General features: G+C 39.8%; 19 protein-coding genes and 3 non-coding genes across 25 annotated transcripts; 10 read left to right on the forward strand and 12 right to left on the reverse strand.

The window, feature by feature from the left end:
- Positions 1-18,850: 18,850 nt before the first annotated feature.
- On the reverse strand, positions 18,851-23,583 carry LOC111599757 (guanine nucleotide exchange factor subunit Rich). Its single transcript, XM_023315511.2, has 2 exons — positions 23,434-23,583; positions 18,851-23,376 (listed from the first exon to the last, which is right to left on the reverse strand). The coding sequence occupies exon 2, from the start codon at positions 23,354-23,356 to the stop codon at positions 19,100-19,102; it is 4,257 nt and encodes a 1,418-aa protein (XP_023171279.2). The 5' UTR covers positions 23,357-23,376; positions 23,434-23,583; the 3' UTR covers positions 18,851-19,099.
- A 297-nt stretch (positions 23,584-23,880) lies between these two features.
- On the forward strand, positions 23,881-26,384 carry LOC111599758 (ATP-dependent RNA helicase Ddx1). Its single transcript, XM_030224789.1, has 4 exons — positions 23,881-24,003; positions 24,068-24,119; positions 24,185-25,857; positions 25,923-26,384. The coding sequence occupies exons 1-4, from the start codon at positions 23,988-23,990 to the stop codon at positions 26,366-26,368; spliced, it is 2,187 nt and encodes a 728-aa protein (XP_030080649.1). The 5' UTR covers positions 23,881-23,987; the 3' UTR covers positions 26,369-26,384.
- Positions 26,385-26,498: 114 nt separating this feature from the next.
- LOC111599860 (GSK3-beta interaction protein) lies at positions 26,499-27,035 on the reverse strand. The gene has a single exon (XM_023315680.2). The coding sequence runs from the start codon at positions 26,929-26,931 to the stop codon at positions 26,515-26,517; it is 417 nt and encodes a 138-aa protein (XP_023171448.1). The 5' UTR covers positions 26,932-27,035; the 3' UTR covers positions 26,499-26,514.
- A 218-nt stretch (positions 27,036-27,253) lies between these two features.
- On the forward strand, positions 27,254-28,406 carry LOC111599858 (bifunctional peptidase and (3S)-lysyl hydroxylase Jmjd7). The gene has a single exon (XM_023315678.2). The coding sequence runs from the start codon at positions 27,298-27,300 to the stop codon at positions 28,258-28,260; it is 963 nt and encodes a 320-aa protein (XP_023171446.2). The 5' UTR covers positions 27,254-27,297; the 3' UTR covers positions 28,261-28,406.
- A 45-nt stretch (positions 28,407-28,451) lies between these two features.
- LOC111599861 (putative uncharacterized protein DDB_G0271606) lies at positions 28,452-35,516 on the reverse strand. The gene is made up of 10 exons (XM_023315681.2): positions 35,001-35,516; positions 34,480-34,588; positions 33,842-34,242; positions 33,688-33,786; positions 32,215-33,625; positions 31,996-32,127; positions 31,680-31,930; positions 31,045-31,565; positions 29,326-30,514; positions 28,452-29,264 (listed from the first exon to the last, which is right to left on the reverse strand). The coding sequence occupies exons 1-10, from the start codon at positions 35,262-35,264 to the stop codon at positions 28,680-28,682; spliced, it is 4,962 nt and encodes a 1,653-aa protein (XP_023171449.2). The 5' UTR covers positions 35,265-35,516; the 3' UTR covers positions 28,452-28,679.
- A 290-nt stretch (positions 35,517-35,806) lies between these two features.
- LOC111599821 (osteocalcin 2) lies at positions 35,807-36,916 on the reverse strand. Its single transcript, XM_023315609.2, has 3 exons — positions 36,803-36,916; positions 36,536-36,597; positions 35,807-36,463 (listed from the first exon to the last, which is right to left on the reverse strand). The coding sequence occupies exons 2-3, from the start codon at positions 36,581-36,583 to the stop codon at positions 35,828-35,830; spliced, it is 684 nt and encodes a 227-aa protein (XP_023171377.2). The 5' UTR covers positions 36,584-36,597; positions 36,803-36,916; the 3' UTR covers positions 35,807-35,827.
- Positions 36,917-37,241: 325 nt separating this feature from the next.
- Positions 37,242-42,834, forward strand: LOC111599791. The gene is made up of 8 exons (XM_030225935.1): positions 37,242-37,359; positions 37,415-37,630; positions 37,688-38,124; positions 38,182-38,416; positions 39,491-39,721; positions 41,750-41,989; positions 42,049-42,539; positions 42,610-42,834. The coding sequence occupies exons 1-8, from the start codon at positions 37,344-37,346 to the stop codon at positions 42,832-42,834; spliced, it is 2,091 nt and encodes a 696-aa protein (XP_030081795.1). The 5' UTR covers positions 37,242-37,343.
- A 596-nt stretch (positions 42,835-43,430) lies between these two features.
- LOC111599819 (alpha-protein kinase 1) lies at positions 43,431-49,764 on the forward strand. The gene is made up of 3 exons (XM_023315607.2): positions 43,431-43,775; positions 48,054-48,799; positions 48,866-49,764. The coding sequence occupies exons 2-3, from the start codon at positions 48,078-48,080 to the stop codon at positions 49,611-49,613; spliced, it is 1,470 nt and encodes a 489-aa protein (XP_023171375.2). The 5' UTR covers positions 43,431-43,775; positions 48,054-48,077; the 3' UTR covers positions 49,614-49,764.
- Trnav-aac lies at positions 44,644-44,716 on the reverse strand. The gene has a single exon. It is a non-coding gene; the product is annotated as a tRNA-Val (tRNA).
- Trnav-aac lies at positions 45,144-45,216 on the reverse strand. Its single transcript has one exon. It is a non-coding gene; the product is annotated as a tRNA-Val (tRNA).
- On the reverse strand, positions 47,179-47,251 carry Trnav-aac. The gene has a single exon. It is a non-coding gene; the product is annotated as a tRNA-Val (tRNA).
- A 641-nt stretch (positions 49,765-50,405) lies between the features above and the next one.
- LOC111599797 (nitric oxide synthase-interacting protein homolog) lies at positions 50,406-51,893 on the forward strand. The gene is made up of 3 exons (XM_023315575.2): positions 50,406-51,213; positions 51,274-51,382; positions 51,796-51,893. Exons 1-3 carry the CDS (start codon positions 50,465-50,467, stop codon positions 51,865-51,867), a joined length of 930 nt encoding a protein of 309 aa, XP_023171343.1. The 5' UTR covers positions 50,406-50,464; the 3' UTR covers positions 51,868-51,893.
- Positions 51,893-52,905, forward strand: LOC111599798. Its single transcript, XM_023315576.2, has one exon. The coding sequence runs from the start codon at positions 52,267-52,269 to the stop codon at positions 52,816-52,818; it is 552 nt and encodes a 183-aa protein (XP_023171344.2). The 5' UTR covers positions 51,893-52,266; the 3' UTR covers positions 52,819-52,905.
- Positions 52,906-53,647: 742 nt separating this feature from the next.
- Positions 53,648-61,991, forward strand: LOC111599836 (B-cell CLL/lymphoma 6 member B protein). The gene is made up of 5 exons (XM_023315629.2): positions 53,648-53,719; positions 57,435-57,636; positions 59,578-59,901; positions 59,962-60,956; positions 61,021-61,991. Exons 2-5 carry the CDS (start codon positions 57,478-57,480, stop codon positions 61,460-61,462), a joined length of 1,920 nt encoding a protein of 639 aa, XP_023171397.2. The 5' UTR covers positions 53,648-53,719; positions 57,435-57,477; the 3' UTR covers positions 61,463-61,991.
- A 174-nt stretch (positions 61,992-62,165) lies between these two features.
- LOC111599779 (actin-interacting protein 1) lies at positions 62,166-65,978 on the reverse strand. Its single transcript, XM_023315549.2, has 7 exons — positions 65,765-65,978; positions 65,315-65,436; positions 64,671-64,761; positions 63,994-64,257; positions 62,888-63,942; positions 62,676-62,826; positions 62,166-62,616 (listed from the first exon to the last, which is right to left on the reverse strand). Exons 1-7 carry the CDS (start codon positions 65,796-65,798, stop codon positions 62,507-62,509), a joined length of 1,827 nt encoding a protein of 608 aa, XP_023171317.1. The 5' UTR covers positions 65,799-65,978; the 3' UTR covers positions 62,166-62,506.
- Positions 65,979-67,232: 1,254 nt separating this feature from the next.
- LOC111599790 (zinc finger protein 684) lies at positions 67,233-67,938 on the reverse strand. The gene is made up of 2 exons (XM_023315565.2): positions 67,464-67,938; positions 67,233-67,396 (listed from the first exon to the last, which is right to left on the reverse strand). Exons 1-2 carry the CDS (start codon positions 67,936-67,938, stop codon positions 67,233-67,235), a joined length of 639 nt encoding a protein of 212 aa, XP_023171333.2.
- A 1,078-nt stretch (positions 67,939-69,016) lies between these two features.
- On the reverse strand, positions 69,017-71,053 carry LOC111599796 (protein maelstrom). Of its 2 annotated transcripts, XM_023315572.2 has the most exons (6): positions 70,925-71,053; positions 70,540-70,670; positions 70,275-70,476; positions 70,066-70,215; positions 69,588-69,997; positions 69,017-69,526 (listed from the first exon to the last, which is right to left on the reverse strand). In XM_023315572.2, exons 2-6 carry the CDS (start codon positions 70,657-70,659, stop codon positions 69,071-69,073), a joined length of 1,338 nt encoding a protein of 445 aa, XP_023171340.2. In that variant the 5' UTR covers positions 70,660-70,670; positions 70,925-71,053; the 3' UTR covers positions 69,017-69,070. The 2 variants fall into 2 exon arrangements, with proteins under 2 accessions (XP_023171340.2, XP_023171341.2); XM_023315573.2 differs by lacking the exon at positions 70,925-71,053 and having other exon boundaries at positions 70,540-70,759.
- A 716-nt stretch (positions 71,054-71,769) lies between these two features.
- Positions 71,770-90,923, forward strand: LOC111599785. Its single transcript, XM_023315559.2, has 6 exons — positions 71,770-72,548; positions 88,159-88,380; positions 88,445-88,552; positions 89,807-89,971; positions 90,031-90,131; positions 90,194-90,923. Exons 2-6 carry the CDS (start codon positions 88,266-88,268, stop codon positions 90,653-90,655), a joined length of 951 nt encoding a protein of 316 aa, XP_023171327.2. The 5' UTR covers positions 71,770-72,548; positions 88,159-88,265; the 3' UTR covers positions 90,656-90,923.
- A 1,588-nt stretch (positions 90,924-92,511) lies between these two features.
- LOC111599838 lies at positions 92,512-93,235 on the forward strand. Its single transcript, XM_023315633.2, has 2 exons — positions 92,512-92,774; positions 92,845-93,235. Exons 1-2 carry the CDS (start codon positions 92,687-92,689, stop codon positions 93,081-93,083), a joined length of 327 nt encoding a protein of 108 aa, XP_023171401.1. The 5' UTR covers positions 92,512-92,686; the 3' UTR covers positions 93,084-93,235.
- Positions 93,236-96,586: 3,351 nt separating this feature from the next.
- Positions 96,587-98,457, reverse strand: LOC111599799. Its single transcript, XM_023315577.2, has 3 exons — positions 97,621-98,457; positions 97,364-97,559; positions 96,587-97,306 (listed from the first exon to the last, which is right to left on the reverse strand). Exons 1-3 carry the CDS (start codon positions 98,402-98,404, stop codon positions 96,814-96,816), a joined length of 1,473 nt encoding a protein of 490 aa, XP_023171345.2. The 5' UTR covers positions 98,405-98,457; the 3' UTR covers positions 96,587-96,813.
- A 5,372-nt stretch (positions 98,458-103,829) lies between these two features.
- LOC115483738 lies at positions 103,830-105,344 on the forward strand. Its single transcript, XM_030225936.1, has one exon. The coding sequence runs from the start codon at positions 103,830-103,832 to the stop codon at positions 105,342-105,344; it is 1,515 nt and encodes a 504-aa protein (XP_030081796.1).
- An 807-nt stretch (positions 105,345-106,151) lies between these two features.
- LOC111599807 (T-related protein) lies at positions 106,152-117,773 on the reverse strand. 3 transcript variants are annotated; one of them, XM_023315591.2, is made up of 8 exons: positions 117,386-117,766; positions 116,383-117,302; positions 110,655-111,027; positions 109,530-109,650; positions 108,080-108,223; positions 107,232-108,015; positions 106,813-107,173; positions 106,152-106,714 (listed from the first exon to the last, which is right to left on the reverse strand). In XM_023315591.2, the coding sequence occupies exons 3-8, from the start codon at positions 111,020-111,022 to the stop codon at positions 106,384-106,386; spliced, it is 2,109 nt and encodes a 702-aa protein (XP_023171359.2). In that variant the 5' UTR covers positions 111,023-111,027; positions 116,383-117,302; positions 117,386-117,766; the 3' UTR covers positions 106,152-106,383. The 3 variants fall into 3 exon arrangements, with proteins under 3 accessions (XP_023171359.2, XP_023171358.2, XP_023171360.2); XM_023315590.2 differs by having other exon boundaries at positions 116,383-117,766; XM_023315592.2 differs by having other exon boundaries at positions 106,677-106,755; positions 116,383-117,773.
- Between the last annotated feature and the right edge of the window lie 17,854 nt (positions 117,774-135,627).

Genomic DNA, 135,627 nt, shown 5'->3' on the forward strand with positions numbered 1-135,627 from the left:
GTATATATATATACACATACTAACACACACACCTGGATACAGAAAAAACCTACAAAATAATTTTGAGCTCTGTTAGAATTTGAAAAAAAAAATGCAAAGTTTGTTGTGCACAACGCTCGAGTACTGCGCCCGTGGGCGCGGCCGCTAAATATGGGCCAAAATGTTTGAGGATTTTTTTGTGTTTTATGCCTTACTGTTTCTTTTTTATTCTGTTTTCCTGCATTCAGGCCACTTGACGTGCAACTCTTTGCTGGCTGTCGAGTAAGACTCCGCGTGCTCGCTCCAAGTCCTGCTCGCAGCGCACAAAGCTTTGACCCAGTAAAAAAAAACAACAACAATGAGTGTGTCTAATTAGGAAAAGGCAGTAACTCCACCTACCAACCCCCACCCCTCCCTATAGAATGGAAGGCGAAGGAAAGCCGGCAAGTGTGCAACAAGCAAAAGGTATTCAATTCGCTTTTTTGGCTCGGGCTCTGTGCCATTTCGAAGTCTCGCTTTGGCAAGTTTTTGTGCAACATTTTAATTAAGAGTTACAGATTCACAAAATGCACAGAGAGCCAAAAGCTTTGACGATTGAATATTTGTTACGGCCTTTGGCAAGAGCAGCAACCACAACACCCACAACACCCACCACACCCACAACAACAACAACACAGACAACATCTACACTGAAAAAAGAAAACAAAATAACGAATGTAATAATAAAAAGTATTCATATAATTTAGTTAAATGCTAACAAAAACGGTTTTGGAAAATGTACTTGCGATAGCTACGACAACAAAAGTCAGAAAATAGTTTAAAAAACTACAACAAAAAACACAAAAAAAAACAAATGAAATGAAACTAAAGTAACAAAAAGTAAAGTATGTAACTCTGAAGCTAAAAAAGTAAGCGAAACTACATATACAATTCAAAGGCAACAAATACACATACACACACAAACATACAACTACAAAAAAAAAATATAGCGTGCTTTTTGGCGTTTGGCCTTTGGCTTTTGGCTTTTGGCCTTCCAAAACAGATTTGCAGGCGACATTTGTGCAAAGTTTCTTTCTTGTTAATGAAGTTATGTGCAGCTGAGCTTGGCAGAAACTGAAACCAATATGAAATAGATAGATCTGTATACAAGTATACATGTATATATAAATATATATAAATATATATATAAACATGCATATGGCAGAAACACACAAAAACTGAGCAAGTTGTCTGTATAACTTCTCTTATTCACAGAGTTCGCTACTTTAGTTGAGTTAGAACTAGTTGAGAATTCTATGTTTATCTAGGACGTGTAACTGATTAGCGAGCAGTCGCAGCTCTGCCATAACTAAACTAAGCTAAGTTGAACAGAAGTGCTGCAATTTATTGAGAGTGCAATCTTAAATAAATATTTTTAATTCATTAGGTGCTCGTCTCTCTTGACCTGCCCCTACTTTGGCCCACCTCCACGTAGACACATTGCATTAGGTTGCTTTTTAAGTCCGAGCTCTACTTTCTATCTGTTCCTAACTCTATTCAAGCCAGCTAATATGTTTATTTAGCTTTTTTACAAGCTCTTCCAATTAGCTGCTCGTTTGTAGCAATTTCAGCTTCTTAATTTCCTTGCCTCGCCGCTGCAGCTGCCGCTGCCAAAGCCAAAGCTAACAAATCCTTTGTCTGTGGCTGGAAGGCTGCTCGTAAAGCAGCTACCTGTACAATTACCTGGGCACAGTCAAAGTAGCACAAAGCCAAACAACACACAACACACAACAGCACAGAGAACACAATCATCGTTGCATGTTAGTAGAGTACTATGCCATTAAGGCCCCTTTATTGAAAGTTTTCCATTTTTTTTCCTTTTTTTAATTTTTTAAAAGGCATAGAAAGAACGGAAAAACAAAACAAAAAACAAAACCTACCTAAAGCGAAAAAGTAAAAACCTAACTATTTTTAATGTGTACCTTAATTTTGAAAAAAAAAATTTGAAAAAAAAAAATAAAAACAAAAAAAAAGAATGAAACGTAACAAAACCCTGAGAAAAGCGCAAAAATCTCCCTATACAAATAAAAACAAAAAAGAAAAGCCTAATAGAGAACTAAAATTAAATATACATACATACATACATACATACATTCATATATATAACATATATATATATGTATATATATATATATAAAAAGAAAGAAGAAATATAAATCTAAAAGTTAAAGTAAAAGCAATAAAAGGCAAACGCATAGCTATCAATATTGAACAAAAAACAAATAAAGAAAATAGGTTAATAACAAAATGAAATATGACAAAAAAGAAAAAAAAGTAAATAGAACGATAGCAAATAGTCTTGAGAATTGAGTGGAAGAGTGAAGAGTGTAGCATACTTTGTGGGGTTACGGGGGACAGCCTATTGGCTGGAGAGTGTGCGAATGCGTAAGATAATGTGAGGGTAAGTGAGAAACTGGCATATGATATGATGATATAAAATTAAAAAACTATTTTAAAGTAGAGCAGTTGCAAATATTTAAATGTGTCGTTAGTAGCTGAAAATAAAAATGAATAAAGAAATATGAAAAATGAATGGGGGGAGTCCCAAAAATAGTAGTAGCAGTGTCTTTAGCCATAGTAGAGGACGACAAAGTAGACAAAGACGAAACTGGAGAAGAACATACATACCATTACCATACATCAATCAATCAATCAAACAAATAAGCAAAAGCAAACGGCATAGTAACATACATCATAGCATTAAACTAAGCATCAGTGTTTGTGTATAGCTCCTGCATGAAATGTAATACAAATACATATTCAACATATGCATTATATATATACATATATATGATCCCCACAATTAGACTACTCAACAGCCCGAATCAATGCAGACCGTAAAAAATAAATACTATTTATAGCGCCACAACCAACAAATGACAAAATCCGTTAAGAAACCAAACTAAAACTAAAACTAAAACTTAAAGTAAAGCGTAAACTAAAGTAAATCGTAATACCGTATAAGAGATTCGAACGTAAGATAGACACAGCAATGGTATCGAATGCGAACTGACTGTGGAAGCCGTGCGACTTAAACTCTGTTCCATTATGCTCATTCTGCTCGTAACCTATTTGGTTAATTCACCTAACCTCTGTTTAAAACTTACATAGCCTCTCTTTTAAAATTAATAATTAATTATATTTTGCAAACCTCAAAGGAAACCCTCAATCAAAACCCCAACACGAACCCCACATTAACCACAACTTCAACAGACCGCTCCTCCTGCTCCTCTTGCTCCTCCTCCTCTGTTACCTAGTTCCAACGTTCTATTTCAACCTAAAATTAAAGTTCGCTCACAGCCAGTTCATGCGTTCGGCCATTTAGACATAAACCAAACAAGCGACCGGCTCATTATTTTGATACCGCTTACCAATTGTGAACTACTGCATTGTTTGATTGTGAACTAAGTTCCGGAACTAAGAACATGTTAAGTTACAACTGACTCATTTTGTAATATACTAAGCTCTATTTACAACAACAACCACAACAAAAAGAACAACACGTAAGCAATATGAAAATCGTGACATACACTCTTATACACTTAACATAACTGTAAACCTTGTTTACTCATTATGCTGTACAAAACTATGTACTTAAGTTCAACTGTGAATGGTGTGTAATTGACGCCCATCACTGGGAAATGGTTATTGTCTTTCAACTTGCCACTTGCAACTTGCAACATTCAACGAGTGAACGAAATGTATTGCGTACTTATTTATTTATGCAAATTTAGTTAAATGCAAATTAATTATATATGACTGCTAACTGCTAAATGAAACTGAAATCGCTGAAAACACACGCAACTACAGAAAATGTTTACAAACAACAACAAACACAACAACAACAGCAAACACCAACAACAACTGCAGTCATTTTCCCAGGCACAAAACGGCAAAGCCTCGAAGCAAAAATTATTTTTGCATCATTAATTTACATTTATATTCAATTAAAGCGCAAACACATGCCGCATTTAAGCAACAAAAAAACGGGGCGAAATTATAGGCGCGTGCCAAGTGGGCGGCATCGGCCGTGGTTGGCAAACAATGCCAAAAGTTTAAAGCAAACAATATGAGAAAAAGTTCAGTGCCAACTAAGAGCACCAAATGGGGTGTGCCGGAAGTGAACGAGAGAGAGTGAGATAGAGGGCAGTGCTGCTGTATAAGTCCCACGCACAACTCAAATGACCCAGTTCTTATACTCTGGCAGAGACTAACATAATTTCGAAGAGCATATAACTCGATTAAGTCATTTAAGCATTTTTGCATTTGACAGATAAAAAAACAAAAGTGCGAACAAAATTGAGCAGCTGCTTAACGATTATAAGAGTGCTTACGTTAAAGCTAACAGTGCTTAAAACTCTATTGATAACATAAAATATAATGTTGCAAGTCATTTAATCTTCTTAGTTTTCGATCATTTTGGGCAAGTGCATGACTCGCAGAAGTCGTTTCAATGTTTCCGCGCAGCTGCTGTTAATAGTTAGGAACTGATTAACTAGCGTGCGAGCGCTTGTGATAAAGCTTAACACACTTTTAAGTAACATAATGTATTATGTTACAGAACTTTTGGAAGCTCAACTTTTTGATTTGGATTTAGGAAATATGCACTTTCGCTGCATAGCCGAGTGCGGACCGCAAAATGCTTTGGCAAACGCAACCAAAATGCACCACGTGCCATTTGGCTAGCGACAAAGTTTTCATATAATTTATATAAATTAACCACTTTTAAATGCGTTTTCACATTTGGTCTCATGGCCACTTAAACAAAGTCAACACGTTTAAACAAAATGCATAACTATCGCACGAACGAAAGAGTTTGTCAACTTTTCGGCCAGGCTGTTTAAACTATTCGCAGGCAGACATAGAGAATGGGAGAGAAAGAGAGAGAGAGAGGGAGAGAGACTGCGAAATTATTTGTTTGTTTGTTTGTTTGACTGTTTGTCCATTTAAATGTTGCGCTTGTTGCGGTTGTATTGCACTGTTTAAAATCAGTTTAAGTTTTGTGCAGTTGTCAGTTATGGGAAAATTACTTTACAAGTGATGCATTTATAATAATTTGCATAATAAATTATTTTCAATGAATTTTACGTTACAACAACAACAACTACACGCACACGACAACAACTATATATATATATATATATATATATATATATATATATATAGTATATATATATTTAAAATTACAAATGCAAAAAATCCCTCAAACAAAATGTGAAAAATATGAAACCCAGCAAAATGAAAACACAACAACAACAACAAAACAACAAAAATTTGCAAAATAAAAAGCATGAGTAAAAAATTATAAAAAAAAATACATTAATATTAAAAAGCGTTTAATTTGCCAACATTTTAAGTCGCGGAGGGCGGGTCGACGGCGGGACAGGCATGATGTGATAAATGTGCCCAGAGCTTTGCATGCGTAGCAAAATTTCGCTTGTGTGATCATTAAGAATTATTTTAAATGGCATTCAATTGCAAGTTTTTTAAATTAAATTATATGAACGGAGCGACAAATGCGCGAGATAGCACTGCAGCAGCAGGAATTCCATGGCAATTTGCCAGCGTTGCGTATGCTTAATGAGCTGAGCGCACAAAATGGCCACAAAGAATGACAATTACTCGCCCAACCAGAATCCATCCGATTTGAATAGACGCCAAGCGCTGGCAATTCACATGCAATTCACCAGTGAAACAAATATGAAAATATGCCAATCAGCCAGTTATAAAAGGAATGTAAGGCGAAACTGGAGAGGGCAGGGGAAATGGAGAAGGAAAACAACCAGAATTAACAACTGCCAATGCATATGCCAGGCTAGGTAAGAGGCTTTGGAAAGAGAATGAGTAAGCCGTTTACTTACGCTTCAACAAATAAGCAGAGTCAGTAAGCATTACTTGTAGTCTTGAGAATCGCATAGAACAGCTCGCCAGTTGCGAAAGGCAAAAATCAAAAAATTTAATGTAAACGAAGGCGAGAGATACAGAGAGAGAAAAGTAAAGAAGTTAGGTAAATGCGAAATGAAATTATGAGCGAAGTGCCGGGAGTGCCCGACTAACAGGCACCCTGATCATATGCGCACACATATACATACGCAAATACACGCTCCGCTTACTGCGCATTTTATACAGTGGCTTAGGCTGTATTATGAGCTGTACGATGGGAAGTTAGTTCTTGAGTAACTTTTGTTTTGTACTTTCTTAATTACATTTTCAGAGCATAGTAATGTAAATTAAATAAGTGTGCTTGCCACAGCACTTGTCTCTGCTCTGTTATCTTTATATAAAAGGGGGAGATGTCTAAAATTTAATTAGTGATAATATCGATTAAAGAAATGAAATTCAAAATTCTGTACTCGGACTGCGTATGGTACACAAATTCATACATTTAATATCTCAAGCATTGAGCTGCTGATAGACAGACACTCTAGGCCAAGTCATCTCATCTCATTTCATTCAGCCGGTTACACACACTTGCACGAAAACATTATACCCTGCATTTCCATTCTAAATGCTCGAAATCAACGAGCCAAGCATGGTGTATACATTGGCTATTAAAGGCATAGTCAATAGCATTTCAAGAGGGTTAATTTCGGAAACAAGTTGATTTTTTCAAGAGTAGGAATATCATTGAAAACTTTAGAATGCAAATCAATTCTACAGATGTATACCCCGTTTGGTTGTTGGTGTTGTCTCAGTATCAATGCTGTTCAGTATGATTGCTCTACCTGCGTTCCACTTGAGCGTATTCAAATTTCATCATGAGAATCTCAAAGTTGTCAAACAGAAAATGAATGCTTTTGACACTGGACTCTTTGACCCAAGCCAAAGAGTTTGTTTTTAGCACATTTTGAAGTCCAAGTGAAATGACGAACAATAAAGCTGCCCTGGAAATTGATATGCGAATATAATATCCAATTCGGCTCCAGCAATCGAAACTTACTCAGCCACTTGGCATAATTTGAGCCAAAGAGCGTGATACGAATTTTTCGTAAACTACTAACCATAAAAGGGGAAAAGGACAATGCTATAAAAGAGAAAGAAAAATAAATAAAATGCTGTCACATCAAATTCGAGTGGCAATTCCATCAGCCAACGCAAGGCCTATTAATTTTCAAAACACACCCACAGAAAAACTGAAAAGAAGGTAAAAAATACAAGAGAGAGAGAGAGGGTGAAACTGAGAGAGAGAGAGGGAGAGAGACTCCCCGAAGGCAAACAACGCCTAAAAGTATTTCAATAATTTGGCCCCAAGCCGAAAAGTGAATGCGTGGGAGGGCAGCAAAAATGTAATACCTGCTGACAAGTTTCGCATTTCTATGGCCATTAAACCCTTTTACGACCGATACCTGGAGAACAAAATTTTAGCATATTTCAACAGTTTATAACGAAAATAATGCTGAATTGTGCATTTCTAATAGGCAACGAGCAACGAGCAACTGGAAACTGGCAACTGTCGAGCTGCAAAGCCAATTTCAGCACTGGCTGCCATTGCCAACAGCCTCGACTCGAGCCATAAAAATCTAAATTTCAAAGCGACAGCAAACATCAGACCATGTGGGAGATGCTGGCAAAACGGTTTGAATGACAGAAATTTTCGACACAAGACATGTGCGGCATTTAAGTGCAGCAGCAGCAGCCGAGCCACACGAAGCAGCCGCAGCAGGCATAACACCAAAGATGGCCAACAGGACGACATGCCTCATGAGTGTGTGTCTGTGTGAAAGTCAAGGTATGCAAAAATCTAAGTCATCTTCTGATGAGCCACATATGTATGCATGTGCATGCACTTCTCTGTGTGTGTGTGTGTGTTTATTGGTGTGTGGTTAGCAGCAATCACCTGAAACTTGCAACGACTCCTGCCCGTGGGGGCCAGGAGAGCTGAGGACGCAGCTGCTCGTCGTAAAGTGCAATAATGCCTGAATTTATGCAACTCGAGTGTAATAAAAATATGCATAATTCTGCAATAAATGATTTTAAGTAACACACACACACACACACACAGAGATACACACACAGAGATACACACAGTTGATTTACCCAAAGCTGTTTGCTATAAGTGACAGGCGACAAGAATTTCAATTTCAGAACTAAATGTTATATCAGCGTATGTCTGCTATGTTGCTTAGCTGCTGAACAAAATGAGATTAAACAACATTAAAAGAGTCATTTACGATTGCAGTCAAGATTCAAATTTAGGCTGCTATTTGTTCTCTAAATCTGCTTGTTCACCATATTGTGAACAGATCTTTCTCATGTAGTTCATAATTTTAATTAAATATGCATTACAAACATTGATTCTTTAAAATATTTCACAAGCAAAACTTGTGCAGAACTACTTTAAGTTGAAGAAAACATAGCTTATTTTGACTCAGTTTATCTTAATATTGTGATTCACGATGAAAAGTTGAAAATTAACAAAATCGTTAAATCATTAAATATCACATGAATAGTAAATTATCAAACAAAGAGACAAGCATTATATATATATATATACTCATCAGAATCTAACTGTCTCTTTAAAAATCAGCAACAAATTTTTTTATGAGCTGAATCAGAATGAAAATAAGATTATTGTGAGCACAACAGATCAGATTAAGACGTTCAAACTGAAGGTTAATTTTTGATTAATAAAAGTCATCAAATTTTGTAGACCAGCGAGCACAACAGATCAGATTAAGATATTCAAACTGTAACTCAATTTTTTTCAATAAAACTCATCAAATTTTGTAGACATGTGTAATTTGCGCTTTATTATATTATTATATTATATTTAGCATATTTAGTGATCTTCAATACCTCCGTACACCAGTCTATTAAGCACTTAAGATTTAGAGACCCCCTTTCGTAGTTAATTTGTCGGCTGTGCCCATCTGGCGCTTATTCAATGTTGCTTAAGTGTTATTGCACTTACTGCATGCACTGGCATAAAGGCGAAATCTTTTGGATTACAACATCAGGGCAAATATGCTACCTGTGCTAAGTGAGTGGGCGGGAGTTGGGGGTCGAGAGCGACACTGTTATAGCCGCCATGGCCATAACTGTTGTAGCTTGGCAAAACTTAAGCCGTTTGCAGGTGTTGCAGCCCAATTGCAGTTTATCTGGCCGAGCTGGCTGCTTTGGCTGGCTATTCTTTTCTGTTTAGCTGGGGAAACTTAATGATCTGTGCTATATGTTGCGGGTCATCAGCTTGGCAGTGGCTTTGCGCGAGGCAGCAGGAAGAGGGGCCAGCAGGAAATTAAGTTTTGGCTTGTTGTATTGCGTAAATGGCTTTTTAGTTCTTTTTGGCTTGCGCGGAAGTGAATTGCATAAATTGCAAAGCGCGTGTAAAAGCCATGAAATCGAATTCGAAACTAGCTACACACGCACACACACAAAGAGAGTGATTGACGAAAAACCCAAGCGGAAGCAACTGGCCCAAAAAGCAAGAAACCTCACTGTAGCCGACACATAAATCTTCATTGAATTTCTGGTGGCCAGAAAGCCGTCGAGTCATGCCTCGGACCGGGTCCACATTGAAAATGGGCACTCAGCACAGCTCTCTCTCTCGCACTCGCTTTGTTTCTGGTGTGCATCGGAACGTAAGCGGCAAACGGGAAGCTCAGCAGGAGAAGTAGCAGCAGCAGCAGCAGCAGCAGCGGCAGCGTTGCCCGCCTCCGTTGAGGCGTAGAACAAAGGGCCATTATTTACAGGTGCTGCGCGCCAAAAGTGCCAAAACAAAACAGACGCCCCTGCTTATAGCCCAACACCCGCACACCCCCAACACGCACACAGCTACACACGTATACCTCCTGCACGCATCTGACACACGCAGACAAACGCACAGGCGCAGACACATTGATTAATGAATTAATGAGGTAAACTTTGCACCTCAATGACAGAAAAGGTATCACAGGTGGAGCTGCTGCTGCTTCCCTTCTAATACGTTCCCTTTTACGTTGCGTTACGTTAGTTGGGTCCCATCCACTACCAACCCCTGCACACTTGCTGTCTCTGATTTTGGTTTGCTAATGTATCGGTTCAAGAGGTCAGTCAGCAGCTGACAGCCAAAGAAAACTTCCAGCGCACAAAAGTAGGCAATGAAAAGCGTCGTCAAGCAGTGCAGCCATCACTGGCCCATAAATGTCAGTTGACATGAGCTCGTGAGCGTTGAGGTCGTGCGTGAGTGCCTGAACTTAAGCGATTTTAATAGACAAAGAACATTAACTAAACTTAATTTCTTAAAATATTTATGAGAAATAATCATAAACTATATATATTTCTGTTTGAATACAATCGAACACTGTAAAAAGGAATATTTCGCTTTCAATTTGGCAAACTATTAGATATTTAAGTGCTATTTATTGGCGATCAAGATTAAACAATTATATAAGAATCTTCTTCTCTTTACAACATACAAATAATTTGTCGCTGATTAAAAAATGATAGTTAAAACACTGTTTGGCTGTCCTCTGAATTCATTTTTCAAGCAACAATTGTTAAAACTCATCATTAAAGGTGCTTCAATCACGCGCCCATCTCTAACAAGCACTGCAACGGGGGCGTGTCACACAAGCTCAAAGCCCGATGCTGTTGCTGACACGTGATAAAACGCTACCAACGAGGCCGCATGCTGTAGCTGTTGCTGTTGGCAGTTGGAGCCGGCTGCAGATGAACGTGAGGTACGGCGTATGGGGCGTATGGAGTACGCCAAAGGTGCATAGGGCACAGGCATTAACATTTACATGACACTCAGCCCACAAGTGGAGCGTACGAAGAAAGAACAACAACTTTGAACGCCAGCACCCACACACACTTCACATATGCTACGAAAAACTTGGACGATTCTTTTGTGATTGGCGCCCAGGTGGTCGGTGGGTTAGTTGTTCGGTCTGTCGGACGAGGCATGTTAGACAGTTGCCCAACGCCTCAAGGCAAACGGAAGCTGTGTAACTGACGCTGGGATCCACACTCACGCACACACGTGCTCGGGCCCGGCATTGCCATTAACGTTTCTATTGTGAGCTCTTGGCCTTAGCGAAATAAATAAAATTCGACAGCTGGGACTGACCCAGCCAAGCTGCGAGCAGTGAGCAGTGAACAGCGAGCTGCGAGCTACAAGCTAGACGGCCCACCCACATGGCAGACAGTTTGTGGTTTTCAAATTTCGCACAGACAAGCTGGCTGGCTGGCTGGCTGTCTGGCTGTTTGGCTGGCTGACTGGTAGCCTGGCGGGCAGCAGCACCACCAACACCTTGCATAGCCTGCAGAGTCGAGCGTATTTATCTATTCATGCTCACAAAAAGCAATTCGTGACCAAGGGGCACCAGCAAAGGGGCCAGCACGAGGGTAAACTTCAATGCAACTAACGATGTAGCAGCAGCAGCAGCAGCAGCAGCTGAAGCAGCAGGCGCTGCAGCTGCACCCAACGGTTGCCAATGGACTCTCGTGTCAGCCGCTCACCGCGCAGTTGATTCCGTGATTTTTCGGCAAAGTTTTCTGGCGCTGCTTTTTCGGGAGGGTCGTGCCGGGATTGTTACGGCTGCGTTTTGAGCTTTTATTATGTTCAATTCCTTCCACTTCTTCTTTTTTTTTGGATTGCCCCCGCTGCGTGTTGGTTCAAAATTGAAGTTGCACCAAAGTTGCAAAATAAAAGAGAAAAAACAGCCGAGTTTTCAATGTTTTACACAAAAGAGGACTTCGGACACGGGACACGGGAGTCGGGACGCGGGACTCCGGACTCTGGAGCTGCTGGCAACTGGACGAATGGTTAGACGCTTCGCTGGCTACAAACAAATAGACATACAGACAGACAGACGGAGAGTGGAGCGAGTGCAAAGTTCGGTGCTGCAACATACATTAGATTGGCAGTTGGGGATTTACTTGTAAAATGCAAATGCAATGAATGTACAATTTAGAAATTTTTACACCAAAAATGCTACGAGCCAGGACCCCACTCAGAGGGGCGAGCGAACAAGGACTTGCAGTCGGCAGCATTCGCATTGGGTTCATTTGACATGCAAGTCTGTTGCTTTTGTCTGAACGACTCGTAATCTATGCTAATGAAATTGTTGCTTTCAAAATCAAATTCTAACAAACAGCAGCAGCAGGAGTGACCTCCGGAACTTTTGCCAAAAATAAACAAGGCGAACGGCGAACCCTTTGCAGATGCAATCTATTTGGGACTTCTGCAAATCAACACAATTATAAGCATTGTAATCTTGAATTGAAATTTGTAAAGATTAAAACATCAGCTGAAATTAAAGAACTTCAGTAAATAAAATAAACACAGCCCTACTATGCGATTCTCATAAATGAATTATTTGCCTTAGAGTAGGGAAGAGGAGGAAGAGCTAAGTGTGTCTGGGTATATACATGTGAGTGTGTGTGTGGGTTTGCAGTTATGTATACAAATATATATAAATATATATATACAATTCTACAATTCTAAAGATGCCCTTCTAGTAGATTCTCATCAATTCTAGTGGACATTAGAGGCATCAAAGCTTAATTTGTTTGAAATGTTGCGCCAACGTATCTACGTTTTGTTTTAGAGCAGAATAATGTAGATGGCTGTGCCCAGAGGCTGTCTGTTCCGTTTAAGAGTCTCATAAAAAGAGTTTTGCCCTCTACAATTTAATGTCAAGTTTCTCGCTAATTACCTCCACTTCACCTATGCAGCAGGTTGTTGTATTGCCGAGTAATAAACACTCACATTTACCGCTAAATGTTGCAACTTGATCCACCCCAACACCAAGTAGTATTCAGATTCCTATACTTAGGCCAATGGAGGGCCATCCCAGTTCCATTGCCTCCATAACATTGTTGTCAGGGAAGATGCAACATTCTCTGAGGTCTGCTTTATATTGTTTGTGGGTTGCCGAAATTATTTAAGACTTGGCCAATTGACCAGCTCGGACAACTTCGTTTGTTTGTCAAGCAATAAGAATAACCTTTTAACGTGTTGGCCAATGATGGAGTTGAATTTGTCGATTAAATTATTCAACTAATTTTCTATTGGACGACGAGTCCGAGGAATTCATGATTTTATCCTATTCGACAGTGTACGAATAGCCAGCGAACCATTTCCAAGCGATTCTCTTGCTCTTCACTCTTGAAGTACACTAACCGGTTGCTTTATTTACAATTGGGCCTGCTTTAGGCTATGGACCCAATATTCTTACTTTAGCTTCTGGCAGATCGTTGTTGGAGTGCCGTAAGTGCGTTTACCGTAAGCTGCCAGCCATATCCTTGCTAGAGTTGCTAATGGACCGTCATATTGAAATACAATAGCCCAGAACATGATGTTAACCCGAGTGGGAGAAGTTATTCAATATTTGCGCATTAAATATATATAAATATGAAATATTTCATATAGTAAATTATTTGTATTAGTCTAAATGGTAAAGGATGTCGTGCAGTATTAAGCAGCTCCATTATTTGATTTTATGCGTATCGTTTTTATACCCTGATCCCATTAAAAATGGGAAATCAGGGTATAATGGTTTTGTGCAAATGTATGTAACAGGCAGAAGGAGGCGTGGCAGACCCCATAAAGTATATATATTCTTGATCAGGACGACAAGCCGAGTCGATTGAGCCCTGTCCGTCTGTCTGTCTGTCCGTCTGTCCGTCTGTCCGTCTGTCCGTCTGTCCGTCTGTCCGTCTGTCCGTATGTGTGAACGCGTGGATCTCAGCATCTATAAGAGCTAGAGACTTGAAATTTTTTTTGTAGGTCCGTGTATAGCACGCGCAGGTCAAGTTTGTTTCAAATATTCGATAACTATTCGCATTTAATTGTTATCGAATAAAAACATTATTGAAATGCAGTAAATAAATTATATCTCGAACGTCTTAAGAGCTAGAGCCTCCAAATTTTGTATTTAGTGTTATGTATATTTTATGCAATTTTGATTTTTGTTGGATTTTGGATACCGGCTCCAAATTCCCCCAAATTCTTAGAATTTAAGTTTAGTTGGAACTAGGGCCATTATGTGAAGGCGTTTGCATCTCAACCAAGCCAATAGGATATGTAGATCATATGCTGAAAATTTCATTAAAATCCATTAAGTAAAACAGAAGTTATTAAACAAAACGTTTGGCCAATTTGCAAAAGCACATGTCAGCAGCGCCACGCGCACGCATTTTTCCTATGCGTGTGCACACATACATTCAAATGCGTGTATACTTTTCTATTCCAAGAATTGAAATTGCGATTGAATTGTGCTGAATTATTAGCTGCTACTTATGTTCAAATTTGCAACAGCTCGCGTAAGAAGGGCAGTGGCTGCGTTGGTAGAGGCACCTCTCGGATGCAGCTTGGTCCGGGTTCGAGACCAGAGGAGATGAAATGTTTTTTATTGTTTTATATTATTTATTTATTTTTTTTTTTTAGTTATGAAGTGGCGGTGTTGGTAGAGTTTGTGCACGTTGCGCAAATAATCCGGGTTCGAATCCTGGTCTCGCAATGTCGATTTTTATTTGTTTTCTTTTTTTTTTAATACTCGATACAAACTACGGAAAATATTACAAAACTCAAAGGACTGGGATCAGGGTATCTCCTAGTCGGGCACCCCGACTAGAGCTTTCTTACTTGTTCATTATCTTCTCAATTGCCTAAGTCTAGCTAGGGAAAGCCTTTGTCTGATTTGGCTCTGGCAGTCACATTTCGTTTTTCTTGCTGCTCATCTTTATGAAGTCTGCTTATAATGGTCCAATGGCTTAGTGAAAATGTTTGTAACATTCAGAAGGAGGCATGCCAGACCCCATAGAGCGTATCTATTTCCCGTCTGTCTGTTTGTCTGTGCGCTCGTCCATCCGTTCGTGTGCCCGCAGGGAACTTGTGAGCCACGAAAGGTATAAGAAAGGTTAAGAAATTTGTAAGATGCATTTGGAGCTTGTAATATTTTTTCTATTACTCATACCATTTATCTTTTATCGATAAAAATCGATCATTGAACTTCGTTCTTATGCGTATCTTGAATACCATAAAAGATGGAAACATTCAGTTCACTGTGGGGGTTCCTGTAATGAAGACTCAATAAATTTTCTCTATATATTTTCTCTATGTATTTTCTCTATATATTTTTTATACCCTGATCCCATTAAAAATGGGAAATCAGGGTATAATGGTTTTGTGCAAATGTATGTAACAGGCAGAAGGAGGCGTGGCAGACCCCATAAAGTATATATATTCTTGATCAGGATGACAAGCCGAGTCGATTGAGCCCTGTCCGTCTGTCTGTCCGTCCGTCTGTCCGTCTGTCCGTCTGTCCGTCCGTCCGTCTGTCCGGTTGTCCGTATGTGTGAACGCGTGGATCTCAGCATCTATAAGAGCTAGAGACTTGAAATTTTTTTTGTAGGTCCGTGTATAGCACGCGCAGGTCAAGTTTGTTTCAAATATTCGATAACTATTCGCATTTAATTGTTATCGAATAAAAACATTATTGAAATGTAGTAAATAATAATAATAATCCAAATTTTGTATTTAGTCTTATGTATATTTTATGCAATTTTGATTTTTGTTGGATTTTGGATACCGGCTCCAAATTCCCCCAAATTCTTAGAATTCAAGTTTAGTTGGAACTAGGGCCATTATGTGAAGACGTTTGCATCTCAACCAAGCCAATAGGATATGTAGATCATATGCTGAAAATTTCATTAAAATCCATTAAGTAAAACAGAAGTTATTAAACAAAACGTTTGGCTAATTTGCAAAAGCACATGTCAGCAGCGCCACGCGCACGCATTTTTCCTATGCGTGTGCACACATACATTCAAATGCGTGTATTCTTTTCTATTCCAAGAATTGAAATTGCGATTGAATTGTGCTGAATTATTAGCTGCTACTTATGTTCAAATTTGCAACGTGTAACGTAAGAAGGGCAGTGGCTGCGTTAGTAGAGGCGCGGCTCGTATGCAGATTGGTCCCGGTTCGAGACCAGTGGGGACGAACAATTTTTTATTGTTTTATTTTTTTTTTAATTATGAAGTGGCGGTGTTGGTAGAGTTTGTGCACGTTGCGCAAATAATCCGGGTTCGAAACCTGGTCTCACAATGTCGATTTTTATTTGTTTTCTTTTCTTTTAATACTCGATAAGGAAAATATTAAAAAACTCAAAGGACTGGGATCAGGGTATCTCCTAGTCAGGCACCCCGACTAGAGCTTTCTTACTTGTTTCTCTATATATTTTCTCTATATAATTTTCTCTATATATTTTCTCAATAAATTTTCTCTATATATTTTCTCTATATATTTTCTCTATACAATTTTCTTTCTCTATATATTTTCTCTACATATTTTCTCTATATATTTTCTCTATATATTTTCTCTATATAATTTTCTCTATATATTTTCTCAATAAATTTTCTCTATATATTTTCTCAATAAATTTTCTCTATATATTTTCTCTATAAATTTTCTCTATATATTTTTTCTATATAATTTTCTCTATATATTTTCTCTATACAATTTTCTCAATAAATTTTCTCTATATATTTTCTCAATAAATTTTCTCTATATATTTTCTCTATAAATTTTCTCTATATATTTTTTCTATATAATTTTCTCTATATATTTTCTCTATACAATTTTCTCTATATATTTTCTCTATATATTTTCTCTATATAATTTTCTCTATATATTTTCTCAATAAATTTTTTCTGTATATTTTCTCTATATATTTTCTCTATACATTTTCTATATATTTCAATATTTTCATTCGTCAGCCTCCGGTCGAAGTTGCTAACTGCTGCTCGCTGCACTGCCAGCACACGAAAGACGCCTGCTGTAAATTTGAGTAACTGCGTCGATCGTGTGGGGTACAGAGTGCAGTGTCAGCAGTTTGCAATTTTGATCTAGTAAATTCTTGACTCGATATAGGCGCAGTCACGATGTTGGTCCTATTTGTCATATACATATGTAGATCGATATTAAATCCTTCAAATGTGTTCAGCTATCATACAGTTACCGCAACTCCATTGTGTGCACAAAACTCAGGAATTTTATTACAGCCGCAAGTTTACATGCCATTCATATGCGGCACATACAAAACCCCAATATAGCTCAGCTACCAGCTGCAATATTACTCAGGATCAGCTTTGTGTAAGATACTCATACGAGTGCATGCCTGCATACATGTCATACATGCGTGAATATATGCGCGTGCACATATTGAAGGCATTCATCAAAATCACCAAGGCAACTCGAAATTCATCAGGCACCGCAGCGCTCAAATATTTTGGGAAACTCGTTACAGCTACACCTACAACTATACACACTGCAATAGCCACCAGCAACAACAACAATGGAGAAAAGTCTGAGGATGCGGCATGCTGCTTAACCCTTGAGTGGTTTGCCAGGAACTTAGCTGCAGCCTTTCTGGGCGCCGGCTGCCAACGGCCGTCGCATGTGGTGTTGTTGATTACACTGTAAGGTTGTTGTTGTTGTTGTCGTGGATGATGTTGTTGCTGCTGTCGGTCGGCGGTTTTGTTGTCTGTGGCATCCACCCACAGCTTCCTGTTGTAGTTCCTATTATTGCAGTTGTTATTGTTGTATTGCTCCTGTTGCCCGCAGTATAAAGAATTTGTAAAAGTTTTTAACAATTTCTGCAGACCGCGCACTTGACGGCGACGACTTCCTGCTGCAATGTGCCTGGTGTTGATGCTTTATTTGTACACACACACACACACACACGCACACTCACAAAGGGAGACATACTTCTATAACTTTTGGCTGCCTCTTCACTGAAGCGTCAATAGTTATTTTTACAACTACAACAAAATGAAAGTCGGCTCTGTTGTTGTCGGCGACAACGGATGCGAAATACACGAATTTCGGCGTTGTTGCTTTACAACTAACACAAATTGATACACACACACACACACAGACTCTCTTGCACTGCTTGCATAGTTGTGCGCGTGTATAGCGCCCCAGGGGCTTTGACGTTTGAGAGCAGCTGAAAAGTTCCATGACGTTAGCTGCCGACTGCTCGTTACCGTTGCTGTCGCGTCGTAACATTACAGTGATTACGTTTTGTAAGCACTTACGTTTACGATTTTATTGTGAGCAGACGACGGTTTCTCTCTTTCTCACTATCACTCGCTCCCTCTGCCGTTGTTGATGTCAGCGAAACCGGCAAACAGCGTCGCAGCGTCGAAGTTTGCAATTGTGCGAATTACGTTGCACAAACTTGACGAGTGAAAATGCACAACGGGGACGTCAAGGGACACGGGTGACATTGCCAGCTAAAGCTATCTACCTGCGCAAAGTCTCCTTCTTCACCACCAAATCAAGCGGCCCACGTAATGAATCAGTCACAGTGATTAACTTTTACAGCAGCCACGAGTTACGGCTCAAAAGAGTGCCGAAAAGTCACATGTGCTCGATTGGCTGCTGTATGTGTGTGTGTGTGTGTGTGTGGCTGAGTGTGTGCAATAGTTATTGCAGGGTGGCCATTCACTGTTAAGCTTGATATACGCTGAGCAGCCAGCTTGCGCAAACCATTCCGCTGTCTTTTTGTTTGCGCAGACGGTGTAAAATATAAGGGCATCGAACATCGAGCATGGAGCATCGAGCATCTATAAGTGAACATAGTTTAACCCTTTATAGCAAATAGACAAATTAGTTTAATCCCAGAAACAAAGAGGGAATCAAGAGCAGATCACGTACTACGTACCTTATTACGACACTCATATACGAGCGGTAAGCAGTTCATTTTGAGCCTGTTCCTTAGCAAGCAGTGCAACGCCCAAAGCAATTTCTCTTATAAAAAATGCATTTGTTCGACTTAGTAAAAATATATTTATCCTGTATATTTATGTATAGAATCTTGTAAATTTTTAATTAACAAATATTGCAGCAAATTTCATCTAATAATTTATGAATAATTACATTTACGTATCTCTTAATACAAGTTTTAATTTGCTTTCAACGATGTTCGCTTCGTTGTATGTTCCATTGAGTTGGGTTAACAGTTAACAAATCTTTCAACAATTACCATATATATGCAATATACAGCAAACGAAAAATAAACATAATGAATAAACGTGTATATTACGTACATGCACTGAGTATGCTATAACCAATTTCGTTATGTACGTAGCTTTACATGATCCCACAGCCATCCCGCGGCGCTTCTCGACTGCCACGACGCTGCAGCTGCTGTGTGGGTGTGGATTGCGTGGAGGAAGGATTTGTCTGATTGCCATTGGATTTTGATTTGGATTCGATACTGGCATGACGTGTCAGACGCTGCTCCGACGATCGCTGAATGCCATTTGGCAATTGCTGACATTTTGGCACAAAATTATTGTTGCTTCCATCCAAAGCATCGTTATCTAATCCGGACGCTCCATCGACGCTCAATTCGTTGTTATCGTCTATTCCATCGTGCATCGTGGGCGCCTCGCCCAGCGATTGTATGTACTGCTCCAGCAGATAAATATGTGGCTGCAGGGTCATTACAAAGCCGCGATACATCGAGCCTCCATTGTCGAATATGCACTGGCTAAGCTGCTTGAGAGCCGCTTCAATGCGTCTGCAGGCGCCCACCGACTCGCTGCGTATGACGACATTGACAATGCGTGAAATGGAGGCCGCATCCTGCAGCAGTATGGAGAGCATCAGGGCATAGTCCGTGCAATTGGCCTCGATGAAGAGCTGCAGCAGGTAGCGCAGCTTAATCGCTAACTTGTCGTTCAGATAGCTGGACACAATATCGCTGTTATCATCCTCCGAGGTGGGCAACGAGTAGAGACGTCGATATCGAAAGTTGTCAAAGGATAACTGCGAATTGGACCGGTTTTTTATGATTGGCAGCGAGCTGGGCTGCAGTTCCTCCTCTTCCTTAATGCAAGGCTGCAGTTGCGGCGATTCCAGCTGCGCAGCAAGACTAAAGTAACCCGACTCGGACGTTTGCGATGACGATCCACCTGCTGCTCCCACCTGGCGCAACGTGCCACGTAACTGAGCAAAATCATCGCGCGCGGCTGCTGGAAACGGACTGGGCAGCTGCAGCTCTGCATGCAAAGCTTGCAAGGCTGCTGCAATATTATCCAGCCGAGCCGCTCCAGCCGACTCCTGCGATAGCCAACTGACCACATGGAAGTCCAGATAGGCGCACATGTAGCCCAGGTCCAGCAGCTTATGATGTTGCAACAGCTGTCGCGCATGCCGTTGCAGTATCAAATCAATGCAAAAGATTTCACGTTGCTGCCGCTCCTTGGTGGATCGACGACGCACGACAGTCGCTGCGCCAGCATTGCTGCCAGCGCTGGGCGCCTCACTGCGTTCCACAGATGCTGCTACGCTATGCTGCTTGTTGTCCTTGGGCAGGTTGCTGGTGACAGTGGTCGAGTAGCTGCGTTCCCTCGTCGCTATGGGCCCTAGCACTAAGTTGAAAGCATCCGCATTTGGATTCACCTGCGCTTGCGTCTGTGGCTGAGGTGGTGCAATTTTCACATTCAACACCATGGAGCAGCGCGGCGAATCAATCTCGTTGGGATCAATGGCTTTGAGGAAGCGTATTAGATCCTTGGCCAACTCCCATTTGCGTTGATTTAAGGCGATATCAAGCAACATATTCGCATGCTGTTTGCTCACAGAGGAGGGCTCCAGATTCTGTATGATGATTAAGTAGCTGGCCGCCGTTTCCAGCTGTTCCGCCTGTAGGCAGAGATGGAACAGCTCCTTCGGCTTGCCCGCCATGCTGAACAAATAGGGCCAAAGCGCAATTTCAGTCTTGCGCGCACACTGCACAATCGTCTGCAGATACACAGGAAACTCACGTATGAAGTCTAAAATGCTGGGCAACTGGGCGTCGGGTATGGGCTGCTTGCTGCTAGCCTCCTCCTCCAGCACCTCATGCAACAGCAGTTCCAAGGCATGCGGGAAGTAAGGCAGGCTACGACAGGATTGCGCAATCTCCCAGGCCGAGTAGCCCAAGTTGCGCTTGATTAACTGCCTGAGGACCTTATGCAGATACACCTGCGACTTGCGCTCCATCAGAGAAAAAGGCAGAGCAAAGTGTGAATTTGGCTCATTCGTGTACAACGTGCTCTCATTCTCCACGCCCAACACTATGACATTGTCGAAGAGTATGACGAGCGGATAGAGCTTCAGAGGAAAGCTGAGCATAATGCGCTTGGACATGAAGCTATGCAATCGCTGTGCACCGTTCTGCTCCGATCGTTGCTGTAATATGGGCAGCCAGACACGCATGCCATGGGCTCCGGAATAGAGCCAAAGACAATCCCGCATAGCGCAGTGCTCCAAATTGTGGGAGAGCCAGAAGCATTCCACACAGCTGGCCAAGCAGGTGGCTAGCAACGTATTGGGCACCTGCTGTGTGGCTTCGTCCCTCTGAATCATCAACACTCGTCCACAGACATTGACCACAATAGTCTCCGACTCCGCCTGCTGCTGCTGTGGCTTTAGCTCGTTCCGTAGATTGGTAACTGTGAGACTCACAATGCAGGCGGGATGTATGCAAATGCTCTTCACATCCAGCTCATAGGCGCAATCGATGTTGATATTGTAGGCCGACTGCCTGTGCATATGAAACAGACTGACAATGCCATCAGCTGTGAGGACAATCAACTGATCTCTGAATACATTCAAACTGATAACAGGGGCGCGCACCTGTAGCTTATGCCCAAATTGATTATCCAGCTTACATTCGGCTGGATAGCAACGCAACTCATCCGTGCGATCTAACAGAGAATAGCAGCCCATGACAATGAAGCCTTGCCACCAGAGCAAACCACCAGAGACTACGAAATCCTTCTCCTGTGACTCATTGCCAAACAGCTTCCACTTCTTGCTCAGCATCGCATAGTGTGCCAGACCAGTGCGTCCTGCTACGGCCAGATGTAAGCCGGCTGCGTCGATGGCTGCATATCGTATGGGCCAATTAGTGGCTGCGTAATTGAGCGGCAGCTGCAGCAGGGTCCAGTATTTGCTTTCTGTCAAAATGCTGCCCATGTTGGGGCTTTGCTTCAGCTCCACGCAATCATCGTTTTGTCCAGCTGTGGTACTGCTGGGGAATGTGCATTTGGCATTGCCGTAAGTCTGCTCCAGATTATCGCCCTGATTGATGTACAAGCAATCGTCGCCTTGCAGCAGGATATGCGAATGTGCGGTCATACAGGGATTCATGCTCAAAGCGCTCTTCACAAACTGCAGCTGCAGCACATTGTTCTTGCCTTCACGAGTGGTCATAAACAGCTGATAGCCTTCGGTGGACCATTCGAGACGACGCAGCTGCAAGGGATTGTGCTTAACCAAATCCACATGCAGTCCAAAATCCCAGCTTAATGTGGACATCAGCAGTGCTCCAAAAGTGCTCCACAGCGACAACCCACCATTCACCCAGCTCACGGCGAGCACACAACCATCGGGACTCCATTTCAGCTCGTTGACAGCGCCCAAACTGCCTGGAGGCACATTCTCCGTCAAAATGAGCCTGTGCGAATACTCAAGGCCAGCTGTGGCATCGTCTATGGCATACACAGCCACCGCCGAACTCTGTTGGCCGTAGGCGAGCAATCGGAACTTGTGATTGACGCTGCAAACGCTCGCATCCAAGACATCTGGTACCCAACAGCCGTGCATATGCGCAGTTTCGAATCGCAGATGATCGGCTATAAGGAATGCCGCACGTTGATCGCTGAACACAGCAGCACAGCCGCCAATGAAGGGTGAATACTCCAGACTGGCCACAAACGCTGAGTTGCCCATGGCGGGCAAATATTTAGCGGGTTGCTGCTGCTGTTGCTGCACATAGAACGGAATGTCACGTAGCTTGATCACAGCTAACGGCTTTAGATCCTCGGAAACAGTTTCGAGCTGAGACCACTGCATTCGCAGCAACTCACATGTTTCAGTAGCCAGGAGCAGCTCACTTAGGCTTATGCAGCAGACAGTGGAGATGACAACGTCCAATTTTAGGCAACGTACTTCACGTAGACTCAAGCGGGGAATGTTCTCCTTGATGAACAGTTCGGCTGAATCTCTTTTCAGACTCAATGCAGGTGGATCCACCTGCATCAATATTCCACTGCCATTGGCATCGAAGTCCAGTTGATACAACAACAAAGCGCCGGCGTCCGTTAACACGGCCAACTGTCTGGAGTCGGGCTTCCATATAATCAGTTGGTTATTGCCAAACTCCTGCAGAGATTCGACGTTGCGGCGATAGTAGGCAATGGGCAACAGAGGGTTCGCATACCAAATGCCCAAAAAATCCGAGCCAACGCCCGCGACGAGTATTTTAACAGCATCACAACTAATGTGATTTATGTGAGTCGTTTCGCCAGGGAGCGCCAGGCAGACGCGCTTTGGCCAGCCCAATGGAAAGTACATTCTCTCCAGCGAGCAAATTGCTGAAAAAGTCTTTACTACTATAATTATCAATCAATTTGAAGTTGTTAAACACTTACACTTTAGTTAATAATAAGTTACACGCCAAAATTTACATGTCTAATGACTAATTAGCACTTTAACAAAACACTTGCCATAATTTAATAAAAAAAATCACTACAATTTACGCGTATACAAATATAAGTGATGCAAAACGATAGCAGCTCAACAGCTGTGATTTAACTCGTTTTGCAACACTCCAACTGTTTCTTTGTGAACATCTATAAGGCAGCAACTTTTTAAGGCTAGTATGCTTGTGCAAATGTCATCATACTAGGTGTTGTTCGAAATTCTGCAAGCAAATACATTTAATATAAATGAAATAAAAAAAACAATTGCATACGAACATTATATTTCCAATTGCAGTTCTTAACAAAATATACATCATTATTAGCCCGTTTTGCTTGAGCATAAAACACACTTGATACTAGCTTTGCTCTTACTGTCAACCGTCAGCGTATCCTGCTAAAATGAGTACATGGTGAACATCAAATGAGTACTTGAGTGAAAATATTGTAACCGGTCAAGGCAGTGCAGAATTAAATAAAAATAGCTTTTTTATTGAATTAAAGCAATGACTGCATTTGAAGGTAAATCCGCGAAGGAGTTAACTATTTTAATATTATTTAAATATCAAAAATTATGTTATTGCAGAGTTTGGTGTGCTCCCAGAGCTGGGTAAAGCGACCGATGAATTGGACTGGACGTAAGTTTTTTGTAAATAAAACAAATTGCATTTAATTGATCTACAAATTTACTGTTCTTCATAAGCTTGCCAACTGATGTGCAGGCAGAGGCGATTCCACTTATACTCGGCGGAGGCGATGTTCTAATGGCAGCCGAAACAGGCTCCGGCAAAACCGGCGCATTTTGTTTGCCCATTCTTCAAATTGTGTGGGAAACGATTCGCGACTTGCAGTCGGGAAAGTCGAGTAAAGGGAAAAGTTCAACATCTGGAGCGGTCGCACCTTGGACAATGTCGTTTTTCGATCGTAATAATGCATTAGCTGTGACTCCGGACGGCTTGCGTTGCCAGTCGCGTGAGTTCAAGGAATGGCACGGATGTCGAGCCACCACCGGGGTCTATGGCAAAGCCAAATTCTATTACGAAGCTATAGTCACCGATGAGGGCTTGTGCCGTGTGGGATGGTCCACTCAAATGGCAAACTTAGATCTGGGTACATGTCGCTACGGGTTCGGCTTTGGCGGCACCGGCAAAAAGTCCAACAATCGTCAGTTTGATGATTATGGAGAGGCTTTCGGTAAAGCAGATGTAGTAGGTTGTTTGCTGGACCTGCAACGCCTTGAAGTAAGCTTCACCAAAAATGGCACGTCTTGTGGGGTAGCTTTCAAGATACCTGAAAATCTACGCAATGACACATTTTATCCAGCAGTTGTGCTGAAGAATGCTGAGATGCTATTTAATTTTGGCAAAACAGACTTTAAGTATCCGCCAGGCAATGGCTACGTTGCTGTATGTCAAGCAGGTTCTGACCATAGCACAGCCAATCCTCTGGCCAGCCCTGCAGCAAACTCAGCAGCTAGCAAACCGGCGCCCAACGCACCTCAAGCTATAATCATAGAGCCGAGTCGCGAGCTGGCGGAACAAACCTACAACCAGATTGAGAAATTGAAGCTTTATGTGACCAATCCCGATGTGCGTCCCCTGCTGCTTATTGGAGGCGTGCGTCTGGAGGAGCAGAAAGCGGAACTGCAAAAGGGAATACACATTGTGGTGGGAACTCCCGGTCGTCTGGAGGAGCTCATCAACAGTGGTTTCGTACAGCTCACACATTGTCGTTTCTTCGTCTTAGACGAGGCGGATGCCCTACTTAAGCAAGGTTATACAGATCTAATTGAACGTCTGCACAAACAGATACCAAAAATAACTAGCGATGGCTGTCGACTGCAGATGATCGTCTGCTCTGCCACTTTGCACGCTTTTGAGGTAAAAAAGATGGCCGAACGCTTAATGCACTTTCCCACTTGGGTAGATCTGAAGGGCGAAGATGCAGTGCCGGAGACTGTGCATCATGTGGTGTGCATGGTCGACCCGCACGTAGACAACAGTTGGCAGCAACTCCGGCAGTCTGTGCGTACTGATGGCGTACACGATCACGACAATGTCCATCCCTCTAATCCATCCCCAGAGACCATGTCACAGGCTGTGAAACTGCTCAAGGGTGAATACTGCATTCGGGCCATTGATCAACATAAAATGGACCGAGCCATAATTTTTTGCCGCACCAAACAGGACTGCGATAACTTGGAGCATTATCTCCGTCAGCGTGGTGGACAGCGCTACTCTTGTGTCTGTTTGCATGGCGATCGCAAGCCACAGGAACGCAAACAGAATCTGGAATTTTTTAAGCGCCAGCAGGTCAAGTTTCTCATATGCACGGATGTGGCTGCACGTGGACTGGACATCACGGGATTGCCATTCAGTAAGGATTCCAAAATATATATTTTCATTTGAAAGTATCTCAAGTTCCATTTCTTATCCATGCAGTGATCAATATAACGCTACCAGATGATAAATCTAACTATGTGCATCGCATCGGACGCGTGGGTCGTGCAGAGCGTATGGGCCTTGCCATCAGTCTGGTATCTACAGTGCCGGAGAAGGTTTGGTATCATGGCGAATGGTGCAAGAGTCGTGGACGCAACTGTCACAATACCAATTTAACTGATGTGCGCGGTTGTTGCATCTGGTACAATGAACCCAACCTTCTGGGCGAGGTGGAGGAGCATCTTAACATAACCATACAGCAGGTGGACAAGTCTTTGGAGGTGCCCGTTAATGATTTTGATGGCAAGGTGGTCTACGGTCAGAAGAATCTCAATAAGGGCACTGGATATGTAGATCATGTTGAGCAACTGGTACCAACGGTTCGCAAATTGACTGATTTGGAATTGCAATCACAATCTTTATTCTTGAAACGCTTAAAGGTCTAAAGTGGTTCGATTTTGGGTTGTCACACGATCCGAAATACTTTCACGGTTACGAGTACATAAAATACATAAATAAACTAACATTAAAATCTTGTGTTTAATGAGTACAGCCTCAGTATGAAGTTGTTTTATCGAAGAGTTCAAATTGGTTACTCATCATCCTCCTCCTCCTCGTCCTCTTCGTGGAATTCAGTACGCATTTGCTGGAGTTGTCGCAGCTGCTGGCAGAGCTTGTTACCAAAGGATTCCACATAGCGTGGACTAATCTTGTCAAGCAGTGCGTAGGGTGTTTCGAATATCTCTTCCTCCTCTGGCTCCGCATCAGAACCTAGTGAATTGTCCTCATCGATTGTGTCATACTGCGAGGAGACTATTTTAAATCCCCGACCAGTCACTTGAACGCAGCAGGTGGCGCTCTCTATGGTGCGAATGTTAAGATAAATCTTCGTAGCACTGCTGACCAATTTGGAAGATATTGCAATTTCGGCTACGTGCGCCTTGACATCGTTTATGATAGCATTAGCCTCGTCAATGCAATTAAACACTTCATCCCCAACCTCCTGCATATTGGCAACGTTTTTAATTGAATTCTTTACTTTTTCCCAATTTTACAAAAGCAACATGTTTTTTTCGGCTGTGTGTCTTAAAACAGCTGTATACAGAACAAAAAGTATCGACTACCAGAGAACAAATATATATCGATACGTTTTGTGTAACAAGTACTGACCGTCATTCGTTTACTTATTCTTTTAATAAGCAATATTCACTTCTCTCAATTCACTTTTATTGCTCTTATTGTCTGTTCAGAATTCTCCGCATCAGATATAAAACCTAACCATATTTGATTTTTAAGATTACGATATAATTTGCTAAATTAGTTTTTCATCGATAATTTTAAACACTTAATCGATCTGTACCTGCATGCCATCGGCATGGCTCAAACTCAAATTGAGAGAGCAATAAAGTTGCTGCTTCAGGAATCCGAAGAGCTATGCATTGGTGGACAAATAACGGAACTGCAGCAGATGCCTACTGCCTTGGAGTTTGCTCGTGACTACTATGCAAAGAACTCGCCTGTTGTCATACGTCAGGCAATATCCCATTGGCCTGCAGTGCAGAAGTGGACGCCGGATTATTTGCAGACAGCACTAAATGACAAAGTTGTAGATGTAGCTGTCACTCCCAATGGCTATGCTGACGGTTTGGCCACACAAGAGGGCACAGAGTATTTCGTGCTACCGCTAGAAACGAAAATGCCATTATCGGAGCTATTGCAGCGTCTCGATGACCCAATGGGCGCCGTGCATTACATTCAGAAGCAAAATTCCAATTTTAGTCTTGACTTTCCGGAGCTTGCTGATGATATTGTACCCAGCGATTTGGATTTTGCCCAACAGTGCTTCAATAAGCAACCAGATGCAGTCAACTTTTGGTTGGGCGACGAGCGGGCAATTACCTCCATGCACAAGGATCCTTACGAGAATCTTTACTGTGTCATTTCTGGATACAAGGATTTCATATTGTTGCCGCCGCATCAGCTATGCTGCGTACCTCGTGGTAATTACCCCACTGGCGTGTACAAGCGAAAACCCTGCGGTCAGTTTTATGTAGAACCTTTGATTGAGAACGATGCAATTCAGCATACGGAATGGATTAGTATTGATCCATTAGCTCCAGATTTGGCCAGATATCCGCAGTACGGCAAGGCGCGTCCTTTACGCGTACGTGTTCATGCGGGAGATGTGCTCTATTTGCCCAACTATTGGTTCCATCACGTGCGTCAGAGTCACAAATGCATTGCCATCAACTTCTGGTACGATATGGACTACGACAGTCGCTACTGCTACTATCGCATGATGGAACAGCTCACCACCCAAACATATGTAACTAAATAGCTAAGAATCAGTGTTCGTTCACAATCTGTAAATCCAATTTTTTGCTACTTTTGTAAGCCAATAAAATACAAAAGAAACCCTGGAGGTCTAGCGGAGTTACACTATTTGAATTTGGTCCCAAATTTCGATGGAATTCAGTTCTTTCTAGCAGCCTCAGCTAATGCGTTGCGTTACCTAACAAAATCTTTGAGTTTTAGGTGTACATATATAATTTAATACAAAATAAAATCATAGTCGAAATTTGACCGCTTTTTGCGGCTAGTAACTAATTTTGTTTGTGTATATAGGTGATGTCATATGGTATATGTACGTATGTATATATGAGTATATAATTGCATATATGCGTGTATATGGATAGGTTGGGAATGTTGTGTGGGTGGGTCCCCTAGTGATCTAATTGCTAACTAATTTAATTGATTTTAATCTAAGCTGATATTCTTAATTTCTTGAGCTGCCGCTGCACTGGCTTCCTCCTCCGGATTTTCGTTATTCTCACACTCTGTATCTCCTCCATTTAGCGTCACCTTTTTCTGATCTGCCTCGGCTAGATCGGCATCATTGTTGGAGTCCTGCGAATTCGACTGGGCACGGACGCGTTTATTGACCTGCTTTTTGGAAGCTTTCTGCTCCTTACTTTTCGTATTGGGCATGCAGCCCGTACCGGGCTGTTCTACGACAAAAAGCTGCTCTAGATATGTACGATACCAAAGCAAAAACTCATCGCGTTGCCTTGGCATTTCCATCTTCTTAATCTTTGCATAAAAGCGTTTGGGCGAAATGAGCGGCGAGACGGCATTTGGAGTCCAGCTGGCGGCAGAGTTTTGTGCCGCGTTTGCCGTCAGCTTGGAGACTTCAGCAAGCAGCGAATCATTAATAATGGTGTTGTTGTGCGTTTGGTTGCGTATGCGTTTGATTATGTACTCAATAAGCTCGTGATCAGGCGACAATTCAAGGCTGGCCGATGGAGGTGTAGTGGCCCGTTCAATGACTACCTCAATGATTTGCTTAAAAAAAAAGGCATGTACTATGAGCGGCTGGAGCAATGCATTAGCTATGGCTACTTACATCATCGTTATCCAAAGGTGCAGGACCAACGCCAGCTGCCTCTGAGTAATCCACCACTGCTGCTGCTTCTGCTGCTGCGGTTGCCACTGGCATTACCTGCACTGGCAGACTATTGTCATCTTCCTCTGGCCGATCGTTGGCGGTTTGAGCCTGCGGCGATTCAGTGCCACTCTCCGTGGCCTCTGTAGGCTCTTTTACAGCAGAATTCTCCGCTGGCTGGACACTGGGCACCTGTCCTTGGTTAAGCGTCTTGCGCAAACTATGCACTTCGTTATAAAGTTGTTGTTCGCCTAGCTGCTGTTGCAACTGTTGCTGCTGTTGTTGCTGCTGCTCAAAGAGAGTTTCTAGTCGTCTATACACATCCTCCTTGATCGACTCGTAGAACTTTGTGGTAAATTTATCATTTTTCAATGCATTTACTAACAAATTACGATTCAATTCCTCTGAAGCAGTCTCATCCGTTTGCTCTAGCATCGCATTCGATTCATCTGGCGCAACAGATTCCTGTGCTGTAACATTGTAAACAGGAGCAGCTGGCGGAGCTTGCATTGCTGGTGGCTCTGGTAGCTCATAATCCATATATTGAGCAGGCAGCTCGAAATCGAAGCGCAAATGACGCTGCTGCAGAGGTGTGAGAGACACTGCGGACGTAGTCGGCTTGGCTGGCACCTTGTTGCGCTGATACAGAGGACTATTCACATTCATGTTGAAGAAATTTGATGAGCCAGCAGCTAGCTCCTGCAGCGAAGTCTCTTCGTTACGCAGCGTAGGCATTTGACGCCGACGATTGCGACGTCTGCCACCACTGCCGCCAAACATCGAGGAATCATTATTTTCATCATCCTCCACATCCTCCTCCTCTCCATGAGCATTATTGCGCCAATCGCGATTGCTGCTGCTGCTGTTGTTCAAATTGTTGCTATTGCTGCCGTTGTGCAAATGTTGCTGTTGCTGCTGCTGCTGTTGGGGTGTTGCTTCATAAAAGTGACGATGCGTCTGAGCCTGCTGCTGTTGTTGCTGCTGCTGCTGTTGCTGAAGTAATATGCTGCTTGTAGAGCTGCGCGCAGTGTGTGGCAAATGCGTCTGAAAATAGCTTGGGCGTTGGCGCTGACGCTGTATTTGTCGATATTGATGCTCCACATTGAGTTCCTCGTTGCTTTTGTTAGATAGCAGATTCTGACGTGTATAGCTGAAAGCGCACAAATATTAATGGGTTAATAAAAGCGAGCAACAAAATCAAATGTTTTTAATGGGCAAGCCAGAATAATAACCCAATTGATTTTAGTATTGTCAACAAGTCTATTCAAATTAGCGATACTCTAAAACAATTCTAAAAACATTTTTGGTTATAGAACTTATAGAAAATAATTTTTAAGTTAGCAGTAAAGAAAATTGAATTATTTAAAAATAAGAATAGAACTTTAGTTAATAGTTAGTTTAACTCAACGTAATGATCATAAATGTTTTCTTCTTTCTACTTACTTATAGCACATATTTTTGGAAAGTTTTATTAAAAATAATAAATCAAAATTATTCGTATCTTTTTTGTCGTGGCACTTCGTTCTATATATTTGTTTTTATTACTTTGGCAAAGATTTTAAATTAACAGCTCTTTGGTTCCTAGTTCTCAGAAATCAATAGAAAATAAATAAATAACTGCCTAATCCATACGAAAGAACCCGACACCATATAAAATATATGCTTTGTACGGCGCTTTACCTTCGGAAGTTATCCCAATAGTTGTTTGCGCGATTGCCCGGTGGCACCTGATTGTTCAAAGTGGGCGGTGGAACCGCATCCTCTGGCAACGAATGCAAATTGTTCGCGTGCTGATTCTGTGTGCGCAAATTCGCATTATTTTGGTGTATGGTATTGTTATGATGATTCATGAATATGGGTCCCGGACTGGCACGATACGAGGGGGGCGAGAGTGGCGTCTCGTTGTTGTAGTGTGTTGGTGGTGGCGGCGGTGGTGGTGGTGGCGCGGCATTGTTCAAATACGTCTGCGACTGGTGCGGATCGTTGCTACTGTAGATATTGTTGCGATGAATGCTGCGCTGATAGTTACTAAAGGCGCTCTGATGCGAGGAGCCGAAATTGTAAAGTTGTTCCGACTGGGCGCGGGCGCTGGCGCCCAGGCACAGATTGTTGGGTGCCAAACCCCCAGCGATTGGCGGTACCGACTCCGAGCGCAAGCTATAGGCTTGCTCTTGGCACGATGCGTTCAAACGTTCCTGTAACTGTTTAAGTGAAAAGTAAAAGTAAGCTTTAAATATAATCAAAATAAATCGCATGCGATACACAAAGGATGATTAAAACTTTTCTCGCTTGATTTACTAAAGCTATATTCTCACCGAATGTATCTGATTGTTGAGATTATCAATTTCGCGCTGTTGATGCCACAATGTCTGGTTGCACTGACAAACCGAATTTATTAGCATCTGCTGAGTTTGCATAAACTGCTGCAACAGCACAGCGTCTGGTGTTTGATTGACACTCGAAGCCTGCGAAGAGGCAGCGACCCCCGGAGCAGCTGGACCTCCTGTTGGAGTTGCTGGCAGGTAGCCAGGCTGCGAATGCCATGTGCTGCTCGTATTATGCGTATCTATTAATAAAAGAAGAACTGTTTAATAAAAGTGAATAGTGACTAGTTGCTGGTCGATCGCTTACTCCACATGCCCTGAACAGGTGCCATAGGCGGTGGCATATACTGGGATCTAGTGCTGCTTGACGGTATACTATCATTGCCCAGCGAAAGGCTATCAATCGTCAAATTCAGATCGTCTTCATTGTTTGACATGGAGTGACCATTGGCTTGTTGCTGTTGCGATTGTTGCTTGTGATGTGATCGTCGCTGCTGCTGCTGTTGTTGTTCTTGTTGCTGCCGCTGCTGCTGTTGCTGTTGCTGTTGTTGCTGCTGCTGTTGCTGTTGCTGCTGCTGTTGCTGTTGATGCTTCTCCACAACGGTAGCAGTCGAGGGAGTTCGTTTCAATGTGGCCGAGGATGAAGTACGCATATGTCCAAAATATCTATCGCTGTCGGTGTCATCATTTCCTTCGTCATCAGCCTCAGATGTGGTATTGGTGTTGTTATTGTTGTTGCAATTGTTGTTGCTGCTGCCATTGTTGTTTATATAATGGGCTTCATACTCGCGCTGTTTTTGCTCGTATTCCTGTCGCAATTTCTCGCACTCTGCTCGCAACTCATTGCGCGCTTGCAATTGAATTTGTCGGTTGGTTTCTTCCTCCTGCTCATCGTCCAGTGGACGCTGTCTACCGGGCGTTGGAGTTAGACTGTTACGCTGCAGTGCATCATCACCCATCTGAACCGCTGCTGCAGCCTGCCTCTGGCGGCGTTCAATCTCAGCCTTCAATGCAGAAATTCGATCACGTTCCTGCTGTAAAGTGGCTGCTTCAGCGCGTAACTCAGAGCTGACGCCGTCTAATGCATGCACACGCTGTGAAATGTCCCGTGGCCGTTCCTCGTGTCGCTCAACGCTGCGTCGGTCTAATGTTTCACCAATGTCGGATGTGCCAGCCTCTATCTGGTTAACTGTATTCAACATGCTCTTTAACCTGTTCATTTGAGCTTTCAGTGCATCAATGTCCGCTGTCTTCTGCTCAATCATATTCTGAGCGTGTTGAGCACGCTGTGCGGCATTGACTGCTTCCTGTCGCAAAATAGGAACATTGCGTTGATATTCGACTGGTACAATGCGCTCATTGGTGGGTTTGGCCTGCTGTTTTGGTGGTGTTTGCTCCCTTGGGGTGTTTGCGTCATGGCTGGCAGCACGAACGGATTGCACCTGCTCTTTGGCCTTCCGATTAATGCTGGTTAGCTCGTTTACCAATTCGCGCATATCCTCTCGCTGCGTACGTAATGATTCAAGTTTCTCCTGCAGCGCCTGCTGCTCGGCCAAAATCTCTGGACCATCATCTCCCAACACGCTGCTTAGTTCGTTTTGATTATGTATAAAAGCCGTAAGATTCTTCATACGTCCTACAAGCGAGGCCATATCATCCTGAACTTGTTGTACAGATTCATAGTTTGGGGCATCACCGTTTCCGTTATGTGCCAGATGCCCTGTGTGTTGACGCAGCTGTTCCATTTCGTTTAGATGTGTTTTGGCCATGTTTTGTATTTGCAGCAACTTTTGTTGTTCATCCTGCAAGTGTTGCATATTCCGATTGGATGCATCTAGTCGCTGTTGGAGTTCATCAAAACTGGGCGTTGTATCCGGCGTTGGTGTCTCCATGGCGCTGTGCAGCGATTGAATGGACTGGGCGCGATTGTCGCTCATCTATGAAAGGATAATTATGTAGTTTGAATTCCTGTAAACAAATTGATAACTACATTACAAACCTCACTTAATGCAACATCCTCCAGGCTAGTCGAATTGACTATGCCCTCATCTTTTTCACTGCCGCTGGGATTGATTTCATGTACCATATTGCTTAAATGCTGCAATAAAGATGTTAGTTAGACTTGATAATAAATGATCATCTGCCTTGCTCACCTCAATAACAGTGCCTGCTGTCTGTTGTTGTCCGTTGCTGCTATTCCAATTCTCATCCAAGCCAAGCAATGTGCGCAATACTTCAATTTGCGAGCGAGTTGAACTCTGCGCTGATACCCCAAAAAGTCGATGAACTACAGCATGCAGAGCTGTTGGCGCCTGACAATTGATATTTGTGGTACCTGTGCTGCTGGTTATGGACTGTTGTTCCTCGTTGCCGTTGGTCGTGTTGGGTGTGACAACACCTACTGTGGCATTGGGTGTCGTGGGCTGACGTAAACGCAACGCAGCTGCCGCTACGGGTTGTGGCTGGGACTGTGGTTGTGGCTGCTGCTGATGCTGCACTCGTTGCACTGGGCGCACAGGAAAGCAATAGCGCTGATGCTGTTCCTGTAGCTGATCTGCGAAGCACACAAAATTGAATATAATTTAAAATCGTGCAATGACGCAGTCAAAACCAGCTGCCCACGGTGCGATCGATGCGAAAGGCCCTCTCCGTGGGCGTTTATTTTCGTGCGCTATGTTATATTTAGAATATGAACTAGAGCAGATTTTATGTGATCAGTAAAACTTCCACCCAGGTGCGAACAGAGATATAGATAGATAAAGATATATTTTGTCTAAGACTTGGATCTTACCTGTTGGATCGTAACTATGTTCCGCGGCCAATTGACGCAGCGCCTCGCGTTGCTCTTGCTGCTGGCTGCTGTATTGCGTTTTCGCAGTTGTTGCACGCTCCAGCAGATCCTTGAAGCAACAACAAATGAATATTAGCAACAGACTTATTATCAGAAAGACAGCAATTTTGTAGCTTTCTATAAATTTTTGTGTGCGCCGCAGGGAAGGTCGTCAGTATTACTAAAACAGCGCCGAGACTATTCGAGCATTTTGGTCGAAAGAATGAGTGTGAAAAGTATTTTTAAATGTAAGAGCACAGCCGAATTGCTGAAGACGAGAGAGCACTTCAACAAATGGACCAGCTAGCAAAATGGGCGTCATGGCAACGTAAATGAAAAAGTGTAGTCAATCAATATAAACAAGCCGGCTGCGAAATTTTCCGGTTGCTGTCCATGATAAAATATCAGACTACACGATGTGATTTTTACAGTAATACATATGTGAGACTTAGTTTCTTTTGTTTTTGTGAATGGAAACTTACGCATAGAGTTTTGCATGTACCGCGCTGCAGTCGCGCCGCAATCTCCTCTTCCTGCTCCCTCTGCTGTTGTTCCTGCTGTTGTTTAATTAGGGAAGAATTGCGAGCACGACTGCTGCTCGCTCTAGTTGTTGAGGGCGTTCTGTTTGGATTAGCCGGCAATGTTGGTCCAGCTGGGGTTGTTACTTGTTTGGGTACTGCTCCGGTGCTGCGATTTGTATCACATTCGTTTTTCATTATTACCTTTACGGGCGGTGTCGGCGCCATCAGAAAATATATACATATACAACTTGCACAGTTATAAATTACAATCTATCACTGACTGGATACGCGGCAGCTGCTATATCAGTTAGTTTTCATTAACTGTTAGCTAAATGAGACGAACACTATTCGTGTATATATATAGCCGAAACAATCACTTAAAGAATGTCAATCGCTTCTTACTATTACAATTTATACAAGCTCAAGGCGAATCAGAACATTTTTAATAAGCAAACAGCTGCGTCCTGACACCTAGTGATGTGCTATTTGCTATCGATAATTGAGAATAATAACGATTACTTTGGCGTACATTGTGAACTGAAGAAATCGATAATTGAATACAGCAAAGTATACAAGGCGCACTTAATAATAGTTTAAATAATTTAAATCTAATAAAAAATCATTTCCAATTTATAAGACAATCATGAAATATGAATAAGCGAGTAAATCGAGTCAATGTAATTATATATTAACAACCAAATTGATCTAAGTTGAATACTTTTTATTTCATATATGTATATATAAGTTATTCAGCAAATGAGTAGTTTTTATATTAAATAAGTATTGTGCTATTTGCCTTGTTTGCGCTGTATAATTTCCTCCTTCAAAGTTTTTATACGCAAACGCTCCGCACGCAAACTTTCCTCTTGACCACGCAAATCACTTGTGAAATCCGTAACCATATTTATCATGGCATTTAGGAGTTCCGCATTGTCCGGAGCAGCTCGAGAAGTGGATGATTCAGCCTCAGATGATAAGGCGCTTCTGCTAGTACTGCTAGAACTGCTGCTGGACTGCACGGACTCTGCAGTCATCGTTTGTCTGCTCTGTTGCACAGTTGATGATGACGAAGATTTGGACTCCGTGCTGGATATATGCTCCTCAATACGCTTTGTCGAGTCGGTCATATGCTGCACACGCTTGAATTGAGCTTTTAAATTGGCAATTTCCGCCAGCTTTTCCTGCAGATAATTGGCTGTTTCCTCTTTGTCCTCATTAGTTGCGTTGTCTTTTTCTTCGGTTGCTGCACTTTCTGCTGTAGCGAGTGAAGACTGTGATTCCGTGGTTACAACGCTCACCGATTCCTGCTCCCTGGTGGCCATCCTCAATTGCTGGCGCTGGGCGCTTAAGCGTGTTAGTTCTGCCTGCAGCTGACGATGCTCCTCTTGCATCTCCTCTAACTGACGATTGGAAGCAGCCAAGAGCTATGACGGAATATATAATATATTTGTACCTATTCCGGCCAATGATCATATTTCATTTGACTCAATTTTTACCTCGCTCAATGCGGCATTGTCTTGGGGCTTATTCAGTTCGTTGACCATTATGTGGATCGTTCCTTGAAAGAAAAGTCTTTGTTTTTAGCTACACATAAAAATTGTGTTTTCTTAAATATATACTGACAAACACACACACGCGCGTAACTAGAGCTCCCATTGCTATAAATAACATTTTTTCGACTTTGTGGTAATATTTGTGTCAATCATTTTGACGGTCCTCGGTTGGCCCTCACTTGGAAAACAAAAGCAATTATATAAACTTACAGAACGGAATGTGGACAGGCGCTGCACTAGAAATTCAAAATTATGTTCAAATAGATATATCTATCTTTTATTTTTTCGAACAATCCGCACGTTCAGATGCCAATTTTCCTACTAAATGACTGAGCCGAAAATGAAAATATTTTATACGATAATTTATATACATACACCCATGTACGCACATACGTACATACATATCTATAATGTGTAGGAAGACCAAATATATTTATATATATAGTAAAGTTCATAGCGTGTGTCAGGCGACAAAAGTTTCAAAAGCGAAATCATTATAAAGAATTTTTACTATATCTCACAAATAGGTATCTAGTATGCACTATATTTTTGAAAAATGCCTTTAGCTTAGTCATCACTGCATGGCGAACTGCTATCTTTCAAATTAAAATGTTCTTTTCAGTATAAGTGTGAGGTCGCTCAATATTGATAAGCGTGAGGTATCTGTTATGGAAATAGATCGACAAAACTCAAAGATATCTAGCATATAAGGTGGATTGGTGTCGAATAACGGCAACAGTTGGCTCAGTAAATGCTACGAAATAGAAGTAAGTCCTGTGGCCTTACGTGCTCTACTAAATTTAATATTTTCTTTTTGTCAAGTGAAAGTCGTGATATCTCTTGGATTTTTATTGTTTTGTCAATATGCATTGATCGAGGCTCAGCAATTCGTGGCGCCCGACCCTGAAGACGATGACACTGAAACAATATTGGATGGAAGTAGTCTATATACGGGCAACATCAGTCTTTGCAAAAATGTTGCCAATAGAATTTTTCTGCCGCATGTAGGAGACTGTAAAAAGTATTATCTCTGCTGGGGTAAGTGGAGCTCTTAACAAACTTATTCATTTTTTTAAAATTATACGTTCCTGCCAGATGGCGAGGCTATAGAGAAGCAGTGCAATAACAACTACGAGTTCAATGCTCGCAATCAAAGTTGCGGCTATCCGAATAAAGCAAACTGTATGCCCAAATGTGAATCCTTTAATCTAACGAGCTTTGGCTATGATCGCACCTGCACCAAATACGTGCTCTGCTATTACGGCATTCCAGTTCTGAGGGAATGCCAGGACGGATTGCAGTACAATGCCGATACGGATCGCTGCGATTTCCCTCAATATGTGGACTGTGTGGACAACGAGTGCATGCGATTGAGTGAGTCTACGGAACTCCTGTTCTTGCCCAGCAAGGCTTCGTGCTCCAAATATTTCCTATGTGCAAAAGGTGTTGCCATGAATTACACCTGTGCAGAAGGATTGTATTTCAGTACCGATTGCAATTGCTGTGATTATCCCAATAAGTCGCAGTGTCAAGTGAGTTCCAAGAGTCAAAACATTCTCTAAAGTTCCTTATGCCATTAATGTATTTAGGTTACATCGTTGAAACGCAACATTGAACCCTTTGCCCGGATGCCACTGCGAAGCGCTGATATCGTCTGTCCACGCCATGGAGCTCACTTCTACGCCCATAAGTCGAGGCGTGATGCCTACTATTATTGCATTGAGGGCCATGGCGTTACCTTGGATTGTACGCCCGGCTTGTGGTATGATGCAGATGTTCAAGAATGTCGCGAACCCGAAAATATCCTGAATATCTCTAAACCAAAAGCTCATTAAAACCGAAAAGATTTGTTTTGAATAAAATAAATAAATCCTTATCGATAAAACACTTGTAGGAATACCGTACAGTTCCAAAAATTTACTGATTCCCCACAGATCTAGATCTCCTCTGACAATGATCCAACATTGGATCAGCAACACTGTGGAAGATGTATGTAATTATTTTCTCATGTCCCTCTATTGGATATGTAGCTGAGGAAATGATTTTCCCGACTAGTGATGGCTCCCAAACTACAAGCTTCCAGCTTCAGATAATGCTGTGCGAACCAGCAATAAAATGAGAGAATTCCTAACATCATATATCATATATGAAAGTTTGCCTTTACTAAAGAAATCCACTCGAGAGATTGCCCTCATTTGAGTGTCTAGCCTATTCGTTGTTTGGTTTCTTCGTCGCCTGCTTTGCAGAAGAGATCAGTGTTTTCCGAGTAGCTATAATTAGCTGATGAGAGTCGCGTCTAGGCACTTGCAATGAGCGTCTATAAACAAAATGCAAACAAATTGGTTGAACTTTAAAATTTATTTTGCTGACATCCTCTAGGCCTTCACGAATTGTGGCTCGCGACATTCCTGTAGCTTGGCATCAAAGACCAGGCCCGGTGTGCAGTCCAGAGTGACGGAATTACCATGGTTACAGTAGTAGTAGGCATCCTTGCGGGTTTTGTGGGCAATGAAGTGAATACCCTGGTCGGGGCATAAGATACCCCCGGAACGAGGTGGGACCCTAGAGAATGGCTGAATGTCGCGCTGTAGAGACTCCACCTAAAGGAAATTGAAATCTGTTGAGCGATAAAAATGCATATTTGATGAGTAGAGGACCTACAGTACAATTGGCACGAGAGGGAAAGTCACAGCAGTTGCATGCGGGATTGAATTGGAGACCATTGGCGCAGGTCTGATTGACTGGCAGACCATCCACGCAAACATAGTATTTGTCACACCGAGATTTGCTAGCAATGTAAACAATGTCGTCCACATTGTTCTGACGCACGCACAGATTATCCGCACAGTCCACATACTGAGGGAAATCGCAACGATCGGTTTCCGCATTGTATTGCAGGCCATCGGCGCATTCACGCAACACTGGCTCTCCGGCAAAGCAGAGAACGTACTTGGTGCAGGTGCGATCGTAGCAGAAGGAGCTCAGTCCCTGGGCTGGGCATGTGGGCAGGCAGCGCACCTCAGAGACGTCCACACATTGCTGATCGCGTGCATCGAAGAAATAGCCACTGCTGCATGTCCGAGGCACAGCTTTGCCGGCTATCGAAGGTGTTAAATACGTTTTTATGTAGTAAGTACAATTAACTAAGCTGTTCTGGCATAAATTTTAGGCGTTTGAAGGCAATGCTTGATGTATATAAATTTGCATATGTATGACTGGATGTGCGTAAGTAACGAATTTCACCATTTTTATTGCAGTTCACGATTTATGTGAGTTAGAGCGAGATGACCCTATGAATGTGCAGTGGAAGTGGAGATTGAAATCCACCAAAGTGTATTTTTGCTAATGTACAAATGCAGACCATGGTGTGTTGGAATATCCACCTCACAGCACAGTTGTCAGTTGACAACTTATAATAATAATATTAGATAAATTACATTGCTTTGCAATATATGTATGCACATTAAATTAACAAAACATACCAACACACAGATAGTAGGAGCTGCAGTCATTGAGAGCTGGCAGAAACAGATTGTCGACCACATTGGAGCAAATGTTCACATCAGCCAGTCCATTGCCAAGCAGCGCGGCCAATGAGATCAACGTCAGGAATTTGGTAGATCTGTTCACTGTATATTGAAAATGTATTAAAAATTGTATCACTAAGTTCAGAACTTAGTTGTAGCCGACTGTACTCACTGTTGTCAGATTGTTTCTTTCCGTTTCCAATCGCAACTGTGGCCCCAAGCTCGAGGGAAGCTTCATTTTATAGGCAACCATTTTAGTTGGGTTTCTGGTTTTAATTGTTTTCTTCTTTTGCCAATCAGCTCGAGATACATACGATTATTTTGTTGCTCTTCGGCGAAAGCAAAACTTATTAGAGGCGAAACATGTTTTGAATTGGTAATTTTTGGCAACAGACTCGGAGCAAGCATTCAAATTGGATAGATAAAGACCCCATATCGGAACGACACGCAATAAAAAATTAAAAGGAAACTCTTAAATTATCAGTCTCATATCCGCAGTTAAAATGTTGGTAACAGAAGTGCCTTATCAACAGCGCTTGTGAAGAGCATATGTAAAATAAATTTACACCGTGTAATCTCATGTAGTGCCGAAAATGTAGTGCTGGATTATATAAATTATAATAATTTATGGCTTAAAATATGGGATTAAAGAGCTTTTTCTTGATCACTATCAAAATTGGTCGATCGAGCACAAGGACTGTATAAGTACTTATATATATTTCTAGGCAATCTAGTCCCTGGCTTGACAATGATTACATGATTTACATGCATAGATCGAAATCGAATCGAAAAAAGGAAAAAACTATTGTTTTTCAAGACAATTTAATTTGATCTGGCGACTTTGTACAGCAGAACTGCATCTCATAAATATTCAGCTATTTCAGCATTACTAATGAGGAGGAATAAGGTTTTATGCTGAATATCCTTTCAATTTTTCATATGCCTATCTTGAGCTGTCTTGAATGGCAAATACCATCGTAAATGTTGATTTCAAATATTTATTGTATACCTTTGGTATTATATCATTAGTCACTTTATCTACTTTTATCTTTATTTTTATCGACTTTCTGAATTAATTTCTTCAGATTAACTTCTTAAAATATATATATTTATTCCTTATTTTTCCTTCTTTAACCAAGTTTCCAATGAAAAAAAAAAAACAAATATTGAGTTGAATTACTTCTTGCACCTTTTAAATTAGATCCTTGCATTATCTTTGTAGAATCTATACCATATAATATATAATATATAATGACAAAGTTTGCCAACCCAAATTAGAAAAGTTGTTTGCCTAAGAGATAATCAAGCGTTTTCGAAAGCAGTATATTAGGCAAAAGTCGACAAATGAAATTTCTGTATCAATTGGCAAATTAAAAATGTAGTTTTCCTTTGGGAGCTAGACGCGCGTGCCTAAATGTGATAACGTCGATTTCTAAGAACTCATTAAATCGACACCTAAATAGAAAGAGTAAACGATATCAAAAAAAGTTTGCTCCCCACCTATAAATGGAAAGCTAGGTAGGAACTTATTACAGTTGTATTTTGCAGCTCTTCCTAAGAGTCTAAGAGTGCGTCGATATCCTCTTCCTTAAAAACTTTTTCTTTATCGTTTTCTTTTGCTTATTAACAGTGAAATTTATTTTTGGATTGGCGATTTTTGGCTTGCTGCAATGCGCGCGGGCAAGATTCTACCTGAAGCCTATGCAGCAGTCGGAAGAAATCGTAGCACCCGATCCTGAAGACAATGACATCGATCCTAATGGACCCCTCCACTCATTAGTTATGAACGACATAAATCTGTGCGCCAATATGGCAGACAATTCCTTGCTGCCCTACATAGGCAACTGCTCCCACTATATCTCCTGCAAGGGTGAGTAGGAGCTTAACGCGCAGTGAAGAGGATTCTAACTTGTTGCGGACTTCTTTCAGGTGGCAAAATCGCCAGTTACAGCAGCTGCTATGAAGGCGATGCCTTTAAAGAGCTTTGCGGTGAGAATGACCCAAACTGTAAACTCGCTTTTGATTACAAATACCAGGCCTGCACCTATGCCGACGATGAGGATCTCAAGTGCCTGCCCGAATGTGAAGACTACAAGCTGACCAGCTTTTGCTACGATCGCACTTGCAGCAAATACGTGCTCTGCTATTACGGAATTCCGGTCTTAAGGGAATGCTATGATGGATTGCAATACAATGCGCAGACGGATCGCTGCGATTTCCCTGAATATGTGGACTGTGTGGAAAACGATTGTCCTCAAGAAAAGTCGCTCTCAAACATCCTCTATCTGCCCAGCAAGGCACAATGTAGCAAATATTTTATCTGCTCTAATGGCATGCCCTGGCCTCAAGAGTGTGCCAATGGACTAGTGTTTAATCCCAAGTGCAATTGCTGTGATTATGCGAGCAAAGTCGAATGCACAGTGAGTATAACTCTAGTTACTAAACTCAAATATAATCAAGTCAACTTCAATTCTGTTTATGACTTGACAGGAAACGGTGCAGCAGCGCAACATTCAGCCCTATTCCCGCTCACCTCCTCGACGAGCTGATATCATCTGCCCAGACACTGGCGTTCACTTCTATCCTCACAATTCGAGACAAGACTCATACTACTATTGCGTGGAGGGGCAGGGCATCACCTTGGATTGCACGCCCGGTTTGTTGTACGACTCCAAGATACACGAATGTCGTGATCCCAAATATATTCAGATCTAAATAGAATGACAATTAGATCAAATATACGTTTCACATATGCCTATGATGCAATACATGTTATATCTCTAAAGATCTATTATTCAAACTATTTTCTATTAGGCATACCTCTATTTTTTTCATATTCCCTTAAAAGCTTTTCTATCCTAGACTCAAACCATTTTAAAGCTTTTCTATGCCAGATTCAAACCATTTTCAGTGGAAGCTCGCTCATTGCGCATGTCTCGTGCAGCTACCGCGTCTTTTGAGAGCAGATTGAGACCCCATTTATGCAGTCGCCACCCACTCGCACGCATACATGCACACACATATATACATACACGCATCGTAACCAATACCGAAAGCAAAAACCAAATGTTGGCAGTCTCTGAATTTGCTTTGCAAAGCAACCAATACACACACACACACACACACTCACACATACACACACGAACACGCTCTATGAAGAAATAATCTTGAATCTGAACTCATGAAAAGTGAAAATATTTCGCTAGCTGCATTCAGAAATTCAGTTGGCGTTGTCAGTTGGCTGCGGGTCCTTGCGCAGGAGGCAGCAAATTGGCAAAATGCGAATTTAGAGAAGCGCGCAGTGATTTTTATTAGTATAAACATAGTAAGAATAATAATTTAACGAACTTTGCATTCGATATGTGAAATTTCAATCAATGTTTCGCTGCATTTGACTATTTGAGAATTGGCGTCTGAACACGTTCGCGTGTTTCATTCAAGGCTGGCAGAAGGATACGTTTTTTGTCAGTTATTTTGTTGTGTGTATCGCTGTGCCAGGTCAGTTGAGCGTTCAAGGACTTTTTTGTGCAACAACAACAACAACATCAACAATAACAATAATAACAATCAATGTGCTTCAAGTGTGCAAATATAGCAAGAAATGCAAAAGAAAACTCATAGTTGTTAAAACATAATAGAAAGATAAATAAATACAGGTAAAAGAGTGTTAACAAAAGCCAGCCAAATTGGCATGCACTTGAAAATCAAATGCACACCCACACATACGCACACACACACACCCACACACACATACACGAACACACACCAACGCATTCGCAATGCATTGAAACTGTTCATATTGCTCATACGCAGCGTGTGCCATCAGTGGACAGCAGCATAGACAAGCGCCTCTCGTTTTCACAGACAGACAGACAGTCGAGGGAATTATCCAGATAGCTTTAACTCAAACTGATTTAATGTCTTTTCATTTTCATTTTCAGTTTCAGTTTCATTTTACGTATTTAGTCTTTACACATTCACTTCCCGCCAAGCAGAAAACAAAAATGATACAAAAAAGACGCTCGTAAAGGTTAACTGCAAAAACAAACCATCAAATAAACAAGGTTAAAAAACGTCCAGTTTACAAAGAGTGAGAGTGAATGGTTGGGCCTGGCTGCAGGGACTCGTTATCCTTATGTGCGGGTCGCGTAGTTTCCTGTTTTCAATCCCTCCCTTTTGTTTGCCATATTTCGCATAGCTTCTCACATCTGTTAAAGCGTCAGTGACACGGAACACTGTTTTCCTTTATAGAAAGCACACAGGATCCACTATTGTCTAGACAAAGACTTGCTTGTCGAGTTTTTAAGAATTTGCTTACCAGCGTAAAATTGCAATTTTGTTCTTTACAAAGAACGAATTTCTATAGAAATGGAAATGTTTTTGTAAGATATTTTTATTTTTCACAAATAAATAGGAAATAGATAAAATAATTAGATCCAAAGTAATATATATTATTATACTCTTGTATTTATTTTTAATATAAAATATTTTAAAATGTGAAATTTGTGGAAAAAAGTTATTACCTGTTTCCGCCCGGGATCGAACCGGGGGCCTTCTGCGTGTTAGGCAGATGTGATAACCGCTACACCACGGAAACAGCTGGAAGCGTCTGAGCCAAAAATAGCTTTTATGGTTGGCAACATGTGCGTGCATTTAGGCACAGCAAACAAGTTCAAACTAAACCAGAAAGGGAAAGGAAAGCAACAAAAATAAAAATAAAGCAAACACATTTAACAAAAGTAAAAGATAACGTTGTATATGCATATGAATGTGTGTTAATATGCCTACCTGCAAAAGTAGCTCAATTAAAGCTGAAACACTGGAAGTTGAATAAATAATTTGGACAAAAAGCAGATTTGTATGTATGCATATGTACATGTAGTTCAAAGCTTGTTTTCGAACTAGTTTTTTGGAATTTAATGGGTGTAAATCAGATAAGCTATTAAAAAAAAACACATTTGAAATAATTTAGTCTTATATTATTTTTAAAGATTAAAACTTAAATTTTGTAAAAAGTTTCAATCTGTTTCCGCCCGGGATCGAACCGGGGGCCTTCTGCGTGTTAGGCAGATGTGATAACCGCTACACCACGGAAACAGTTGAAAACTTGGCTGCATAATAGTTTATTTAAGGCAAACACATTTCCAAAAACTATTTTAATTAACCAAATCACATTTTATTTGTGGCTATTTTAAAGGCATTTTGGAATGCGACCAAATGATTTGCCAATTTTTTTATTGTTTTTTATTGCGTTTAAACACAGCGAGGAGCTGCCAAAAAGCTGATAATAGACTTATGGGCACGTTGAATGAACACTTTATATATATATTTATAAATATATATAGATATCTGCCCGCACGTAAATTCTTATACATATGCACGCATACGTGCTGCCCATTCATAGAGAATAATTGTGTATAATTGTGTTGAAAAATGTATTAGTTTAAACAAAAGACGTCAGTATTTGTGATCATGAGCTGATTGAATTTCCCCCTTGAAGGTCACAATATTGTGTGTTAGATACAATCTAAAAGTTTGCTTTGTTGAGCGCTAATCATGGCAAAAAGACAAAGAGTCAAAGGAAGTGTGAACTGCAATTTGAACCCTTTTTGCGGGGGTCAATTCTTAATAGTTCGTCTAAACAAAAGAAGCTTTCAGCGGGAATGCCAATAGTTAGTTGTCTTTAAAGTAGTTGAAATATAATGAATATGACTCCATTCACATTGAAATTGTATCTGTTCAGCTATTGTTTCAATAATTTCGAAATCACTTAAGGTGAACGCAGCAGCGAAATGAAATTCTAGAAACTGGAAAATTAAACAAAAAACTATGGAAGGAGCTGAGGTCAGGGAATCACAAATCAAGTGTACACAATACGTTGAACCTTGGATCAGAAAGGTGAAGTGCGAGGGAGAGGCAGTGAGAGAGAGACAGCTCAAAGACAGACCATCTCTATTCGGATAACAAGGGGTATGGGCCGTGGGAGGGCCAAAGTGAGCAATTGGCTGAAATGAACCTATCAAACGGTTGTCCAAAATGTCTCTTTTAAATACGAGTATGTTTATTTTATTACTTTTGAGCATTGCTCGAGTATTTATTTATTCGCCAGTGCATTCAGCTCTGAGTGCGTTGTGTAACTTTTCTCGCCCAAGAAGTCGTTGACAAAGCAAAGCATTGAACTTTGAACTTTGACAGCAAACCGCTTGGACGCGATTCGGTGTCGGAGTCGGAGTAGGAGTCGGACTCCGAATTGGATTACCACAGCAGACAAAAAATTAAATACGAATAATTTTTAATGCCAAGCTTTAAATGACATTCATTTTATCATTCGTCATATATAACTGCATGTGAATATATATTTATATATATATAAATATATAGATGTTTGGAATTTGTCATTTTATATGTTTTTTTGTTGTCATTGTTGATTGGCCAAGACCTCAACAACCACAAACCAGACCAATACCATGGCCAATGGGACCTGTGGGAACAGTTCAATGAACAGCTAAGCAAGTTAAGCGGCAAAGCGAATGTAAACATTGTCTATACACAAAGCGTACGGTGGGACAATTTTCGCGTGTTCTCTCTCTTATCATTTTAAAATATAAATTGCAATTGATTAACTCAACTGCAAAACTAAAAGAAGTTATTGCCTATGTCTGCCTTGAGGCATGGTTGGACAAGCTTCAATATAAATAAAATGTCAAATTCACCAATTAATATATCCTTTATATAGTAAGATAACATTATTATTTTAGCTTATTTATTATAAGCTCATAAAGAGCAATATAAAACACGTGGGCCCTTATCTTATTTGTGCCCATTCCTAATTTATACAATTTGATTAACTTGACTTTAATACCAATAATCTATATATTCATACAGTAGTATATTGATTTGGACTTGTTTTTAATTATATAAATATATTTAGTAATGAGAAAAAGTTATTTTTCAATATTAAAGCTATAACGGCAATAATATAATCGACGCTTTTTTAACAATTTTGTATAGTTAAACATTTTAAAAGTAAAATAAATTTAGTAAAAAGATATTTTAATCTGTTTCCGCCCGGGATCGAACCGGGGGCCTTCTGCGTGTTAGGCAGATGTGATAACCGCTACACCACGGAAACAGTTGAAGCTATACCAGAAAGATAGCCAATTTGAGAAACTATTCAAATATTTATAATCTTGTGATATAAATATTCAATTAACTTATTTATAACTTGTCATTTTTGATTGCGCATAAAATTATCTTACACTTGAGCCACGTCCACTGTGCTGCTCCCTGCGTCTTCTCTATCTATGCCTCTGTCTGTGTCTCTCTAACACCTTGTGTGGCTGCCCTCTGTAGCCCCTGTCCCATTCTTAGCTCACTTTTGGCGCGCTAAGCTTTTGTGTTAAGTTTTTTGAGTTTGCCAGCTCTGCTGCTGTCAATAACACGGGAAGTGAAAGGACTCCCAAAAGTCGCTGTATTCTTGTTGTTATTGTTGCTATTACCATTTGGGGGTTATTTGATCAGGCAGCAACCTTTGTTTAGCGCTTACCTATGCAGTTCTTGTGATGGGGAAGCCGTTTGGGGCTGCTGCTGCCTTTTTTGTGGGGTAGTTGAACTTGAAATCTCGCACAAAGAGGAAACAGCAGACAGACTTGGAGTGCAGCATAATAAAAAGCAATGGGCACGTTTCCTGTTTAGCTACATATATATATATATATTTATGTGTGTATGAGGATGTGTGTGTGTGTGTGCGCGTGTCTGTGTGTAAGAGAAATTCCTTCTTCCGTCTAGGCGAGCTCAGTTGGCGCTTGTGTCTCGACACAAAGCCAAATGAGTCATGCGCTTTGTCTGGGCTTAAGAGGCGAGCGTCCCAAACTCTCAGCATTAACTTCAAATAAGTTTCGCGTCTATCTGTTAACATAAGTTTCTACTTACAGTAGTCGTCAAGTGCTCGTAGGGAGATGCATTTCTGGATTGATAAACGTTCGCAGCAATGCGGCTTTGGGCGCTCACGTGTTGCGGCTTCATTGTCGCATGCGGGCGGCGGCCTCAGTTACGGCCATCCGCCAAGGCGCAACAAATCCAGTAGCAACAGTGCCAACAATATGGCTGGTAGCAGCGGCAGTAGTGGCAGCCATAATCAAACGCTGGCCTCGGTGCATCGCGGGCCAGCGCCTTATGGGGGCGACTGCCAGTCAGGCGCTGGCACCAGTCGTCAGTCGTCGCATTGTGCGAGCAGCAATAATAATGCACATGCGAGCAGTCAGCAGCAACATCAACCATTGCTGCATCACAGCAGCAACAATAACAACAGCAATGTTGCCATGCCAACAACTACCGCCAGCAACAACAACAATCCGAATGGCACCGCCACATCGGCAGCGGTGCTAACAGGCAGCGGGACGATTGTTCCGTTGGTGGCGCATGGCTCACATTACCATCAGCACAGCACGCGCTATCAGCCAAGACCGCAGCATCATCAGCAACAGTTGCAGCAGCAGCATCTGCAGCTGCAACAGCAACATCACCAGCAGCATCAGCAGCATCACTATAGCTACAGTTATCATCATCCTCAATTTGGCAACATGGCTGTGCCAGTGAGACAATACGAGCAACAACAACAACAACAACAGCAGCTGCAGCAACACCAGCAACAGCATCAGCAACATGCAGGCGTCTACGCGTAAGTAATTTTCGTTGATGCAAAAGTTGTAATTTATTTACTTAATTATTAAATATTTTATTTCAGTGACGATGCCTATAGCGCCTACCATCATCACCACAGTAGCAGCAACAGCAACAGCAACAGCTGCAACAACACCAACAGTCGATATGCAACACCTCGACGTCACAACTCCAGCAGCAATATGCGCCATGCAACGGTCACCGCAGCAGCAACAGCAACTACAACAGCCTCGGTGTCTGCCACAGCCACGCCCATACCGCCCACACAAACACAGGCCGGGACACAAAGCAACCAACTGCAGCAACAGCATCACGCACTGTTGCAACATGCCGATTCGCAGCTGTTGCCCAGTCATCTGAAGTGCGGCATGTGCGCCTCGCTGGTGCTGGCCTCAGTTTTTGTGGCTGGGGCAAAGTTCTACTTTGATCACCAGGGCACTGGCCTGGAGGTGCTCATATTTTGCGCATTCTCGGCTACTTTCTTTTTGGCCGCCTGCATGGTGTCGCTGTGCCGCATACCCAAGGGCTTGTTACCCAGCACCAGCAGCGGCGGCAGCAGCCGCAGCGATGCACGCGCCGTATGTCACAGCCGTGGCGGCAATGCCACTAGCTGTATGCTGGAGCTGAATGATGTCAGGTATTTGGATGAGCGACAGGTGGAGGTGAGTGCGGAAACGGCGGCAGCAGCAGCCGCTGGGCCACCGCCATATCATATAGCAATATTGTTGCCGGAACAGACGCCGACGGCACTGGGTAAACAGGTGCCACTGGATGAGTCACCGCCGCCGTCCTATGATAAGATACTCGTTTAGTTTGGGCTTGTTGGGATAGCGCTTTGGTTTTCATTTAGGAATTGAGCGTCAATTTCAGTTAAAAGCCAACTATAAACCCAATCCAACATACCAAATACTTTTGCTCAATATTTTTCTAATGATATCAACAAGAAATTTATATATACATATACACGGCAAAAATGACATTTGCAAATAGATATACATATATATATATATAACACATATATACACAAACATATATATATACATATATAAATACAAAGTAAAGTATATTTTTAAGCTCCAATTAATATTTTTACACTTTGAACTTTCTAATCCAAAACACACTCACACACGAACCCCAAAAATCTCCAGTCTCTCTACTAACTATGTATCATTTGTGTTCTGTGATATGCTCAAAAGAAAATCATACGAGATAATCCATTAGAGACAAAGCAAAGCGAAATAGATAAACCAGAATATATAGAAAATAGTTGCCATATAATATAGTAATATGTGAAAATGTGAAATATTCAACTAAATACACATCAAACAGCTACAACAGTATTATTAGTCAGTAGTCATTTAAGTAACAACTACTCATATGCAACGTAAATAAATAATGTCAAAGTGCAATATAATACAAGTAAATAAATAACGAATTAATTACAAAAAAATCAATTTGAACTGCTGATTTATATTTAACTGATGCCACTATTTATCGATATATCGATATTAATGCGCTGAGCATTTCTACCTTTCGCGTGTGGGTACATTGTGCAGGTATCGATAGTTCAATGTTACCACATTTTTCGATCGAATTTGTAAATAACATTTGTAGTAGTTTTTCATTTGTTAATTTACTTAGAAGTTCGTAATTATTGTGGAATATGACTCGTCACGCACGTAATTGCACTGCCGGTGCCGTTTACACTTACAACGAGAAGAAACGCGATGCTGCCGAATCTGGATATGGAACAAATGCCAAGCGTCTTGGCAAAGATTCAATCAAATCCTTCGATTGTTGCTCGCTGACTCTGCAGCCTTGCAGGAATCCTGTGGTAACCAAAGATGGTTACCTCTTCGACAAGGAGGCCATTCTGCAGTACATTCTTACCAAGAAGAACGAATACAGTCGCAAGTTAAAAGAATACGAGCGCCTGCGTCGCATCGAAGAAAATGAATTGACACAGGAAGCAAATCAAAAACAACTGGCTCGCATGGAGAAATTCGTTAATGCCGGGAAACCAACCACAACTCCTGCACACAAGCCAAGCGCAACACTGTCCAAACCCACAAAGCTGGATGATGCGCCCAGCACATCGTCATCAGCCATTGCTGGCTCAAGCAGCTCCATTTCCAACATGGCCAATGGACATGAAACGAAGCTGCCAAGCTTTTGGCTACCCTCCGAGTGCCCCAATGCTGGTGTAGCCAAAGCTAAGGCGCCAGATTCCACGATTTACTGTCCCGTCTCACAGCAGCCGCTTAGAGTCAAGGATCTTATCGATGTAAAGTTTACGTTACTCAAGGATGGGGACAACAAACGATCGCTTATCGCCAAGGAGGCACGCTACATGTGCCCCATTACACACGATGTCCTCAGCAATGCAGTTCCCTGTGCCGTGCTACGACCTACGTAAGTTAAAAAAAAGGTAAAATTGTCGTGTTAAAATAAGCTGTTTATGTATGTTTGCAGAGGCGATGTGGTTACCATGGAATGCGTTGAAAAGCTTATACGCAAGGACATGATACATCCACTTACCGATCGCAAGCTCAAGGACAAAGACATCATTCCACTGCAACGTGTAAGTAAAGGAATTGGGACTTTAATAGAGCTTGTTTCTTTAAATGTGCTCTACACTGATATATTGTCTTAAGCCAAAGCATCGAAAGCCGTAAAGAGTAGCGGACCTATAATTTGGTTATTTTTATTATTATTGCACCTGACAATGGTATATACCGATGTACTCTATCTATGTATGCTGGGAACATCAAATGTTACATGCATTCTCTAACTTTAGTTTTTTGAGTCTTGCTCATTTGAAGAGCTAAGTTAACTTCCCTGCGGTTGTGAAAGTTACAAAGCTTACATGGATGACGAATACTTCGGTTTCATTTAAATTATATAAAATATAGTTTTAAATATATATATGTACATTTATATATAATTGCAACAAAGAAAAATTTTTCTATAATTTATGTCTTTTGGTTATTGCAGGGCGGAACTGGTTATTCGTTTACCAATGACAATCTGCAAGGCAAGGAGAAGCGGCCGATGCTACAGGTTTAAAATGCAAACAACTTTGTTTTCATTTAATTAGTTTATTAATAAAGCTCTTAAAGCTAATTTCAATGTACAATGTATTCAATGTTCTATTGTTCAAAATTTACAAAATATCATATGTAAAAAACAAATAATTTAAAGATCTTCTGAATTATTATATAATTTATTTAGAGTTATATCTAAGTATTGTGTTATTAGGCATTTTTGCTGCAACCTTGACACACTCTTCCCCTACAAGAAACTCATGTTAAATAGATAAGTTTTGGCACAACAACTGCACACGTTTTCTTGATAACAATATTGATATGTGATTCATGACCTTGAGAATAGATATAAAAAGGCAAAAGAACTCTCAACTTTATAGCAAACCAAAATCAGCAACAAGCAGCTCAAGCTAACATCAAGATGTGCCAACTGCAAAAGATCTGTGAGGTGCTCTGCCTGTTCTTGCTGAGTGGAGGACTACGTCTTTGCACTGCGGAAGTGTTTCAACAATGCGCCAGTGTGGAGGTGGATACTTTTATTATGGCCATCGACGATTGCACAAGCTACATTTACTGCAATGGCGAAAACTCCTTCAGGGACAGCTGCCCAGATCAAACATACTTCGATGCCAATGCGCAGGAGTGCGCCTTTGACGATACCGGCATTTGCTTGGATGCAATGAAGACAACAACTGTAGCAGCTTTAGAGGAGATGATGAATAGCAATACTGATGCACCAACGGCTGTGCCTACAGAAACAGATACAGATACAGAGCAGACGAAGCCAGGAGACAGCAGACCGCATTGTGACACCAGTGGAGATGGCTACCATCCGCATCCAGAGCGCTGCGAATACTATTATAGCTGCATCGCTGGCTACTTGACCATAGTGCGTTGTCCCTACAATTACGGCTGGGATTATGCGCATCAGCAGTGCAAGCCCCTGTCCGAGGCGCAATGCTACAGCTTATAGAATATAGATCCGTAGACTTAAGAATAGTATTGAGCTAACCCAGATTTACAAGGCAACTGTACGAGATGACAATAATAAATAAGTATTTCTGGCATTCTAATGAATTGAATAAGTGCAGCCAGCGTCTGTGAAGGGGATTTGGCCCAGCAGCGTCTCCAATGCGCTTCCATTTGTATTTGTCAGCCGTTGTCAACATAATTCAAATCTCAACAGCAGGTACCAAAATTTATTTTTGTAACAGTTTTTTTTTTCTAATTTTTGTTTTTTTTTTTCTTGGCGGCTGCTTCCACATTTTTATTGCAAATTAATAATGCACACGAATTGCGAGAATTTCGCATTTGTAGTTGTATGTGTGAGTGTATGTGTGTGTGTGTGTGTGTGTTTTGGTGGGCATGTCAATTGTGTCTCGGGTAGCAGATGGACTACAACTTGATGCTCATTAATGTGTATTATGAATTAACAAATGTTTTGATTAACTAAATTTTGTTGCAGCCAATTAATTAAACAACAAATTTGTGAGTACAAAACTGCAACAATTTCTCTTTGCTGGCTTCTAGCTGCTGCCTGCTGCCTGCTAGCTGCTAGCTGCGTGCTCATTAATTAGAACATGGAACCGACAACGATGCTGTTGATGAGATTGAGATCGTTAGAGGAGCAAACGCAAAGACAGCCACAAGCACTGCGAAAACGACGGCGAGCGAGAAATCAAATCAACAAAACAAATGGCAACGGCGACAACAACAACAGCAGCAGCAACAGCAACAACAACATCGAATGGCACACAGCAAAAATTGTCAAGAGATGGACATTCGAAAAATAGAAAATCTCCAACTAAACCGAAAGAATTGAAACATTTTCGGATATTTTCATTTCAGATGCGAGCAGCAAACGGTTAACAAAGGTGCGCGCTTTAGCCAAAAGCTAAAAGCTAAAAAAAATAAAATTAGAAAATATACGCGACGAAAAGTGAATCGAAAACTGCGAAAACAAAGAGCATTCAGAAATATGCAAGGATATGAAATAAAAATAAAAATTAATTAACGTACATTAAATTATTTAATAATATAAAATTTAGTGAACAAACAAATTTAAAAAAAAATATTTGAATATAAAATAATTCTAGTGAAATATCAACAAAAATATTAAAATAAGAAATAAATATAAATAATAAAATCATATATATAAAAAGTAAAAATAAAAAAGTTTATCAAGCGCGTGGCACGCAAATCAAAATATACGTAAATAACAAGAATGAATAGTTAACTGCGAAGGGCCGAATGCTGAATACACTTTCAGAAATGCGTATAGAAATGACAGAGAAATTATAAAATAAAATAATTAAATATTTTAATTAAGAAGAGCTAACTTTATCCAATTTAATTGCGAGAAATATTTAAAGCTAAAAAATAAAATGCATAAGACGAAGTAAGAGTGTAGAGACACATAGACAGTCGACATATTTTTATAATATTGAATGTTTTTTAAAGTATTTAATATATAAAATATAAAAGCAAATTTAATAAAACTTATACAAAATTGTATAAATCTTACTCAGTTGTTTATTAAATCAAATCCAATGAGAGATGCCGTTTAGTCGCTACAACTGTCTTGGAAAATTAATAATACTTTCATTTGTGACAGAGGAAACGCATAAATTAGAAACACTTTGACATATATGAGCGAAATAGTAAACTAATAAATTATACAAATAATAATAAAATAAATAATAAATAGAAGAAAAAATTTAAAAATACGGGCCTTAGTCGAAAATGTTTAATTTATATATTCATAGGCAAAATATAAATTATTATCTAATAAAAGAAAGAGTATATGAAAAGTGTCGCAAGAACATGTGCGAAAATAAAAAAATATATATATTTGCAATAAAAAATATACAAATTTAGTTAAACAAAAAGTTATCTCAGCACTCTGTATATACTAGAAGAAAGGAAAATCAAACTACAAAATCTGCTTTGAAAACATAAAAACTTGCCGAAAGCATTAAACACAATATAAAAATCGGTTTTATCGCTAATATCCCAACACGAGTGTTCTATTAAATGGAGAAACACAAGCGAACATGCCGACAAGTGAAAAAATTCAAAGGAAAAATTTATGTTTAATAAACTAAGTTGACAACAGGAAAACATAAAATTAAAAGTTCGCGTTTGAGTTGTTGACATTTTGAATTCCAGTCGAAAAACCTCTTAAGTTCAATTAGACCTAGGCCTATAAATAATTTAGCCGGGGCAGTCGCGAAAAAAAAACGAAAGTCGAAAAACTGGACTGACTCGACCACAAAAAGAAAATCCAATAAAAAAATAACATAAAAATCTTAGAAAATATTCAAAAACAAAAATTCGTAGACAGAAATTTATGCGCGTCGCTTTTGTCATGGAACAAATGAAAGTTAAAACCATGCAGTAAATTAAAAATAAATAATAAAATTTAAAAAAATCCTTTTGGTGTTTTTATGGAATGGCAACTCGGCGTATGAGCGATTATGTGTAAAATATTACGCATCAACGCGTAGCCCAGCGGAATGGAAGGGAGGGCAGGGCGAAGGGTGATGATGAAATCACGAAATCACTTGACAAAGACAGCACTTGGACAACAAATCAAAATAGACAGGCTGGCGAGAGCGTTTAGCACAGTTCTTGTGGCGGCTATTTAAAAATACATACATAAGGCAACTGAAACTAATTTCGGAATATATCAAGTAAAAACTGAGCAAAATAAAAAAAATGCCAAAGAGTTACGGAAAAGACACTTTCTGTGTGAACGAGCGCCAAAAAGGCCATACCCCAGGCCAGGGCGTCCTTCTGCCCCTCCCCGCCCCAAGCCCCTTGTCCGCTTTTCCCCTTGTTTTACGGTTACCCTGGCTCTGGTATTCTTCTGCCTTCGTCGCTCAATAGAAAAATGCTTAGATGCGATTTTCACTCGCTGTGCACATAATGGAATGAAGAAAATTCCGTCTGTCGACAACAACAGCAGCAGCAACAACAACAACAACAACAACAACAAATAGCATGCTGGGCACCAAGCAGCTAGCAAAGATGTCGTAGTTGTCACTTTCGGGGCCTCCAATGAGTTGCAGTTTGCGATTCTCACACAGTTTGTATGCTATGCATGTGCGATGCACACACAAAAATAGCCCTCGGACAAAAGTAGTGGGTTACCCATCCAACACCCACTTACCAACACCACCAACACCACCACCATCACCAACAATCAACACAAGCAGCCAGCGCTAAGTAGACTTTCATGGCATCTAGTATAATCGCAATGGCTAAACAATGGAAATTGGCAGATTTATAGCACAGCCCAGAAACCCACAGATCTAGACAGAGATAGATATATAGCCAGGCCAGAACGAATCACATAAGAGATCAGAGACCAGCCAAAAACAAGTCAGACTGCCAAACGAGCGGATACCCTGTAGACAGTAATTGCGAGAGATAACGCACTTGCTGAGTATATCGATATTTATCGATTTGTGCAGAATGTACTTACAATATTAAGAATACCCCTGAGTCAGTGCAATGACTGAATTAATAGAAAATAAGATGTTACTATGAAAAAGTTAAGCCATAATGTCAGAATTTTATTTTAAAGATATGAAAAGAGTCTGCTGGTAAAACCGATATATATCGATTGCTATACAGAAAGTGCTGGCTGATGCTATTATATATTTATAATAGTTTCTCCTTGTGTGTGTTACACTCTTTAGTTACTCAATCTAAATAGGAACAGGGTATTAAAATCAGAACAACAACAACAACAAGTTAGGCAAATTAATTTTATTTAAATAAATTTCATTTAATTGCCAGCCAAAGCACACGCTAAGCCCCTGCACACTGAAACATCATCTGTGTATGTGTGTATGTGATGCTATTGTTGTTGTTGTTAGCTCTTCTTCTTGACATCTTTTATTGTAATTTAGCTTTGTCAACTGGCTCTCTGGCTAAATTCACAAAATAACCTAGGCATATAGAAAAGAAAACGAGATCCTACCTTGGAATGCATTCTATTGGCATATCTACAACGTAGCAGGCAGTTAGATTTTTAAGTGAAAATTCGGAGAAATACTATCTCATTATGACAAATCTATACCAAATACACTTTAAATGCCCTTTAAAGAACTCAAGCGAATCCGATTTCCATGAATCGATTCAATATTTATATCACCTTAAACTTGCTGTCTTTAGTTGTCTGCGCGCATAAACGCCATTCTCTTAGCCACAGCCATGTCACATTTGAAACGCACACAGGCTCAACTACATCACAGCTATTCATATCATGAAACGGCTAAGCATACCGTGGCGTATGAGTAATATGCCAAATGCTACGACACAATACGTATACGCCGCGTGTGCGTCGCGAGCAGCGGCAATCGGCATAAAGATCAACGCTCTATAAAGAGCGCTTCGTGGATCTCAACGAAAAAGTGTGCGACAAAATGTTCGACAAATATAAACAAATAAAACGACAGCAAACAGAAACGCAAGACAAACAAACAAATTATGAAAAGAAAATCGAAAAAATTGAAAAACGCGCGCGTTTCTACGGCGGCAAAAATGCAGTAATACTTAAAGGACTCTTAACCTATCTTGCAGAGCCATTTATGTGAGGAACACAGAGGCACAATCTTCATGAATTATGGAACATGTAAACACAACAAATACAAGGCAACAGCAACAGCAGCAACAACAGCAGCGCCAACAGCAGCAACAACAGCTGCAGCAGCATCAACTGGAACAGCAGCAACAACATAGCGACAATCAACAGCAATTCTGCCTACGATGGCATAATCACCAGGTAACTCAATCGAAGTCTATTTATTTGTCTAAAATCATTTGATATTAGCATGCTTTCCTTGGAACTTCAATTATTAGTTTTTCTTATTGAGTCTTAGCAGTTCTTAAAAATTACAGTATAAGCATAATAATTGTAGTAAATTGAATATAAAAGACTGGACTTTTGTTGGCACAAGAGTAAAGTGATGTGATTCAAATTGATGGCGGCTGGAATTCCGATTCGAAAAAGATAAGAATGAGATAGATAACACAACAAAGTGTTTATAAAACATATAGTGTTTTTATATATAGTATTTTCATAGTGTTATACACACACTATTTCCATAGTGTTATACACAAAGTGTTTATATAACACAATGAATATATAGTGTGTATAACATTATAGTATTAATGGGTGTGTGGAAATAGTGTGTGTATAACACTATGATTAGACTCTTTATATGTGTTATATGTTATGTGTATAACACTATGTGTTATGTGTTTGTATAACACTGTGAATATATTGGGTGTATAACATTATAGAATTAATGTGTGTAAATATAGAGTATAATCATAGTGTTATACACACACTATTTCCACACACACATTAATACTATAATGTTATGAACACAATATATTCATAGTGTTATGCAAACTCTGTTTCAATAGTGTTATACACACTATTTCCATAGTGTTATACACATATTTATACTATAATGTTATACACATTATATACTCATAGTGTTAAATCTATTTCCATAGTGTTATACACGCACTATTTCTATATAACAACAAAGCATGTTTAATGCTTTAACAATATAGAACGAGTTGTTACACTATAAAGCACACTGTTAAATTGTTATATTTTGTTATCCTATTTGTAGAGTGTGCTATATACACGTTATTGTTGTTATACTTAGAATACTGTACTATATTATATATATTACCGAAACACTTTGTTGGTCTATATAGCGATAGAAAGTTATACTCAAATGTAAATAACAAAAAATTATAATGTTGCACCCACTATTTTCATATAACACTTTGTTATCATTGAAAGAGAGCCTTTTAGAATAATGTTCCTTTTTTTATATGATATATCTATATATATTATTAATTATGAAATCCAAAAAGTGATTTTCACTTTGAATTTCCAATCAGAAATCAGCTTGCTGCATACATAAAGCAAGCGTTGGATTCAGGTGCCATTAATTCCGAACTACTTATCTCATGCTATGATTTATTGGCTCCAATGTGCTTGGCGCAGATTTTAAATGAATATAAATGAATGTTTTTAATAGACATGGTCAGCATTAGACTAGTTTATACGGCGTATTAGCCAAAGGCTTGGCCTCGCTCATAAAATTGACTGGACACCGTTCAGTAGAGGCGACCAGAGAAATGTCACCCATCTATATATAGGGTATATAGATAGATATATGGTGTATATCTGTATGTTTATATGTATTTAGATGTATTCTTATTCACACATAGTTTTCCGCATTTCATATACTGACAATTCCGCTGCTCACAGTTCGCTATTGGAGGGAGCACAGGCAGCCGACCAGCCGACCACAAAGCTGTCCAAAATAGCCAAAAGCCAAAAGAAGAAAAACAAAAAAAATTGTCAAATAAATGAAATGCTCATTGCAATTGCCAAAATCCAAAGAATTTTTACTAGCAACTAAATCTAATTTCGAACGCGGCGCAGTTGCAATTAATGCTCAGCTGCCATTAAGTGTCGCCTGGTGCATCTGCTCCAAATGTTTTCCGGGCCCCTAGCCTAGGGCATCGAATCACAATTTTAGCCAGCCAGCCAGCCAGCCAGCCAGCCAGGCAGCTGGCCAAATCTACTCTACTCTATACTATTTATAAGATTAGCTGACCCAATTGCCCTCAACTACAACGGCAGCTACAATTTACATTTACAACATATCTCGATTCCACTGCATCTCCATTCCAGACCAGTTTGCTAAGCACTCTGCCGGTGCTGCTGGACCAATCCCAATTGACGGATGTTACCATTTCGGCAGAGGGTCGTCTGCTGCGTGCACATCGCGTGGTACTCAGCGCCTGCAGCAGCTTCTTTATGGAAATCTTTCGGGCTCTGGAGGCCAACAATCATCCGGTCATCATAATACCAGGCGCCAGCTTTGGTGCCATCGTCGCGCTGCTTACATTCATGTACTCGGGCGAGGTCAATGTATACGAGGAGCAGATACCCATGCTGCTCAATCTGGCTGAAACGTTGGGCATTAAGGGACTGGCCGATGTACACAATAATAATGTAAGCTTATATATATATATAAGGATTGTTGATCTAAGCTTATTTTTCATTTCTTTAAAGCTACCTAAGACAGCAAAAAGTACGCCGACTGCCTGTATGGAGTCGACCGGCGTAGATAAGCTACCGGCATTCGATACCACTCGAACACCATCGCCCACGCCCACGCCCACAGCCACACCCACGCCTACGCCCACAAGTACGCCCAACCTGGCCATGTCCAATCCCAGTCTGCAAGCACCGTTGCTCGCCAATAAGCTGGGATCGCCATTGGAGAATTTCTTCTTGAAGTCGTTGCAATTCTATCCGAATCTCTTGCCGCAACCTTTGAACTTCTCCCAAACGGCGTTGAACAAAACCACAGAGTTGCTGGCCAAATATCAGCAGCAGTGTCAGCTCTATCAAAGCAACCTGGAGGAGGAGGAATGTTACGGAGCCAAGCGTATGAAGACGGGCAGCGGCACAGCGGGCAGCATAAGCCACTCACAAAAAGACATCAAGCGCATAGACAAAATCGTGGAAAATTTAAGAACTAGCTCCAGCAGTAAATCGCCCATGGAATGCGGTGCTCCGAACTCGATCGTGGCCACTTCACCTGTAACACTTGCTCCTCAGACCATGTCGCACTTCTCGCCGCAGCTGCCTGTGGTCAAGACATCGCCCAGCTACAACAATCCCTTGAATCCCGCCAGCCATCTGTACAGCGGCGCCAAGCTGCCCGGCTATAGTGCCGCTGCCACGCCCACAACGGCACAGCAAGCAGCACAGTCGCATCTGGCAAGTCCGCCCTACATAACGCCCGAGGATCATGTCAAACTACAGCAACACATCGAGCAATACGCAGCTTGTCAACGAGAAGCGGCGGCCGCTGCGGCAGCTGGTCAACTGATCAGCGCCAAGTCGGAGCCGAATTTGTTGTCCCTGAGCGCTGAGAAAATGGTGACGCCTAACAAGCCGCCATCCAACTCTAAGCTCTATGCCACGTGCTTCATCTGCCACAAGCAGCTGAGCAATCAATACAATCTGCGTGTGCATCTCGAGACCCATCAGAACGTGCGGTGAGCAGGCCACAAGGCAACTGTGATTCCAAATATCTGAAGACTTACTCTAAATCTCTTTCAGCTATGCGTGCAATGTCTGCTCACACGTGTCGCGTAGCAAGGATGCATTGCGCAAGCATGTCAGCTATCGTCATCCGGGCGCGCCGTCACCCTGCGAAAACGAAGCCCGACGCAAACGCGTCACCAAGCTGGCAGCTCAATCAATCTCCGCCAACGCACCGACGGCTACAGCAACCAGCAGCGATATGACTGCAGGCGAGGTATCAGGCGCCAGCTCCGGCTCAGGCTCTGGCTCTGGCTCTGGCCCAGCCTCGCTTTCCGCCAATCCGTATCTATTTCTACCCAATCAGTTTCAACTGGCTGCGGCTGCTGCTGTGGCCGAGGCGAATACAACAGCGTCAAGCTTAGATGTGGCGCACGAAGTGCCCACGTCCATGAAAAGTGTAACTCCCGTCGCCCGCAATGGTGATGCAGGCAGCGAGACGGATACAACAATCATTTAGAGCACCTGAGATTCACATATGTATATATATATATATATATATGCTTCCTCACACACACACACACAAAAACACGCACACAAACACGCTCTCACTTTAAATTAACCCCACCGTGCACCGAAACCAAACGTCTTAGACCCGGCTGTGATACTTAGCACAATTCGTCGATTTAATTTGAATTTATTCTCTTATTAATTTTAGCGCCATTTGTTAGAGTTTCGCTTGCACTTATCGACAAAACGCTTCGATAAGTCTGCAAGTGGTGGCATCACTGTCACAGTTTGAGGGTGACATGTCCTAACAGTTTGGGTAGCACTGACTGCATTCACCCAAGCTGTTTCTATGATCAGAAACTGTAATATTGCGAGGCTTTTAATTTACCTTCTACAAAGACCAACACACACACTCTCACACACTCTTACGCACACACGCCTACACATTCTAATAAATTAAGAGCAATTTTTATAAATATTATAATTATACACCAAAAACACGTACACACACATGCACACAAAAAGACAAGGTGAAGACCTACAAAAAACCAGCAACAAAATAAATTTTAAGCCACAAAAAATACATGGTTCAGATGTATTGTTATTTTCATGCAAAAACTAGTTTATTTCATTTCATAATACAATAATTTACGTACGCAGGCGCACTTTATACATATGTTTCAACTGTATTTCAGCTGTATAAGTATCAAAAATTGGTTTAAAACACATACAAGCATAATGAAGTGGGGTTGGTTTAAATATTCAAGTGTTTCAAACAGAAAGGCTTCATCAATGATATGATTAGCAAAAAAACTTTTGACCTTAAACTTAGAGGACTAAATGAGTGCATTTTATAAATATCTAAATGTAAAAAATACATGCACTTAAATGAAATGAAGCTGATATCAAAGATGATGCCTAAATAGGAACTCGGCGGCAATTAAATGGGATTTTAAATGGATCCGTTTCTCTTCTTCGTTCCTACTTCCTGATTAAGTATAAAAATATGCGCTGGCTGCGCCTTTTTCGTTGCTCTGTTTTCTATTGGCATAGTTTAAATAGTTTCAACATGCCAGACTTTGGTGTTACAATCCTGACCAGTGGAGATCACAGTGTTGTTGTCCAGCCACACAAGGCGCGTAATTTGCGATTGAGGATGCGCATCTAAGCGAGAAAAAAAAGGTGTTACTTAACTTATAGCAAAACAGTTAACTCTGGCTTACTCTTGATAATGGTGTGCTTGGCTGGATTGGTCACAGACCAAATAATAATGGTAGTATCAAGTGAACCACTGGCTACCAGAAGCGAATTAGGTGACCAGGCCACAGTGTTGACACGCGCATTATGGAAGCCCCATTCCTTGTTGTGAGCCGGCTACAAAATCAAAAGTAAATGGATTACATTAAAATCGTATATTAAAGGTACCTTCTCTCACCTTATATTCCTCCACTGAGTACAGCACAACCTTACGATGAGCATCACAAGCAACCAAATACTTTTGATCTGGAGAATATGCTACATCGGTGACAGCGCCTAGATGGTCTATTTCAGTCTTCAGCTCCAATGTACCGTCTTTAAGTGAATAGATATGCAGCTTTTGATCATCTCCGCCGACAGCCACTTCCAAAGTGTCCGCATTTGTAGCGATGGAACTGGCTTCGTATTTGATGGGCAGCGAGAATATCTTCTTCTGACCTTGCACCAAGGTAATATCCTTAATGCACGCCACAGCAATAATGTTTTCACTACGCAAGATGGCCAAGCCGCGAGGCTGGCAATTGAGCTTGACTACGTAGTCGGTGTAGTTGTTACCTTCGACACTGAACTGGCGTAGGCTATCGTCAATTCCACAGGTATAGACAAACTCATCCCAAGCGGCAATGCCGTTTATCTGATTGCCATGACCAGTACCGGTGATGCGATCGTTAGTACCGTTACCGGAATTCCAGTTGGTCACAATGCCATCATGGCTGCCCGTATAAATAGTGCTGCGATCATCACTTAAGGCCAACACTGTAATTGGCTTATTGTGGCCCTTGACCACTCGCAATGGTTTGCTTGGATCCTCCACATTCAAATAAGTAATAATTCCCGAAAGAGAAACGGTTATCAAATGCTCTCCTTGCCACAGGCACGACACCTGCTGATCGTCCACGGTATTGCCCATGACAAACTCGCTGATCAGTTCACGTGACTCAACCTGCCAGAGACGACAAGTCTTATCACCCGAGCATGTAAGAAGCTGAGTGCTATCCGGTTTCCATGCGACCGCATAAACGCCACCCTTGTGCGCTGGCGAGCCGAATTCGCCAACGAGATCCGAACTGGTTGCATCGTACAAAAATACTTTGCCGTCAAAGCCTGCCGACGCAAAGAATTTACCATCCGGAGAGTAGCGTACGGCTTGCACAAAGCGCGAATGGTCCTGCTTAGTCATCTTAAACTTGAAAGGTGGGCCTTCGAAAATGCCAATTGTGTTATCCTCGCTGCCTGCAATTTCATGGATTAGACAAGAAATATATTGTACATTACATTACATACCAGTCACAATACGGAAAGGTCTGGTTGGTTTGAAGTCCGCTGAATTAATGGGTTTGGACTGCCCACTAATTTCACCCACAGACGTGCCTGTCTCGGACATAAAGACATGGCCAAAACGCTCGCGTCCCTCACCAACGGCAACCATGCGCTGATTGTCGGCTGACCAGCTAATGTCCTTGATAGGTCCTGCAATCGGTTGGTATTCATTCTTCAGCAAATGTTCCTTATTAACTGTATCCCAAATGCGAATCTTGCCCGAAGCATCTGAGAAACGAGAAGAGAATATTTTAAGTTAACTCATATTATTCATTTATATATTATATAAAAAGCACATTTCTAATCAGTTTTCCAGTTATTACAGATAATACCATATGTACAGATAGACAAATGTATGGGTGTATTCAAAACAAGATAACATCAAAGGAAAAGCTAGATAACAGTTACTTTAATGTTTGGCTTTAGCGCTTATGATCGAAAAAAGCTGTTGGGGTATGGCTTCTAAATAACTTTGTTTCTTTTTTCTCTTAAGTTTCAATTTCTTTTGCAGGCGATAAGATAGTCGGCCATTCCATATTGACTGGTAATGTTGGATTGACAGCTGACGTGAGTCAGGGCAATAGTTGTTGATGGTTTTTTTTTAAGGTTTCTTTACAGCTGGTTGCATTGTTGAAACTTACCGCCGGATGCAATGTAGAAGCCACTGGGCGAATACTTAGCCACATTCACTGCACACGAGTGTTCCGTGTAGACATCGGCAATCGCTGGATTCTGGACAGGCGATGATGGTAATCGGAGCGTGACGAGGCAAATCAAGAAAAGCGCAAAAATAAGAAAATTCAACAAAATTAATAAATTAATATTTACAAACAAATTTGTTTGGGAGGAGAAGCAGTAGCAACAGCACCCATACCAACAGCACCAGCCGCAGCAGCAACAGAACGACATCATAATTATGTTGCGTGGGCAGTGGAACAAGAGACAGATAAAGAGAGAGTAAGAAAGAGGCAGAGTGAGAGAAATTTCTGTGTGTTTGTTTTTGTGAATATAAGCCGCGCCGGCTAGAGCAATATGTACAATATATATGCATGCATATATGACATACATACAAGTACAGATATATATGTGGCAAATAAATATAGAACAGCCGACACACACACATCCATGCAAATAGAATGATCGCTGTCAAGTGGAAAATAACGCTTGAAAATTGCAGCTGCCGCGCGCTGTCCAAAAATAAAACAATATTTGCTTTTTGGAGCAGGCGTCTCATATTTTGTGCTGTTATTCTTGCCCAATTCTTGAAGATATTAAATGTTCTTACCTCAATATTTCTAATTATCACCGAATTGCCATTGGTATACAAAAAGTTCTTGCCCTTGGGATCAGCACCCAAAACAATGGGTTGGCCACGTTGAGTGCGCGGCAGCGTTGCATAGATATTTTCTGCAAAAATTGTAAAAATTCAAAATAAATTTGAAAATCAACGTACAATGGCAACTGTCGTAAGGTAGAAAGAGAACAGGGTGCGGCCGCCGGTTGGTTAGCCGGTTTAGTATGCTTTCACCGGGTCAAGGGTTTCCCCCTGCTTCCCGCACTTAGTTTATCTAAACAACTCAGCGGCTACGCTGCGCCGATGAATATGTGAATTCCATTTATGGTCATATCAAAGTGCTTCCGCTGTTTTTACCGTTGCCGGCTGACTCATTTTCGGCGTCATTGCTGTCACCTTTTCAATACTTTTATGGACATTTTAGAAACGAATAAAACTCACTGTTTTCGTAGTCTGGTTTTTGTGGTTGCGCCATTTCTCTTGCTTTAGTGGCTTACTATTTCTTATTGGCTCTGTATATATAGCAAATTGAGTTATTTGCACAAAAACACCCGCACTAGCACTGTATGCGACCAGGGATGCCGAAAAATGTTGATGGCTTTCGTTGTCATTTAGTTTAACAGCGACAGTTTATTTAACATTTGACTGTAATGTTATTAATCGAATAAAAGTGTTGCTAATCGTATTTTAGCCTCTTGCAAATTCATGCAGTTCTTTCAATAAATTATTTCTGTTGTGAAGTGGTGAAAATAATCAGTTAACTTGCTTTTTAAAAAAAAAAACATATATATCACTTAACTTTGAATTGAGCAACCGTTGACTGTCTCTTGACAGTCTGACAGCCAGTTAAATACGTTAACATATCTGTATCAGTTCGCTAACTTAACAGTGTGACATCACAAATAAAATAAACTAAATGTTTTGTTGATTAAAGTCATTTTTAGATTCTTAAGACGAATAAACGAATCGATTTACTACGTATTATTTTTTAAAAGTATTTTCCAGCTATTTAACGATATATCTTCAAATGGTATTATTTTCAAGTATTTAGACATATACAGTTGAATATGTATTAATCGTGTAACGGCATTAAACTTTTGAGCGAAATTTCACTTTGGTTTTAGTAAACATTTTTAACGTATATTTTAGATATTTGGCGCTCGTTACTCATTTGGCACTGTTACCTAGCATTTATTTCAACAATATTCAAATGGTGTCTGCCAGTGGAATGTGCAAGGACATTTTAGTTGAGAAAATAAGACCTATAACGGCGGAAAACAAAACTAAACTATGTATGTACGAAGTACTCGATAAATATCTTAAAGTAAGAGCTGTCCTGTGAAAGTTCTCGATAAATTAACTTTGCTTACAGATGTTGAACTAAATTTAGCTGTGCATGTAAATCTTAAATCGGTTATGTTATTTGGTTATTATTATGGTTCTTTGGAAGAAGAATGATCATATTTTATTTGAATTCCAAATAAAAGGCGTTGCTCTTTAGATCTTTATCATGCAATACACAGATTGAACATCAGGAACAAACATTTTCAACACATTCAAACCAAAAATATGGGGACCAACCAAAAAGATTGATTGCGTATAGGAAGTACCAATATGCACAATTATTTTTGCTGCGTTTCATGATTAGTGGCAATCCTCCAATGAATCTACTGAATAAAAATCACGATTTACTAAATATTACATAATTTTCTTAGATAATATTTCAACAATTCAATACTTTATTAAATTGATATTAAATTAATTTTTTTAAAATTTACTTAGGATATTTATTGAAATAACAGAACGATCCGGAACTAAATTTTCAGTTTTACTTGGTTTAATGTATAAAAACGATGCTAAAAGTAAAACTTATGCTTAATCCATAGCAATTATGTAGGTTAAAGCTAAGTTAAGACTGCAAGCTCTGCAGCAGCGGGGTTAAAGCTGCCAATTCCTCGATCAATGCGGGATCCTTAACAACTTTATTTTCAATATTTTGTAGCAGTTGTTCGAATTCATCGATAGTTAATTCGTCGTCTGTTTGGGAGCCCACACAATGAACACTCTCGCCAACTAGTGTTAGAAAACATGCATATGGATATAGTATGGGTTTCTTAAATTAATGAGTTACTTCTTATACCTTTCTCTAAGCTTTCTGCCTTGCTGATAGGGTGGGATGGGATGGGAGTAAAAGATCTCTTAACACAACGCTTGACATGTCTATTTCGCATGCTCAATAAGTGGAAGAACTTCAGGCAATTGTGGCAGTTGTAGATTTGCTCTTCGCATCTGTGTTTCAGGAATCGCGACTCCAAGAGAAATTTACGATTACAGGCACTGCACTCGTATTTCTTCTCCATATGATGGCTCTGATAGTGCCGACGTAGCAGACCAAGACGTGCCCCGACGTAATCGCAGTCGCCTACAGGACATCGAAAGGACTGGCTTACATTTTCCTGGATATCAACACCATGTTTCTTCTGCAGATGCAACTCGTAGGGACTACGGTTCTTAAACACCTTGCCGCAATCAAATTCGCAACGGTATTCGCGAATTGGCAACAGCTCAAAAATATCTGGTATACAATCAGTTTGATTTCTACCGATCTTCGACATTGAGGACGATTTCCAATTACAAATGCAAAATGACTATATTGCATACATTTACATATACGTACATACATACATATGCAAACATATCTATATACTTGTCTATGCGTACGAACCGATGTACACATGATTTTTAAAAGTGTTGCCACAACAAATTTGAACGTGCTCCATTTATGAATACAATAGAGAAATTATTAATGAATTATGTAACAATATTCTACAAATACAGTTAACATTTCAACTTGGCTTTAACTCTTGGGGCAAATTTACTCAGCAAGGTCCGAAAATAAGCACTTGCCTATATTTGGTAAAATATCCCATTCAAATTGATCCTATTACTAAAATAGTGTTGTACAACTACAGAAAGTAAACAGCTACCAATGGAAGCGCTGGAAGCAATGGAAGTATATATATAAACACGCACACACATATATATATATATATTTATAGATATATATATATATATATATTTATATTACTATTGGCCATCGTGTTTCATATATATATTTGTTTAATTTGAAATGAGTTTGCTTAAATACACACATATATAATGTAATGTATATATATATATATATATATATATATATATATATATATATATATGTATATTCATATAAATATATACATATATAGGTTAACGAGTGCCTCTCGCCACGGTTTGACACTGTTCGTGGCCATCGCTTTGCTTGCACTGTCGCTCATGCACGATCGGCTTGCCGATTGTTGTTGCAAAACTCTATACAATGTAATTTAAGCACCAGCCCAGTGCGTCTTCTAGATTTTAAGCTCAGTCCAGGGAGCGCCCAACCGGTGGGTGCCCAGCTTAATTTGTTGAATTCATCTTTATACAAAAATGTGCATTATGCATCCATGTAAGATACACGGATTGAACGTGTCTGCCTTCTCGCTCTCTCTCAGCGAGGGGCAATTAACCTGTTCGAGCAGGTAAATTGTTGCCATTTTGGATTTGTATTGTTCACGTTAACCACGCCTTCCACTTCCATTTCCACTTCATAAGCTTCAATTGATGAAATAAAAAAATAAATACCTTATTAAGGGCTGATACAAGAGGACAACGAATGGTTAACTTCAACGAGATTAATGGCTGTATTTGAGTATGCTTAGAGCTAATATCTGCTTAGCGACGCGGCATATCAAATGCGTCTTCTAAATCGTTAACACTACAATTGGACGAAGGAACATTCCAAACGCTTCTTGCATCACGTGAAGCAAGACCCTTGGCTAAGGGACCACGATTCGACCTGGGTTTGCGACCACCAAGGCTGGGAAAATCTTGAGTTCCATTCAAATTGGCAGAGAAGGCCGAGTGATCAAATATCTCGTGCTTCACAGCGGAATGAAGCGAGTTAAATGAGTCGTAGGTGGTGTTTCCGCTTGACCCCGCCTTGTTAGTTATAATGGAGGTGTTTTCTGGATTAGCTACCCGGAACTTCGCCTCCTGCTTGGGGGGCATGTGCTTGCCTGGCAGAGGTTTGATAGCCAGGTCGCCGCACATATAGTCGCTAAAGAGATAACACCAACGACTAACTTTTGACTGCGCGCAGTATTTGCCCCGATCGTTATCCTCATGAAACTGAAAATATATACAAAGCTATAATTAAGGCAAAGGCGCAATATTCATCTTCTTATTCCACCTGACACGAGATTCCAGCGTGGTACTCAAAGAAATCGTTGATAAATAGGTTATCTGTGATGCTCTTGTTGATCTTTTCGCTGGGAAGATCTGCAACGTCCATAACTTCCTTCTTGAGCACATACAGCAGATATTGTATATCGTAAATGTGAACTGTAGCCAACGGTTCTTCGCTGTCGCTCTCCAGATATCGAAAACAGCCCTTGACTATGTCCATCAGCTCGGTACTCGTGAATACAACGAACGAGTTGTTGGGATTGGCATCCGAGTTACAGCTACGCAAATACTCCACAATGTTCGCATAGAGTCTGCCTATGTCCGACTCACCTAAAGCATTCGGCGGCAGCGGCAATTGATGCGTATTCATCGTGTGGTGCTTCGTCTCGCTGCCCTGTCCGAAAATAAGCTGACCTAAGAGTTCGAAACCCAGATTTGAACCTTAGCGATCGGCTGCATAGAGAGATCAGCGACAAACTCACCAGGATTGATGTGCGAGCTATACAGCGAGCACTTGCCCGACTTCAGTGAAAACTGACAAGCAGCAAACTCTGCCGGAATATAAATATCATTTGTAACCGACTTCGAAAAGTAGTTGAAGGCAACAAAAATAAACTTGGTGTTCTCCAGATCTGTAGAGGAGCAAACAGCATAATCAGGAATAGAAACGAAATATACCTCATGAGCTTACCATGCTGTTCCTTGCCATCCAATACCATTCGCTCTGTAGTGCGCTTCATTCGCATTTCACGCTCAGCTGCCTCCATCTCCTCGCGCTTCACCACGGACAACGGTTGGCCATGGCAATTAAGGCGCTCCACTTTTGAACGCGCTGTCACGTCAGCATCTTTAGCGGACACGTTGTACGGTCCTCGCTGTTGCGCATTCATATTCTACACACAATCATATTCATATATAGAGATATTAACTCTGATTTGATAGTTTGTAGTACTCACCTTCCATATATCGCCGCATTTGCTTACTGCTTGGGCCATGGTCATTTTGCGGCCTTCCGAATTCGTTTTTCTCCACTCATTGACGAACATCATAAAGCCATTGTGTTTCTTCGGTGCCATTTTAATCAGAGCTATTCAAATTAAAAAATTGGAGTGTAAACAAAATTATTATTTGACAGGCGAATGCTCTGTTGACAGTTTCCTCTACAAATAGATACGGATGTATGGATGTGTGTATGTATGTATGTACACATGTTTATGTGCATGTGTATCAACGGTTTACAGTTGTCTACTTTTTTATATGTATACACATATGCCTGCACATGCATGTCTTGAAACTTATATGCAAATATTTTGATTAATTTCAGACGATTTTGATAAATACCTTATAATTACGTCTTCTAAATTAGATTTAAACGAAATTCCAATATAATTTAATTTTTGCCAAAGACTAATAAGCAAATAAATGGATCAACGCACGCAGAACGTCAGAGTTCTCCCGACAAAATACTATATTTACACTGAGTTAAGAGATCGTGTGCAGGCACGATTGGGAGGCACGGTCACTAGTCGTGAGTGTGTGCCCGCTCCTTCCGCAGCATAAAATCACAGCTCCAACAAAACACAGAGTCAACTGTTATTCGATTATATGATATTATATGTTCATTTGAAATGAGTTTGATTGGAATTTCTGATCGAATATCTGATATATTCAATCGAAATCAGAATCAAATACCAATCGTTAAAATAGTTTACTTGTTTTTAAGTTGTAGTTCCTTTAGTGTTCATAACTTTTATGATCACGAACATTTTCTAATGTTTATAAATAAATGCATAAGCTCTGTGTGCTGTAATAATTATTTTAATCTTCGAAATCTTTTTACTGTTCGCCGAGATAATTCTTGTTTAAGAAATTTCAGTAACTGTCATCATACTTACGGTAATTTCGACAACTTTTTCTGTTAATTTTTATATGATTGTTACTAGCTTTTGAATGTAATATTGCGGCTACTATCTATATTTAACAGAATTGCTCCTCACTAAGCCGACGCAAATTAGAGTATATCGATATGGAATGATATGGAATTAACAGTGGCTTTACAGACCTTGAAGCTTTACAGCGTTAAGTTGCTCTTTATGGCGTTTACGTTACGCTTATTGCGTTAAAATAACCGAAATATGTAAAAGCTGCACCACCTGTTAATGTTACGTGTATTTAACGTAAACAAGCTCTGCTTTAGAAGCATAAACAACACCAACCACGTCGGACGTGTAGTGCGCGCAAATGCAAATTGTCAAACTAATTTTAAATAGTAGTAACATGACAAAAAAATTAAATAACATAGCTTCAAATATTGTAAATTGACGGCGTAAATTAATACGAAATAAAACGCGAATGCAAAGGTGGCTAACATCACAATAAATATGTATGCCTGATTTTGTCAGTTAAAAGTGGCCGCTTAAAGCTCGGCTTATGTAAATTTATATCTATGTATGTTGGTATTTATGTATGTACATATATACAAGTGTTGCTTGCCGGGCTGTTGTTTGTGCGGTTGAGTGTTTAGATTTCGTTGCCGGTGCATAGTTAATTTTGCACAAAGTGAAGTGTTAAAAGTTACGGGCTTTTAATTCCCTCAATAAAGCCGAAATTGAAGTGCAGAAAGCTATGGAGCGAGTGTAAACTGAAAGAAAATTTACACACACAAACATGCGCGGTGGCTCGCATACATGACGATCATTTCTTCTTCTTCTTCTTTTTGCGGGACGTGTTGCGCCTTAGCTTACCTGAGGGAAGGAGTGAGAGCGCGATAGCGTCTGCTTGTGTGAGTGCGTGTGCTAAAGCAAACTAGCGAGAGAGCGCGCAAACGAGCGAAGTCAAGCTTTTAAGTTAAAGTTCTTTAGCTTGCGTCGGCGTAGCGTTGGCATCGACATAAACATCAACAGCAGCAGCAGCAACAACAACAATATCAACAACAACAACGTCAACAGGTTAGACTTGTCTGCAGGTTAGTTGGCAGTTTTACTCTCTCTCTCTCTCTGTCTCTCTTGTTTACTTTTGCATGCATTTGCACTATATTTCTTAATCTCTCCAATTAGAATTGCTGCGACAGACCGTTGAGAATGTCTAACGCTAGCTTTTAAATGCGGTTTACTCGTCCGCAGAGCTTTTTTATACCTGGCTATTAATCAAATGAATTAGTCAAGACGGTCTTAGACCTCCTATTCGTTCTCAATGTCATTTGCTCATTCCCATTAAACCATTTTTGCTGACCCAAACAGATTTCGATCTGTTGCGGGAACTCTACGTGACGAATACTTTTGTGATATATTTGAGCATGTGAATGTACAGTAAAGCTTCCCTAAGCTCGGACTCATGTTTGAAGTTCATATAGTAACTTTTTGTTTATATATAATATTGACTTCTTATTATCTGTATATAAATTAAAAAATTAAGAAAAAAACACATTTAGAGTTGTAAGCATTTGGATTTGCGAGTGTTTGCATTAGGCAGTCTATTCTGTACACCATTCACTCGAAGCTCTGTCTAAAAATAGCAAAACTTTTGAACCTTACGCTTATTTTAGCTTTGATGTTGGAGACTTGAGACTTGATTATTATTATTAAATTATAATATATATAAATATAAATAAAATATATAAAAAAAACGTAACTCTTCAACAATTCGAAAAATATACGAATTTCAGTCGATTTTCTATAGGCTATAAAATTATATGGCAAACTATTTGGAGTTTTTTTACTTTTACTTTGCTCACCTTTTTTCTACAATTTTGCATTGAAAGTTATCATTATTTGAACAACATGAAAAAATCAACAAAACTCAACCTTTTTCTAAAATATTTCTTTAGTTTTACCTTTGTCATGAGTAGAAAGGTTTAGATAGAAAATTAATTAAATAGAAATAAGTTGAAATGCTTTTTGGATCATTTGACGAGGGAATCTACCATTCGAGTGTTCCCATTACGTTACCTTTTTCTAGGTCAACCGTTTGGATAGGTCATCCACATGTGACGTTAGCTGCGCCCAGTTGGGCCTAAATTAGCTTTTGGGTCAACTCTGGTCTGACCTTTTATCCATGATACGGAAGTACCAAGAGTAAATGAAATTCCCTCGCGTGTTTGGCCAAGATAACAGGTAGAAGACAAACTTTTCTATAGCTTTTGCCGTTGCTAAATTATAGCCTTGGATACGTAGCTTTTGGCCAAGGTTGGGTTACAATGACAATATGAGGCCACGCCCATTACAGGAGTTGGAGTTGTGCCTATGAGCTCACTCTTTGGAGCATTGTGTGTGGTTTTTCATGAAGAAATGGGCATTTCCCCTTGTCCCTTTTCCCAGTTTCATTTCGCCCTGCTCAAGTTGGCATTGCGACATTGGGCGACAACAACTTGGCTAAGTTTTATCTAATTGCTTTGCGCATTTGCTAATTTACAATTACAGTTGGAAAATTTACAGCTCTTATCACAGTGCAAATTTTCACAGCAGTTGTAAACTTTGCATTTTTGTTATCGTTGTTGTTGCTGCAGCTGCAGTTGTTGCTGCTACTGCTGCTGTTGCACCTGCCGTGACTGAAAGTAATTTAAAATGTTTGTTGTTTGTGCCTGGATGGCTGGCGCTGTATAATATAATTATTTATAAATGTTCAGTGCTTGCTGCTCCCTCTTCTTCTTTAGCCGCTTTCCCAGCTGCGAAAGCAGGAAAAACTATGCGAATGTTCAGTAACTCTTTTTGTGAAGGGCCCCTAAGGTAAAGCAGCCTTGCACCTGCGCAAAGTTATTTTCAAATACATATCAAGATAAGCCAGTTAGATATGCATAAAAACAGGCCAAAAGGTGATTGCCTCTAGGCAGTAATCGAAATTCAAGCTGCAAATAAATTTGGTTAGCAAACTATGGGCGCAAAGTTGGCTTGCCAAGTATTGATCGAGCTCGGAGGTGAACACAGCTTTAGATTTATATAAACACATTATATCTATATATGCAAAATTAAGTATATGCAAATAGATGAGCTCGAAATGTCAAGATCTAGAAAGTTTCCTAGTCTTTGTAACAGTTATCAGAGCTTAATTAAAAACTATATCTAGAAACAAGCTTTCATTATCTTAACTTTAATAATCTCTCAAGAGAATGTCCTTCGTTCCCTCAATATCTAATAAAGATTCTAAAATTAAAGATTTTTCAACGTTTTATCGACTGCCTTCCCCACTTCCATTCGCTAAGTTTGCTTGATCAATTATCACTCCAATGCCAATTGATTTTCATGTGAAATCATAGGCCAGCTGCTATAAGTCTAAGTCATGAAAACTAGAATTAAATATAATTTTATTTTGGTAGCCATATAAAGTAGAAGGATTCTTTTGCCAATGGCTTAAACGATTTTCATTGTAAGCTTTTAGTTCTGTTTCAAAAGAATACAACTATAACTTTTTTGTATGTTCTTCAGTGCTGCCCACATAATCGATATACTCATTTTCATAACTTGAATAGGGTATAGAATCTTTAAAGTGTTGGCCGTGAAGCGCGTTCTTCGGTCGATAGACGAACAAGAAAAGCAAGAAAAAGTTGAGTTCATCGTTTTTTCCGGCTACAAAAAATTTGTTTATGGGCACGTCTGAGTGTCTTATCACTGAAATTACGGTAAATATGTCACAGAGCTATTTAAGTAATATGCAAATGTAAATCAAAGAGCTCTATGGAAAATCAAGTTGAGTCTCAATGTGTGCTTGTGATACCTACTAAGCGGAATCTGCCCAGGTGGTAGAACATCAGAAAGGAGGCCTTTGGGCCAAACTAACTCGGCCAAAAGACAGCGGGGCACTCAAATTATGCCTCAGCTTTGTTTCTTTTAACAAGTTAGTGTCTTGGTGAAAAGTTGATCGACTAGAATATGCCCTGTATACTTTTTCTTTCATATATCCTTTATTTATTCATTTGATACACAAAAATAACTTTAAGCACAAAATCTAAAACTTTTACAGTTCCAACTGTAGGATACTTTTTCCGTTGTCTTTAACAGAAAATTTCCATAAATTCATGATACCCTTTTTCCACATTTTCAATGGTAACATGGAATAAAAATCATTTCGTTTTCAATGCACAATTTGTAAAAACCGGTTTAACTGTTAGACACACACACTCGCTCACAGACATGCGCTGTCGCATGCCGTTGAGGTATTTTATTTACCAAAAACTGAGTAAAAAGTAGGTGACGTTAAGCACCGTTAGCCCTGCCGCAGTTGAAGTCGACGTCGCTGTCGCGGTCGCTGTCGCAGCCTGGCCAACAACAATACAGACGAAACTGGTTACTGTTTTTGCTTTTGTTTTACTCGTTGTGTTCGCTGCGCTTCTTCCAATGAATAAAACTACGACAAAATTATCAAGACCCGAAAAAAAGAAAAAAACGAAATTTGTCTGCGCTGCATAGTGAAAGAATGCTTCAAGTCTACCACGCCCACTCACATCATACGACTTGTAAACACGCACACACACACACTCAAACTCAAGCATATGTATGCACAAAACGTTTGCGTTGAAATATTTACATAACCTGAGAGAGCGAAGAGAAGGTTAAAAAGCTTTGGTTGACTGACTAAATACTCGCAACAACAACTACAGCAGCAACAGCAGAACGCGTCACACTTGCGTGGCCAGCTTTTGTGCGAATATGAGGAGTGAAAGAGAGAGGGCAGACGAAAGCTGCGGCACGCATGCAATGTACTGTCAGCTTGGGCGTCAGCTTCAGGGCCGTATAAAATGAGAGGCGGCTACAACTTGTTGAATGCAAATTTTTGAATACGCTCTCACGATCGCGCTCTCGCTCTCGCTGCTAGCACTCTAACTCTAACTCTATCTGTAGTTGTAGTTGTACTTATAGCTGTTGCTGTCGTTCTCGCTTTGTGCAAGTTTCGTAATTAAGTGACCGGTAATTGAGTTTTGAAGCATCAGGCTCAATGCAAACATCGCTGGTGTAGCTTCTATCTGTGAGCATATTAGCTTTATTTGCTGCGTTCTCTGCTTTATAATTGATATTTATGCAGCTATTTAAGTACGCTGCGAAAAGAGTAGTGGAGCGTCAGGCGAGGCGGAGAGATGTGAAATGTAGCTGTGCATTAAACAGGCTGCGGTTCAGCGATTCTTCTCTTATACAATTTTTTAGCTTTTGGTTCGTTTATTGTTCTCCTCTATTTGGGAAAATGTAGAAAGCTTTTGACGTTCAGTTTGAAACTATGCGGAACAATAAAAACAAATTGAAATTGATTTGCAGACAGGAAATTAGTTGAGTTCTATAAAAGTAAATGCATTGCCTACTGAGGTGAATCATTAAATTTCACTACAAATATAAATAAATATGTGTATGCAACTGTTTGATTTAACAAAAAAAGGTAGTTTTCATAGTAATTGCAATCAAATAATATAATTAACTGAATAAATAATGTCTTAGTATTGTCAATTTTGAAGCCCTTATCAAATCGTATCACGCCTTGGCGGAACTAATTACAGAGCCAAATTGTTAAACTATTGGGGAAACAATTGAATTGCATACCAATTAGTCAAATAGTTTAACTATTAAGGCCCCAAGACTTACTTAAAACTGACTGCAAGATACTCATCATGCGGTTGACTGCAATTACACACATTAACCTTAGTGGTTAAGTGCAGCTGAATAGGAACAATATAGATATATTTCGCCGTAAAAATAATATATAATATATATATAATAAAACATTTAATATCAACAATTTGTATGCAGTTGTTGAACGACAACAGTGTGTATAGCTATGAGGACTGGGATTGGCACAGCGCAAATGTCATCAAGTTGGAAACTCTAGAAATTGCGTGAATCACGACAGACAGAGGTAAACGCAAGAAATCGTGACAACGGGAAAAGGCGGGAGAAAACAGCAAAAGCAAAAACTAATAGAAATAAAAAGCAGTCATGAAATTTATATATTTATTTATGAATCCTAATATTCAAATCAGAAGAGATACTAAGTATTCAGGTACATCTATATAAAAAGAGTATGAATTTGATTTGTATACAACACTTGTTGTCTGTTGATCTTTTAATAACCAACAAATACTCTGAAAATATTTATTTCTATTGAATATAAAATTGCATATGAAAGGCAATTGGAAAGAGAAAACGATCAATCAGCCAGTTGAGGCTGATCAATAACATAATTTGCATGCTCAATGGGATAAATTATTAGCTGGTCTAAAACGAATCAACAACATAGAGTATGCCGCCAATCCAGAATGCTTGGCAATGTGCCAACAATCATCAGCTTATGAAATATTATAGATTAATTGTACAATTGACCCTATTAGTGGGACGAGTAGAAACAGAAACTATGCGCACATTGGGAGTGACGTTGTGAGTACTTTACTCTTTGAATACTTTGAATAATCGAATGCCCCAATAGGAATACTCGAACCACCAATTTCAGCTGTTTGCACAAATTTATTTTGTTGCGCAAGTTCCGCGACTTTGCCCGACCTTTACAAACATTTTTCGTTGGTTCTGCGTGAAGATCGCGTTGATTGCTTTAACTAATGAGTTTCGATCTCTGACCCTTCCCAACATAACTAACAATGCGATGTTGCAATAGCAGAAGTGAGATTGCTCTACTTCAGAGTGAGCAAACATAAGATATTCTGAACCTTTCTTTTTATCTATTAAGATATATAGACTTAACAATATTTAGTGATAGCTTATATGATAGACCAAACATGTAACTTATTTTTAATATTTTGCTGATATTTTTAAAATGCATATATACAGCTTTCATTTGATGACTTACATATATATACATGTTTATATTGATTGCATAGTAGTTGCATAGTATTTAAATTCGTGTATATATATCTTATATATTGTATACAGGATATCACCTACCTCTTCTAGTTTACTAAAATATAAATTTATTTGATAATGATGTTTTTTTCATATATTAAGATCTAGTATATCAAATGCTATTTCCTTATATTTACGAATGAGACAGGATTAATAATAATAATTAATAATTAATAATAAACATGTCCAAAGAGGCTTACAAAATCATGTGTGAATACATAACTACTATTTGTTACCTTAATGTATGTTAGTTTATAACGAATCGGTCGTTATATTTCTATATTATATCAAAGTAGAATTTTTGTATAAATTCCTTTTTTTATTAATATATATCTGCAAGGGTAATTTATACGCACTCAAGTTGGAGATATTTATGAAAAAAATATATTTTATTCTATATATTTCAATATATATCATACAAACGAATAATTACTGTATTTATTTATTATATTTACCTTATTAATATTATATATTATATAAATTATAATAGCATTTGTTATGCGATCTTTTAATGCAATAAATCTTCAAAAGTATGAGAGACCCGACTGAAGTCAAAGATTTGCAGCTGCAAAGAAATAATTTGCCTTAAGCTTTTGCTTACGCAAAATTGAGTTCAAAAATAAATTCTCACTCTGCTCAGATATTCGCGGTCAAGGTTGTTAACCTGACCGGCGTTCCAGGCTTATTTTTTTTGCTTTGGAATTTTTATGCTCACGAGTCCCACGGGCAAATTATGTATACGCAACGTAAGCCGCCAGCAAGAGCAGATGCAAGGGGTAACAGTCGCATTAATAAAATTAAAATATTGTTGTATGTATGTCGTTGTGACGGGCAGGCCAAAAAGCACGTTGCGAATATGAGAGACAATAGCAACCGGTTCAATAACTGCCAGCTGAAAGGCATAAATTGAATTACATTAAGAGGGCAGCAACCAGAAGATGGCTTTGCTGACTCAATCCTCATTCAGAATATATTTTTATCGAATTATTGTAGAAATGACAAAACATATCTTATTATTTTTGTAATAGTCGATACACACACGTTGTTATTTCCCTTTTTTTTTAGAAATATAGATAAGTATCGCCAAGTCAGTCGGTCGTTCGGTCGGTCTCATTCTCATTAGTTTCTTGTTTGCTCTGCAAACACACAATGAAAACTTGTTTATAAGTAAATATATATATATATAAGCTTGATTATGATCATCGTATTTCCATCGTGTGGGAGTCTAAACATGTTTTGCTTTCTATGAAGGCGAGGATATGCACAGTGGAATATATTTACGTGCGTATCTAAATAAGCAAAGCATATACAAATAAAATACAATAACTTTAATTAACTTACAACTTGCATTATATTCAAATACATTTTTTGCTTACAATGGGAGAAACCCTCTTCAATTTACACAAATCAATAAACAGTGTAAGCGAGCAGTGTTTCGGAGCTACTGTAAAAGTCTTATCGAAGCTGGAATCTTTCACACATTGCATGGGCAGGTGGTAGCTCGTGGTGAGCTGGCCAGGTCTTCAAGCCTTCGCCAATATCAGCTTCTGCCCTTGTTGTCGACAAGTCTTTTGTGTTTCTGTGTTTTGCACACACGACACAGCCGAGGAGCTGAGATAACGATTAGCAATTAGTTTAGATTCATTTCGATCAAAATTGATAGATCACGTGCTACACCTTTGTGAATCAAAGTGAATGCTCAGATGTTTTTTTACTCAGAATAAATATTTATATTAAAATTGTTACTAAATTACATTTATTGGAAATATTTGTTATATTTTCAACTTGTTTCTTACACTGCAATTGGCCTTTAAATTTTTGTTTGCCTTTGAAATATATCGGTTTATCAAGGTATTCAAAGTTTTCACAGGTGAATTTGAAATTCCAATATTTAATATTTAATATATATATACGTAATAGATATCTATTTAATCTACGAAATGGAGAGAGGGCATTACACAGAACTCAAACCTCTTTCAGCTGAAAAAGACACAGATGTCACCCGTTTGCTTAGAATAGAATGAAAAGCAGAGAATTGTAATAAAAATAGCTTAATTAATAAAAAATATGTTTTTCTTAATATTTGTTTCAAATGCTTTTCCAAGTATTTTATTTATTTGTTGATCAACATTTAGTGCTCACTCGCACTACTATTTGATGAACACATCTGTATATTCTTTTTATGGAAATATTGTTAAGCTTTAGCAACTATTTAATGTAAAAATGCATATTGGCTCTCGAATAAAGAAATTATTTACTGTTAAGCTAACAACTGAGCTTGAGGCCTATGCTCATTCTTAGATCGCTTGTTGTTAATTAGAAAAATGGCAACAACTTCCGGTAAAAAGATAGAATTAGTATTTGATTTAGATGTGTTGTAGAAATGGTTTGTTCTCTTCCTGTGCTCGCATGTGACAGAGGCACAAATGCAAAGATCCCAAGCAAGGTTCTCAAGCTGACGCTAATCCGCAGTCAGAGACGACTTCCAGCAACTGGGACTTAGGTAGCAGCCAAGGCAGCAGTGTCATGGAACTAGGTCAGCAGCGGGCTGTTGTTTATGGATAGGGGAACGACGAGGCTTTGTGAACATGAACTATAGCATAGGTTGAGCTCAGTCAGTCGGCACACAGTCGTCGGTTGTCGGTTATGTTGTTTTAAATAATTGTGGCTGTTCTTGTTTGATTTGTAGTTACCACATTTGTTGCGTTACGGAAGCTGTTGACGTCTGATGGCTCGTCTCTGCGACTGTCTCTTGGGCTCGAATGTTCAGCTTCTCTTTTCTTATTCGATTTTCACGTTTGGCTGCGTCGTGAAAACTTTTACTTTGTGATATCTTCAGTTCTCTGACTATTATTTACTTTGATACCCTGTGCTTAAGAGTAAATAAAAAGCGATCGATCAGTCACAAGAAAACTAGATAATAGATAAATTAGTTGAATAAATTTGCTATATTTTCCATGTGTTCTTGAATATTTTTATGCATTTTTAGAAACTTATGTCGTGAGCCGATTTATTGTAATACAATATAATATACTATAATTTTTGAGCAGCTTAAAAATGTTGCATAAATATGTATAATACAAAAAATAATAAAAACGAATAATTGTAGAAATTTCTATGAATTTTTTTTTAACTTGGCTATAAGACATATAAAAAAAAGATTATCAGCACAATGAGGTCTGAGACTTTAAGATATATATATATATATATATATTAGAGCAACTATATAAGATGTGTAGACTAGACTACAGAGTATCTCCTAGTCGACACTTTAAAGCTACGCTCATGAATTTTTGGTGAAAGTTTGTGTTAAGCGCTTTTTTAGGGTTTGAATTGAAAGAGCTGCAGCTGTGTCTAGAGCGCCCTTCGTTTGCTCACAAGTGCTTGAAAATGTGCATTATATATATATATACATATATATATATATATATCTACATATATATATATGTATATGCATATATATAGTATGCATATATAGTATAGTATGAATAGATGGTGTCCACCGATTGTCGCAACTTTGCGCTGCAACTATTTATCTTTCATTATGACAACTTGGACAAAAAGTATGCAAGTTGTGTATACAATCAACCTGCCAACGCCCAGCTGGGAAGCGTACTCACTCGTCTGCTAGCACATTGACAAGCCCCATCCAACTATAGAGCGCTATCTATGCATCTGCACTGTGTCACAGTGCCTACACTTGCTGCCTCATTTGTTTGTGCCGCCTGCCGTTGAACGCTCAGCTCTGCCAACGTCTGCGTCTCTTGCTGACAATGGCTGTTGTATCTGTCATATGTTGCCTGTCTCACACAGCCGCCCCGCTCGCCCGCCGTACCTGCCTCGGTTTCTTTAGAACTGTTTTGCTAACTGTTTAACGTACATTAACTGCATAATATGTGATTAATTTTAACTGAAACTGTTTAACTTTTTCATTTAATGGACACACTTAATAAGTGTTTTTAATTGTATTATTCATAATCAATTCCTAAAGAAGAGAATAGAATTGAGTATAATTATTTAGGTTATTTTAATTATTATTATATTAGTGTTATCATTAGCATTATTATTAGTTAAATATTATTATTTATTAAATATTATTATTATTTTTAATTATTTATTATTATTGTTATGGTTTCAATTAGTATTATTATTTTTGCAATTGTTATTATTTGTTGGCTCATTAGTATTATTTTTGTGACTCCTAATCTTTATTGTAACTATTACCATTTTATATAAGCAAATAGACTTTGAATTGGTCGAAATAGTCTTTATTATTATCCTTATTATATTATTAAAGTTATTATTATAATCAACAATATATTTTAATTAATTTTATAAATTAGTAAAATTAATATTATAAATTAGTATTATTATTATTATTATTTATATACATATATTATATATTTTTTTATATTATTTTTTAATTTTATTCTTTAATTTAATTTACTTTATAGACATTGAGTTTACATCAGCCCATATGGAGCACTACTCATATCGATTATGTTTATCTTTTTAAGGCCAGCACGTGTGAGCACAAAGAATGAAATTGAGAACAGTTATAGTGCACTTTGCACCCCACCTGCTTAACACCCTGGCGCCCCTTGGCCGATAATGGTGGCCATAAAGATGATGATGATGAGAGTGACGATGTCGTTGGTGGTGGCCCGTTGTCTTCTCATTTAATTTGTTCGCGCTAATTCTGCGCTTGATAGGCAAAAGTCACACGAAGAGTCAAGAGACGCTCGGTCCCGGCTCGGTTCAGTCGATTCAATAAAGTCATTAGCTAAAGTGGCCAATGCATTGGGGACGTGTGCATGCATGTGTGTGTGTGTGTGTGTGTGTGTGTGTGTGTGTGTGTGTGTGTGTGTGTATGTGTTTGTCTGCCGCCACATATGGTTCGTTGGCTTAACAAATAGAAAGTGCAACGAGGCTTCAGGCTGGAGCTGCACAGTCTCCGCTTCTACACTTCTAGCTGCTGAATGCGAAAGCAGAGTTAGCAGAACGTGTCCATGTCGATGCATAGCTAATGCATGCCGGCTACTCGCTGTTGGCGCGGCGTTTCGTTATGTGTTTTCTGGCCATAATTTTGCATGCTGTCTGATGGCCAGAGCTAGCGAACTGGCCAACTAACTAAACAGGTGGAGATGCCGGCCGGTTAGCGGTTAGCGCGGCTAGCGGTCTGCGACGATTTATTAGTTAATGCTGTATACAACGGAGCCAAGAGAAGTGAAGTTTGGCAACAGCTACGTCTTCTGCGGAATCTACCGCTGTCAGCTTTAACTAGGGGAATACGTTTTAAGTGAAGTTTCGCAACGAGTGCCAGTAGCTATAGCCACAAACTGAAAACATGATATAAATAAAAACTTTGGGGAGTTGTCCATAACTAATTATGGATTCTGAATGCTGAATGCGGAATGCAACGCAGCCGAGTGAAGCCTGGAGATGTGGCCTCTCTCCCCCATCTCAACAAAATAGTAATATAATATTAAGCTGAAGCTCTAAGTAGGGAAATAGTTATCAATTTCAAAACTGAAGTTCGGCAACACTGTATATATATATAGATATAAATATTTGTACTAAGTAGGGATGAGGCTTTAGCTATTCATTGGTTGCTATTTGTCGGGCATATTGCAAAAGTTACTAACATTAAGTGAATTTAGGCAAGATTTGAGCAATGAATGTTTGCAATGTGAAGTTTGGCAACATTGCAAGACTAAGCTCACGATGCTTTAGCTCGCTGCTATGTAACTCAATTACGAGCAGCTTTTGTCAAGCAGCTGCTGCATATTAGAGCTCGCCCTTTGAACCTTTAAGTGCTTTGCCAAATAACCGCAAGCAGACGATTTTCACTGAGCCCAATTGACACAAAGTTTTTCAGGTAAATTTCAGTGCACTGTTGCTGTGGCGATTGCTGTTGTTATTGTTGTTGTTATTGTTATTGTTGTTGTTTGATGTTGTGGCCTAAAAAGTTTTGTGCACTTCACCATGGCAACAAGTGCAATAGCAGTTGGGCTGTCTATCTGGGAGGCGCTAACAATGGCCAAGTCGCGTTGCCAACTGTAGCCAAACAATGAACAAGCCACGATTCTGGCGAAAATCAATAAATAGCTTAGGCTGGGGCAACGCTCCATTTCGGCGGGTAATAAAACAGAGTCCGACTCCGAGTCGAAGTCTGAGTCGGTGACCGCGACACGTTTTGCCATTTGATTCCGCGCCAGACCGACAAATTGAAGTAAATTTCCTGTTTACCTGCCTGTTTTTCTATTTGCTGACCTAATTTCAGCGGAAAAGCGACTTTTCATTAGTTACAAGTCGCCCTTTGCACCAAGGCCCCGCTTTTCGGCCAACAGATTTGGCGCATTTGATTAAGTGGCGGCCTTTTAGGGTTGTTGCCCCGATTACTATACTAGGACGACCTGATTTGACTGATTTGAATGTAAATTAATTTTCTGCTAATGGCCAAGAGCATTGTTTGATAAGAACTCTAAAGCAAGTCAGAATTTTGTTGAAGTTGCGGGCAACCGACTTTATAATACTCGCCCTTAATAAAACAAACAATCGATAGAGGCCAATTCGTCTTGTCGGAAAAGGCGTGCCATTTGGCTTATAGGTCTGAGTCAGTCAGCAACAGTCGAAGATATAGGCTTTAACTGATTTGGTCTAATGATCGTCAATGTGGATATACTCTATATTTGTAGTTGTGGGTTGCATAGAGAAGTATTTATTCCGAGTCTATTTCATATTTGCCTGATTCCACAACCAATATCAGACCTGAGTTTATATTATATATTATTATATTCCACATGAATATATTTTCATAATCATCAATATACCCTTTTGAGCTTGTGAACGAGTATTAAAAGCAATGAAAAGTGTTTGAAATTAATTTTCTTTGCTCAGGCCAAGCGGGTTTATCAGGATAAGGAGTACAGCTAACGACATGCTTGGCGCTCAATTTTGGAGATGTGCCTGGTGTTAATGTAGGCTATAATTTATGGAGCTGGGGGATTGACGGCTGTCCGTGGCACGATATTGGCAGCCCACACGATGTGGTCGTTGCAGCCGCAATAGCCGACAGCCCGCTGACAATTACTTGGCCGAAACGGCTGGAAAAACGTGTTGGCTACTCAATAAGCAGCATCTACTTGCCTACATGCTGCGGCTGCCGACTCTGTCCGCCTGGTTGCTGGGTCTCTTGACACCAACGCGCCAGCGTGTAAATCATATAAACATAAATGTATGCACGGCACCTCTGAATCACGCGCGGATTAACACAAAGAGGAGACTGAGAAGGCGAAGAAATAGAATATCAAATGGCCAGCAGCGCTTTAAACTGCCCTCGTTGCCCACACACAAGCGACAAAGTCGAAGGAGGCAATCGACATGCTGCGGCCTCCCTCTGGCTCTGACAGTGGAGCTTGGAAATTTATGCAAGTTGAAAGTCGTGACACAATTGGTAAAAGTTCATTTGTTGCATTCGACGGGCACTCAAGGAGGAACTAGCCCTAGGCCGCAGGCTGGGCTCTCCTATCTATTGATCTGAGCATTGACCAACTTGTCATATGTTTTTATGCCAAAATAGACAAGCATTTTCGAGCTGGACACAGAGAGAGAACCTTTCGAAATTCGACAACCTGTTGTTGTGTGCCCTCGGAGCTAAGTAGAACACCACACACAGTTATTGTGGCTGATGGTTCCACTCAGGCGACCATACAAGGGGCTTTCCAACCGAACCGAGAAGCACAACCAACGGCGTGTCTTTCGCCTAGTAATTTAAGAAGCTCGCCTGACTTTTTGCATTCACTTTATTGCCTCTGATGATGTGGGCTCTTTGGCTGTCTGACGGTGTGGCTGGTTCTCGATTTACCGCTAAGAGCAACAAACAGCGACGCCGCGCAACGCCGGACACTCGTTCTCGTTTGGCAATCGAGTCTACAATTTCTTGGCGCTTCTTGGCTTTGTTGTAGTAGTTGTTGTTGTTGTTGTTGTTGTCTCTATTGTTGTATCGGCTTTGTCATCTTTAGTTTCGCACTAGTTTTCCCTCATTATGTCATTGAAAGTCGGAGAACTTAATAAAAGATTTTGTTCAACGCCCCTTGTTTAGGCAGTAACAGAGTTTATTAGCCCATTGTATAATGCTGTTATAAGTAAGTTGGTTCATGTTTATGAACGATGAAGTTTATATTAGAAGTTGGCGTTTGCAAAGGAATAAACCAAGTTGGGACTTGGTGTTTACTGCTTATGTTTATGATTATTATATGATTCTCAAATATTGTTGAACTTCTTCTATTATATTTGTAAATTATATTTTTGTGAATTTCATATCATATTTGAATATTAAATAGATGTTTAATAGAGTAAGATATCAGAAATTGTGAAACAATTTGGTCTCAGCATTACGACTTAGATTTGATTTCGCTTCTAACTTTTGCCTTTTACCTAAGTACAAAACAAATTAAGCATTTATTAAATTTTTACATTCTGAACTCAATGAAAGTATGCAAATATATGATGCACCTTTTGCATTAAAGTGCAAATAGCCAAAGCCAGAGCCTACTACATAAAGGCTATCAGGCTTACCTTGGGTAAGTTGGGCTGTCTGCCCTTTGGTCTGACCCTCTATAACTTCGCTGACTACAAAAGCTTAAGACTTGAAGCTTGGAATACTCACTCTTGTACACCTTCTATATATATACATACATATATATATATGTATATATGTATATATATATATCTAGTATCACTTGGTGTTAGTAGATATATTTGAATTGAATGAGATTTTGTATATATAAGCCAAGTTGTTTGACTTATGCAGCAGCTCTGCACAGTGTTTAGGGTATGTCCTAGTCAGGTACTGCCCGACTAGAACACTCTTACTTGCCTAATTAAGAACCGCTCAAAATGTGTTCACATGAATGTCAATTTAAAGCGGGCAAACGCTTATGTTTCACTGCATAAGCAGCTTCGACTCGATACAACTTTGATTGATTGCCTCGTTTATTGATACACAGATCAATTTCAGCTGTTTTAATTGGTATTTAATGACGGGAAATTGCTATTGATTATTAAAACGGCTTATTTAAAAGCACAAATATTTGCCACGTCTCCACAGTTGTCGGAGAGTTGAGACAACTGTGCCATTCTCCGGCATTCCAAGTACAGTTATCTGTCAAATGCACAAGCCACCCACCCACACACGCGTGTGTCAATATGGACGTGTATATCGAGGCATCTCCATATCTCACAATGAGCCGACGAGTCGCTGCTGCGAACGCTTTTCCGCATTTCAAGGTCAGCGGCAAGTAGCTCTTTATGTATGAATGAGATCTAATTGTTCGTCAACTGACTTATGGGCCTTGTCAGACTTATGATGAGCATGTGGGGCAGAGCCAAGTGGGCCCACTTAGTGCTACATGCTTTATAATCACAATGCCAAATATTGGATTATTGTGCCCTGGCCACCCACATCGAGCGAGCCTTGATCAGGCGGAGCGGGGCGTGGCAGGGAAATGACTGCATAATCAGCCAGTTGGGGGAACGCTGCGAATCATTGTCATTGAGTTTCGGTCCCAGTCGAAACTGAATACATCTACGACACGCCATATATGTTGTATAATATAATTATTTACTGTTTGATTGTTGTTTACTTTTGAAATACTTTGCCCGAGCTGAAAGCCGAGTACATATTTAGGCAAATGGTCTTAGTTATTGAAGCCTCATGTTTTGCTCTGACTCTCTTTGCAGCACTTGACACTGGCACTTGGCTCTTGGCTCTTGGATACCCTGGATCTCAGTCTTTAGCGGGCATACACTAGCAAGGCATCGTCATTCGTTATGCTGTACAGTAAAATATGGCCACGTCGACACTTTATGTTGCTGGGGTGACCTGCTTGGGGTTTGTGTGCTTCGCTTTGGCCTCTGTCGCCATTGGCATACCCATTTGGGGCTACTACGACAGTCCGTCTGGTGAGTGCTAACTGGCCCTTATCGGTTAGGGTATTGGCTTACTTATTGAATGCCCTCTCCACAGGTGGCTATGACTACGATCGCGGCTATTTCGGTCCCTTCAAAGTGTGCAAGCAACTGACTTACAATCGCGAGAAGTGCGGCAACGATGTCTCCAAGTTCCGGCTGAGCAGTAAGTATATTGGTTAACTATTTCCGGACACAACTAGAATCAATCAAGAGTTAGACTTGGACTGCGATACTTTCATTCATTTTATTCTATATTTTAAGACTTTTAGCAAATTTCTTTAAACCTCTGTCTAAGCATTCGAATATAAAACATTTCGAATTTTCCACATTTGTGACTAAATTCTTGTTTGGAATTATTCAGTTTTCCATGCACCTATGTATATATAAATGCTTAGGTATTTAAGTATATATATGTCAACATATTTATAAATTTTATGTTACTCTTATTTTTGTATTTCGATTTCTGGTTTCTTTGGCTCATTTTAGTTCAAATTATGTTTTAAAAGCCATTTAAATTATATTAGATTAGTGTATTACTTTTATATGTTTCGCTTTTATTTAAGCCGCTCGAAATCATTTTTTGGTAACTTTTAATAATATTCACTTAAATTTTAATCTAGATATTTTATCTTGTTGTTTGATTGAATAATATAAAATATATAAAGTTCGGGGTGAGCTCTATCTTGCGATGGCCTTTACGAATTACGAAGAATGTTTTCAAAATTCATGAAATACATGAAATTGGAAACTAACTTTTCTTGCGCTTAAGCCAATTCACACTGCTCCAAAACGTTGAGCTCCTTGAGAGGATACCTTACTAACGTGGCATAAATATCATCGAGAATAATTTTTATGATGGTTGGCAAGAACAATTCGCGCGTCCTAAAATAATGAAATATAAAAATAGGATCAAATATATGGCTCGCAATTTTATTAATTTATTTCAAATATCTATACAATTCGGTTGGAAATTAAATTTTGGAGCACTCTCCCGATAATTATGTTGCTTCACAATGTATAAAATATAAAAAAGTATAGAACAATATTATTTTTATTGAAAATATATTTTAAAAATATAAAATTATTATATATATATTAAATAAAAAATTAAATAATATAATACATTAAATAAAAAATAAAATAAATTAAATTAATATAATAACCAATTAATATAACCAATTTTTTTATTGAATTTTAGTTCATGAAATGCCATTTTTATAGACAGATACTTAAAATAAATTCTAAATACTTAAATCTATATTTAATTTACTTTTAATCAATTCTGGCTCAAGTTTGGGTAAATAAAAAGAAATGGAAAAAGAATGCACTTCGCCTTCACTCTAATGCCTTGACCAACTTCTAGTTTTATTCATTGAGCAATCGATATTAAATATATATATTCCATGGTTTTTTCCAGATGCGGTATTTGTCAGCGGACTCTTGGCAGTTGCCAGCTCCGCTGTGCTGGGCATCTTCTGCATACTCTCGGTGATTCAACACGCGATGATATCGTCGCGGGACAAGGTTGTCATGTCCTACACGTCGCTGGTCATTGTCAAACTGATATTGGCCCTGCTGGGCGGTAAGTACATATAGCTAAATATATATCCTGAAGTATTCTCCAATGTTGTTCCTTCGCAGGTTTGTTGGCAATAATAGCCACAGTGCTGTTTGCACTGCAAATCGATGAACAGGAGCGTTTCGGTTTCAAGATATCGCGTGGCATATCCTTCTATATACAGGTGAGTAATTTCATTTTTTTATTATTATTAAATGGCATTGACATTATTAAATGACATTGCAGATAGTTGTGATTGTGCTATCCATTGCACTGTTTGTTGCCGCCCTGTATGACGTCATCTTCTCGCGCTCCTCTGGGGGCGATCCCACTATGGCGCTGGACGCTTCTTCTCCGGCAAGTGCAACCACCTTTAACAATCCGGGCTTCAAGGAGCCGCGCAATCGCAACGGCGTCTCGATGACCGATGCCTCGGGCAAGCCATACAGCGGCATACGCAACGGAGCTGGAACTGCTGGAAGTGTGGCGTCTATGAGCACGACCGTAACGAGCGTTTCGAATGGCTCCACGCTGGACTCAGTGACCCGTTCCCCGTTGCGCTCGAGCTTGAAAAAGCCACGTCCCAGGCCGGATCCTACGCTGGGCATACAAAATCCAGGATATTCTGGGTCGGGCAGCTCGCCGCCTATGCGACGCAATGGAAGTGTGAAAAAGGTTCGCATTCAGACGCACAGCACGGAAGTTTAGTGGGGATGGCGGAACCCAAAACCCAACAAAATCCGAATCCGATTCCGATTCTGATTCCGATGTCAAACAGCTTGAAATAAGAGAGACACAAGAAAAACAATTACAAAGACTGTGTACTGTAGCAACAACACAAGGAAACACAAATCGACACTTCACGAAACACAAAACCAATAGAAAAGTTTCAAGATTCTGTTTGAGACCCAACAAATTGAATTGGAATTTGCATAAACAAATTGTTTTCATTTGTCTTCCAAGCAAACGCGCAAAGTTTATTTGATTTTGCTAAACAAGGGAAGCAGCCAATTTTCTTTTCTTTTCTTTTCTCTACTTTTTTTCTTTGAAATTGTTAATAACAATTTTGTATGCAACGGTTTCCGTCCAAGGGCAGAGTCAAATAAGTTAATTTAATTTATATTTGGCATTTTGTTTGGCATATGTATATTATTTAATATATATTGTTAACCATTCTTAAAGTGTCCTTAAGACCTAGGCCCAGTCCCCCCCGACCCCTATCCACATGCTACAGATCGAATAGCAAATAAATACTTTTCCAACTTTGTAACGACTTAGCTGTAGATTCCATTATTTGCAATGTAAAATATAAACAATTGTTGCTAAAGTTACATAATACATAAAATACATACTACAATTAAGCTTGTTTGTTTACAAATACGTTTAATGTTTTTGCTGTAAGTTACGAATTAAATAAATTAAATGCAAATTAAATAATAAACTATTAATACAGAAGAAAAGAAAGTCTTGGTATTCATTTTTGCTGGTTTCGATTACTAACAATAATTTAATTTGAATAATATACAATTATTTGAATTGGCGCCAAACAAAGAGTGCTGAGCAGTGTTGCTAGGAGTGCATAAGTTAAAAATACTTTAGATTTATAAGATCTTAAAATACTGTAGAAAAAATACCAGGCATTGGCAAATGCAAGCAGTGCGCTTGCAAGTATGGATAATTCAAAAATATACTTTAAATAGTATTAAGACCAAACAATAAAGCACTATAAAAAGCAAGTTTCTATACATCTAAAATCCGTGTATGCACGAAATGTACTTTGAGGTATATCAAATCCTAAAAATACTATAATAACCGAAATGATGCTGGGATTAACCTGAATATTAACTGGTTGCTGCACACTGCTTAGTGCAGCAAGCAGGTTAATACACAAACAAGCAGTTCACAACACAGCTTAAACGAAACTGTTATATTTATAGCAGACTAATTTAGCACAGTTTAATTTAAATTTAATATTTAACGAAACAAACGTTTTTGTACATTGAACGAATTATGTGAGAAATATGTGTGAATCATTTATGATTATAATTATGAATGGAAGAGTATCATTAGTTTGGAACATATGTACATAGCTGATTTATATATGAGCACGATTTCAACAATGCAGTGAAATGCAAGAGTTTTACTCAAGACAATCGCTTGCCATTTATACTTATGAAAGGCACTTAATAATATATCAGCTGTCGACTGCATTGCACAAATGCTTGTAGGTGGTCCGAATCTCTGACCTCAGCTGGGGCCGCACACATTTTCCTTTGTGTGCTGTCTATCAGCAGTTGATATTGATACGTTCTTTGTTTACAACTCGAGCAGGCAATCTCTACTCAGACATGAGTACATTTACTCATAGAAGCAATTGATTCATTCAAGTCTAACGACAAGTTGATAAGCCAGACAAACTAAATAGCTCTTAGGCAGGTGAGCAGCAAAGTGAGAGAGCGAGTGAGAGGGAGAGGGAGAGAGAGAGAGAGTTAGAGAGAGAAAGACTATCAAAGAGCAGCATGATTTGAGCTGCCTCGACTTGGTACATTTGAACATCGCACAGTTCGAGCTGAGATTTCTCTGTTTCAAGACGTTGCTTGATAATACGAGTGCCCTTACTACATACATAGAGACGCGTGCAGCATATAGTATATAAAACAAATCTAAAGCTTCTATTTAGTTGTCGTTGTTGTTGTTGCGAACGCTTTGTTTATAAATATTTGAAGCCAAATCAAAATTATGAAATCAACAAAAGCATTGCACAAGTTTGTGCCGTTGCTGCTGCTGCTGTTGCTGCTGCTGCTCGTCGATGTTTGGAGTCATCCAAGTGAGTAGAAATAGCTGACTCCAGGCTAGCAAAGATATCAATACAGCCACGCCTGCTCTCAAATTTATAGTGCCGGATGTGACTGAGTCACAGCAATCCATGTTGCTCATTCAAAACAATGTGAGACCCGAAGATGCCAAGAACTATGAAATAGCTATGCCAAAGGAGCCGAAGCCTGGGGAGCCCTGTCTGACAATCAGCTGGAAGACCAATCCGGATGGCACTGGACCCGAGGATCCTCAGATTTATCTAGTCAATGGATACCTCAAGATCATGACACAGTCACAAGCGGCAAACATCCGACAGTAATCAAGATTTGTAAGAACTAAGAACTGTTTCATATGCAGCCATATTCATCTCGGATAATGCCAAGACTTCCAGATGGCACCTGCTGCATTACACCAATTATATAAAAGTCTGTTTCATTCGATTGATTTATCATTTTACAATTTAAATTATTAAAGATTGCATTTCTTAAATTATTATAATGTCATTATAAAATCATTTTATAAACTCATTTTTGTAAACTTATTGTTTTACAAACTGAAAAAATGGACACAAAAAATATTCTTTTATTATTTTTTATTATCTATGAATGTTAACAAAACAAAAACAAAAAACTATTTTAGCTGTGATTCAACTTTTTTCCTTCTAAGGATTTATAAATTTTCTATTTTAATTTTTAAATTTCCATTTCTATTATAAAATTCAATGAATTTCAAATGTAACTTGGAAGTCAAAGCAAATTGCAACGTTTCTCTAGCCTAAGAACCTAATTTCATATTATCATCCAATACTCTAGTTCGATTCAAATGCAAATGCAAACTATAAATCTAGTTTATCTTTTATAAAGTAGAACATAATAAACTATTTTATTAACTGATGAAGAATTGCTTCAGAGCGCCATTTAAAGCGCCATTTAAAGGCCATTTATCAAATTGCAATTATATTTTTACTTTATATATTGCTCTCTTGCAGCACTTAAATTTATTTTTGTTCTTTTTGAGTGAGCTGAGCACTCAAAAAATTGTATTTATTTGATATGATTTCCTTTTGATCCTGAGCATCAAATATAAAATAGGAGGGAGGAATGCCAACGCCTGAAGAAGCCCTTAATGATTTAATTTTAGAACTATTTATGTCTAAGTGTTAAAAGTGCATGGAAAATTTTACAAAAAAACAAAAGAGTATTTTGGAAAAAAAAACAATATATTAATATTAATTTATTATATTAATATATATATATTATATTAATACTAATTTTCCTTCTAATTATGCTCAATGCTATACAAATATCGAAAGAATATGAGTTACAAAACAGAATTCTTAAGGTACGACTTTCCCCTTTCACATTGAAAGGCAGAAGAAGGTGTGGCAGACCCCATAAAGTATATATATTCTAGATCAGGACGACAAGCCAAGCCGTCTGTCCGGCACATATATTAGTGACTAGAGACTTAAAACCTTGAGCTATGGAACTTATTAAAAGAACGTAGATGGAACTGGGTACAGGATATCTTCTAGTTAGGCACACCGATTAGCGCATTTTTATTTGTTTTGCATAGAGCTGCTCAAGAATGGAGGCGATCATTTTTAATAAATAATAAATAAATATAAATATATAATACATAATATAAATATATAAAAAATATAATATATTATAATACATAAATAAATATTTAAATTTGCATTAAAAATTATCTCTTAACAGATTATAAAATCCATTGCTGGAAATGTGACTTGAAAACGTTTTGATTCGCTGAGAGATTGCTGTTGGCCAAGTGTGAGCAATTGAACCCAGTTTAAACCCGAAGAGGGCTTCAGTTTCTGCCACATAAATCTCGAATGCGGCTACAACATAATAATAGAGCTCTGTCGGGCAATTAATATACAATGAGAATAATTTGTAGGTCGATGCGAAAAGCGAATTCAATCTGCTGGCTGTATTATTCGCGAGTTATGCGAAACTCACTCGCCTCGAGCAATAAAGTTTTAATTGACAAAGTTGTAAAAAGTTTTAGCACATTATTGAACGAGGCAGCCAAATTGCTGTATCATACGAAAGTTACGTATACGCCGTGTGTGGCGGAAGCAGAGGCAGAGGCAGTCGTAGAGGTAGCAGCAGCAGCAGCGGCAGCTTACATAAATGTTTCTAATAGTTTCAGGCTAATTTGCTGTTTCGTAATTTAGTTTTAATTTGGCAGCGCATCGTCTGAGAATAGATTTAACAGAACTTTGCTTTGACTAGACGTTCATTGCGCCGGATTATGTGTGCGACACTTGTGCGTATTCTCCCAAAAAGGATGACGTCCTTGGCTACGCATTCTTCTTTTGATTGCCACTGCTGCGCAGAGTCGCAGATAAATCGTGGCGAGTGGAGTGCCTCTCATTTGCCACTTCCCATTTGCCATTTTCCATTTTTCACTTTTCATTTTAATTAAGCAACTTTAGGCATCTGTTTTCATTTGCCAACTTTCGCAGCTCAGCAGCAGCAACTTTTCTACCCAACGCCAAAACATGCAAAAATATTTTGTCCGAAACTAGGAAAGCGTTGACTTTGCGGCCAAACTAACTGCGTATTGTTGCAGCATTATAAATCTATAATAACTGCAAGTCTTGTGCGACCCGACAGAGTTTACACGGCTGGTGAAGAATAGCGCCTAAGAGTATCACTGAGCCAACATAGCAAAACTAAAACTCGGAAATAAATCTGATCATTTTTATATACTAAATTCAAATTTAAGCAAAACGCGCTCAAGTGAATTTAATGAAACTGCAGAAGTTTTCGCTGCGTTTAGCAATTGAATTGAGAGTTTTACGCTCAACATATTTTTACTTTGCTCTCATTTTTAAGTATTTATCAGTGTTGTTTAGCTCTTCTGAAACTATTTAGACTGCAAATTGGAAAGTTCTAAAAATTGTTTATATACTATTTATTATTTAAGACACTGAATTTACTACATATTGGCCCAATATATTTCAATTATATAAATTAAGAATTGTACCAACATTTCCAATTCCAAAATTAGTTTCTAAAAAAGAACTTTGCAGTGATTTCCAATGCAGAAATGGTCGGTGTCTTTCTTATGTAAAATACATCTCAAAAATTCTATATGTTTCCCAAGCTATTTCATTATCAATCTTAGCTTTTATACTCTCCTAATATACTTAAATATATATGCATATATTAAAAATAGAATATTAACAACAAAGTCATGCGACAATTAATTATATCGTCTAGTCTGTTGTCTGGCAATTGCCTCAATTCAAGTTCAAGCACTGAGTAGACGCTGCTTAATAAATATTTCACTTCAGGAAAATTGTGTTTTAAAAAGCTACTTGTAAAGTTGAAACATCCAATTAAACTTAATTGAATAAAATCCTCGCTCGGCTCCTCACTGTTTCGAACTGATATATTATTTATGCAGCCTAATTACTTGGAGTCGCTCGATTTGATTGCTGCTACCTTTTTGTAGCGATCCAGTTTTATTAATATTTTTTAGCAACTGTAGAGCGGAGGCGTGTCCACGTGCAGTTGCATGTTTGTGTGTGGCATGATAAATATGCAGTTCGAAAATGTTTTTGGAATTTTTCGCCGACATGTTGTGTGCGGATTTATTGCATTGCGACTTGCATTACATTGGCAATTTACAAAGGCTGCCACCCGCTGCACGAGCCGTTTGCCACATGCATCAGCATCAGCAACATTTGTTGCTGTGGCTGGGGCTGCGCACTGGATGCCAGGTTATTGTTAGTGCCACCAATTTGTAACTGTCACCAGAGCAGGAGGCATTCGAAGAACATATTTCGGCTTTGGCTGAGCGAATTTATCGAAAGTTTTTATTGGACACACAAAGCCTAGCTCCAAGCTGCGCTAAGGACTACACTGAAACTGCACTGCGAAGGAATTGCTATTTCATAGAGCGGGATTTGAGTGTAGTCCTGGGCGCAAGGTTTTGTTAGTCTTATGCTGCCCCGCGGATGGACTTAACAAACAATAACAATTTTCTCGAATAATTAATGGATACTCTATGCCGAATCATAATATGTCGCCTTCCTCGACTTTGAATGTTTCGTTCTCCAAGTCAATGAAGTTGGGCTCGTTTCTGGGATCCTCGTTCTCTTCCTCGAGCAGGCAGTAGATGGCGTTGGATTCTTGTTTGATGATTTCATTGCCCAGCGTCATCCAGAACGGACGACAGCGATTCTTCCACTGGCGCAGATTGTAGAACGCGCAATACCTAGAGCCGGACGCCTTCAGCATGGCCATGTAGAGCGGCGTGATTTCATCGGCCAGCAATTTGCCCATTAGAAAGACGGCCATCTTCTTCCTGTGGGTGTCGTTGAAGTCAATGTAAATTTTCTTTGCTTGGTTGTAGCACTTTTTGGCGATGCCCGTCTTTGAGGTGTCCCTGGCAAAGAGCTTGCCCAGGTTGAGAAGGATCTCGGCCTCATGGTCCTTGTGCTCGTACAAGCGCGAGAGTCGCAGAGCTCGCTTAAAGCTGGATATAGCCTTGTCTATGTCATCGAAGCTGTGGGCAGAGAAACGTCATTGCACACATATGCATATCCCCTGGGCAACTACTCACTTCTCGGCGCATTGTCCCAGATACAGATAGAACTTAATGTTCAGCTTGACAAATCTGTATTCGGTGCACGCCGTTAATTCAGGCCTGATCTGCTCGAGGCACTGCTGGGCGGCGTGATATTTGTTGCCTTCCATCAGAAAGAAGGCCCGCTCCAAGAAAGTGTCACAAAATATGTCCAAGTTCTTTTGCCGCCCGACTATGGAATGAAATGGCTGAGCTCGTTTACCTTTTCTCATATTGTTGTCGCTCTAACTTACTCTCTGCTATAATCACGGTAGCCCTGCGGGCCATGTCAACGGCCTCCTCGGGCTGCTGGCGGGCAGTCTGGCGGCCATGGATAAGCATTTGACGAGCCAGCTGCTGGGCAACCAGACAATGGAGTATGGGGCTGGCCGAGCCCTTGTCTGGCTCCGCTAGCCACATATGCCCTCGGACCAGCTTGAGCGTGGAGGTGAGATAGGTAATCGAATTGGCTCTCTGGCCAGTGCCTTCCAGGAACATGGCATATGTATAATAGATGCGAGCAATCATCTCGGCTGCATCACGCTCCTGGCCCTCGATGTTGTGGCACAGCGACACGATGTGCTCCATCACAGCGTTCAATACGTATTCGTACTTTACGCGGTATGGCTGCAGAAACAATAGTGTCTCATAGAAGAGGCTGAAGCACTCCTTGAGTCCCTTGTGCTTGCGCTTGATCACGGCAAGCTCGGCCTGCTTCATCTTCTCAATCATCTCTATGAGCAGTGGGCGCTCGTCAATGATCCTGGCGCGAATGCTGAGGGTTTCGAACAACGCCTGCTCCTTCTCGGCCAAGCAGCGCACGAACTCCGGCATCATCTTGCAGCCTTCGTGGCGCAACTCTGCCTGCAGCGCCTCATAGACCGGACCCCGATTTCTACGCGCCTCTATAAAACTTAACGGCACAATGCTCTTCTTAATTAGCTCTCTATCGAAGGTGATCTCGCGAAAGGTGCGATAGGGTAGCTTGGCCCTGACTTCGCGCTCAATGCGCTGAATTTCTTGCTGACGCCGCGACATTATTTAGAATAGTTACGAACAATATCATGAAATTCAATTCGACTTGTCTACATTAAAATATAAATATATATATATAGATATATTTAGACATTTATATGTATATTTGTGTACATAACAATTGGGTTTTCTTGTCCCTGTGCTTTTTCTATCAATTTGTATTTGAAGTTAAGTTATATCATAGCTCTCATTCGTTGTTTGTATATTGGAAAATATTTTTTTTAACTATAATATTTAATAATAATTTCCTTATACATTATAATGGATTGTTGACTCAACTACAATTGAAGAGTTCATGCTTAATTTTGAAAACATTCTCAAGTACTTGGAATCAATTTTATATCCTATGTCCATTAGCAGAAGAAGAAAATTTGCCCAACTCTCTTAAGGAGGACGAGCTGAGTGGATCTTTACTTGTCTGTCAGTCTGCCCATTCATCCGTCCGTTCATCATTCCGTCCATCCATCTGTCTGGCTATCCGTCTGTCCATCTGTCTGTTCATCCGTCTGTCTTTCTCTGTCTATACATGAGCGCTTCGGTCTTGGAACCTATATGAATTACTGACTTGACTGAGGTTGTTGCTCCGATCTGTGCACGCAGATCCGGTTTGTTCCAAATAATCGATCTTTATTCTATTAATTTTGACTTATTTTATTATATTTTAAATGTACATATTCTGCTTGCATTCAGTTTCATATCTGATTTAGATAGTTCTGATTTCCTTAGTATTTTGGGGCCAACTACATTTTTTTCAGTAAATTAATCAATTAAATTTACATACAACTCTATATTACACTTGTTAAATGCAATATTGAACCACCTTTGAAGTGGGTGCATTCCTGTTTGAATTATATTAATTGAATCTCAATTGTGATTCATTTGTCTTGTGAATTGTCAGTTGCTGCTGCTGTCTAGGCAGAGTCGATGGCAGAGATGGAGCTTTTCCTGAGGTGGCTCAGGTGCGAGTCATGTGTTAAAGGCACTACAGAAGATATAAGTTCCCAAATTTTGAAGGCTTAATATATAGTAATTTGTATAGAATAAGCTGCTTGCTTGTAACGCAACAGTCGATCATACCCAATTGCAATATTCTTGTTTGCAATAGTGAACGATGACAACAATAAACAAGCTGAAATTAGTATGTATATTCTATTTGTTAAACACAGGATTATATATATATATATATATATATTTATATAACTGGACATATGTCTGTTGCCCTCCTCATGTTGTGTCTGCAACAAAAGCCAAGCTGCAGCTATCTTTAAGCACGAGAAATTATTTACACACATTTATGCCCACTCAGATGCAGAGTATCTGTTTCGAATAGCTAGGAGATACGACATGTTTATTAAAAAATTCTTGAATTGTTTCTGCTTTGCTCTGCCCTCACGTGTGGAAACATCTGTTTCTGTGATACACTCTCTGCTTATGGCAAAGTCTGAGTTCATAAGTGAAGCTGAAGCGAAAGGAGTCGCAAGTGCTACTAAGAACGGAAAACGAAAAACGAAAAACTAAAAACAACAAACAGCATGTGGCACAAATAACAGAAGCATTATGTTGTTGCCTCAAAGCGAAGGCAGAATTTCAATTCAATAACTTTTGCCTGCCTGCCTGGATGTTTTGTTGCTTTGTTGTTTGCCTGGACTTTGGCTGCTCGCCGAAAAGCGTGCTTTGATTTTCGTTCTTGTCGAGCAGGGGGCGTGGCAGGCAGCTGGGTAATGCCGGTTACAGTTACACATGCAAGTATTGGCGTCGGCAGCGGCAGCGGCAGCGGCATCATCATCGGAGTAGATTCGATTTTGGCTCGTTTATTCCAACGGCCCTATGAATGAAATTAAATGCAGCACCGCAACAGGCGCCTGCCCCATATTCAACCTCAACCTCAACCCCGTCCCATGACCCGGGCACGAATGACGAGGGCACCGACGCTTCGGTCGCTTGTTGCAACTTTGGCTTCACCAAGCAGCAGCTTGTTTCTGATCTCGACTTTTGGCATCCGGCAGCTTCCAGCACAGCGCCTGTGCTTGTGCCTGTGCCTGGGCTAGTGCCCGTGCCTCTGCCTCTGCCTCTGCCTGTGGCTGAGCAGCACAAACTTTGTCCAAGTTGTGTGGGCGTTTCGCAGCCCCAAAGTGCACCGAACAGAAAACAGAGCCTGAGCAGATAGAGACAGAGAGAGAGAGGGAGAGAGAGAGAGATGGCTGAGCTGGGCGTTTGCCTAAATTTATGGCTTGCCGACGGCAGAGACTGAGAGAGGCAGAGGCAGCGGCAGCGGCAGCGGCAGCGGCAGCGGCAGCGACAGCTACAACGGCAACAGAAGCAGCCATGTGACAATGTACATTGCGACGAAAATTTGTGGCTTGCTCAAATTAAGTTGCATAATTTTTTGGAAAATGCTGCGTTTTCTTTCCTTCTTGTTAAAGTATGTTAATAAATCAAATATGGAAACTAAGAACGTTCGCAAGTCGTTGGCTGCTTCCAGATATCGAAAGTACAAGTGAAAGAAGCTGAGAGTGCCGACTGAACACAGTTGAATCTCCTGAGGATATATGCATGTGGTCTTAGCAGAGCGGATACGTAACTTTGTATGCATTTTTATACGATTCGCTTTTTTTGAAGAGAATTCAAAACTTTTGTCTGGCTGCCTTTTGTACATGTTTTTTGTAAACGTATGCCATCACAACTTGCTTTCGCAATGTGGTTTTCAAATGAGAACTCTTCTTTAGATGCACAACCGAGCGACTTTTGGGAGATAATATAGAGAGAGATGAAGATTGAAAAATATAAAGAGATAGATAAAGATGGAAGGATATAAGGTAAAGAATGAGAGAGACAGAGAGGGAGAGAGAGAGAGGGAAAAAGAAAGTGATAAAGAGAGCCAAGGGAGATCAGAAGTTGGAGAGTGCTAGAGAGATAGAGTGAGACAGAAATGGGAGACAGAGGGAGATATAAGATATATACAGAGAAAGAGAGAGAGAAGGATAGAATAAAATAATTTAAAATAAAGAGAAATTTATAGAGAAAGCGTGGAAATGAGATAAACAAAGAAGGAAGGGAAGGAGAGAGAAAACAAAATAAAAAGAAAAGGAGAAGGAGGAGAGAAGAAGAGAGAGAGAAAGGGTGATAGCACGGGAAAGAGTTTAATATAAGGAAAAATAATGAGAGAGGAAAGGAGAGAGATAGAAAGATAATAAAGATAAATAAATTGAGCCAATTAAACATAGAGGGAGATTAAAGAGGTTATTTGCAGATCTTTTTCGAATCGTATATGTTAATGTGCATATAAGAATGAAGAAATAATAATGAAATATAAGTAAATGCAAGTTTCAGGTACCTTTTTAGTCATTTGTATAAAAAATAAAACTGAAGTTTTCCTAAGCGGATACAAGTTGAAATATTGCAGTCGCATGCAAAAGGTTAAATCTTATTCGGTATTTAGATACACTGTCATACTAATTTGGATGACTTGGGAGAGGCACAGGCACTGGATGGAGACTTTAAGATTTTATCTTTGCTCTATTTTTTTTTTATAACTACTTTTTTTTTAAATGAACGCAAAATTGCAATTTAGTGAACACAGTTTTTGATGTTTGGGAATGTCTTATAAATTGTGTGTGCAAAGCGCACACAGACCTGAGCATCTGCCACACGGACTTGAATTTCATTAACACAATTCGGTGCGAGCTGCTTAGCTGCTTCCAAGTGAAGGCCATACATCAGCGATGAAGGATGAGGTCTCATATGAATGTGTGCGCAGCATGCAACTATGTGCAACACGCTCGAGTGCCACACTGTGTGTGTGTGTGTGTGCAAATAAATATATGGCCACGCATAGCAGCGTTAACTGATGTCGCTGTCAGGTCGATGATGAGCGTCTGCAGGAGGCTTTGTGGAAGGGGCAACTGCCAACACGGCTGTGGTTTTCAAAAATAGCAGCGCGGCCATGTTACTGCCTGCAAAATTGGATAGGAAATTTATGCGCGTGCATATTTCCTAGTGGCACAGCCATTAGCGCTGTCACAGTATTATTAACACTTACAATTTCAATGCGAAACGGATTACTCTTAGTTGCATCTATATCCATTATGCTCAGTATCATTGTAGTGGCTTTGTTGTAGTGTGGCTTATTGTTTAGCTATTTAAAAGTTTTACCTTCTGCTTGGCCAGATGGTTGTACAACTTAATCAACGATTGGTAAAAACCTGTAATTGCTTTTGGGAACAAATAAAGGTAGTCAAAACTTGTATGAATAGTATCCTCTATTTACACTGTCACTATATTTTCTGTTGCTAGAGAAATATGAATATAAAGTTAAGATAAATAAAGAATTAAAAACTATCTGATAATAATATAAATGCAATTTATTTGATAATATTTTTCATTGTTTTGCAATTGTATCTGTAGTCAGCCACTGACTGAAGGTAAAAGCAGGGAATTCCTAGATTCGATTCTAGATCCAAGATATCCACGAACTAATGACATATGATAGCAAAATTTAAATATTTTGTCAACAATTTTTATTTTTATTTTTTTTTAATATGACAATATTATAGCAATATTTAAATATATTGTCAACATTTTTTTTTTAATATTACAATATACTAACAAAATTTAAATATTTTGTCAACAGTTTAAACATTTTTTTTAATATTACAAATTGAGGTAAATATAATAAAGCAGTTTTATAAATAAAAATAATATTTATATGTTTTTAAAGATGAATTTAAGTAGAATATAAATCTTAAAATGGTTTTTATTTGTCATTTCAAATATTTAAAATTCGAGCAGTATTTTAAGAAAACGCTATTTATGCACTTTCCGAACTTTACAATATAGGAAAACTGAACTGAACCGAAGCTAAAATTAAAGCTATTGACAGAGCTAAACTTTAATTTAAGCTTCAACTTAAGCTTGATTCCTTAACATATGTTAGTTAAGTTAAGTATAAGTTTGGAGTTATGGAAAAGTGATATTTTCACACAGCTTCCAGAGTCGAAATCTTTAGAAACTTCCTTGTTTATGTTATAACAAGATAAAAGCGTGCTTGCTGCATGTGCAGTTGTTGAACACATTAATAAAGTGTATAAATTTCTTAACTGCATACAGGATATCTGTTATTCGATCATAGACATGCGTTGTTGTTGCTTTTCGCTTGCAGAGCTGTGGGTCTGGTAGAATTTCTCGGTGCAGCTGCTTAACAGAGCGACACACTGACGCAAATGTTAAGCTAGGTCACTTACGTTCCACACTGTGGATGGCATTTGTGGTACGAGTGGCCGTTATAAAATAACGGTGCTGTGTGCTGACAGCGTTCAGTGCGCCAATAGCCCCGTGTGCTGACGGTTATGCAGTTCGGCTCGCGGCCAATCGATGTGTCCTCGAAATGTGAGTGTTAAATTGCGAAATTAAGGATAGTCCTTAGTTCGAAATGTCATCTGGAGAATGGGATTTGTGTGCGCTGAAGGCGCTCGAGGAGGAGGAGCAGAAGGAGTTTCTGGCGCTCAGCCAAAAGAATCTCTTCGAGGCGCCCCTTCCAACAGGTGGGGCTGAAAATGGAAGTGTCAGCGGTGTCAGCGGTGCCAGCGGTGCCAAGCCAGCTTTGACCTATGCGCAACTGCATCCACATCTGCTCAAGTTGCCCACCATCGATGAGTGCCAGCTTATAGCTACCAAGCGGCAATCGCCTGGCAGCGTCGCCAGCAGCACTCGCTTAAAGTTTTCCCGCGCGCTTTCTCTATCTGCACATTCTTTATCACCACGAGCTGCAGGTGGAGGTGGAGGCAGTATGGGCTTTGGCAAGAAACTCAAGGCACGCCTTGTGGGCGCCAAATCAAGCGGATCCTTGTCGCCGTCCCGCCACTCTTACAGCTATAGTGTCTCGCCCGTATATACGCCGCCGCCTATGCGCCGCTGTGCCACGCTTCATCACACGCAACCGGTACGCAAAACCTTCAAGACACTGCAACAGTTGGAGCGTCAGAAGCGGCAGAACCAGGCAGCACAAGCGAAGCAGATGCCGCCGCAGTTGCAGCGCATTGTGGGTACCAACAAAACCTATTGGAAATACGGCGCCAACTCAACGGCTGCATCGATCATTGGCCAACGCGCTCGACTGCATCAACAGCAACAGCTGAGCGAACTGGAGTCCAACACGTCGGACGAACCGAATCCGGAAACAGCTGAGTCTGAAGCACCTGACAGCGTCACAGAAACAGGCTCGTGTAGTGTCCCATTGCCACCAGCGGACTCCAACGAGCTGCTGCGGCTCAGCCTAATGCTAACCGCAGCCAGCACGGCGGTGACAGTGACTGCCTCGGCGGCGGCAGCAGCAGCAACTGGTGGGCAGGCAAGCAGGCGCTATCAGCCCCACGGCATCGACGAGGACGTTGTCAATGGCGAAACTGTTGCTTACGAAGCTTTTCACAGGCAAAGCAAAAGCTTTGAGCGCGCGCTCTTATGCGGCGGAAGCTTAACATTAACAGCGCAAGAGAGCCACAGTCCTGGCCCGAGTCCCAATCGTAATCGGGCAATGCAATCCACAGGCGGTAAGCGTATGTTAAAGTCCACATCCCTTGAGGGTGAGAGTGCGAGCGCTCTTGATTACCAACAACAACAACAACAGCAGCAACAGCAACAGATTATTGGTCAGCCTCTGGCTATGATGGGCCTGACACAGGCCACAAATCAGCCAGAGGAGCTTCAAGGAAGCGAAGTTCGTTATCTGAAGCGGGATGCTGACTGGGAGCCAGGCATGGGGCGTAAGCAAGTTAAATATAATCAGGATTTGAGTGCTGCTTGTTATGGACATAATGCTACGCTAGGTGGCGCCACAATCGAAGATGAACTGGAGCATCATATCAAGCATTGCTCGTGCTCCTGCAATCACATGGGTTACGGCAATTCAATGGACTATCAGGTAAGTGTTAACAGCAGCTCCTTATGAGCCCAATATAGCTTTCTGACTCGCGCACTCCCCCGACAATGAGTGTGGCGTGTATTTTAATTGCAGCTGTGCAGCTGTGTGCGCTGGAGTGTCCAGCTATTCAATTCTAATGGTGGCACATTCAGCTGTCATTACTTTCAACTTTCAACTTTCAACTTTCCACTTTCCTCTTTCCACTTTCCACTTTCTAGAGTCCTGTTTACACACACACATACATGTGCATGTACATGAACGTGTACAATTCAACTCATTATCATCACATTCCTTTGTGGTGCATTTTGTGTTCATGGCTTCGTGGATTGCTGGTGCTGAAGCTGGCAGATTGCTGCCCGGATAACATTTTGCGGCTGCTCCCATGCAGGTCTCAATGCGTTTGAGGGCTCTATTGTTTTTGAGAAGTTGCAAACTAGTTTTCTGGAAAGCTGAGTTCGCCTTTGATTCAAACAATACGCTTAACTTAATTAGCTATGGGCAAACTTTATTTCTGCTTTGGCTTCGGACACTAATCAAAACTAATGCCAATGCTAAGGGAAATCTATGCCATCTATGCACGCCCTAATCGATTAAAACAAATTTATCATTTTCATTTACATTCATAATACAATTGGCTGGCCCCACTGTGGCCATAAAAGTGCATAGCTCTGTGTAAGCCGGCCATAGGGTGTTCCGAAATTATAAACTATTTAACTCTTATTTGTTCTACACTAAATATTGTAAGGAAAGCATTCGAAATTAGCTACGTTAAATTCCATTTTAGTCAACGAACTCGACTTAATGCAGTCCGAATTTTGATAATAGAAAGTGTGTATATATATTTTATAGATAATTCAATAAAAACTTTAGGGAAACTCGTCTCAGAGTACTTCCACATTTACTACAGTGTACTTTGCATGCTGTGCTACTTAAAAAGGGGTCTTAATATTTAATTCAATTACTCGATTTATCCAAGTAGGGAACATGCGTCTAAAGGCTGGGGCGGTGCATTGGCTGTCTTTGAGTTGGTTTTTGTTGTTGTTGTTATTTTTTAATTAGCTGGCCATCACTGCAGAGTGCTTTGGGGTGGTGTTAGCGGTGTCCAAGTGTCAGCAGTGACAGCTGTGACCACGGAAGTGGGCACTCCTGTAGGCAGAGAACTGGGCACAGGCAAGGAGTTGGGCAAGGGCACATTCGGAAGTGTAGTGCGATCCACGTTGTGCTCGAGGGACTCCAGCTTGATGTCGTTGTGATTGTGGCCTGTTTTAAGACCATTGGCACTGGGGCACTCCAGTGTGATGACGGAGGTTTGCTCTTCGGCTGGCTTGTACATGGCGGACTGTGATTCATCAAGCGTCTTCGTTACGTCCACGGGCTCCAGCGGATGGGTGGCATAGCTGTAACATGTTTCGCGATTCGAGAGTGGAATCATTGATAGCTACTTTAGCGATATAAGTGTAGAGTTCGCGGTTCAACTGGTTCCCCAATCACTTACCCTATCTCGAGTGGTATATACTCCGGCTGGTAATAGGCAGCAGCTGCGTTTTGGTACAGCCCGTACTCGGCGCCCGAGCCATTGTGCCAGCCGCTGCTTGGATAGCTCAGCGCTGAGGGTCCGTTTAGCACGTTTGGGTACAGCTGGTGGGAGGGTGAGGTGGGCGTCGGATGGTAGACCTGATGTGTGGGTGCACCATAGGTTTGCGGAGAGCTCGAGCAGGCTGCTCCACTCGCGTAGAGATCCGATTGGGGCATATTGTACTGGTGGCTATGCGGCGTCAGGTGGTGTATGGTATATCCTGGCGATGGTGTCGTATAGCTTGGCGAACCGTTTGTGGGTGAAGGCGAATTGTGCGTAGCTGAAAAGGGTAATCAAATAAATAACAGTTGCATTGGAAGTCATATCTTTTTACATACATATGTTGCGGGTGCTGCACACGCTCACGGGCATGGGTCCAGGCACGCTTGTCGAGCTCCAGTAGTTGCTGTTGCTCTGCCAGCTGCTGGGATACGAGAATACCGATGCAGTGGAGCTCGCTTCCACAGGAACGAAGCCTGACTGCGAGTAGGAACTGGCGAAACAGCCGCTGACACCGCTGCTGCCTGCGCTGACGCTTGTGTTTGTGCCGCTGCTGGTGCTGACCGAGCCGATCGACGATTGGAGACTTGTGGGTGTTTGCGGAGCAGATGGAGGCTGCGGCGAGGAAGAAGACGCGTTTGCGCTGCCATTCGAGCCGGAGCCAGAGACAACACGCGGCCGGCTGTACGGCGTCGAGCGGTTAGGCGCCGCGCTGCGAGTGGACAGAGAGCGGCCGTAGCGGTCGCAGCTGGTGGAAATGTTGCCCGAGGTGGAGGAGGTTGCAGATGAAGGCGCTACTAAGGCATGCGTCTGTGCCATGGAGAGTGGTGGTGGTGGTGCTGCAACCGCTGCGGCACTCGCGTAGTGAGTGGGTGGTGGTATGAGCCAGCCATAGTGGGTGTCGTGCGGGTAGAGCGTGTCGGGACGCTCCTTAGCATCTAAGAAGGCCTTTGCGAATGGATTGTACTTGATTTTGAGTGAAGTGACCTCCTCGTTCTGATATGCGGTCACCGCAATGAACTGAGTCTCTGGAAACGGGTAGGTGACCACATGGCGCTGCTCGGAGCCCACTCGCACCAGATGAACTCGTGGCTCGTACTTATGCAATGAGTTAAGCATTATCTGTAAAACAGAGGCAGCAGATGGTTAATGTTATGCGCTTAAAGATAATAAATCTCGATCCCACCTGTCCGTTGCCATTGGTCTTGTTGGTCAGTTTGACTTTGGCAAATGAAATCGGTTCCTTCATCCAATGGGCTCCGAAATTAGGTGACTCGGGATGTACATATATAGGGTTCGAAGGTGGCACCTCTGCCTTACCGCCAGGCACCTGTTAAGCAAAACAAGGAGTTGTAGAAATGATTCGAATAGAGTCTTCTCATAGCATGTCTTTCTACTTAAATAGGCCTATCCACAACTCTTTTTAATTTATTTATATATAAATTATATATTATTATACATATATTTAATCAATATAATTTGATGTCTTTGTTGCGCATCAAGGATAGACTTTTCTCATTAAAGCAGTGACTGTTAGATATTAATAATCCCCGAGGGACGAACTTTGTATGAGCGGAAGTTTAAAGCCTCTTGTAGTTTTTTATTAAATTTGAGTATACAAAGCTGGAAAGTGAATTAGATTTTAGGTGCATGACAACATCGAAATGAGTTTGGTTATCTTGCTATCAGCGTAGCGACAGACCCAGCTTATTTAACAAAATTAAGAGATTAACTATGTCTTATAGAACTGCCTTGTAAAACAGAATGCGCTACATTTCTGGCAGCTACATGAATCAAATAGTGTTCCAAAAATAATGGGTATACTATAATATACCCAATTAAAGTAAGTTTTATTTATTTTTTAAGAGATTGGACCAGACTGTGTATGTCTCATAGGGACGATGGGTCAAGCTGACTTGTACAAAATACTTTTTGTACTTCAAGGCATATTATTCAAATTATTATTATACATTATATTATGTATATTATTCATATATATTCATCATCTACAAGTAAATTAGATAGACTTATCTTTTTTTATTATTATTAGTAAAATTATAAAAAAAACGTTTTATAAAATTCGTTCTGCTTGTGAAGATTTTATTATTATTTCTATGAGCTCTATAGTCTCGAACCATATTTACAAAGCTATTTAAAAAATATTTGATTTAAAAAACTATTAAGCAAGAAATTTGACAATAACAAAAAAAAAAAAAAATTAAGCAAGAAAAAAAATATGTCATTTGATTCGTATCGATTAAGGCATTTTAAAAATTTGTATATTTTGATTATGATAAATATTTACCACAATGAAACTGTATAAAATTTCATTCTGTTATTTTAAATCTATTTCCAAACATTTTAAATGTGAACTGAATCAAAACAAACAAATTGTGATTGCAATCACTTCTTATTTATTCCGCTCAAGCTGACGAAAAATTTAAAAATGAATTTTGTATTCTCGGTATTCCTTGTTTAAATATGACTGACTAATTTCCATAAAATTTCAAATTCTTTTCGCTCACAAAAAGCTAAAAACAACAAATTTGCCCGCAATGTCCCACTCTTCAACTAGTTGATGCCATCTAGCTTAAAGCTGCAGTTGAGATATTTTGTAAACAATTTCATTCACTTACCCATTCACCATTGACGTACTTCCAGCGATGGGTATCAACCTGCACGAATTCCAGTAAAACCGTGTACATGGCAGCCGGATCCAGGCCGGAGGCACTGATTTTCACAACCGGAAACATTCTCCTACGGAAAAAAACAAGGCATGCAGAGGTTTGCAATTAAATTGGCTGCTTTTAACAGTTATAAAGCAGTGAATATTCTATAGACAAATAGACAGGTGAATGCCACAGATTTTCCATTTCATAATTTTTGCGTTTGACTTTGCTTTTGCCTTTGGCTTTGCCTTTGCCTTTGCCTTTGCTGTCTGTTTGCTTAGATTTCATGGCGAGCTGTACTGTTGTATAGAGTACAAAAACATGGCTAAGTTCGCTTCTCTCTCTCTCTCTCTCTCCCTCGCTCTCTCTTTCTCTTTCTCTTTCTCTTTTCATTGCCCCGTCGGTGTTTCTGTATCTCTGTGTCGGTGCCGATGTCAGTTTCGGACAAATATTGAAACGCGCCGTCCGCGCACTGTTCCACAACAATTAGTACAAGATGGCGGCTGTTGCCGGGCCGCGTTAATTAGCACCTGTCCGGTACCGGAGACCGAAGACCAGAGACCAGAGACCGGGGCGGTTAGTTCCAAGTTCTAAGCGCGTTTCACACACGATATATATATATAAGATATCTGTCTACATATATATAGACTATATATATATATATATAATTATATATATTTCTATATTCATGCTTACTATATTGATAAATATATTTACATATATATGCACCAGTACATGAGTAAATATTTTGAGGTATTTTACAAACGCTCACATGTAAATAAATATATATTGGGCTGTTCGTACGTATGGGTGTATATATGCAAATGTGGAGCTGTGGAAACGTTAACGCTTCATTATAAGGTGCAAACAGCACCACATGAAAATCATTGCAGCTCAAAACCAAATGCGCAAAAAAACTCATTGCCAATTTGCATAGGAAAACAAAATGCAATGCAAGCCGATGCCGTAGCTGTGGGCTACGTTAACTTCCATTTAACACGTTGCTCGGCCAAAAAAAGGGCCGAGAAACAGGCAAGCCACCCAGCCACCTAGCCGCCTAGCCGCCCAGCCCTTGAGTCATATACAACTCACCTGCCATTCTTGGTGACGATCATCTCGTTGGTCAGATTTTGAAAGCGGAGCCAAAGCTCGCGATCGTCCAGCGAGACACGGAGATTGCGATCCAGTTCATTGGGGCTACCCGCACCGCCGACAATGCGATGCCCACCGCCTCCTCCGCCAGCTGTGCCCAATGCAACCGCATTGCCGCCGACACCTAGTCCATGGCTATGGCCATGCCCATGGCCGTGTCCATTGTGACCTGCGTGGTGTGAAGAAGGTGAATCGCCTCCACCACCACCACCACCACCATTACCACCACCGCCACTACCTCCAGCTGCCACATTTCCATTTAGCCCCGTCGTGGGATCCACGGCGGACAAGATATGCGACGTGGTCATGTCAACTGCAACAACAAAGCAAAATATGATACTTGTTAGCAAATCACTTGATAAAAGTCGATACTTTAGGCAATAGCACAAAGGCGACGAAGCTCTTTAAAAATGTTGCTTCATAAGTTGCTCCTAAATTTCCATAACAAAATTTAGTCCTCTGTTTATTTGAGGAGTGTCTCGATTGGGTGTTTACATAATTTATATACTTATAATTGTATTTAACATGATTTCTTAAAAGTATTTTTTGAATAATTTTGTTGATATTGCTATTGCTCTCTATTGCTGCATTTTATAAGCCATCAAATTTAATTGGTATTTAAATGGGCATTGCCGTATATTAATTATAGAAACATCGATTTGGCCTATCTTAAAACTGAGTTAAGCCCTGACACACATTTCTCAAGATTTTGTTTATGTTCAAATTATGCACATAAAAAGTTTCAATTTGCCAATTATAATTTTTATAAATATTTAAAGCAAAATTTTATATATATTTTAGATCATCATAAGAATACTGTCAATTAAAATATATAATAAACTAAACTGATAAACTCATTCTTATTTATAATAATAATAAAACAAATGTTATTTGTTTATTTATATTATTTATGAATTACCAGATATAGTATTCAAAGTTTTTAAAATATTTTTTTTTTAAATTCCAATTATAAGTTTTAATAAAAAATATGAAATAAATGTTATTGTTTTATTTTCTTTGTGCATTCAAAGCTTAAATATATTCGTATTGTTTCATTGCCCAATATAACATTTGTTTTTTTTCATATACGACATCTATCCACCTTATTAGAAATTTTATTTAAATTTCATAAATATATTTATTTCACTACAACTTCTTGGCTCAGATAAATTGATAAGCTGCACTAATCAGCACTAATCAGCACTAAAAGAAGGCAAAGTAAAGTTATCTCTTAATAAAAATACGTTCTTTAACTCTGTCATCGATTGGTAATAGACTGTACATATAACCAGTTAGTAAAGATACAACTTGAGAATCTTGTTGTATGAACACCGCCTTGTTGCACTTCGCCATTGGAATTACATCAAAGACCGTTGGGCTGGCCGACCCGACCGACGCGTCAGCTCATCTCAGCACTTTATACACTTTTACAGCACTATCCCGGGCGCATTAGAAGAATAGTCGGGCCATGTCTGTTGTCGGCTTTTAATTATATTGCACACTTTAGCTATGCCTTGCCCATGTCTGAGATTCCAATTCAAACTCTGAGTCCGACTGCGACTCACGACTCAGGTCTCGGAACGCTCGAACCTCGAATCTCAAGCGCGCACTTGGATGCTGGCTGGCTGGCAGGCTGGCTGGCTGGCTGGTTGGCTGTTTGGCCATAAACAGCGGGCACCCTTTTTATTTATGGCCGTGGCAACAGTAACAAACACCTCTGTTTACTCCGGCATCGCAGCAACAGTCGCTGCCTTTTTACGTATTGCATTCTTATGGCCAGGTCTCGGCCCCGGCTGGAGCACGGATTGTAAACGCGGCGGCGAAAAGAAGAGACATACGCTTTAAGTCTGTTCAGTGATGTCTAAATTCTGGCCTGGCACTGAAAGTGTTTCTCGCAATGTTTTGTAATCATAAATTAACAAAATGTATTAATTGTTTTGTTTGTTTTTATTGAGCTACGGAATTGGAGGTGAAATGCCGCCTATGGGCAACGGGCAGCACCTGAACTCTAACCCCAGCCCGATTTCCCTACGAATTTTATGGCCAAGCTCGAGATATTTGATATATTTGGGATATTTTTCAATACGTTATGACATCGCATTGTTCCACAGATACCTAACCCAATCTGTCGCTCCTTTTGATTTATATTCAATTGTGTCTATGAGCCTGAAATATGTCTCCCATTCGTTATATATGTATTCGTAATTTGATGTTGCTAGACGATTGGATGTTCGAAATCCTGATTGAAAAAGCTAATGATAAGGGGGTGTCAATGTGCGCGTTACACGCAACAACACCATCAATTCATTAAATTGGTAGGCTGTCCACATTGTAGCCCATCAGAGACCCGAACACAGATTCCGTGCGCTAATTTCGGCTTGCTGTTAGCTAAAATCAATTCTAGCGTATTTCAGATTCAGCTAAATGCGCTCTATGTGATATATAATTTAATTCTCTATTCATAGTTATTTCAACACAATAATACCCTATATATATATATATATATATATATATATATATATATATATATATTTGTGTATATGCATACTCGTGTGAGTCTATGCAGCACAGGCATTTGAGATTTGGGTTGTATTCCACATCAGTTCGCACCGGGGCCTAATGAAAAGCCGTTTTTGTGTGCTATCTGAACACGTGTCTGTGTGTGCCTCACTGGTGTATGTGTGTGTGTGTGTGGCTACGTGTGTGCGTTCGTGTTTGTCTATGTACTTTAACTTAACATTTGATGGCTGCCATGACGCTTTTTGGTCGGACTTTTTCCCCATCCACTTTGCGATGTTGATTTTTGAATGATTTCGTGACTTTGATGTTTACTCAGACCATTTCGTATACCCCAAGCACATACACACATCTGTAAATATATAGATATATATTCATACATATGTATACATCCTCAATACAAAGCAAAAGGCTTGAATCTGCGTGTTAGTAATTGCTTGCGCTCAATTTTATTTGTATATTTAAAAAATGCGAGATTTCAGTCGGATTCGTATAAATACAAATAGATGAGTTTCCCATATATTTGCAAAGAAGTCACGTATGTAATTGCTCAATTTGTAAAATATCTTCAAAGAACAAGAGAGTTCTTTATGTATCAAAACAATTTTGGATCAAATTTGAGCTCAGATGGACAGAATGAAATAATCTATAAACACTTATAATTGTTCAAATAATATATGAATTTATTAAAGCTGTTTAAGCCAGGAAATTCTGTTTGATTTTAACTATAAAATAATATATTATATATATTATATATTATATATATATATATATATATACATATATATATATATATATATATTATATAAACCAATTTAATTAAATTCTTAACCAAATATTGGTGAGTCAGAAAATTAAATGCGCTCAGCCTATGAAAATATGTACAGTTTGCAAAATTTCCAGTAGAACGAGCGCGTAATTATAAATTAATTAACAATTACGAGGTTTGTTTGAGCAGTACTCTAAAGCGGCAACACGTCTTGTTCTGTTTGCAGGGCTTCGATGTACAAAATATAATTATTTTATGGCAATTTCGTTAAAGACTTTCGTAACGAAAAGGTCCTAACATGCGAGAGTGTTTAGTGTGATAAAAGAGTTCTTCTACATGGGCTTTTTTAGAGTGGACTCGATAATTTGCTTGTTAATAATGAACGCTGTGATATAAATATATTTCACAGCAATTGTGCTTGGCACCCATCCAGGACACGCTTACTCTAACCGCTGCTGGCGGGTGGCATTGGAAGTGGCAGTGGCAGTGGCAGTGGCTGTCTGACACTCTGACACTCTAGTAGCTTATCGGACGCGATTAAACGGATTCGCTAAATTTCACACTTCATTTTACATGAAAATAAACCCAATTTTAATTTGGCCTCGGCCTGCGAAGCATTTGCAGCGTCACCTGCGGTTCGGTCAGCAGGAGTGTGACATGAATTCGAGACTTTTGGGCGACGATGAGAGCAGGTTTGTGTGGGCGTGGCAATGGCAGTGGCAGTGGCAGTGGAAGTCAAAGATACATATTATCGCACTTTTGTTTTCTGCACACTTTGCGCCTTGGCCAACGACGCGTCATTGATAAACGCACTTTATGAGACGCATACTAAAATATTGTACAAACTGTAATTAATTAGTAAGCATTTGTCAAGTACTAAACTCGGAAGCTCGACGACGTACGGCGTACGACGCACGGCCACATCGCACCGCACCACACCACAGCGGGGAGGAATTTCCTTGGTTCTTTTGATTTGTATTTAATAGGATAATTTTCACATGCGTCGTAATTGGTTAGCATAGCTAAACGGGGCGCCTCTGTGTGGGTCCCAGCTATTGTTGTTGCCGGGCCGATTAAAATGCCTGCGGTCGTGTCGGCGGCACAAGCAAATTCTTATGTCCCTCCTAATTTGCGTGTGAACATTAGGCCAGTCCACAGCTGTCAGCTTGCCAGCATCTCGCAGAGAGGCGCGTGGGCCGATGGCGCTGCTGTTTTATATTATTAGAGTTATTATTAGGATCATTAAGATGAGTTATTGTCACTTGCTGGTTTCATTTGGCCAGTGGGAAGTGTTGACTGCGATTCGGGTGTCAAATTTTGAGTTTTGTGAATTTTCGGCGCTTTGCAATAGTGTTTGGTTAAATGTTTGATTTTCACACGTTTATTTAAATAGGCTTGCCAATTGAAAATTTGCATATCAAACACTTTGCTTTGCCCAAAAGTAATAAAAATAACTTACAATAAATAAATATTGCTAAAAAATACGTGTCAACACTCTACGCTTTGACAATTTACAAAATAAATGCACAAATATTGATGACTGACAGAAAAGTACTTTTTATACTTTATACAGTAAATGGTTTTCTGTATCGGCTAAGATGATCCTTAGACTTAGCTATGTGGGCCCACATAGTATGGAGCAAATTGTGATAGATAGAATATGGTTAGCTTGATAATTTTCACCTATTTTAAAGGGTCGAGATATATATATAGTTAGATACATATATAGGAATATTTTTGAGAGAAAAGTATTATTATTAATTATTATTATATAAATATATAGGTGATTTTTGGCTGAGGGAAAAATTACAACGTTTCATATTTGCATGAAGAGCTGGCAGTGTTGTATTGGAATTATTTATATAATATTTATATTGATTTATTATGATAATTTTTTTAATTTTTTGCTTTAGCTTCTGTTGCTACTTAAAATAAAAATAAGTTGGTAAATGTTAGCCATATCCAAATATTCTTATACCAAGTATTTATTAACCATGAATCGGACTCTACTTGTTTTGAATATTGTTGAATCAAAACTTCAATCAATCAAGGCTGAAACCAGAATTGATTTTTTTAAAAAGCTGTCCGCTCTTAGAATATTAAAAGGTTTAAAATGGTTTGGGCTTGGGTAGAAAAGAGAACAAGTTTCAGATGCTGCAATAGTTTTTCATTTTGTAATCTTGTCTTGCTGTTATAGGACAATGTATGTATTTGAAAAACGTAACTTAGATTGGAATTTCTTTAAATATGATCCGTTCTATCAGATTTTGATATAAGACTTAGATTCAGCAAAAGGAGATATGGAAACGTCTCCGAGTTTGGATTACTAAATTTCAATCAATTTTTTTGACCAAAGTTATTATTGTTTTTCAGTAAACTTACATAATTTGTGAATATTGTCCGGCTCGCACCGGCGGTGCTTGTTCTTGTAATCCCTTGAAGCTAATAGTAGATTGAGTTTTATCGTCTTTTTTATCGCGCACTAAGTCACACACAGCAGACACAATCGCGCACGCAGTTATTTAAGTTTTTTTTGCGGTTTATTCGGATTTCGGACTTCGTCCACACCTCAAAAGAAGTTCACAGATACCGATTAATCAGACCTCGAAAGGAATAGAGAATCGCTCAACGTTTGCGTCGAATTTTTTGTGGGACTTTTCGAGTTGCCGTCGTCGATTTTGGGCCGCCGTCGAATACGTTGTTTGCGTTGCCACCGTTCCCTAGCTAATGATTGATGGTCGGTGCTAATTTTTTCAACCATCACAAGCCGTGCTTGCGTTTTAGTAGTCGAGCCGCTGGGCGAGATGTTACCTCTATTTCTCTTTGGCCGAGTTGTTGCCCATGCCATCTTGTTTACACGTTTGGCTCAATGGCTGAGTCAACTCTTTCTCAGCCATTGTCGACGAATGCCAACGTATTGTCATCTCGCTCTCTCGTGTGATCAATGAGGATCGCCGCTGATCGCAATTCGTTTGGCCACACCTTCTAACAGGTAAGCGCACGAAAACAACATCTCCCTCTCCCACTCACTCACTCTCTCCGTTTCTGGCTCTCCCTGTCACTCTCACAGCTCGCCATCGCTTTGGACCTGGTCAGCAGGTAGAAGCTTCATTTCAGGTTTTCGATTTTGAACGTCATTCATGAGCGTGAGCATGAGCATGCACAAGAGTATTAACAGTCGCTCATTCCATTTGCTCAATCGTGATATCTGGCTGACCTCCTAGCACACTACTCGATTGGTATGAGTCCTGAGCCACGATAATCCCTCGAGCTATCGCCCTCTGCGAGCTTTACATGCGCCACTTATTAAGTGTAAGGTGTTTTTTATACAAATGACGAAATAAACTCACAGGTCCATTTTGTAGTTGGTGTTGTCGTTACTTACTTCTGACCGCCGACTGACGAGTGGCTTCGATTTGTTTAGACGCTCGTTTTGTGCTTTTGTTTGCGCAACCAATTAAAACTTTGTATTTTTTCCACGATGCTTGAGGCTTGTTTGTTGTTGGCCTGCCTCTGCCTGGTCTATACCGAAAACTGGTTTGCCGTTCATTCCATTTTTCTCTACACCTCATTTTTATTTTTTTTTTTTGTTAAATTTTCAGCTGAATTTCGAGTTGTAAACATTTAACCGCAAACGTCAATTTATATAAGTACACATGTTCATATATATTTTTGGTCAAAAGATACGGACTTCGTTGGGGTCATCAGAATCAGAGACGCACTCGATTCAAATCGAATGTGGTCAAAACAGTTGACTGTGGTTTCAGCTATCCCAAGTTAGTGTTTAAGTGAAAGATTTGTTTCAATTTCAGTAGTTTACTATATATATATGTTATATATATATATCTTGTATATTGACCACATTTCGTGTCATGAAAAGAAACCGATATTACACATTGTTTGTGTCTATCGATTGTTGTTGCCTGAATTGAGTTGAGTTGATTTTTTGTTTATAATTATTTATAACTTGTTCGTGTTTTTTGAAGATCACGCGCCTGGTCAAAAGTTTCGATCTTATGTGCATTCCTCTTTCTCAAGCCACCGTCGCGAGTCAATGGACCGCCACAGTTGGGCTGGGGGATTGGGGTAAAATGTTGATCAGTCAGCTAGGCTGTGGCGCTGCTAGGCAAACAGAGCCACGACTGTGACTACAGGCCTACAACTCAGCTCAATGCGGCAATAAAGTTGGTGAGTAAATGAGAAGAATCAACAAACTATGAAACTTAATAAAAAGAAATCAAATGGGAAAAGTGCTGTAAGCCTTTCATATCTAAGCGCGCAGACATGAATATGAAGAAGACTTCCAAGCAAACTGTGCGTGCAGCTAATCCATAGCTCATTTCTTGACTGCTCCTGTATAGTTGTAAGAGAACAGTAGTCTGTCGCAGTTTCATTAATAAATGCGAGTGCGGCCTGTTCTTGGGAAGCAAAGGGTATTGGTCTCGTGGCTGGGTTTACGTGGAAAACTCCATATCAATCTATCTCGCCGCGACCTTGCCCTAAATATTTACCACACCGTATTGTAGGAGCGTTTTGTGCACTTTTATGATGAATTCTTTCTGCTTGTGTTTGCAAACAATTCGAGTTTATGGCTAGCCTAAGCGAATTTCCCCGCCTCAATTAGGCTGAGGTTGTAAACTCATAAACTAGGAATACGGAAACGCATATGCGCTCGTCCCTGTCGCAGGCAGACGGACACACAGCGGGCTCACAAAGGATGCGCTAGGATGCTCTCTCGATAGCCGGTAGCCGACAGCAATTAGGCTTCGGAGCTGCCTTCGGGAATATCCAGTAAAAAGCAATGCGCTCGCCCAAGTTCAAGTTTAAGTTCGAGTTTGTGTTTTAAGTCTTTCATTTCTCACCTTACTCTGCCCCTGGCGCTGCCTACCTATGTACCCTGACGGCCCCGATACCAGTCTATTTGCCCATAGAAGACCGCATTTGCATATTGCGATAAGCCAGCCTAGCTGGCTGGCTGGCTGGCTAGCTGTCTGTCTTGTTTGGACTGCATGATGGCTGTGCCCTCGTCTGGGCAGGTTAAAAGCGGTATAATTCGTGTTTTCGTTTCTCTTAAGTATGTTTACACTGTCCGACATGGGCATGGTCTAACTGCGCCCCTCGCCATTGCCCGTTCGATGTTTACCATGGCAATCAACTGTTTGCAACCGTCGCCGATGCCGTTGCCGTTGTCGTTGCCGTCCTCTTTGAGCTCGTTCTCGTTTGCCGCTGGGAGGATTTTCGTGGAAATGGGAAGCTTTCAGTTTGTGCCATAGCAAAAAGATGACATCGCCGCCGTCTACTAGCAACTAATACTAGCAATGGTGTGACTTGGCAAACAACAGCTGAAAAAACAATTTAGAGCTGAGCATCACCAATTTAGATTACCTATTAATAGTCCCTGCTAAGTCGAAAATAATTTAGCCAAATTGCTAAATCATCGTGATTCTAAAGATTATATTTAGAAATGTTTTTATTTACATTACCATCATACGGAAATCACAGTTACTTGGGTTACGTCTCAATAAAGATAACAAAATTCAATAATGAAGCGTATGCAATAATTATTGTAACGTGCAGCATTGTTATATTGCTCCTACTGAAGTTAAATATTTATGAGTCGTAATATAATAAAAATATATTTCTTATCTGAAAGCCTACACTAATTCCCGAGGATAAGTCTCTCTGAAGTCTAATATAATAAAAATATATTTCTTATCTGAAAGCCTACACTAATTCCCGAGGATAAGTCTCTCTGAAGTCAATATAATAAAAATATATTTCTTATCTGAAAGCCTACACTAATTCCCGAGGATAAGTCTCTCTGAAGTCATTTCCTACTTTATGCAATGTACTTAAATAAAAATCTTAGCTTATTTAGAGGTAAATTTGCCTACAAATTTGAAAATAATTTGAAGGCAAATTCATATTAAATTATCTTATATTTTATCTTAATTTTTTAAAGTATTAAATATCAGATTTTAGCTAAGAACATTAGTATTAAAAAATTTATATGTACTTAGCTCTATTTTAATGAGTATTTGTGCAGCACTGGAATATGTGAATTCTGAATTTACATTAAATTGAAGAATGGAAAATTTCAACGTAAATTTGTATGCAGAAATTTGTAAAGAGTTAAGTTTTCTCTTGCTTTCCGTCGTTGTTAGTAAGCTGATCTATCATTTGAGCAAACGAATAAATCTATTGAAGTAGATTGATGTTGGTGAGCAGGACTCTGTATGAAAGTAGTAGTGTCTCGTTGCCAGTACTAGTTTTTGGTTGGCTTAAGATCATTTAACAATATCATATAGACAGAAAGCATGATACATCATGTTTAGTAGCAATAACCGAATTTAGCTAATCTAGTCTAGCCCTTAAATTGATATTAGTAGAGAAAACGAATCAAACAATTTTTTAACTTTATATTTTTAAAGTTTTTTATCCGTTCTTATATGAAATTTTGTGTTTTTTTAAGTTCTACACGTTATGCGTGTCTCAATGTCAAAAGGTTCGACTGTAAAGCCAACTTCAATGTGACCGACCACAAATATGATGCTATTGGACAGAAAAGCATTTAAGACATCAATGCTGCCATAAACAGTTTCCAGAACGGGGCAACATAGACAAGACTAGACGATTGGAGGTTATTAGACAGTGAAAGGAAATGACTGGTTGAGCGACCAGAATCCTATCCACTCCATGTGCCGAGAGGCGGAGACAGCCATACCTGGCTCGGTGCTTGAATGTGAGCACCTTCCAATTTATCGCTGAAAACGCGACTCTTTTTCAACCACCGCCGGCCATGCTTGTTCTGGCGACGGCAACGCGCTCAACTTCAGTTTGTAAAGTTTCATGGAGGGTTTCCGTGGTTGGGATTACTTATTTGTAAATGGAGCAATATGCAATCAAGCGAAGTAGGAGGAGCTGAAAGGTAATAGCTGTAGATCTTAGATCTTGCTTCTCGCACATAAAGCCTAAGTTATGCATTGTAGTCAGATCTAATTTAAAATATTTTTCTTGGGAAGCGAAGTATTTTTGAAGTCAAACTCCGAGGCATGCGTGCATACAAATAACTACGAATATGTGTTTCGACAATTTAAATTTTGGCTTTAGCTGGGAGCTCTCAACAGGAAAAAAGTTGTTTGATTTATTTTGGAAGCGTTTGTATTAGCATAAGACTTATGAGGGTGTGTGTATGTGTGTTCCGGCCTGGATTGCATTTAAATTAGGCTGCTGGCATCAAGTGGGGCTAGCCATTGCCAGTCCTAATGACCACAATAAATTATATTCATTTAGGATCGTTTAACATATAGGAAAAAAGAGCAGAGGCTGTTAAAGAAATAATTTATAGCTGTTGAAAACTTAACATGTTCATTTGGCCACATGTGTGTGGGCTTTGTTGAGGATTAAATCTATGAGTGTTGGTGTTCGTGTTTGTGTATGCTCAGCTACGAGTGGCTGTCTGTGTGTATTTGTGTGTACGTGTGGACAACAAATGAAAAGCCAACAACTACAAGCGCCGAGTGCTGCCACCCCAACAATTTACCCGCCTCCTGACTCCAAGCACAAACTATTTACTATGTGCCACATATGTACATTGTGTGTGGTGCCCGTTGTGGTCTGTCGGGTGGTGCGGTGGTGCGGTGGTGCCGTGGGAGTTGCTGCTGGCAGCTACGGCACACAAATTACAGTTGCACACACATTTGCCTGTGTTAAATTGTCTCACAACCAATACAAAGTGACCTTTTTCATTTATTTTTATGATTCGACCCATCCCTGATTCCTGCGTTTACTCACAGCGCCGCGCTCCTCCGCCTGCTCAGCCCATAAAAAATGGCCAGTAAATGTGGCTTCCCAAACAGTAACCTCGAACAGTTCGTTGGTTAGCTCTTTGAGTACTTGGCTAAAGCGAATTGCACTCGCTGCCAAAAGTTCTTTGAGGCTCTGCAATCAATTTGAAAAGCTTTAAATCCGAGTTGCAAAATTGTAAAAATCTGAAGGTTATAAATATTCTAAATTGCTTAAGGCTGAAAGCATCCGTTTACGCTTAATTATTTATTCATTTTTTGATCAATTTTGGCTCTTTTCGTTTTCCATTTGAAGAAGTTACCTTGGCTCACCTCTTCTCAAGGTAAAAGTTTTGGTTGCTAACAAAAAGGGAAAACCAAATCAAAGTCTATTTGTGGAGCGAACGTTGCTTTATTCTATTTGTGGTCTACATTGTAGACGGAGTCGACAAACTATTTTAGTTATGCGAAACTGCAAATCAAAATCAAAATCAAAATTTTGTGTGTTTGGCTTTGTTGGTTTTACATTGTTTTATACTTCTAGTTTTGGGCTTTGGTACACCAGCCATTTAAATACCCTGGAAATGGAGCTGTCAGCTGATGCAAATCTGACTTGGTATTTGCTTTGCATAGCATTTTTTATGGATTTTCAACAAATATACATTTTGACCTAACTTTCATATGGGTTTTCTCTTCTCTTTCTCTAATTTTTTTCAGCGAGTCATGTTTTTGCTTGTTTTCATAGATTCTTATGTAAAATGTTTGCATAAAAATGTTTTCGTAATAAATTATTAGCTTCCAGGCAAATGCGATTATGACTTATGCATGCTCGGACTTTATTTACCTGGCTTGCAGGACGTACCGGGAATAAATTTATGCACATGCACCTGTACGTGATTCAGGTATTTCGAGAGTAATAGATGTGAGTTATTTTATTGTTTTTGCGTTTGCAGTTTGAAATGAATTTGAATGTGTAACGTAATCTGAACTAGATAATTGGCTGTATCAAGTGCAGAGCGTGCTTCCAAATAATTGATATTTTATATTCCTGATGCTGTCAAATGTCAGTAGTTAAAATTCAATTATCTCTGGGACACTTGCTGACTATATTGAATCATAGATAATTCGGAGTGTGCCAACGAAATCATCATTAAATATAATGTCTAGATGGGCTTTCACATTTATTACTAACTGTGGGAGCGTTGCAGAAATTGAAATTTTCTGAGCTGCCCTGCGACTAGCTCGTTGGGTACGTGGCTGATATAAAAAGATATAAATGCATTGCGTATGCTGGGATCTCACCAGAGTTTTTGTCTCTCGTTTCCTTCAAATGCGTTTTGCATAGACAAACATACGAAAATCATTTTCTCCCTCCCAGCTGGCTTCCTCAGTTGTTGACCGACGCAGAGGTAGATCGGGTTTCACATGGAACTGCCTCGACTAGAATGCTTGGGCTGCTGGGCTGGCGTTACATAATCGAGAGCAAACAAAAGTGGCAAACGTAAATTGTTTCAGGAACCCTTTTTGCCCGTCCGATTTTTGAAGACTTCACACTGGACTTGGATTTAAATCGAGACCAGATGTTTCCCACTTGAAAATTAAAACACGCTGCGCCTACATAAAGAGCAGGTTCATTCAACGATTTTTGCGGCCAACCGTTTGTGCTGTTTTTCCATTTGCAACACAAGTTGGCTAACGAGACGTATGAGCAATGCCAATGCCAATGGTCTATCCAAAATAAACATAGAGTGCGAGCTCCAGCTGCTTGCTTGGCAGCGCTGCATTTCCCTTAATGACTTGCCTGTGTTTGGTCTTTGTTTTGCCAGCTCCATTGTTGTTGGCAGCAGGCAAAGATGAGCTTGGAAAAATATTAAACAATAACAGCAATAATAGCAGCAGCACCAGCAGTAGCAACAGCAACAACAGCAACAGCAGCAACTAAGTTCCCTTGCAATTTCGCAGGACTCGCCATGCTACCCCCAACGCTTGAGGCTAGGTACACGATTGCACCGTCCGCTGCCTTTCGTTTTAGCCAGAACTAAGTTTATTTCACATTTGTATTCATTTGTTTTGAGTTTTATTTACCCAGCAAAACAACAGCAGCAACAACAACAGCAAAATAAATATTCTCGAATATGTCTGTACATTTAATTTTTCCAAATACTCAGCAGAGCGAGGGAGACTGATAGAGAGAGAGAGAGAGAGAGGAGGGATAGAGTCTGGTAGCCGGATTGCCCACTCCTGCTGTCTCATCATGTACAATGGTTTCTCTTCAGGTTATTGCCTTACATTGGGGCGGTAGCTGTATAAAAATTATTTTGTGCTCAACGGAAATTAAATCCTAAAATGTGAAATGGCCAAAACGCCTTAAAGCAATTGACGATTATACAATATTAACCAAGTCTAGAATAATTCTGTGCAACTGTGTTGCTGTTTCAAGTGCAGTTAAAAATTATTTCAAATCTGCCTGTCTGCCTGATATTTTATTGTATTCTTATTGATAGACTCAAAGTTAGAGAGTTAAAATTTAAGTGTTTCAGATGTATGTAAGTAATTGTCCATATTGCTTAACCTCATAAAAATTGTCGACAGAATCTAAGAGGTGACCAAAGAATACCTTGAGAGACTAGCTTCTGACTGAAACAGTCTAACTAGGCGCCAGCTGCTGCTTAAGAACTAGGAAAAGACTCTGACGCCACCATCCCCAGGATTTTTTATTAAGGGAAAGTCTATCAAATAACCCCTTACTACTTGTGATAGTTACACCCTATAACTCTTTCTATACCTAAGCTATTATTTTTGCTATGTTCGTTATTTCCTATAGTCTAATTTGTAAACAAAAAATTTGTAAACAATTTATAAAATAATAGCTATTCACATAGTTTTATTTCAAAATGTTTGTTTTTCATTTGTAAATTATTCAAATCCAATTACATTTATCTAGTTTATTCCCACAAATTTATCCCACAAATTAGCCACAAAAACAATATTTATTTGGCTTTTCAGTAAATCGCCTTAGACATAGCTTTTCAATTTGGTTACATCAAACAGAATGTATGTAAAATGTAATTGCAACATTATTTTAATTAAATATTGACTGAGATTGAGGCCACTTGATAATTGGAAAGTAAATGGTCTACGGGCCTCCATAAGACACACGGCTCGTAGGATAAACTTGTCAGGGCAATCAACATCAAGTTAAATAGGCACTTTATCTTCGACAAGAGTTATTGCCACTAATTATATACTCCACGGGAAGGAATCAACAAGCTGAAGGAGCCAATCACATCGTGGCCAAATGCAAGCTGACAAGTCGGATAAGTTACCGCTGTTGTGTGGCCACGGGATGAGTGGGATGCAACTTCAACTTGTCGTATTTACCAAAAAATGAAGGCGTGGACGTTGCAAGCGGAGGGTGAATGGAAGATGGGTTTGTTGGTGCTGGAGCCACGCTGCTGAAGCGACAACATCCAATTGCTCATGGCGCTGTCCACTGCGTGAAACGGGCGACACAGCCAGCAATGCAATGGCAAGGGACAGCGGCGCAGGAAGAGCGCAGGAAAATACTCACTTTGAGCTGGCTTTGTCGTTTTTTTTTTGCTTCTGTGACATTTTTGCAGAAGGTTTTTGCATTCGTGCAACTTTTTGTGGCTTTTGTGGTTGTTGGCACGCGGCACAGCGTAAAAGAGATGTACCGTGGGCTGGCGGGCCATGTCAGTTGGTCGCCTTAAAGTTTTTGCGTGAACGTTTATTTTGTTTGTGCGCTCGCAAAAAGTGTGAAAATTGTAAGCTATTGCGCGTTCTAATTTCTGTAGTGCTGAGAGTCTCGCAGCTGCAGTCGCAGCTGCTGAGGGCAGCCAGGCAGGACTTAGCAGCAGCTGGCCCTGCGATGTGCGTGTATGCCAGTCAAAGTGGAAATGGAATGGGAAATGAGGCTGCGGATGCGGAGCTGCGAGGCTGTGTGGCTGCGGATGCTGAACAAAGTTGAATTCAACGTGCCAAGAACGATGCAAATTATTAGGAAAGTTGGACACATTTTTCACAATGCATATTCCATTTTTTCATTTCGTTTTTCTCTGACAATTTGAATTTTTTATTCACGATAAATTAGAGCTGCCAACACTTTCTCTAAATGCTGGTGCTTTAAGCTACTGGTTCAGGCTGACCCGTGATGCGAGCGAGGGGAGCTACGTTTATTTATGTTCAGGGATTTTAAAGTAATTTCCCAGCAAGTCAAGGACCCGAAGGTCAATGGTGGGTAGAGACCGGCATCCTTTTAACCTCACACATTGCGACAATTTAACGCCCTGCACTTGACATTTGGTATTTACTGAGATCCAGGTCCTTGTCGGCCAGGCGAATAGCCGCCCTGTTCTGTCCCCATCAAGCGTTTTCCCTTTATGTATGTGTGCGTGTGTGTGTGGGTGTGTGTGTGGGTGCGTGCATTCGTACTGTATGTCCTTTGTTTTGCACAATTTGTCGTGCTTGTCCTGGTCTGCGTGCCCATCGCTGGCCACGCCTGACTCCCCGATTCCGGGCTTGATTACGGCATTTCGCTTGTCCCTTGCGGAAATTATTATTTTGTTTAATGATTTGTGTTCAGTCTCGTAATTGAGCCTAGGCAAGGCAAGGCAAGGCAGGAAAACCATTTTTTTTGTACTTGACCCACAAGCGAAATATGGAAAACTATCGAAACAAAATGTTGTTGGCGCTGCTGCTCATTGTACCAAAGTCTGTTCAGCGAACAGTAAAGAAGCGATGCAGAAAAGAAGTAAAATTGGAAAGGCAACAAAATTGTAAGAAACTGAAAATCCTTTTGAGAACTTTCTGCAGCTCTCAGTAGTGTGGGAGGGAGTTGGAATTTCATTGTCAATCGATGCTTAGCTGACGTAAATTAAATATTTATTAACTTCTGAAAAGCATTTATGAAATATTTGGCTTTGACAAAGAATGTGTACTGCAAAATTGATTATTTATGAGCACACACTTTAGTTGATTACATTAAAGTTAATAATTCAAAAAATGCAGATTCCTAAACAGATTATCCTGAGTGAAATTAACAGCATACCGATTGTGTTTCTCTTATATAATAGTTTTGTGAATGTGCAATTAATTGCCAGTTATCTGCGTGTGCCCAGTTCGCCTCCTGCTCCTGAATTAACTGAATATCCAGTATTTAATGAAAATTAAATGCTACCTTGAACAATCGGCCGGTCCGGGCGTTAAATTGATTCATGGACGAGCACCCAACTATTTTACCTCGACATGGCTAAAAATTAAATTAAATTTGAATGCGTAGCTCGCATAACTGGTGTTGATTTTTTGCAGGCTTTGCGTTGAGATAAAGCCACACAATAGCTTTCACGCCGAAAAATCAATAACAATAACAATTGCGGAAATCGGATGTTGAATGTGACAACCAATTAAAACTGGCAAATTACTGCGGCAGGCAGCATTCATTACTTGCCAAGTCAACTGTGCAAAAGTGTTTTAAAATAAAGTCATATTCTATGGCTATATTTATATATTTATAGCTGCACAGACTGATAATCGTAGATTAAGCTACTCAGCAAAGCGCATAGTCTTTGACAATTGCAGCACAATTTTTGATTAGTGTAAATATATTATTATTATTAAATATATATTTTATAATATATTATGGTTTTATTGTTTTCGGTACCGACAGTGCTCAGACAGAACTATTTAAATTCAATTTAGTGCTCTGGTAGAATAAAATGATAAACATTCAAAATGCAATTGAAATTGTTTTTTTGCCAAAGAGTTTATTTGTTTTATATTTATTTATATTTCATTTATAAAATATTCTAGTCGTAAGCCTCAAATTCGATCATTTGCATGCGTATTGGGCACATTTGGCTGGAACGTGCTTAAATGAATTGAATTTTCAGCGAAACGGAGTAGCAGCAGCAGCAACAATTTGTTAACGGCTGAGGCTTGGGCTTGAAACGCTTCGCAATGCGCTTCATCTACATAAATATCCGAGTGCAGGCACTCGAGGCTGGGGCCCATGTTCATACGCTTAGGCAAACACAAACAAACCACACCAAACGCAGCTGGTCTGCCCGCCTGCTAGGAAAGTCAAATGAAGCGGAAGAACTTCACGTGCCGCAATACAAATTGAAAATCAATGAAACCATGGGAAGACCAGCTCAACTAATGCTGGAGGGGCGTCTCACTCCTATATTTAACCAATTGCAATCGCTGTGCTGCAAAGCTCATGGCTCACAGCGTAAGTGGCCATTGGGGCCGTATCGGCGTGAATTCAATTTGGATCCATTTTGACCATTTGTGTGAATTTGATCAAGCACGAAAGTAGTTTGAGGCAATCGCAAAACATTGATAGCTAAAGAAGATATATGTGTGCTCTATATGGAGGTACAGACCATTGGACATACAAATTCTAGGTCCGTATCAGCTATGGTTAGCTAAAGAAGTAGGCAATTTAATTTCATGGCATACCAGGCAGTTCCCATTTATATTTTAAATTATTAATAAATTTATATGAAGTCAAACAATTACAGCAAACATAGCTATACTTAGTTTAAGTATAAATCTTTAGAAATTTTGGGATAGCATCTACATTGTATCCAGAAGTTACATTGAATATAGATATTACAGTTAATTTATGGCTTGTGTCGATTGATACTCGCCTTGAGAAGCATGTCACATCACATGACTCTCTCATTTGAATACCTTAAGCTCAGGCAAACATAAATGCATATGTATTCATATGCGTATGCGCATGTAAATTTAATGCAGTACTCAGGTGAAGGTTGAATGAATTTGAATACATTTTGCAAGTCAGCAGCAGTCCTTAAAAATATCCAATAGTCAGGTGGCATGCCGGCTTGGTGACCGAGCAAACATCCTTAAAGTTTTTTATAACGGCAACAACTATTATCCTCAGCAGCAGAGGGCGCAGCTGCCGGTTCACAAATGTTGCAGCTGCAGCAGAAGCCGATTCTCTGTTTTAAATTTAGTTGGGGCAGTGCATCAGGCACCTTTGACTGCGCCCAGCGACCTCTTGACACGTGGCGCTACGCTTCGTTGAATGTGTGGCACGTGAAAAACCATATATAATAAGCTTAGGAGATGGAATGCATTGCAACGTGTCGGTTGTGCTGCGCTTTAGGTTTTGGTCATAGCAACAACAAAGTTGAAGTAATTAAAGGCAAGCGCACAAAAGAATTCCAGTTAAGCGAATTAAATAATTCGTTAAACTAGTTTCTTATGATTATCATAAATTTTTGAAATTTTATTTCACTTAAAAAATAAATTTCTGTAGTTAATACTGATTTATTAACTGCATACTCTGGATTTTTCATGTGTCAAATCCATATTTGCGGTAATCAAATCATCATTAAAATAGAACCACACCATCTGTCAACTACTCTAGGCCAGCATGCCATGGCTTAGCCACAATTAAGTCTAAGGAATTATTTGTTAATAATAACATTGAAACAGTAGAATTGAAAATATCTTGTGATAGCAAATTTCAAATACTCTTTATGCATCATAGTGTATTTTAATATATTGCAGAAGTGTTCAATGAAAGCTTTTGCAATCACAAACATCAATGTTCATATCTGACTTCATATATGGCAGTAAGTAAGCCCAGCCCAATACAAGACTACATCAAGGGCTAAACTCAAATTCAACTTAACTCACACAGACTATCAAGCCATCATTCTGTATGTTAGGCACACTTGGCATACCTTTATCAAAACTTACAACTGAAAACACTTCAAAGAAACATTTGTCGAATGGGGAATTGTTTGATGAACTTTATGCCAATCATACAACATAGCATAGACAGACACAACAATTATTCACAAAATTTATTTATTCATCAAAAAGTAGTCCAATAAAAATTCAAATTTAGCCAACCGTTGTTAGTTGGCAAAATTAAGTTGATAAATTCAATTTGAATTAAGTGCCAACAATGTAGCCATGATTTGTATAAAGAAGTTCACACCATTTAATACGATTAGAGATTTATGAGTTCATTGTTTATATAATAAGCTTAAATAATCTGAATATTGCAGAACATTTTCAATTATCAGCCCACAAAGTGAGCTGCTGTGAAAATAAATAGAGCAAATTGATGTGAAAATGCAAGTGATTTGTTTTCCATGCCCAAACTAACGGCAAACGTCTTGTCTGAAGGCTGGCCGGAGGGCATTAGGCAACGGTCGAAGGATGAAAACTCGTCCTTGACGTTGATTTGTTGAATTATTGATTTGTTTGATTAATCAACGTTGCGCGCCAGAGAAGCTTCATCTGCAGCACACTCATTGTTCTCGATAGTCGATGGTCTGCCTCGCTGCGTTGCTTTGGCTTTGCCATTTTCATTTTATTAACACTTAGCCAAATAAAACTTTAATGAAGTTTATGTGAAAGCGAATGCTGATGCCTGGCAATCAAGTGCACAATTGACTGTAAAATGCAGTTTTATTTCCAAGCGCCTCAGCCCTTTAGTTCTGCCAGAAGTTTTGACTGTTTAAACCGCTTAAAGCTCGACATCTGCCAAGCACAACACAAATGAGAAAAACAACAAAAAAAGCGAATGACAGCCAAAATAGAAGATTGCAAAATATGCGATGAAGTATGAAAAAAAAAGAAACAAAAAAAACATCAACAACTAACGTACAATAACAACAACATCAGCAATTTGTTGCAAGGACAAAATAGGACATTCCGCAACAATAGCCAATGTCCCGGCCACAACGGCCTTGCCTCGCCCGAAAAAAATTGGCTTCCATACGACGGATACATGATGAAAACCAACGCCAGCGGGCTCTTCCGAAGCATGCGAGCACTGAGCCTAACTATAATAGTTGAATACCATTTGCTACTTTCAGTTAAATTAGAGTTGATGGCCAGGATACGCATTATCGTAGTGGAGTCGAGCCGAAAGATATTTGACTCGAATTGAAATGGAGGGCTCAATGTGAAAGTCGTTTTGTTTCAGCTCTAAATGGGAGTTTTGAGCTGGTCTAAAATGATTATAGCTGTTTCAGAGAGCCTTATATATATAATAGAGGGTACACATATAATATGCACTTGAAAATAGATTTGATTTATCTGCATCCGCACAGCTAATAGCTAGTATATTAGCTTATATCTTACGCCCATAAATTTGTAACTTACACAACTTTCCGCTAGAACACCGAAATTTATAGACGCTGCTGATCGACCTGTACTGATTAAACAAAGGGCAATAAATACACCTCCGCGTGAAGTGTGAAATGCAGAATTAATACATCTTCCACATTTATAGAGTCGTTCCTCTTTAAATATGTTACTATTATAAATGATATGAATTGCAAAGAGTTATTTAAAACATAATTTATTTATATAATTTATAATTAAATATTATTTGCTTATATAATATATCAAATATGAGAAACGCACATTAAATTAAAAACATTAAAATTGACCATAAAAAGAAATTAATATTTATAAATTATACTTTAATATTATGCACAAATAGATTTAATAAAATAATTTTATTGCCTTTTGCTAAAATAAACTGCACGCTTGATATATGAATCCGAATCAAAGGCAATCAATTAGTTTAAATTAATAATAAATGAGTTCAAATGTTGTGTGATTATTTATGCATTGGTGAGAGATGAAATATGATGGTGTGTGTCTTTCTGTGGGTGTGTGTGTGAGTGTGTCATACAAAAAATTAAACACAACACATTAAATGCAAATCAACATTAGCTATGCTGTTTTTATGCTGATGGACGGACTTCAGCGTTTACCTAATGCCCAGGATCATTAATCAAAATCATAAAGGGGCGCCAGCCCAAATGTTGGCCCTATTCCTGCCCCCGGACTTCCGGCAGTAAACGGCTGGCGCAGGCATTAAATGGAGGCGTCGTTAACGGAATTGCTGGGAGATGTTAAAAGCAGAGTCAGTGTTCAATTTTTATTGCCTGAAATCGAATTGAATCGATTTCTTAATGTACTCTCGGGTAGCTCAAACAGTAACAAGAACTTTCCACCCCTCCGCTCACTCCCTCTATTCCTCTCTCGCTTTCTGGCTCTCCCTCGCCCTATTTCCTTCCTTCTTGCTATGACCATGGACACAATGACATCTCGTGTGACATTTGCCTTTCACATTCATGGATGATTAGGAATCCTTATATACATACATGCATACATATCGCTCCAGTTATAGTGGCAAAAGGTAAGTGGGCCAGCTTTGCTGACTGGTCACTTCCGGTCAAATGACTCTGAATGGAATACTCACACAGGCAAAAATCTCGACGGCTACGCTATGCTGCTGCTGTGATGGGGGAGGCACATAACTCAACACGTAGCCAATCTGTGGAAATTTGCAAGCGTCGTTCAATGAGCACAAATGAATCAAATTAGCTACGGGGCTTGAATTTGCTCGGCGTCAGCAAACACACGTTACAAATTATTCATAACCGGGCACATAAATTCCTGTTTGCTCCTTTAAGCGGTCAAGTCCTCAATGGCTTAAAGTTAAGGCTTAAATTGCATTAATGTCTTTTAATAGGATTATTAATTGTACTATTATTGTCGTAGAAGGTAATGCTAGTATAGGTTTTACTATAAATAATATATTAATATAGTTATTCGTAATGTTAAAAAATCGAAACAACTCTTATACCTGCTTTATTCTGAGTCATCTTTAGTTTCTGAATGCCACTCGCCTACTGGGAGCTCTGTTTATTAATTCCACTTTTTACACATGGACAATTTGCATGAAATTTTATGTCGAGTTTTCAAAAGTTGCATTTCATATGTGTTGAGCCCATGGGGGAAGTAATTGCGTCACAATTTATGCGACTTTCCCAGCCCCAAATTATTCTCAGATACATGACTTATGCAGCCCGTTTCCCACTCTGTTGGCTCATTAATTTCATCATCTTAGCCGTGTTATTCGCGTGCTGGGTCCTGGCCCCTGAAACAAATGAACTCATTTGTTTCAATTTAATCTTATTACTGAAAGATTTATTGCCTCTCGCATGAGGCGACAAGCCTTTTTCGTGTATTTGCACAACCCTTCTAAAGTTGACCCAACCTTTGCGCCTGACAGGACAGAGGGCAACATTTTAAAGGGCTTCAAGTGAAAGTACTCGAAAGTTGATTATGATTGATTGAGTGCGATTCGAATTGGCTGTCATTGTACGGAAATTGATTTTAACGAGTACTCAATGTGCTCTCGTATATTTGGCAGTCAAATGTAATTGACAGCCCGGCAAGCCAGTGACGGACATCGCGCATACGACCCGTTGAGCGGTATTTAAAGAGCCTCTGATAAATGAACTGGCACAGCAGTTATCGTTAAATTTACTGACCGACAACTTACGCTGCAGATTAACAGGAAACCCGCCAGAACAAACATACACACACTTCCGCATACTCACTGCAAAAATAAATAAGTTCGAGTTTTATGTGGCCTTTGATAGTTGCATAAAACTCTAACCAAACAACCAATAAAAAGATAATTAAAAACAGGTAATAAAAATAATGTTTGCTCCGTCATAAAAGCAAGCAAATTATGTGATGTGAAGAGCGTTCGACCATGATTTAATTGGATTTAATTGGCTCTGAGCTGAAATGAATCTGCAGAGCAAATTTATCGATGCGATTATGCTGCATAGCTTATCAAATAGCATGTGAAAACTCTTTAGATGCTTAAATAATTTCTTAACTAGTGCTATAGTCCTAATGAAGTCAAGACTTTCTCTCTGTATCTCGCTAGTAGGCGGTAAATGTACACCAGGCGACCACAACGAGCCCCAAATGGAATTTCAAATGATTTTTCGTTTGATTAGCTACAATTGCCATGCGCACGTGTAGGCGTTGTTGCGTCGTGTTGCACGAGCATGCCAAAATTGCGGCAGCATCCCAATGCGTTAGCCACATCAATCTTCTCTGCGTTCCAGTGCTGTGCGCTTAGTTGCGTCACTTGTGCAACATGCCCTGGACTCTTGCTTACGAGTTGCAAGATAGATCGAGGCTGTGAAGTATGGTAGAGCCTTAAATCAAGTGCTTGAAAATATGTAGTTGACATTTCGTTTATATGATTGCAAATATCCATTTATTCTGTGCATTAATCTACAGAGAAGAAACAATTTTTCTGTGTATTGACTTTTAAAGTATTCCTTAAAGCAAATGCTTTAAAGGGTGCTTGCGCATGGTGCACCCGCTTCTTATCGAGGACATTACAGTTTGTGTGCAACAATCTAAGCTCATTTGGGTTGCAAACTTGCAAATGTGGTGGCCATAGACTTGGAGACGCCCCTGCTCTAATTTACATTTGCATCTATGTGGCCCCAGGCTGACTATCCCAATCATTGTTGCATCGTCTACGGCAAAGTTGTTGTTTATGTTTGAATTGGCTTCGGTCGGCTCTGGTATACGGCTTTCGCTTTAAGTGGTGCCTTTGACTCTGTCACCTCTAGACGACGCGTCGTCGTAATGAAGTTATTATGTTGACACTCGGCTTCATTCACTTACCGCAGAGCAGCATCCGCCGTTGATCTTTGTATTTAGCTGTTTGGCATTATGCAAAGTCCGCCTTAAAATGGCTGTAAAGTGGGGCTGTGCATAGTTGCCCCAGCTCAATGTTTGTCTCTTCTGCTGAGAGACGTTAGCCTCATCCTTCACTTGCTGTTGCTCATTTATCTTGACATTTGCATAACAAGCAGCAAAACAGAACAAACAACCAGTAAGCACATACACACACATGTACACACATATATAAATATATATAGTATATATACACAACAAACATTCACAGACAACCATGCATCATAGTTATTAAAAGTGTGCGTCCTGCGGTTGGCATTCCTCTGCTGCCTCCCACGCACATTTAGCTCGTCCTCATCATCGTGAAGAAGCCTTTCATTTCAGTCCTAATTCCTTTTGAATAATATCTACCACTTAAACTTACAAAGCATCAAGACCACATAACACACACTCAGGCAGAGAGCACATAGATTCAGTCACGCACACCCACAAACAGACACACACATATACACACCAATATATATATGCCTCTCACACATGTCGTGTGCGTACCATTCACATGACACAGTCACAGTCATTTCAAAGCACAATTCAAGCGGTTGCTTATTGGTGCAACAAGCATTTGATTTCCACAGATTTCATTGGATTGTCACACAATTTGTAGCATACTTTTCAGCGCACTTTTGATAATGAAGTGAGAGGGAAAGACATTATGCATAGAATATAAATGGCATTTATTCATAACCATAATTACCCAAGGAATTGATCAAAAATTAGTAAAAAATCTATTAAATAAATGACAAATTTTTAAAAAATGTACAGCTATAAAAAATATATAAACAAAAATATTAAAATATATATTCAGAATTGTGATAGATATTAGCTTCCTTCATTATATAAATTTCAATTAAAATAAATTTATATATATTTTAAGGAGGCACCACAGAAATAGATAAATATATAAAGTAGATAAATATATGGATTGATCTCATTGCAGCCCAAGCCATCCGGTTACATAATTTTATTGTTAACAAATTTGTTTATTATCTAGTATAAGATAGTTTGCAAATAAAAACAACAATTAGCAAAAAAAAAAAAAAATTGAATGAATATAGTTCTAACTTTATGCACAAAATGATGTGAAAATAATAGATCAAACGACTCAAATTCACCTGCTGATATTAATTAATGAATGTGAGTAAACGTTTTCGTTGAGCAGAATTTAAGTTTCACGAAGCTGAGACCCGATCATAGACAGGTTCACGCTCGATATTTATAATGTGTGAGTGAATAAGTATTCTAGTCT

This window comes from Drosophila hydei, unplaced genomic scaffold (genome assembly GCF_003285905.1).
Source record: "Drosophila hydei strain 15085-1641.00,03,60 unplaced genomic scaffold, DhydRS2 tig00000001-arrow-pilon, whole genome shotgun sequence".
Classification (NCBI taxonomy): Eukaryota; Metazoa; Arthropoda; class Insecta; order Diptera; family Drosophilidae; genus Drosophila; species Drosophila hydei.

What these genes read in the sequence shown, in the direction of transcription:
- LOC111599836 (XM_023315629.2), top strand. Translation starts at nt 57,478, where the DNA reads ATGGAACATGTAAACACAACAAATACAAGGCAACAGCAACAGCAGCAA. An exon ending in TACGATGGCATAATCACCAG is followed by an intron (nt 57,637 to 59,577) that starts GTAACTCAATCG and finishes TCTCCATTCCAG; the next exon opens with ACCAGTTTGCTAAGCACTCT. An exon ending in GAGACCCATCAGAACGTGCG is followed by an intron (nt 60,957 to 61,020) that starts GTGAGCAGGCCA and finishes AATCTCTTTCAG; the next exon opens with CTATGCGTGCAATGTCTGCT.
- LOC115483738 (XM_030225936.1), top strand. Translation starts at nt 103,830, where the DNA reads ATGTCATCTGGAGAATGGGATTTGTGTGCGCTGAAGGCGCTCGAGGAG.
- LOC111599796 (XM_023315572.2), bottom strand. Translation starts at nt 70,659, where the DNA reads ATGGCACCGAAGAAACACAATGGCTTTATGATGTTCGTCAATGAGTGG. An exon ending in AATGCGGCGATATATGGAAG is followed by an intron (nt 70,477 to 70,539) that starts GTGAGTACTACA and finishes GATTGTGTGTAG; the next exon opens with AATATGAATGCGCAACAGCG. An exon ending in GGATGGCAAGGAACAGCATG is followed by an intron (nt 70,216 to 70,274) that starts GTAAGCTCATGA and finishes GCTCCTCTACAG; the next exon opens with ATCTGGAGAACACCAAGTTT.
- LOC111599798 (XM_023315576.2), top strand. Translation starts at nt 52,267, where the DNA reads ATGTGCCAACTGCAAAAGATCTGTGAGGTGCTCTGCCTGTTCTTGCTG.
- LOC111599858 (XM_023315678.2), top strand. Translation starts at nt 27,298, where the DNA reads ATGGCTCAAACTCAAATTGAGAGAGCAATAAAGTTGCTGCTTCAGGAA.
- LOC111599757 (XM_023315511.2), bottom strand. Translation starts at nt 23,356, where the DNA reads ATGTACTTTCCATTGGGCTGGCCAAAGCGCGTCTGCCTGGCGCTCCCT.
- LOC111599807 (XM_023315591.2), bottom strand. Translation starts at nt 111,022, where the DNA reads ATGACCACGTCGCATATCTTGTCCGCCGTGGATCCCACGACGGGGCTA. An exon ending in AGTACGTCAATGGTGAATGG is followed by an intron (nt 108,224 to 109,529) that starts GTAAGTGAATGA and finishes TTTGCTTAACAG; the next exon opens with GTGCCTGGCGGTAAGGCAGA. An exon ending in TATATACCACTCGAGATAGG is followed by an intron (nt 106,715 to 106,812) that starts GTAAGTGATTGG and finishes AACATGTTACAG; the next exon opens with CTATGCCACCCATCCGCTGG.
- LOC111599779 (XM_023315549.2), bottom strand. Translation starts at nt 65,798, where the DNA reads ATGGCGCAACCACAAAAACCAGACTACGAAAACA. An exon ending in TGATAATTAGAAATATTGAG is followed by an intron (nt 64,762 to 65,314) that starts GTAAGAACATTT and finishes TCGCCTGTCCAG; the next exon opens with AATCCAGCGATTGCCGATGT. An exon ending in CTTCTACATTGCATCCGGCG is followed by an intron (nt 64,258 to 64,670) that starts GTAAGTTTCAAC and finishes CTCGTTTCTCAG; the next exon opens with ATGCTTCGGGCAAGATTCGC.
- LOC111599860 (XM_023315680.2), bottom strand. Translation starts at nt 26,931, where the DNA reads ATGCAGGAGGTTGGGGATGAAGTGTTTAATTGCATTGACGAGGCTAAT.
- LOC111599797 (XM_023315575.2), top strand. Translation starts at nt 50,465, where the DNA reads ATGACTCGTCACGCACGTAATTGCACTGCCGGTGCCGTTTACACTTAC. An exon ending in TGTGCCGTGCTACGACCTAC is followed by an intron (nt 51,214 to 51,273) that starts GTAAGTTAAAAA and finishes GTATGTTTGCAG; the next exon opens with AGGCGATGTGGTTACCATGG. An exon ending in ACATCATTCCACTGCAACGT is followed by an intron (nt 51,383 to 51,795) that starts GTAAGTAAAGGA and finishes TGGTTATTGCAG; the next exon opens with GGCGGAACTGGTTATTCGTT.
- LOC111599758 (XM_030224789.1), top strand. An exon ending in ACCGATGAATTGGACTGGAC is followed by an intron (nt 24,120 to 24,184) that starts GTAAGTTTTTTG and finishes GTTCTTCATAAG; the next exon opens with CTTGCCAACTGATGTGCAGG. An exon ending in CATCACGGGATTGCCATTCA is followed by an intron (nt 25,858 to 25,922) that starts GTAAGGATTCCA and finishes TTATCCATGCAG; the next exon opens with TGATCAATATAACGCTACCA.
- LOC111599861 (XM_023315681.2), bottom strand. Translation starts at nt 35,264, where the DNA reads ATGGCGCCGACACCGCCCGTAAAGGTAATAATGAAAAACGAATGTGAT. An exon ending in CAGCAGGCACTGTTATTGAG is followed by an intron (nt 33,787 to 33,841) that starts GTGAGCAAGGCA and finishes TCTTTATTGCAG; the next exon opens with CATTTAAGCAATATGGTACA. An exon ending in ACCTGTTCAGGGCATGTGGA is followed by an intron (nt 31,931 to 31,995) that starts GTAAGCGATCGA and finishes TTTTATTAATAG; the next exon opens with ATACGCATAATACGAGCAGC.
- LOC111599791 (XM_030225935.1), top strand. An exon ending in AAAGTATTATCTCTGCTGGG is followed by an intron (nt 37,631 to 37,687) that starts GTAAGTGGAGCT and finishes CGTTCCTGCCAG; the next exon opens with ATGGCGAGGCTATAGAGAAG. An exon ending in CCAATAAGTCGCAGTGTCAA is followed by an intron (nt 38,125 to 38,181) that starts GTGAGTTCCAAG and finishes TAATGTATTTAG; the next exon opens with GTTACATCGTTGAAACGCAA.
- LOC111599799 (XM_023315577.2), bottom strand. Translation starts at nt 98,404, where the DNA reads ATGTCGCGGCGTCAGCAAGAAATTCAGCGCATTGAGCGCGAAGTCAGG. An exon ending in TACCGTGATTATAGCAGAGA is followed by an intron (nt 97,560 to 97,620) that starts GTAAGTTAGAGC and finishes TTCATTCCATAG; the next exon opens with TCGGGCGGCAAAAGAACTTG. An exon ending in CTGGGACAATGCGCCGAGAA is followed by an intron (nt 97,307 to 97,363) that starts GTGAGTAGTTGC and finishes CTCTGCCCACAG; the next exon opens with CTTCGATGACATAGACAAGG.
- LOC111599790 (XM_023315565.2), bottom strand. Translation starts at nt 67,938, where the DNA reads ATGTCGAAGATCGGTAGAAATCAAACTGATTGTATACCAGATATTTTT. An exon ending in GGCAGAAAGCTTAGAGAAAG is followed by an intron (nt 67,397 to 67,463) that starts GTATAAGAAGTA and finishes TTCTAACACTAG; the next exon opens with TTGGCGAGAGTGTTCATTGT.
- LOC111599821 (XM_023315609.2), bottom strand. Translation starts at nt 36,583, where the DNA reads ATGGTCAACGAACTGAATAAGCCCCAAGACAATGCCGCATTGAGCGAG. An exon ending in ACAATGCCGCATTGAGCGAG is followed by an intron (nt 36,464 to 36,535) that starts GTAAAAATTGAG and finishes ATTCCGTCATAG; the next exon opens with CTCTTGGCTGCTTCCAATCG.
- LOC111599838 (XM_023315633.2), top strand. Translation starts at nt 92,687, where the DNA reads ATGAAATCAACAAAAGCATTGCACAAGTTTGTGCCGTTGCTGCTGCTG. An exon ending in CGATGTTTGGAGTCATCCAA is followed by an intron (nt 92,775 to 92,844) that starts GTGAGTAGAAAT and finishes TCAAATTTATAG; the next exon opens with TGCCGGATGTGACTGAGTCA.
- LOC111599785 (XM_023315559.2), top strand. Translation starts at nt 88,266, where the DNA reads ATGGCCACGTCGACACTTTATGTTGCTGGGGTGACCTGCTTGGGGTTT. An exon ending in CTACTACGACAGTCCGTCTG is followed by an intron (nt 88,381 to 88,444) that starts GTGAGTGCTAAC and finishes CCCTCTCCACAG; the next exon opens with GTGGCTATGACTACGATCGC. An exon ending in CTCCAAGTTCCGGCTGAGCA is followed by an intron (nt 88,553 to 89,806) that starts GTAAGTATATTG and finishes GGTTTTTTCCAG; the next exon opens with ATGCGGTATTTGTCAGCGGA.
- LOC111599819 (XM_023315607.2), top strand. Translation starts at nt 48,078, where the DNA reads ATGCATTTCTGGATTGATAAACGTTCGCAGCAATGCGGCTTTGGGCGC. An exon ending in CAACATGCAGGCGTCTACGC is followed by an intron (nt 48,800 to 48,865) that starts GTAAGTAATTTT and finishes ATTTTATTTCAG; the next exon opens with TGACGATGCCTATAGCGCCT.